General features: G+C 43.5%; 2 protein-coding genes and 1 pseudogene across 6 annotated transcripts; 1 reads left to right on the top strand and 2 right to left on the bottom strand.

Annotated features, from left to right (window-relative positions):
* Positions 1-731: 731 nt before the first annotated feature.
* On the bottom strand, positions 732-18060 carry RAB19 (RAB19, member RAS oncogene family). 3 transcript variants are annotated; one of them, XM_012768003.2, is made up of 4 exons: positions 17873-17960; positions 15077-15300; positions 11310-11493; positions 732-3787 (listed from the first exon to the last, which is right to left on the bottom strand). In XM_012768003.2, exons 2-4 carry the CDS (start codon positions 15275-15277, stop codon positions 3519-3521), a joined length of 654 nt encoding a protein of 217 aa, XP_012623457.1. In that variant the 5' UTR covers positions 15278-15300; positions 17873-17960; the 3' UTR covers positions 732-3518. The 3 variants fall into 3 exon arrangements, with proteins under 3 accessions (XP_012623457.1, XP_075862775.1, XP_012623459.1); XM_076006660.1 differs by lacking the exon at positions 17873-17960 and adding an exon at positions 17508-17683; XM_012768005.3 differs by lacking the exon at positions 15077-15300 and having other exon boundaries at positions 17873-18060.
* A 4031-nt stretch (positions 18061-22091) lies between these two features.
* SLC37A3 (solute carrier family 37 member 3) lies at positions 22092-82616 on the top strand. Of its 3 annotated transcripts, XM_012768000.3 has the most exons (15): positions 22092-22217; positions 31737-31898; positions 33081-33189; positions 52977-53069; positions 54751-54834; positions 56754-56899; positions 62534-62630; positions 65465-65549; positions 66506-66684; positions 68934-69075; positions 70916-71017; positions 71619-71666; positions 74044-74195; positions 79693-79758; positions 80962-82616. In XM_012768000.3, exons 2-15 carry the CDS (start codon positions 31810-31812, stop codon positions 81052-81054), a joined length of 1485 nt encoding a protein of 494 aa, XP_012623454.1. In that variant the 5' UTR covers positions 22092-22217; positions 31737-31809; the 3' UTR covers positions 81055-82616. The 3 variants fall into 3 exon arrangements, with proteins under 3 accessions (XP_012623454.1, XP_075862773.1, XP_075862772.1); XM_076006658.1 differs by lacking the exons at positions 70916-71017; positions 71619-71666; positions 74044-74195; positions 79693-79758; positions 80962-82616 and adding an exon at positions 67328-67428 and having other exon boundaries at positions 68934-69022; XM_076006657.1 differs by lacking the exons at positions 70916-71017; positions 71619-71666; positions 74044-74195; positions 79693-79758; positions 80962-82616 and having other exon boundaries at positions 67328-69068.
* A 36508-nt stretch (positions 82617-119124) lies between these two features.
* On the bottom strand, positions 119125-119207 carry LOC142873103 (uncharacterized; annotated as a pseudogene).
* Between the last annotated feature and the right edge of the window lie 2689 nt (positions 119208-121896).

Here is a 121896-nt window from a genome sequence, read left to right as displayed (position 1 = left end):
ATTTTTGTTTGTTTGTTTGTTTTTTTTTTGAGACAGAATGTCACTTTGTTGCCCAGGCTAGAGTGCCATGACATCAGCCTAGCTCACGGCAAACTCCAACTCCTGGGCTCAAGCGATCCTCCTGCTTCAGCCTCCTGAGTAGCTGGAACTACAGGAATGCACCACCATGCCTGGCTAATTTTTTGTTTCTATTTTTAGTTACCCAGCTAATTTTTTCTACTTTTTTTAAGTAGAGACAGGGTTTCTTGTTCAGTCTGGTCTTGGAACTCCTGAGGTCAAGCTATTCTCCTGCCTCAGCCTCCCAGAGTGCTAGGATTACAGGCATGAGCCACCGCGCTTGGCCACTTCTAAAACATTTTGAGGGCCATTTTCCTTTTGCTCCTCACAAGAGTCTATTTAAGCAACTGTATCTTCAAAGAGGTGTGTGACTGGCCCAAGGATACACAGTGACAAGAGCTGCAGCCTACGCCTAGAAGTTTGAGTCTCATACCATCACCATTCACCACAAGCTAGGCCTGCGCCAGTGGGTGACAATGGGCAGCCAGCACCTGCCTTGGCTTGTTGACTGAATAAGTGGGTGGGGCTGGGCACATGCCATGCTGCCAAGTCCATGCACCCGGACATGAGGGGCTGGCTCTGTATTGGTGACAGACTTCGAAAGTTGGCCTTTCCATTAGAAGCTGTCCTGGGTGGAGATGGTTTGGGGAGTGAGGAAGTACACGTGGACAAGGTCGAGGTCACTCTCAGAACTTTAATGCAAGTTCCTAATATTAGCTCGGAAGCCAGGGTTCTGTAGCTGGTCTCAGGGCTTCCCCTCTGTGAACGAAGTGAGGAAGAGGAGGGTCCTGTTGAGAAAGGGCAGAAACTCCAGCAACAATGAGGTCATCGGATGGAACTGCTGCTTGTTTAGTGGAGCTGCTCAGGTGGCCAGTGTCTGGTGTGGAGTTGTCCCATCCCTGAACTAGCCCTGGAACTGTCCCCTTCCCCCTGCACCATGCAGCCATCTCTGTCCCCTCTTAACACCATCTCTGAGACCTAGAGTGAAGGATACCTGTGGAGGGGGAAAATAATCTGCCAGTAGGGCTGTCCCAGTGGGTGATCTCAGGGGTCACCATAAGGCCACCTTCTCCCCAGAAGCTTCTCTCCCAGTGGGCTGAAGTCCCAGCCTCAAGCTGTATCTCTTTAGGTTAGTCTTTGATTCCCATTAACATGCAGATGCCTCAGGGAAGACTTAGGACTGTAGGCTGGCTTTGATCTCTGACCTCAGATCTCCTAAGGGAGGTTTGCTCGCAGGAGAGCTGGGGTCTGAAAGCGTTGTCCCCACAGGTGAGCCTGGCCAGCCCATGTTCTGGGGGTGCCTGTTCCTGGCCCCCATGCCAGGATTGGGACACACGCGGAACACACTGGTTCACGCATTCCTCAGGAATAGACCAAGCAACAGGGAATGAAGACTCTGTTGCAAGACAAGGAGTTTCTAGAAGGGACCTTAACCGGGAAGAACCAAGAATGCTTCCTGACGGGGAGGAGCTGAGAACACACTATCCACTCTGGAGCTTTGCCCTTGTCCTCTGTGGTTGGTTGGTTTAGTTTGCAGATGGGTCCTGAAGGAAGGAATTTAAATTCTGCCTCCTCCCTAGGACTCCTCGGGGACCAAGAAATGTCTCAGGAGCAGGATAACTAGAGGTGAGCAGAAGACCTGCACAGGGCAGGGGGAAGGGCAGAGGGAGAGCTTAGAAATGGCTTCCTCCCTCTGGAGGCCAGTAGGGCCATGTCTGGGGCCGCGTGGTATCCTGATACCAGCCCGGGGTGCCGAGAATAGAGCCAGGGAGAGGACACGGAAAGCCGAGGGTGTGGGGGGAGAGCAGCAGAATGCAGTTGGTGCCTCTTTTCTCCTGCACTGGAGCTGGCAACCAAGGGATCATTCATTCCCGACGGGCCAAGCACAACTTCTGACCCTCAGAGCAGCCCGATAAATGGCAGCTGGGCAGGGTTCATATTCCTGGAGTCCCTGTCGGGTGGACGTCCACTGCTCCCGGTGGGCCCAGACCTCAAGGCCCAAAGGGGTTCCCTTGCCCACTACCTGCCACCTGCTCTGAAGTCCTCCCTAACACAGTCCCGGGGATGGGGCGCCTAGTACCTTCTAGTCTCTTTTTATGCTTTTAGTTCTGAAAGCTGGGGTTACTCCGCCCTCCCCACAGGCTCCAGCTGCCCTCTGGCCACACCTTGGAGAAGGGCAGTGCAACACTCATTTGATATTCATCTGTGAGCCAATTTAATTTCTACTCAGAAATGATTTCTGATCCAGCAGATGATTTGATGCTTTAGAAATTGTAGGTTGGCCGTGGTGGCTCATGCCTGTAATCCTAGCACTTCGGTGGCCAAGGCAGGAGGATCACTTGAGCCCAGGAGTTCTAGGCCAACCTGGGCCAAAATAGTGAGACTCCTCTCTACAAAAATTTTTAAAAAATGGCCGGGTGTGGTGGCTCGTGCCTTTAGCCCCAGCTACTCAGGAGGCTGAAGCAGAAGGATCACCTGAGCCTAGGAATTCGAGGTTTAACAGTGAGCTATGATTGTGCCACTGCACTCCAGGCTGGGTGACAGAGCGAGAGCCTGTTCTGTCCCCCTACCCTAAAAAGAAAGAAAGAAAGAAAGAAAGAAAGAAAGAAAGAAAGGAAGGAAGGAAGGAAGGAAGGAAGGAAGGAAGGAAGGAAGGAAGGAAGGAAGGAAGGAAGGAAGGAAGGAAGGAAGGAAGGAAGGAAGGAAGGAAGGAGAGAGAGAGAGAAAGAAAGAAAGAAAGAAAGAAAGAAAGAAAGAAAGAAAGAAAGAAAGAAAGAAAGAAAGAAAGAAAGAAAGAAAGAAAGAAAATGTAGGCATCTCTTATGTCCCCAGAAGGGTGGCCAAATCAGCCCCACTCGGATAAAGTGAAATCCAATTCCAACTCCACGAGAGGGTTCCCGACCGTCTGGGAAGATGGCATGTCTAGTGTTTATGTTAAAAGGCCTCGCTCTCCAGAGTGAACACCTGAGTGAATGTCGGGAAACAAAGCCATAACAGCATCCTGGCTTCTCATTGCAGGCTTTTGTCCCATCCTCCCTGCCTGCACTGTTTCAAACTGCTCCAGAATGTTCCAAACGTTCTCCCCACCTCTTGATTGATATTCCTCCTCCCTTCTTTCTGTCACTACCCTCTTCAAGCAAGAAGCAAACTTGAGTAGAAAGCAGGGAAGGTGCTGGGGAGACAGAAAGGGAAAGGGGAGAGGCCTCCCACGTCCATGCCTGCAGGCCTGGCTTCACCAGGAACCAAGGAAAACGATAACGTCCCCTTTCCTCAGAGTCAGCGGCTATGACATCTGGAGTGAATGGAGGCGAAGGTGCTGCCCAGCCAGGCAGGAACGGTTAGGGACAAGCAGTGGGACTACACTTGGGTCTGAAGTGCAGCTCGGGAGACACGAGGCTGTTGGCTACCTTTTGTTTCAGAGATGGCCTCTTTGGTGGGTGCAACTGGCCCCATGAACACGTTCAGCAGGTGCAGTGGGTCTTCTCACTCGGCCCCGGGGCCATCAGAATGGGGCTGGAGTCCAGGGGAAGGCTGCTCAGGGTGCTCTCCCCGAACAGGTGCAGGCTGTTGCGGGCGATCAGCTCCCTGGCCATGAGCACGAAGACTTCGTCTATGTTCTTGGACTCCTTGGCTGATGTCTCCAACACAGCCAGGAGGCCATACTTCTCAGCCAGCGTGCAGGCATCCTCAAACAGGACGTGCCGCTTTTCCCAGAGGTCAGATTTGTTTCCTGGAAGTAACAGAGAAGCAGATATTGCATGGAGTAACTTAATCTGATTATTTCAAAATGAACTTTAGGCCTGGCGCAAGGTGGCTCGCACCTGTAATCCCACCACTCTGGGAGGCCGAGGTGGGAGGATCATTTGAGCTCAGGAGTTCAGGACCAGTCTGAGCAAGAGCGAGACCCCGTCTCTACTAAATATAGAAACAAATTAATTGGCTAACTAAAAATATACAGAAAAAATTAGCCGGGCATGGTGGCGCATGCCTGTAGTCCCAGCTACCCGGGAGGCTGAGGCAGGAGGATCGCTTGAGCCCAGGAGTTTGAGGTTGCTGTGAGCTAGGCTGATACCACTGCACTCTAGCCCGGCAACAGAGTGTCTCTCAGTGTTCTCTCTTCTTCCTTCAAATCTTGCTTTTTTGAGACAGGGTCTGGCTCTGTGGTCCAGGCTAGAGTGCAGTGCTACCATCATAGCTCACTGCAGCCTCAAATTCCTGGGCTCAGGCAATCCTCCTGCCTCAGCCTTCTAAGTAGCTGGGACTACAGGTGTGCATCACCATACCCAGCTAATTTTTTGTCCCCATAGGAGTCTTTTTATTTTTTATTTTATTTTATTTATTTAAAAATTTTTTTAAGACTGAGTCTCTGTTGCCAGGGCTACAGTGCCGTGGCATCAGCCTAGCTCACAGCAACCTCAAACTCCTGGGCTCAAGTGATCCTCCTGCCTCAGCCTCCCGAGTAGCTGGGACTACAGGCATGTGCCACCATGCACGGCTAATTTTATTTATTTATTTATTTAGAGACAGAGTCTCACTTTGTTGCCCAGGCTAGAGTGAGCGCCGTGGCATCAGCCTAGCTCACAGCAACCTCAATCTCCTGGGCTCAAGTGTTCGTACTGCCTCACCCTCCGGAGTAGCTGGGACTACAGGCGTGCACCACTATGCCCAGCTAATTTTTTCTATGTATTTTTAGTTGGCCAATTAATTTATTTCTATTTTTAGTAGAGGTGGGGTCTCACTCAGGCTGGTTTTGAACTCCTGATCTTGAGCAATCCGCCCGCCTCGGCCTCCCAGAGAGCTAGGATTACAGGCGTGAGCTACCTCGCCCGGCCATAGGAGTCTTTTTAGATATTTTTTTCCTGGAGTTACACCTTTTTCCATAAAAAATACTTAAACTTTTTGTTTTGAAACAATTATACAGGGAAGCTACTGTATCTATCTATCTATCTAGCAGGGAGGTCCAGCATGCCCCCAGTTCCCCCCAATGGTAGCAGTTTTTTTTTTTTTTTTGCCCCTGACATTAAGTGAAAATGGTAGCGTCTTGCATAAATAACTATAGCACAGGATCAATCCCTGGAAATTGACATTGGTACAATCCACAGACTGTTCAGATTTTTGTCATGAAATGAATGTCACATGTACTCATGTGTGTGTGTGTGTGTGTGCAATTATATGCAATTTCATCAAGAGCAGACTCCTGTAACCACCACCACCGCCGTTGGGACACAGAACAGCCCCACTACACACTGCCGTTTCATGCATCCCTTGATAACCCTCACCACCCCTAGTCCTCAGCTCCTGGTAGCCACTAATCTACTCTAGTTCCAGAATGTTACATATATAAATGGAATCATACAATATGTAACTTTTGAAGAGTGGCTTTTTTCTTTTTTTTTTTTTTTGAGATAGAGTCTCTCTCTGTTGCCCAGGCTAGAGTGAGTGCCGTGGCATTAGCCTAGTTCACAGCAACCTCAAACTCCTGGGCTCAAGCAATCCTGCTGCCTCAGCCTCCCAAGTAGCTGGGACTACAGGCATGTGCCACCATGCTCGGCTAATTTTTTCTATATATATTTTTAGTTGGTCAATTAATTTCTTTCTATTTATAGTAGAGATGGGGTCTCGCTCTTGCTCAGGCTGGTTTCAAACTCTTGCCCTCGAGCGATCCACTGTCTTGGCCTCCCAGAGTGCTAGGATTACAGGCATGAGCCACTGCGCCTGGCCTTATGGCTTTTTTCACTCAGCATAATTCCTTTGAGACCCATCCAAGTTGTTCTCAATGTATCACTAACAGTTTTTATTGCTGAGTGGTATTCCACGGTATGGATGTACCACCATTTGTTGAACTGCCATTTGAAGGACACAATTGATTCTAAATTTTGGCTGTTATGGACAGAACTAACTATGAACATTTGTGTATAGGTCCTGTGAAAATTTAATACTACAGAAGTACCACATATGGCCCTTTGGAGAGCCACAAGCCACTGTAGTATTGAAGATATTTACACCACCAAGAGAATGAATGAAATAGATCAATAGAGTAGAAGAAAAAGCTCAGATTCAAACTCATAAATGCATGTACACCTTAGAGAAAGATGATACCACAGAGCAGCAGAAAAAGTTGGCTTTTTGGTAAATAGTACTGGGACAATTGGATCTTTAAATAAAACATTATAGGCCAGGTGTGGTTCATGCCTGTAATCCTAGCACTCTGGGAGGCTGAGGTGGGAGGATCCCTTGAGTTCAGGAATTTGAGAACAGCCTGGGCAAGAGCCAGATTCCGTATCTACTAAAAATAGAAAAATTACCTAGGCGTGGTGGCGCATGCCTGTAGTCCCGGCTACTCAGGAGGCTGAGACAGGAGGATCATCTGAGCCCATGGGTTTGAGGTTGTTGTGAGCTACGATGAGGCCACAACTCTATACTCTAGCCTGGGCAACAGACCAAGATCCTGTCTCAAAAAAAAGAAAAAATGTTCCCATACAACAGCAAAACAAAACTGCAGTATTTAGGGATGTGGACTTAGGTAGTAAAATGATAAAGAAAGGCAGAAGGGTGATTACAATAGAGTCATGTAGTGTTTGCCTGTGGGGGAGGAGGGAGCCAGGGGAGGGGAGGGTGATATCCTTTCTTGACCCAGGTGGTGTCTACTCAGGTGTGCCTTTACCGTGTACTTTTTATATGTTAGTATGTCCCAATAAAAAAGATTAGAAAAATACTTTCCCAGAGTCACAGCCACCAACCTGCTCAGTGACACAGCTGGACTTAGACAATCTCCAAAGAAGTTAAATCCAAGAATGTTTTCAGTGGACATCACCACACTTGGGTGCTGCAGTAGGCTGAAAACTGGCCCCCAGATAGATCAGGTTCTAATCTCTGGGAAGGTTATTCTGGACTAGCCAGGCAGGCCCTAAAAGCCATCACGCGTGGAGGCAGTCTTAACCCCACACAGGGAGGGGGAAGTGGCGTGAAGACAGAGGCAGACAGCGCCCAGGAACGCTGACAGCCTCCGAAGCTCGAGGACGCAAGGGACAGGTCCTCCTCTAGAGCCTGCAGAGGAGCAAGGCCCTGCTGACACCTTAGTGTCAGCCCAGTGATACTGATTGCAGACGTGTGGGCTCCAGAACAGTGAGAGAACAAATCCCTGCTGTTGTCAGCCTCCCCGCTTGTGGGCATTGGTTACAGCAGCCACAGGAGAGTCATGCAGGTACATACCTTCCAAAGAACTATATGCCTGTTTGTAGCCAGGGAGGCTGAGGGCCACGCTCTGCTTCTAGAAGAAAGGTATGAGAGCCCCTTGTGGAGGAAAGGACGAGGTGGGAGTCTGGTCTACCCCCTACATCCCTCCCTGACCTATGGATTCCAACTCTATAACCTGCGCCTCCCGCCTGCCCCTGGCCCTCCACCATAGCCGATCCACAGGCCTGCCAGGGTGGGCCCAGCGCAGGGAGGGAGGGAAAGAAGCTGACACTGGCTAAATGGATGGTGTCAGCACCCAGAGACAGACAGCCCCCGCCCTTAGGAAGGGTTTCTTCATCTCGTTAGGGAGGTAAGAGAGACATGCAGAATATTAAACAGTGATACAAGAACTTACCAATCAGAGAAAGGACACAGAATAATACACACTAAGGACCAGGTGGATGGCATAAGTTGTCAGTAACACAGGTGTACACTCCCTTATCAGCAGTCCCCAAGTCCAAAATACTCTGAAACCCCTAAGTTTTTTGGCGATTCGTTTGATAATAAAATCTGACCTAAACTGGCCATTTTAAGTTTGTTTTTTTTTGTTTTTTTTTTTTAGATTAAAAATGTCAGATGAACATTTTAAGTTTTTATTCAGCTGATTTTATATGGCTCTCCATACACGTGACTGCATAGACAGTAATGTGTTTGGCCATGGGATATTGGTCTGGGCCCTGCTGAGGGCCTTACCTAACATAGAATGCACGCTTCTAAAGTCTGACAGACTCCGAAATATCTGGCTCTCAGGGTTCTTGTTAAGAGATCACAGACCTGTAAATACAGCAGGAGTTTGAGTGGAAGCTTAGGCTGAGATCCTAAGGGGCAAATATCAGAGGCTGAAGAAAGTTAGGAGACAGAACATGCAGTGTAACCTACGGAAAGAAGCTGGCTCCTAAAGTCCTTACTCTGAGGGACGGTATAAAGGAGTTGTGAGGTCAGAACAGAACACAGGGGAAGAGAGAAAGGCAGGAGGCCAGCCACACCCAGGAAGAAAGCAGGCTCTGTCACCAAGTGCTTTGTCAGCCATGTTGAGGAATTTGTGCATTTTCTTGAGGGCAATGGGGAAAAATAAAAAGATTTATTTTTTTAATTTCTGGTACTATAGCAGAGATGGAATCTCTGGTCTTGAACTCCTGGCCTCAAGGGATCCTCAGCCTCTGACGTAGGTGGGACTATAGGCGACAGCCACCAAACCAGCATTGTGGGATTTTATTTTTTAATTTTTTTTCCTAAATGGAAGAATGTGCTCTGTAATAGCGGAAGATTTTAAACAGGGACATTACAGAGGAGCTGGGCCTCTTAGGAAGGGCTGGAGGAGGAAGAGTGTGGTACAAATCAACTCTGCCCAATGGATCATCCCTGTGGGGGTGAAGTGGCTGCCAGGGGCTGGGGGTAAACTTTTGAGACAGAATAAACACTTGTATGAAGAAATGTGGAGACAGAATGAAGGAAATATAGTAAAAGGGGCAGGGACACTTCTGTGAGGGAACACCACAGTTAACTTTTCCGGGTTTAGGTGAGGAGGCCACTGAGAGAAAACAGGAGGCCTTGGCACTGGACGCCTCAGAAACTGGAAGACTGGGGCACTTCCAGATTCCCTCTGGGGCACTTCCGGGACCAATTAAGAAGTGGGGCAGAGATGGTTGTTATGAAAGACAGACTGGGGCGTAAATACCAACAAAACATAGTGAGATTAAACCCTGCTGGGTGCTGGCATTCATTACCCATCTGTTTCCCCAGAGTAATTAGTAGCTAAGGGCGGGTGTCTGGTAGAGCAGTGGGGAGGGCGGGCTGGGGACAGGGTGTTACACCGCCATGCCGGGCGGCTTTCCATGCAGGCCTAGAGGCCCCGAGGGAGAGCTGCCTCCAGTGCTTCCTGGGGAATCTAACAGAAAGGCAGATCCAGTCCACATTCCTGGGGAAGGTGGCTTAGAACTGCTTCATTCCCTCCGTGAGAAGTGTTTCTACACCTATTCTGCTCTTCTCCGAAAGCTACCATTGCTGGGGTTCCCTCTGCCCCTGGAGGTCACAGGCAGTCCCTGCCTGCCCATCCAGTGCTCCACCCCCCCCACCCCCCATGTATCACAGTAGAGCTCTCTTTGCTCTACTGGGAAATAACAGCTTCCTTTTATTGAGTTCTTAGCACTATAAGTGCTCTATATATGTTACCTTATTTAATCCTTTCAACTCAACAACACCTTTGAAACAGGCACAGTTTTATCGATGAGGAAGCAGAAATTTAGAGAGTAAGTAATGAGCCCAAGTTCAGACAGGAAGGACAGAGGGAGAGAGATGTGAACCTAAATCTGTCTGACTCCAAAGTCCAGAGCTGTCCAGACCTGCACTTTACAAACTTTCACTTGCATTTGAATTGCTCTAGGATCCTGTTAGAAGAATCTCATTCAGGCCAGGCATGGTGGCTCATGCCTGTAATCCTACCTCTCTGGGAGGCCAAGGCGGGTGGATTGTTTGAGTTCTGGAGTTCGAAACCAACCTGAGCAAGAGCGAGACCCTGTCTCTACTATAAATAGAAAGAAATTAATTGGCCAACTAATATACATAGAAAAAATTAGCCGGGCATGGTGGCACATGCCTGTAGTCCAGGCTACTCGGGAGGCTGAGGCAGAAGGATCGCTTGAGCCCAGGAGTTTGAGGTTGCTGTGAGCTAGGCTGACACCATGGTACTCACTCTAGCCTAGGCAACAAAGTGAGACTGTCTCAAAAAAAAAAAAAAAAAAAGAAGAATCTCATTCAGCAGGTCTGGGATGGGGCCTGAGACCTTGCACTTTTAACAAACTCCAAAGTGATGCTGATGTTGCTGGTCCATGGACCAAACTTGGAGTAGCAAGAGTCTAACCCAACTTGCCAAAATTAAGCAGGCACTTGGTGAGCAGTAGTGTACTTATGAGCCAGGACAAGCCAGCCCTGTGTGCAAAACTAAAACTATAGAGAAGTAACAGAAACATTACATTTTTAAAATGTACAATAGGATTGCTCACGTTCCAAGCTGTTCATTTACTTTGTGTCATTAAAGTTTCTGTTAATTTTTTTTTTTTTTTTTGAGACAGGGTCTCACTTTGTTGCCCAGGCTAGAGTGAGTGCCGTGGCATCAGCCTAGCTCACAGCAACCTCAAACTCCTGGGCTCAAGCAATCCTGCTGCCTCAGCCTCCCGAGTAGCTGGGACTACAGGCATGCACCACCATGCCCGGCTCATCTTTTCTATATATATTAGTTGGCCAATTAATTTCTTTCTATTTATAGTAGAGACGAGGTCTCGCTCTTGCTCAGGCTGGTTTCGAACTCCTGACCTCGAGCAATCCGCCCGCCTCGGCCTCCCAGAGTGCTAGGATTACAGACGTGAGCCACCGCGCCTGGCCTAGTTTCTGTTAATTTTGATGTCAGTTTGCTGTTAATATTTGCTTAGGATCCTAAGAGGTGTAAGTAGTCATTCTAGGATATAGGCAGACTCCTTCATCCAAATGGCTTCCTGGGGTTTTGGAGCCACTTGACTTGCTAACATCAGACTTCAATAGTACCTCCTCCTGTGCTGTCCACATAGCCCATGGGCATAGAATCCACTGGGGTGACTGGACCCCTTCCCAGATCTCTCCAGTGAGAATCTCTAGGGGGTGGGCCTTGAAATGTGTATTTTTAACAAGTTCACACCAACCCACTCTCACTCTTAAGCGAATCTGATGGGAATTTCTAAGCAGGGTACTTTCTGAGGTCCCATCCACTGCTTGCACTTTTAAGATATCATTTTCTACTGTCATCGAATAGCATTGGCAGAGAGGAGTAAAGAAAAGTTAAGGCCGGGCATGGTGGCTGACACCTCTAATCCTAGCACTCTGGGAGGCTGAGGCAGCAGGATTGCTTGAGCCCAGGAGTCTGAGGTTGCTGTGAGCTAGGCTGATGTCATGGCACTCACTCTAGCCTGGGCAACAGAGTGAGACTCTGTCCTTCCCCCACCCCCCACCAAAAAGAAAAGTTAAGCACTTTGGCAAAACCCTACCGATTAGCATAACGACCAAGTTAGCTGCTCCATATTTCTCTATCTCGTGAATCCAGTGAGGGACGGACTCGAAGGTGGACCGCCGGGTGAGGTCGTAGGCGATGATGGCCGCGTGGGCGCTGCGGTAGTAGCTTTGGGTGATGGTGCGGAAGCGCTCCTGGCCAGCTGTGTCCCACACCTGCATCTGGAGAGGACAGGAAAGAGGTTCACACCAGTAGTTCCCATGCGTGATAGGAACTTGTTGACCTAAAGTGTCTTTTTTTTTATTCTTCCTGAGGCAGAGTCTCACTTTTTTGCCCAGGCTAGAGTGAGTGCCGTGGCGTCAGCCTAGCTCACAGCAACCTCAAACTCCTGGGCTCAAGCGATCCTCCTGCCTCAGCCTCCCAAGTAGCTGGGACTACAGGCATGTGCCACCATGCCTGGATAATTTTTTCTATATATATTAGTTGGCCAATTAATTTCTTTCTATTTATAGTAGACACGGGGTCTCGCTCTTGCTCAGGCTGGTTTTGAACTCCTGACCTCAAGCAATCCCCCCCCCCCCCCCCCCCCCCGCCTCGGCCTCCCAGAGTGCTAGGATTATAGTCGTGAGCCACGGCGCCCGGCCTTCCTAAAGTGTCTTAAAAATACAGTTTCCCAGGTGTCCTGTCTACATATTCAGACTCAGTAAGTCTGGGTTGGGGCACAGGAACATATTCTTTCTGTTCCTCTCTGGGTGATCTGGATGTGCTTTCAGGTTTGGGAACCACCACCTAAGGGACACTTCCCTCGGAAAAGTGGACTTGTTTTATCCTGGGATCTTCTTTTGACTTTTCACCGCAATCATCCCTTGTGCCAGATTTTGGGGTTCATCTTTTAAGCCTGCCTGTTGATGTGAATATGGGCAAAGGTGATAGCATTGGCTGAAGTGTTTTGATTTTGAGGGACCACTCTAGCTGTTTATTTATTTATTTGAGACAGAGTTTCACTCTTTGCGTCTGCTAGAGTGCCATGGTGTCAGCCTAGCTCCCAGCAACCTCAAACTCCTGGGCTCGAGTGATCCTCCTGCCTCAGCCTCCCGAGTAGCTGGGACTACAGGCATGCACCACCATGCCCGGCTCATTTATATATATATATATATTTTTTTAGTTGGCCAATTAATTTCTTTCTATTTATAGTAGAGATGGGGTCTCCCTCTTGCTCAGCCTGGTTTTGAACTCCTGACCTTGAGTGATCCTCCCGCCTTGGCCTCCCAGAGTGCTAGGATTACAGGCGTGAGCCACCACACCTGGCCAAACTCCAGCTGCTTATGTTTAGGAATGTACTCATAATAACACCTTCCAAATTGCCATCCCAAGCAGTAGCACCAATTTATACAGCCTCCAACATTGAGGGTATCATCTTCTTTATACTCTCATACTATTTATACTAAATTTATTTTTTAAAGAAAGTTTACAAACATACATCAAACTAGAGAGAATAGAAAAATGAACCCTCATACACCCAGATTCAATAATTATTGAGATGTTTGCCACTTGTTTCATCTAGCCCTTTCTGCTGATTTCTTTGAGATACTGTCTTAAAGCAAATCCCAGATTTCATGTTGTTTCATCTGTACTCACAACAATATACATCCCTACATACATGGATTTTTTCCTTTTTCTTTTTTTTTCTTTTTTATTTTTTTGAGACAGAGTCTCCCTTTGTTGCCCGGGCTAGAGTGCGTCAACCTAGCTCACAGCAACCTCAAACTCCTGGGCTCAAGCGATCCTTCTGCCTCAGCCTCCCAAGTAGCTGGGACTACAGGCATGTGCCACCATGCCCGGATAATTTTTCCTATATATATTTTTAGTTGGCCAATTAATTTCTTTCTTTTTTTCGTAGAGATGGGGTCTCGCCCTTGCTCAGGCTGGTTTTGAACTCCCGACCTCGAGCAATCCGCCTGCCTTGGCCTCCTAGAGCTAGGATTACAGGCCTGAGCCACCACACCCTGCCTGGACTTTTTCTTTCTTTCTTTCATAACCACAACACCATTATCACTGATAATAAACTTTTTAACAATTCCTTGTTATCATCTAATAACCAGACCATACAAAAATTTTCCTGATAGTCTCTAAAATGTCTTTTTACAGTTGTTTTTCCCAAACTGTTTGGGATTCCCAAAATCCCAAATGAGATTGCTCATTTGTAATAAATAATGAAATGTAATAAATGAGATTCATTTATTACATTTTCACCAACACCTTTAGGTCTTTTCTAATCAAATTGGTAAAACATTTAGTATCTCACTGTTATTTTAATTTGCACTTCTTTAATTGAGAGAGAAGATGGGCGTCTTTGCATATGTTTATGAGCTAGTTCTCATATAATTCGTGAAAAGCAGTATTGCCCACTCTGTGAGTTGCCTACTTTTTGTATTTAGTTATTGCTCTTTTTTCTTAGATATTTATGAGTTCTTCACATTAATTATCCCAGCCAGGTGTGGCAGCTCATGCCTGTAATCCCAGCACTTTGGGAGGCTGAGGTGGGAGTACCGTTTGAGTCCAGGAGTTTGAAACCAGCCTGGACAATATACAGACCCCATCTGTAAAAAAAAAAAAAAATTGGCCAGTGGTGTGGCCTGAGGCAGGAGGATTGTGTGAGCTCAGGAGGAGTTCAAGTTGCAATGAGCTATGATGACACCATTGCACTCCAGCCGGGGGTGACAGAGTGAGATCCTGTCTCAAGAAAAAAAAAAAGAAAAGAAAAGAAATTAATCTTTATCCCATTGTCAGTTCCATATATGCAAATATTTCCAATTTATCATTCATCTTTTGATTTTGTTTATGGCATCTTTTGAATATGTAGAAAATTTGAACTTTATATAGGTTATATAGAAATATATAAATAAATTTGGCCTTTATAGTTAGATTTAACAATATTTCCCCTTATGGCTTCTGTTTTTTTTTTTTTTTTGTTTGTTTGTTTTTTGAGATAGAGTCTCGCTTTGTTGCCCAGGTTAGAGTGAGTGCCGTGGCATCAGCCTAGTTCACAGCAACCTCAAACTCCTGGGCTCAAGCAATCCTGCTGCCTCAGCCTCCTGAGTAGCTGGGACTACAGGCATGCACCACCATGCCCAGCTAATTTTTTCTATATATATTAGTTGGCCAATTAATTTCTTTCTATTTATAGTAGAGATGGGGTCTCGCTCTTGCTCAGGCTGGTTTCGAATTCCTGACCTTGAGCAATCCGCCCACCTGGGCCTCCTAGAGTGCTAGGATTACAGGAGTGAGCCACCACGCCTGGCCTGGGTTTTTTTTGTGTGTGTCTTATTAAGGGGCTGATTGCCCCATTCCATGATGATAAAAATAAATGCTTCCATGTTTTTTTCTGGCACTTTTTTTTTTTTGAGACAGAGTCTCTGTTGCCTGGGCTAGAGTGCCGTGGCGTCAGCCTAGCTCACAGCAACCTCAAACTCCTGGGCTCAAGTGATCCTTCTGCCTCAGCCTCCCGAATAGCTGGGACTACAGGCAAGCGCCACCATGCCCAGCTAATTTTTTATATATATATTTTAGTTGTTCAGCCAATTTATTTCTATTTTTAGTAGAGACGGGGTCTTGCTCTTGCTCAGGCTGGCCTTGAACTCCTGAGCTCAAAGGATCCTCCCACCTTGGCCTCCCAGAGTACTGGGATTACAGGCGTGAGCCACCGCGCCCGGCCTACATTGGCATCTTTTATCACTCAGCCATGTGCTCTGGCATTGGAACCCTGGCTGAAAGATGTGGAACCAGCCCCGGTGCCCCTCTGACCTTCACTTTCTTGCCATCGATCTCAAGGGAGCGCACAGTGAAGTCCACCCCAATTGTGTTCTGCTGTGTCTCAGTGTAGACCCCAGACTTGAAATGCTGCACCACACACGTCTTCCCTACATTGGAATCCCCAATGAGGATAATCTTGAACAAATAGTCAAAGTTCTCATCTTCTGCCCTGGATGAGCTGGAGAACTGCATGGCTCTTGCCACCTAGAAAAGACCTACGAGGAGAGGAAGGAATTCAGCTTCTTTTTAGTGAGCACCTACCAGCCGCCAGCCACTGGGGACCCAGTAGAAGAAGATAAGACAGAGTACTAACATCCTCATGGGAGAAAGATGCTAATGACTGGTCAGGCACAGGGGAGTTGCCCCCACAAGGCCACAACTGCCCTAGGTGTGTTGACATTACTTTAGATGTGCCGCAGAATGAAGAGGTTCTACTGTCATTCTCTAGTGGGCCCGTAGACAGTCACTATCAGATAAAAGCATTGATAAAACCCTAGTCCTGGAGATTAGGTGCCCCATGCTCCATCAGAGTGCTCAGAGAGCAGGAGGATGGCGAGGAGATGCCCACAATAGTGACTCAGTGACTCAGGTCCTCCTTTAGAGGACCTGCCTGTGTCAATCTCACATGGGGAGGAAGACTCCCCATGTGAACTGCTAGAAGACTGACCACCCAGGCAACCAGCAACAAGAACCAATAAGATTTGACCGTTAAGTCAGTTTGGGGATGAGTGATGTGGCATTTTTATTCTGGTTGGCATCTAATTTTTCTTGACCAGGAAGTCAGGATTTTGAGAAGATTCAAAATTAAAACCGGGTTAGAATATTATGAGAGCCAGGCACAGTGGGAGGCCAAAGCAGGAGGATTGCTGGAGTCTAGGAATTTGAGACTAGCCTAGGCAACATAGTGAGATTCCTTCTTACAAAAACAAAAACAAAACTATGGCATGTTTTGGCATAGGTTGGAAATAATGTAAATATTTTTTGAAAGTGTTTCCCGAACAGATTATCAGAAATATCTGGGGAGATCATTAAAAAATACATTCCTGGAGCCCATCCCAGATATGTATTTTTAAAAACATTTTTTTTTTTGAGACAGAGTCTCCCTCTGTTGCCCAGGCTAGAGTGAGTGCCGTGGCGTCTACCTAGCTCACAGCAACCTCAAACTCCTTGGCTCAAGCAATCCTGCTGTCTCAGCCTCCCCAGTAGCTGGGACTACAGGCATGTGCCACCATGCACAGCTAATTTTTTCTATATATATTAGTTGGCCAATTAATTTCTTTCTATTTATAGTAGAGATGGGGTCTCGCTCTAGCTCAGGCTGGTTTCGAACTCCTGACCTCAAGCAATCCACCCGCCTCGGCCTCCCAGAGTGCTAGGATTACAGGCGTGAGCCACCGCACCCGGCCTTAAAAACATATTTAAAAAAAAACAAAACTCCTTTTCTCCCTCTCTTGCCACATACGTAGGTGATTCTGATAAGCGTCCAGGTTTGCAAAACAGTAATCAACACAATCCCCCATGTGAAACTTTATTCCCACCTTTAGCAGTCCCGCTTACATATGCACCTATGCTTAAATATTTTTACTCAATATTTTGCTCACTATTTTTGCTTACTACAAGGAGCTCACTACCGCCTGGGAAAATGCCACTTTGCACTAGGCAGCTCTCACTTCTGTGGGGTTGACACCAGCCTCCCTGGGGTTTGCATCTGTCCAGCCCAGTGCTATGCTCACTCTGCCAGGACACTCCAAATTCCCGTCCCACATAACAGCCCGTCAGATATTTGGTGCAGCAAGCACCTCCCCTCAAGGCAAATGTCCCCCAGACACTGTAACTGTTCTTCAAGGGATATTGTGTTAGGTCTTCTCATCAAACAGCTGGTGTAAGTCACTGAAACCGTATCCCATTTGAGGATTAAATGTGATGTGCTGCAAACCGCTCCTGTGCTGTACCACCCTTCTTCATTTCCCAATTTACTCTTTGGTTCTCCCTTAAGCCATAGAAAAGGGCAAGTCTATATCATCACACAAAGTCAAATGCACACAAATATCCAATCTGCGAGTAACAACCCAGGGCTTTAAAGGGATGAAGGAGGATTCCATATCTCTTGCGGATGCCTCTGAAATCACATATGGCTAAAAGATCCAGCAGACAAGAGACATAATCAAACCACTTTTTCCTCCTCTGACTTTTCAACTAAATAAAGTCATTCCACTTCCGGTGCCTTATCACCGTAACTTGAGCTGAGATCCTATTTCCATGTCTTCCCTGCCCGCGCCGCCCCTCCCCCCACTCCCAACGACTTTCACAAAAGCCCCCTTTAACTCAGCCTGCACGCTGAGAAGCAGGCAGCGTCCGCCCCATGCCGCCCCTCCATCCTGCAACCTGCAGCCTTCGCCTTCCTGGTCCACCTGTTGCTTACCTGCCTCGAGGTCTCTCACCTCTGCCAGCAAGCCGGTAATGCTTGCTCTTTTTTTCACTGCTTTTCCTTTTCAGACCTCTCTGCCCTTTCTTCCTCCTGCCTCACTGCGTGGTGGGAAGTGTAGTTCTGGCCCCAGGTGTCAAGTTTGTGGCCTGAGAAAGCGAAAGGAAGGCGCAATCCCTCCCCGTCCCCTGGACCTGGAGCTGCCGCGGGGTTCAAAGCGCCAGGTGAGGCGCTGGCTGGCTTTGCCACCCGGGCATCGGTCAGCCTAGCAGAATGCCCTGCCAAAACAGAATAGTCGTTCCCTCAACCGATACCAACCGATATTAAGTTGCCTCTGTTCCTTTCTTCTAGTAATAACTTACCTTTTCTTGTGCATCCTTCACTCTAAATTTTTCTCCTGGTGTCCCTTGTTTGGCTGGGCTGAAGGTGGTTAGTTGAGAGAACATCAACTTAAAAGGAAGATCTAGATCTAGGTCTTGAGTAATTTAATTGTTTTGCAGATTTGAATACCTCTCTTTGAAGAGTCACTGAGAGAAAGGAAGTGGCGCAAAAAAAAAGGCAAAAAAAAAAAAACAGAAAAGAAAAGGAAAGAAAAACAACTAAAAGAACTCAGAAGGCGTATGGGAAGAAAGAGCTGAAGAAAACTTCTGTTTCACTCCCTCAAAAATGCTACCACAGAGGGAAGATTAATTTCTAGGTCTGAGGAAACCCAGAGGTTATCAGTCCCCGATGCTGGCAGTAGAAACATAAAGCTGCGGTGAACTTTTCTTTGCTATTTTCCCACCACAGAGTCTAGAACAGTAAGTGCTTCTCCGTGTTTATCACAGGCACTAGGTTTTCTCCACAAGGCAGGAGGCGACATGTAGGCAGTTAAGCAGTGTTATAGGCTCAAATAAGCAAAATAAGAACAGAAACATCCTGACTAATAAACTATTTAGATTGGTATTAGTGTTTTCAAACTGTAGGCTGAGACTCATGAAGGAGTCATGACATTAGTTTTAGTGGTTGGCAACCAGCATTTTTACAGGAAGAGATTCGGAAAAAATTTCAGAATGTGTCTCATGTAGTAACATATATGCATGTTGTCCTGGGGTGGTGTGAAGTGTATTTCTTACTGCTGTTTGGGGTCCAAAAAGTTTGAGGAGAACTGAAATAGAGGACGAGTTAGTCACTGTTAAAGAATACTGCTTCTCGGGCGTGGTGGCTCACACCTGAATCCTAGCACTCTGTGAGGCCAAGATGGGAGGATCGCTCAAGGTCAGGAGTTCGAAACCAGCCTGAGGAAGAGCCAGACCCAGTCTCTACTGAAAAAGAGAAAAAAATTAATTGGCCAACTAAAAAAAAAAAAAATACTGTTTCTGCAATTTCTTCAGATGCCATTTATTTATTTATTTATAGACAGCAGAGTCTCACTCTGTTGCCCAGGCTAGAGTGAGTGCTGTGGCATCCCTAGCTCACAGCAACCTCAAACTCCTGGGCTCAAGTAATCCTCCTGCCTCAGCCTCTGGAGTAGCTGGGACTACAGGCATGCACCACCATGCCTGGCTAATTCTTATATATATATATATTACTCGGCCAATTAATTTCTTTCTATTTATAGTAGAGATGGGGTCTTGCTCTTGCTCAGGCTGGTTTCGAACTCCTGACCTCTAGCAATCTGCCCACCTCGGCCTCCCAGAGTGCTAGGATTACAGGCGTGAGCCACCTCGCCCGGCCCAGATGCCCTTTAAAATATTTGTCTCACCCCAAATTCCATTTACACATTAATTTTCAAGAACCTCTCTTTTGGGTAAGACAAACTCAGTGAGAGCAGGTAGAGCAAGACAACAAAAGTTACTACTAAATACTGCTGCAGGCTGTCGTTTTGAGAGTCACTGTCACACGCCTATGTCTTAGAAAAGAATGTAGGTCAAGATCCACCCCAGGCCGGGCGCGGTGGCTCATGCCTGTAATCCTAGCTCTCTGGGAGGCCGAGGCGGGCGGATTGCTCAAGGTCAGGAGTTCAAAACCAGCCTGAGCAAGAGCGAGACCCCGTCTCTACTATAAATAGAAAGAAACTAATTGGCCAACTGATATATATATAAAAAATTAGCCGGGCATGGTGGCGCATGCCTGTAGTCCCAGCTACTCGGGAGGTTGAGACAGAAGGATCGCTCGAGCCCAGGAGTTTGAGGTTACTGTGAGCTAGGCTGACGCCACGGCACTCACTCTAGCCTGGGCAACAAAGTGAGACTCTGTCTCAAAAAAAAAAAAAACACCAAAAAACCCCCCCAAATAAACAAACAAAAAAATAGAAATGGAATCTGATGATACATTTTTAAGAATAAAAGTGACACATTTGGCTGTTTTAGTTTTGCTCACCCTGTTACTGAATGCTCGCTACTTGTTCCTGAGGCCAAATCAATTAGAATGAAGAATGAGGACAAGTGGTTTGAGGAAAGAGGAAAATGAGGAGGACCGCAGACTAGCATCTCAAAGACCACCATCCTGCCCTGGAGCAGAAACACAGGGCTTTTAAAAGGGGTGGTTTTCTCGGTGGTGCGGTCTACATGAGTGGTATCACATGCTGCGGTGTCAGGCTATTGTTGCTTAACTATAATCAGTTTTGGACTTGGGTTATCTCTGGTGAGGACAATCTTATGACCTTTGTCTGGACAATTTTGTTTTTTTTTGAGACATCTCCTATGGTTTAAGATAATAGAAAACAAACAGCAAAGAACATTTTTCTGCCCCTTTGATCACTGGGCTTGGAAATGAATGCAATTTTTTTTTTTTTTTTTGGTTTTAAAGAGACAACCCATGAAACATTTCCTTGTTTTTTTTAGACCTTTACCTCTGTTACAACCCTGACATCATAGTTCACCAGCCACACCCTTGCATGGGTAGAAACAAAACCACCCTGTGTTTTGTAAAGGCAAATACAAATGAAAAATAAGAGCCTAATTGCCCCATTGAAAATAAGAGAAGAGACTTCTCCCCACTTTCCCTTTTCTTTCAAAATTTCTGTCTTTTTTAAACGTATATAAATCTTTATAATGGCTAACTAAACCTCTCACCAGTCTCACAACACAGAAATGTGTTCGCAAAGACCTGTGAGTGATCTTTTTGAAATACAAACATGAAGGGAGTTAGTGTTCCTACTTCCCAGTTCCCATGGGAGCCCAACAGCCTTACTTGGTGGGCACCTCACTCCATTTTGCAACACGGAACCAGGTATGTAAAGATAGAAGTTTGTTTCTCCTCTGGATAAAGCCAACCTGAGTGGTCTCCCCAGTCACTGTGATAAAGTTAGGAGGAACTATGATTGACAAAAGTGCTGTCAAGTCCTCTTATTTGAGGACTGGTGATTGCCTATCTTGAGAACATGTACTTAATGTATCTACTGGGCTACACAAAGGGGTAAGATTCCTTTCTGTCTCTGCAAGCGCAGCACATCGCCTGTGATGCGCATCCCATTCTGGTTCAAGGCATATTCAGTAATAAAACTGTTTTCTTACTCTACTATCTTTGTGGAGTTTTTCTGGGTTAGCAGAAGATTTGTTTTATCTTTTTGGAGTTGGGGTCTCACTCTGGCACCCAGGCTGTAGTGCAGTGGCCTCGTAACAGGTCACCGCAACCTTGACCTCCCATGTGATCCTGCTGTCTCAGCCTCCCAGTAGCTGGGACTACAGGAGCGTGTCACCATGCCAGTCTAATGTTTGTATTTTTTGTAGAGAAAGGGTCTCACTCTTGCTCAGGCTGCTCTCCAATTCCTGGGCTCAAGCAATCCTCCTGCCTTGGCCTCCCAGACTGTGAGGATTACAGGTGTGAGTCACCCGCCCCACCAGGAGAAGATTTTTTAAAAAACTAATATTTCCCCAACAGTTGAAGGAGAGCCCAAGAGGGCAGAGGGCCCTTCTTTAGAGACCGGTGTTGTAAGGTCCTTAATTTTTCCTTGAGGCTGCTGTAAATACTGGCAGACTAATTAATGGCCCTGCCTGCGTGGGCAATTGCATCTCATTAATTTAAACAAAACCCTAAAGTTTTGGCAGATCGGTAGCACACTTAGTTGCAAGTTACTTTCTAAAAACACAAAGAAAGTAATGACAATTTTTTTTTTTTTTTGAGACAGGGTCTTGCTTTGTTGCCCAGGCTAGAGTGAGTGCTGTGGTGTCAGCCTAGCTCACAGCAACCTCAAACTCCTGGGCTGAAGCAATCCTGCTGCCTCAGCCTCCCCAGTAGCTGGGACTACAGGCATGCGCCACCATGCCCGGCTAATTTTTCCCTATATATTAGTTAGCCAATTAATTTCTTTCTATTTATAGTAGAGACAGGGCTCTCGCTCTTGCTCAGGCTGGTTTCGAACTCCTGACCTTGAGCAATCCGCCCTCCTCGGCCTCCCAGAGTGCTAGGATTACAGGCGTGAGCCACCTTGCCCGGCCATAATGACAATATTTTGAAAAAAAAGATCTATACAGCGGTGCCCCCTAAAGTCTTAGCTTCTCCATCCTCAGCCACCGGCTCCCGGGCCGCGCCTAGGCGCGCTGGTAGAACGGACTGCAGCTCCCGGCGTGCCCTGGGGCGGGCGGTCACGTGAGCGGCCGGAAACCCTGGCCGGGGCGGCGCCGGGGCTGAGGTGACGGCGGGGCGGGCGGGAGTCGAGCCCACCTGAGTGGACCCGGGGAGCGGAGCGGCTGGAGGGAGCGCGGCGACCACTGCGAGTCTCAGGTGTGCAAGCCGCGGGGCGTGGGCCGGAGCCCGTCCGGGGGCGGAGGGCGTGTCTGAGGGGCTTGCAGGGGCGGGAGGGCGATGCAGAGGCGGCGGCCGCGGGTGCGTGGGACGCCGTGGGCCGGGTCGGCCGGTCTCTCTGTCCCCTCCACCCGCGCCCCGGGCTGGGGCTGCTCCGCTCGGCCGCCCGGAGCTGCGGGGACAGCGGGGGCTGCAGCGGGACGAGGACGGGAGGAGACCCCGCCGCCCGCCCGAGCCCACGCGGCGGCTGGGCTTTGTGCCCCTCGCCCGTCCAGCCCGCCGGCCCGCCTTTCAGTCTGGGCGATTTTGATTTAACAAGAAAAGCGCGTATCGTTTAGGCCAGGTGAAAGGATGCTTTTCACCTGGGTAAGCTCTTTGGAAAAGAGGTACAGAGGTCAAAAAGGGAGAGTGGTCTTGTGGAGAAACAGGTTTTGTGTTTTGGTGAGTACCGCGATCTCAATCAAGCAATTTGGTCAAATTACTTGTTCGTCATTCCCTCAGTATTATTTGCAGCGTGTGTTCTGTTTGTTCTCAGTTTTGACAGGGAATAGTGGGAAAAGGACCACCCCCCCGGTTTTTTTTTTTTTTTTGTATTTCCTGAAATATAAGATTGTAGGCGATCTCGAGGTGACCTTTACTGAAATGTTTATAAGGACAAAAATAGTTCCCGGGGTGAGCAGAGTTTGACTCTTAATTGATATCTTCTTTGTCCACTGGTTTTATTTTTACCTTTGCATAAATTTATACATATATGTATGTAAAGTGTTGAAAGGAATGTGCACAGTACGTTGGTGCTTGCACTGTATTCTTTCCAATTTGTTGGATGTTTCCTGTATACTAGGCTCTAAACTAAGAACTCCGTGTAAATTATCTGATTTAACCCTTAACTGAGGAAATTGAGGCCCACAGAAGTTAATTAAGTGGAGGGTCTTGGATTCCAACTTGCACTTTAATGCCTCTTTGAGGTCCCTTGAATGACACCTTTCTTCTGTTAATCTTTGATTTCCAGTCTCTGCATAAGAAAATGACTTCAAAACAGTGCTTCATAAAAGAAAAGGCTGTGCAATGTCTTGTTGCTCACTAGCTGTGGGGAGCAAGTGCATTGTTAAAGGTTCTGATTTGTTCCTGTTATCAGTGATAACATGTCACTGCAATGACCATTAACTTGATAATAAGTCCATTGTCTAGAAGAGAGAAAGAGTTTTATCTTCAAAACTAGTTGTCTTTGGAACATGTTCAAAGATAAGTAGAAAGAATTTGGTTTTGGGAATCTTGGAATAAGACAAAATAATTTTACGGATAAATGTTGGGTATTTACATCTGTGGTGTTGAGACAGTTTAAGAAGAAAGAAAATGTACAGGACGACTTGAGATTTATTTATTTATTTATTTTATTTATTTTTTTTTTAGAAATTCGGTAATGTTCAATATATTTATTTATTTATTTTTGAGACAGAGTCTCACTCTGTTGCCTGGGCTAGAGTGCCATGGCATCAGCCTAGCTCACAGCAACCTCAAACTCCTGGGCTCGAGCAATCCTGCCTGAGCCTCTCACATAGCTGGAACTACAGATATGTGCCACCATGCCCGGCTAATTTTTTCTATATATTTTTAGTTGGCCAATTAATTTTTTCTATATTTATTTATTTATTTTTGAGACAGAGTCTCACTTTGTTGCCCAGGCTAGAGTGAGTGCCATGGCATCAGCCTAGCTCACAGCAACCTCAATCTCCTGGGCTCAAGGGATCCTACTGCCTCAGCCTCCTGAGTAGCTGGGACTACAGGCATGTGCCACCATGCCCGGCTAATTTTTTTTATATATATTTTTAGTTGGTCAATTAATTTCTTTCTATTTTTAGTAGAGACGGGGTCTCGCTCAGGCTGGTTTTTATTTTTAGTTGATCAATTAATTTCTTTCTATTTTTAGTAGAGACGGGGTCTCGCTCAGGCTGGTTTTGAACTCCTGACCTTGAGCAATCCGCCCGCCTTGGCCTCCCAGAGTGCTAGGATTACAGGCGTGAGCCACTGCGCCTAGCCAAGACTTGAGTTTTTTTTTTTTTTTTTTGAGACAGAGTCTCACTTTTGTTGTTCAGGCTAGAGTGAGTGCCGTGGTGTCAGCCTAGCTCACAGCAACCTCAAACTCCTGGGCTCAAGCGATTCTCCTGCCTCAGCCTCCCAAGTAGCTGGGACTACAGGCATGCACCACCATGCCCAGCTAATTTTTTGTATATATATATTTTTTTTTAGTTGGTCAATTAATTTCTTTCTATTTTTAGTAGAGACGGGGTCTCGCTCAGGATGGTTTCGAACTCCCAACCTCGAGCAATCCGCCCGCCTCGGCCTCCCAGAGTGCTAGGATTACAGGCGTGAGCCACCGCGCCCGGCCGAAGACTTGAGTTTTAAATAAAGAGGATTTATGTGATACAAGTAAATGGCTTCAAATGAGATAGCGTGGGATAAAAAAGATACCTGTGTCAGTGTTGAGCATTAGGATACTAAATTACAACATACAAAGTACTGTAAAAATGGTGAACTCAACTACCCATTTAATACTTTCCCACCTCTTTACACACTTTGAATACACATAATCTTTTTATTGCAGATGTAAAAACTGAAGTCTGAGTGAGGTAATTGTTAGTGCCCTTCTCATTTAAGTGTGTAAGAGAACCACTCTTACCAATAAGGTGGGGTTTTTCCCCCATCCTGGATGTATACCTCTAAGTTTAAGGTGTGATAGTCCCATTAATAATTACTGTGTTTTACCTAGTTTGGGATGTTTTCAATCTTAATCTTTCCTCTTACACTATATAATAATCTAGAGTGGGATCTAGGTGGGAATGCACACACCATCTCTTATGAGAGATTACTTTCTTTTTTTTTTATTTCAGCATATTATGGGGGTACAGATTTTAAGGTTTCAATAAATGTCCATCCCCCCCCCTCGGAGAGTACTTTCTGATATCTGTTTTCTTATCTGTAAAATGTCTGGACAACTAAATGTGATAAATACATGGCAAGTACCTAGCACAATGCCTGGCACCTCGTAAGCATTCAGAGTTCAGCTATCAGTCAGCGAATTTATTCATTCAGAAATCTTTATTGATCATGCTAAATGCTCTGCTAGGTCCTAGGGATATAGCTATGAACTTAGGATAGAGAAAGCCACTGTTTTTATGGATGAACATAAAAACATGTAAACAGTGAAACCAGATAATTATATTGAGAGAAATGTTCTGAAGGAAACAAATAGATGAGAGAGCTAGTAACTGAGGGAGATCATTTTAGATAGGGTGGTCAGGGCAGGTCACTTTAGGGGGTAACATTTGAGTGACAAGCCAGGAAAAGAAGCAAGCCATTTGCTAAGAACCAGGAGAAAAGCATTTCTCTTGTGGAACAGGAAACACAAAGGCCCCAAGCAAGAGAAGGCTTGCTGGGCTCAGGGACAGGGACAGGAGGGGGATCAAATGTGGGGAGGTAGTGGTGAGCATGGAGGAGTGGTGGGAAGTTGGGAGGTGGGTGGGCAAAGTAGAAAAGAGCTGGGCTAGCCCCTCATTATGTGGCCTGGCAAAGGATTAGGAGCCATCCAGCTGCATGGTGGGGGATCAGTTAAACATCTCAATATTTGTTCATGTCTAGAAGACTGTGCACATGTTCAGAAGAGTGTGGCAGCTCTGTAGGTGCTGATATGGATGGACCTTGAACCTCTGATAAGTGAAGGAAAAAAAGATGCATAATAAATACTGTGCTGTGTGCTATCTGTATGTGTGTGCAGAGGTACACATTGGTCAAGGAATGAAAGAAACTGGTAGGAGGGGAACAAGGTGGACTGAGAACAGGGGAGGGAGACTTTACTGTCTTTTGAATTTTCTACCTTATGCATATGTTACAATTACAAATTAATAAAAGATATTGGCTGGGTGTGGTGGCTCAAGCCTGTAATCCTAGCACTCTGGGAGGCCGAGGTGGGTGGATTGCTCAAGGTCAGGAGTTCGAAACCAGCCTGAGCAAGAGCAAGACCTCGTCTCTACTATAAATAAAAAAGAAATTGGCGGGGCGCTTTGGCTCACGCCTGTAATCCTAGCTCTCTGGGAGGCCGAGGCGGGCGGATTGCTCAAGGTCAGGAGTTCAAAAGCAGCCTGAGCAAGAGCGAGACCCCGTCTCTACTATAAATAGAAAGAAATTAATTGGCCAACTGATATATATATATAAAATTAGCCGGGCATGGTGGCACATGCCTGTAGTCCCAGCTACTCGGGAGGCTGAGGCAGAAGGATCGCTGGAGCCCAGGAGTTTGAGGTTGCTGTGAGCTAGGCTGACGCCACGGCACTCACTCTAGCCTGGACAACAAAGCGAGACTCTGTCTCAAAAAAAAAAAAAAAAAAAAAAGAAATTAATTGGCCAACTAATATACATAGAAAAAAAATTAGCCGGACATGGTGGTGCATGCCTGTAGTCCCAGCTACTCGGGAGGCTGAGGCAGGAGGATCACTTGAGCCCAGGAGTTTGAGGTTGCTGTGAGCTACGCTGATGCCACGGCACTCACTCTAGCCTGGCAACAAAGTGAGACTCTGTCTCAAAAAAATAAAAAAAATAAAAGATATTAAAACAAGCAAAACCGAACCTCTCCAATTTGGTCCTGGGGTCAGGCAGTCCTCTCCTCCATCTGTCGCCTCCTTCCACCAGCCCTGATGTCAGATGCTGCCCCCAACCCTCAGCAGTCCTGCTTGCCTGCAGAGGGCCAGGTTAGACAGGTTTTGAAGGTCCTGGCAAAGAGTCTCTTTTTATTTGACTGTTCAGAAGCCAGGACAGGGTTTAAGCAGGGTCTGATTTATGTTTGAAGATATATTTCTGGCTGGTGTGTGGAGACTGAATTGGGGTGGGGTAGACATGGAAATGGTGAAACCCTGCTGGTGGCTGTTACAGTAGGCAATTGGGAAATGCCAGTGCTTTATCTTAGGCTGGTGGCAGTGGTGGTGGAGAGAGGAGGGTGAATTTGGATTTTATTTTGCAGGTGAAAAAGACTGGACTTAGGTGATGGATTGAATGTGGAAGCTGAAAGAAAAAAAATAAAGGATATCTCCTAGTTACTTTGACAGACTAGCCAGGAGGCAGTACCCTTTACTGATGTGGGGAATATGGGGGAGGGGTGGGTGGGTGCTAGATTTGGAAGGAGAAATGAACTATTCTGTTTTGGATCCATGGAGGGATATCAGGTGGTCAGTTGGAACCTGGATCGTCTGAGCTAGAGCCATGAATCTGGGAGTCATTGGCATAAAGCCATGGTACTAGGTGAAGGAGGAGAGAAAGTTGTTTGAAGATTAAAAAGAGAACTGAGAAATCGCTGTCTCAGAGGTTGAGAAAGCAAAATTATTAGGGAAGTATAGTAGGCTTGCTGGGCAGTGTTGTGTGCCCACTGAGGTTTGTGGTTTTGAATCTAAAATGTGAAACCAGCCTGCTTGTATGATTTTTCTCTGGCAAAATTTAGCTGCTTGGTTGTTGGGAAGGAGGACAGAGGCAAGGGGGACAGGACAGATTTTAAATTGGTAAGAAAGGAAATGAGGACAAGAGGCAGGGGATATATGATCGAAAAATTGAGGTTACTGATTGGGAGCCTTGTTGAGGTCAAGTGACTGTTGGGTGTGGAGTGCTCAGGTAAACAATCTGCAGGAAAAGGAAGGGAGGGTGTTTGGAATCTGGCTTTGGGGGGTGATGACAAGGACCACGTTTTGGCCTTGAAGCGGGTTTTAACTGGGGGATAGAGAAGGTTTGGTGATGAAGAGAACTAGAACAGAGAAGCAGGGAGTAAGCGTATCCCCCTGGCTGCTGGATGGGAGGGCAGGTGACTCGAAGCCAGCCACAGCAGAGGCAGGGTGGGGAGATAAGCCCTTGACATCTGGGAGTGGACAGCAGGCAGCAAAGCTCCAGGGCATGAGTTTGAAAGAAGCTGGGGTTTTGCAAGGAGGAAGAAGATTTGAAAATGGCTGTGAGGAACAAGAAGGACATGGACCCATTGTATCCTTGAGGCATGTAGGTTAGGGGAGGAAAGATTGCTTCTCCCTGAGAGGCCTCAGAGGACAGCCAGGGGTCTGGTAAGGATGTAGTGTCTTAACCATGTATCTGGATTTCCAGAGAGTTGGTCAAAAGGGCTGGGATGAGTTGAGTGGGAAGATAGGGGCGGATGAGATGGACAGGGCAGAGTGGGGATGAGGTGGCTTCATGTGTGTCCTTTCTTTTCTTACCAGTCACTCCCATTTCCACTTTGCAGCAGGCTTTCTTCAGAGTGTTCCTAAAACAAGGCAGCTTTAAAAGCTTACTATATTTGGCTTGCAGTGAACTCTAAGTATCTCTACAGAAAGTGAAATTTTAGGAATAATAATTTAGGGAAATTTTATATGCCAAAGCAGCTTTGAATAGGGTGAGATTGCCTTCTACCTGGACATGTTGCTGCAGTATGAAGTTGCCTTTTTTCAGCGTTGATTGCACAATATTGTGTTCCATTCTGGAAAGTACCATCTTTAATAGGTGGTCTTCTAGGGCTGAAAAAGCTTCACCACAGAATCATGAGTTAAAAGATCATGAACTTGCTTTGGAAAGTAGACACTAACTCAATGGTTCCGGATCTTATTTGATGGCAAGGACCTTATTTTTAACAGGATTTTTTTTTTTTTTGAGTCAGAGTCTCACTCTCTTGCCTGGGCTAGAGTGCCGTGGCATCAGCCTAACTCACACAAACCTCAAACTCATGGGCTCAAGCCGTCCTCCTGCCTCAGCTTCCCAAGTAGCTGGGACTACAGGCATGCACCACCTTGCCTGGCTAATTTTTTCTTTCTTTTTAATTTTATTTATAAATTTATTATTTTTTCTTTTCTTTCTTTGCATTAGTGTTTAAAACCACTCAAAAGCTAATAATTTTTTCTATTTTTAGTTGTTTGGCTAATTTCTTTCTATTTATAGTAGAGATGGCATCTCGCTCTCGCTCAGGCTGGTCTTGAACTCCTGAGCTTAAGCAATCCTCCCACCTTGGCCTCCCAGAGTGCTAGGATTACAGGCGTGAGCCATTGTGCCCAGCCAAGGACTTTAAAAAACAAAAAATTCTTAACGGGGAGGTTAGGGAGATGTTAGTTAAATGATATAAAATTTCAGTTAGACAGGAGGAATGAGTTCAAGAGATCTGTTGTACAACATGATGATTGTAGTTAATAACAATGTACCATATTTTGAAAATTGCGGAGAGATTTTAAGTGTTCTTACCACAAAAAAATGTGTGAGGTAATGCATATATTAATTAGCTTGATTGAACCATTCCACAATATGTGCATATTGTAAAACATCCTGTTGTATGTGATAAATATGTACAATTATTTGTTGATAAAAAATACTGTAATGTTAAACAAGCTAATTGTCATCGTTATCAACTATTAGATGGAAGTTGTGTATTCAGTGTGCATTGATTGAGTCTACAGCCGTACCACCCTGAACACACCTGATCTCGGCTGATTTGGGAAGCTAAGCAGGGTCAGGTCTAATTAGTACTTGATTGGACACCACTTGGGAATACTGGGTGCTGTAGGCATTAAAAAAAAATTCCTTGATTGAGAAAATACTAAATGACAAGCTACTGTGAATTCAGAAACACTGACATGAAATTTGGTTTTATTATACCAGCATTTACATGTGCTTGAAAAATGTTAGACATTTGTTCAGTCTGTATTTAGACTAGGAAAGAGAGTGGTCTCCAGAAAGTAGGGTGTGTTTGATGGATTCAGAGTAGGCAGAAACTCCTGTGTACCCTGGGGCCCTTGAACTCACAGATGATTGGAAATGACTTCTGTGATATATAGGATATATGTGCAAGGTATTATTATCATAATTACATAGGACCAAATGTTATAATAGTATTTAGCTGAAATGGCATTCTGCCCACACCAGGTGAATGTTTGAAACTATTCCCTTTTCTCATTTATCACTGCAGCTTAGGAAAAGGTGGTCTATTTAGAAACTACATACAAATGTTCTGAAATATCTTATTAGTCATTTAAAGCTATTACTATAACTGTACAGCCCTGAATTATGCAACTATTATTGCCAAAACAATGTAATCCCTATTTGTTGGTGCATACATTTTTGGAATTATTATTTTACCTAATAAATTATTGAATTTTGTATCCTATATCCTTTGAAGTATGTGTTCAAAGAGCTTTGATTTACAGAGAGTGGTTAAAGCTTTGAGTTATTCCCCTTGGGTTTCATGTTTAATTTTCAGGATGGAGGTAAATTTGGTAGTCACACTAATAGCTCTTGTTTTTGTGATTTCCTGGAATTACAGACAAAGTTTATTTACATTTTGTGAGTGAAATTTTATAGTCTTACTGTGCCTGTGATTTCATTAACATTTTTCAGGAAGAATGATTTTAAAATGAAATCTGAAATTAGCTACATTCTACTGATTTGGGATTAATTCTGGGCAGATTAATAATGGCTAAAATATTATTGATTGATTGATTGAGACAGGATCTGGTTCTGTCACCCAGGCTAGAGTATAATGGCTCTATCATTGCTCACTATAACTTTGAACTCTTCTTTGAGCCTCTTCCCAGGAGTTTGAAGTTACAGTGAGCTATAATAGAACCTCAGCCTCCCTATTAGTTAGAACTACAGTGCTTGGCTAATTTTTCTTATTATTTGTAGAGACAGGTCTTGCAGTGTTGCCCAGGCTGGTCATGAACTCCTGGCCTCAAGTGATCCTCCTGCCTCAGCCTCCTAAAATATTGGGATTATAGAAATGAGCCATCACATGTAGCCTGGAACTGGAACTTTTTTTTTTTTTTTTTTTTTGAGCCAGAGTCTCACTTTGTTGCCCGGGCTAGAGTGCCATGACGTCAGCCTAGCTCACAGCAACCTCAAACTCCTGGGCTCAAGCAATCCTCCTGCCTCCAGAGTAGCTGGGACTATAGGCATGCGCCACCATGCCTGGCTAACTTTTTCTATATATATTTTTAGTTGGCCAATTAATTCTTTCTATTTTTAGTAAAGACGGGATCTCACTCTTGCTCAGGCTGGTTTTGAACTCCTGACCTCGAGCAATCCTCCCGCCTCGGCATCCCAGAGTGCTAGTATTACAGGCGTGATTACCACTGCGCCCAGCGAGCCTGGAACTTTTATTTCTTACGTTTAATAGTCATTTCATTTCTTCTGAATTGTCTATTTATTACCTGTACTCATTTTTCTGTAAAAATTAGTGATTTTCTTATCATTTTTTAAGAGAGTTCTTTCTATTAGAATATAGACTTTTGTCAAGGTTTTTTTTTTGTTTTTTTTTTAGGATTAGCTATTAGCTATAAAATATAATCATCAATCCAGTTTTTTGGTATCAGATGGCCTGTGAATTTTTTTCCCTAAGGCCTGATTGTATGCTGATTGGTCATAAGTCTAATTAATTCAGTTTTTGAATAATCTGCCTATTTTGAATAATGTTAATAATGTGTTTTATCTTTCCAGAAAGAAGAAATGATGTAAATAATTCACTGTCCAAACTTTAAGGTCAAAAGTGAGAAGGAGGGTCCAGAAGAACATGGCCTGGCCAAATATTTTTCAGAGAGGAACTCTGCTTTCCCGGTTCAGCCATCATCATGTTGTTGTGTTCCTGCTCACCTTCTTCAGGTAAGTAGATTGCTAAAACTGTTCTCTTGCTTTATATTTTTCTTTTGAGAGAGATCTTGCATGGTAAGTGTCTAATGCACTGATTGGCATAGGCTTTATGAAGAAATAGACTAGTTATTCCTTTTGTTGTACTTTAGCCCCAATACAGCAGTTCTCAAGGGCTGTTTTGCCCTCCGGGGGACATTTGGCAGTGTCTGGAGATATTTGTGGTTGTCACGATGTGGAGAGAGACAAGGTATGCTGCTAAATATTCTTACCATGCACAGGACAGTCCCCCACAGCAAAGAATCTTTTGGCCCAAAATGTCAATGGTGTGGAGGTTGAGAAGCCCTCATCTAATATAAAGTTCTATATTTGTTAAAACCGGAGGCTTGAGAACAAAGGATATACATATTCAGGAATGCCCTGTGCCTCCTTGAGCAATAAAGGTGGTGTGTGGCAATTGTAAGGAACTCTGTTAACTCTCGTGAGATTCCTGAATGTTAGCAGCCCTTGCTTGACTAGTCATTGTGACTAAAGAAATTGTCCATGTTTGTGATTCTGTGGTCCTAAGTGTTCTCTTTGGTAACATAACATACATTAGGCCATTGAATGTTAGGGGCATGTTATATTTAACCCTGTTGATATTTCTGCCGAGTAGATCTTCTTAATCTTTATTGAAGGCACCACAAATGATGATGATGATTTTTTTTTAAAGGCAAAAACTAGGAAAATGGTTATCTAATTATGTAAGAGTTGGTATGTAATTTTGGATTCTTGGTGTAGGGACTATCCATTTATGAGGGGTGGGGACAGGTGTCAAGATAAGGAAAAGATAAGGACCCAAGGAAAAAGCTAGTTGAATGGCAAATGGATTGAGTGACCAGTGTTTGCTACAGACTTAAGATCTTCACAAAATTGCAACCGTGAGTTAAACTGAGTTGGGATCAGTCACAAATCCATCCTCTAGTTCCAGGAAAGTTATGAGTGACCATGGACTCACAGCGAAGATGACTAGTTATTTTTTTCTTTTGCTTAGTGCAGAGACTGTCTTATTTGATAGTTCTTATAAAGCAGTACTTTTTCTTTTTTTAAAGAGAATTGTAAAATTGAACAAAATATATGGGCATGTTTCTGTAATTTTATTGAGTGCTGTTTTCTTTGCTGTTCCTTCAGCTGTATTTCTTTCTCTCTATTTTGCAGTTATTCATTGCTCCATGCTTCAAGAAAAACATTTAGCAATGTCAAAGTCAGTATCTCTGAGCAGTGGACCCCAAGTGCTTTTAACACGTCAGTTGAACTGCCTGTAGAGGTAAGCGGAAGTGTGGGGATGGATTTAAGAAGGGGACCATCAGATTCACCCCTGAATTCTTAACCCTTTGCACTCGCTTGCTTTTTTCTCAATTCCTTTATTCTACTCGGGATTTAATTTTTTAAATACCCCAGATTTTACATTTTACTTGTCCTTTCATGCTATTGAAAACAAGAAAAGATACTGGAAAAATAGACAAAAATCCCTCTTCCCCCCCCCCCGCAGTGAAACTATGTGTCGAGTGTGGCTTGACATATGAGCTGCTACCGGTGCTAACCGTGTTGAGTCACACTTGACATCCGAGTGCAAAGGGTTAAGTTGTGTTTTTTTAATAGTATTTACCTGCTTAGCACTCTTGACATTTCTTACTGTTTCCTATGGCGTAAGATCCAAACTATTCTACCAGTTTCAAAGCCAGCTCCAACTCAGGCCCATTTTACTTATCCAGCCAGCTTTCCTTTCCCTGTCTTGCAATCACACAGATTTGGCGAGGCTATTTTTTCATTGAGTTTCCCAAGTACTGTGCTCATTTCTGCCTTGAGATTTTGCTCATTATCTTTTACATGTTCTTTTGCCTTTTCGCACCTACCTAAATTTGCCTTTCCCTTTGTGTCAAGATAAAATGCCATTTTTTCTTATCTTTTCTTTCTTTCTTTCTTTTTTTTTTTTTTTTGAGACAGTGTCTTGTTCTGTCTCCCAGACTGAAGTGCAGTGACCTCATCATAGCTCACTGTAGCTTCGAACTCTTGGCCTCCGGGGGTCCTCTGAACTCAGCCTCCCAAGCATTTGGGGCTACAGGTATGCACCACCATATTGGGCTAATTTTTAAGTCTCTTATTTATTTATTTATTTATTTTTAGTTGGCCAATTAATTTCTTTCTAGTTTTAGTAGAGACGAGTCTCGCTCTTGCTCAGGCTAGTTTTGAACTCCTGACCTTGAGTGATCCTCCCACTTCGGCCTCCCAGAGTGCTAGGATTACAGGCGTGAGCCACTGCGCCAGGGCTTTTTTTTTTGAGACAGAGTCTTGCTCTGTGCCCTGTGCCTGGGTTAGAGTGCCATGGCGTTAGCCTAGTTCACAGCATCCTCAAACTCCTGGGCTCAAGCAATCCTTCTGCCTTAGCCTCCCAAGTAGCTGGGACTACAGGCATGTGCCACTATGCCCGGCTAATTTTTTCTGTATATTTTTAGTTGGCCAATAAATATCTTTCTATTTTTAGTAGAGACAGGATCTCGCTCTTGCTCAGGCTGGTCTCGAACTCCTGACCTTGGGTGATCCTCCCGCCTCAGCCTCCCAGAGTGCTAGGATTACAGACATGAGCCACCGCACCTGGCCAAAATGCTATTTTTTTCAATCAAATTTTTCCAGCTTCTACTGATTTTTCTCTTTTCTGAACTTTTGCATACTGTGTATTACATAGTGTGATGTGTCAGTATTTGAATATTTTCTAACTGTTTCATTTGTTTGTATCTTGCTTAAGCATTTTGAAGTCAGTATGTTCCTTATTTTCATTATGGACCAAGAAAATTCATTGATGACTGGCACAGAGATGCGTCCTTTGCGATGCCCTTTCTCAGCACACATATCTACCCCACTCAGTCTTTACTACATTTCTCAAGTTCTACTTACGTGTAATTATAGCTATCCTATTGATAGTCTTAAAAATATTTCCCCTATTTGGACCAATTCAAAGTTGACATAGATTTGAAGATTATTTGAATATCCCCCCAAAATGTGAATAAGGTACTCAGCCAATTACTTCTTGAGTATCTCTCTTGCATAAACAGTGTAAGGCACTGAGGATACAAAAAAAAAACAGCCTAGGAGATTTTAAAAAAGAGCCTGTTTTCTTGGTGCTTTCATTCTAGTGGAACTGCTTCTGTGTAATTTTTCTAGAATTTAAGTTATCAGGAACTTTTAAAAAGAAAGATGTGGGACTAGAGAGCTAGATTTTAGACTTGAATCTAAGTGACTGTTAACTTACTTGTTAAACTATTTATTTAGAATCTCAAATCTTTTTTTTTTTTTTTTTTTTTTGAGACAGAGTCTCACTTTGTTGCCCAGGCTAGAGTGCTGTGGCATCAGCCTAGCTCACAGCAACCTCAAACTCCTGGGCTCAAGCAATCCTTCTGCCTCAGACTCCCGAGTAGCTGGGACTACAGGCATGCGCCACGATGCCCGGCTAATTATTTCTATATATATTAGTTGGCCAATTAATTTATTTCTATTTATAGTAGAGACGGGGTCTTGCTCTTGCTCAGGCTGGTTTCGAATTCCTGACCTCGAGCAATCCGCCCTCCTCGGCCTCCCAGAGTGCTAGGATTACAGGCGTGAGCCACCGCACCCGGCCAATTTCTTTCTATTTTTAGTAGAGACGGTGTCTTGCTCTTGCTCAGGCTGGTCTCAAACTCCTGAGCTCAAGCTATCCACCCACCTCGGCCTTCCAGAGTGTTAGGATTACAGGCATGAGCCACTGCACCCGGCCAGAATCTCAAATCTTAAAGATGGAAGTGGCCTTACAGAGATCATTCACTGAAACCTCCCAGCCAGGATATAATCTTTCTTTGTCATTATTGAAAGATAATCTTCTGCTTTAGTATTTCTAGGGGTCTAAGGTAGTTGCTTTGCAAGGAAGAAAAAAAAATATTTCTAGGGAAAAGAAATTCATTGTTTTCTAAGGTGGATACTTAAAACATTTTTATTCAGTTCTTTGGAGAAAACACTTACTTGTCTCTCTAAGTTTCTCTTGTTTAGGCAAAACATCCCTGGCTTCTTCAGCTGTAGTTTAGTGACACTGAACACTAAATGTGGTATTTCAGGTATAGTCTGACCAATATACAGAAAAACAGAATTGTGTTTAGGCACTAAATTCCTATTCATACTGCCTAACCTTTGTTTTTAAGGTGACTGGCGGTCTCACCCCCAGGTTTGCAGGTTCCCTAGGAGAACTCTCAGGACTCAGTCCTTAGTACTCACAGTTGTGATTCATTGTAGTGAAAGAATTCAAAGTAAAATCAGCAAAGGGAAAAGGTGCCCAAGGTGTGAAGTCTGGAGGAAACCATGCACATGATTCCAAGAGTCCTCTCCCAGTGGAGTCACACAGGATGCACTTAATTCTTTCAGCAACAGGCTGTGACAACACATGTGAAATGTTGTCTGTCAGGGAAACTCATTAGAGAATCGGTGCCCTGGGTTTTTTCTGGGGCTGCTCACACCGGCCCCCTCTGTTTGGCTTGTATGAACATTCCAAGCTTCCAAAAGGAAAGCAGGGGTTCGCCATAAACCACGTTGTGTGTACAAACAATGTAGGCACAGTGAGCTACGCTTACTAGGGCATGGTGGGAACCCTCTGGAAATCCAGGTTCTCAAATGCTAGCCAGGGCCAACCTAAAAGCAGTCCTTTCTAAGGAGAGCAGTCTCAGGCCTGTCTTGGTAACTTTTCTGTCAGGAACCATGTCACAGTGTTAGTTCTTACTGAGTGTGCATTAGCTCTTTTGCTCAGGTACTTGTTTATATATTAATTCTTAATTGCTGCTAAAATAGGTTTCACCATTCTGGTTTCTTAGAACTACATATTAAGTAGTTTGGGTAGATTTGTTGTGTAGACGTAAAATTCTGACCTGCCCTGAAGATCTTTGTATTTCCTAATATAACTCCCCTCATGGAGAGCTGTGCTGACTTTCTATTCCTTTCTTTACACTTTATTTTTAGTTTTTGGTTTTCCTTTTGAGACAAGGTCTCTTTCTGTTGCCCTGGGTAGGGTGCAGTGGTATCATCACAGCTCACAGCAACCTTAAACTCTGGGCTAAAGCAATTCTCCTGCCTCAGCCTCCCGGGTAGCTGGGACTACAGGTGTACCTGGCCACCACGCAGCTAATTTTTTCTATTTTTTGTAGAGACATGGTCTTGCTCTTGCTCAGGCTGGTCTCAAATTCCTGGCCTCAAGCCATCCTACCACCTTGGCCTCCCAGAGTGCTAAGATTACAGGCATGAGCCACCACACCAGTTTATGCACTCTAAATGCAGGTATTTTCTTCCTGAGGCCTGCTGCTAGGAGTGAAGTGGTTAGGGTGGTTGGTACCTCACACTCCTCCTGTGCTTTTTTGGGTCTGTAACTCTAGCTTACCTTTGAGATCTTTCTTGTCCAAAGTGGAAAAAGATTCTTAGAACCAGAAACATTAGTCTGAACTCTAAAAAATATTTTGCTTATATATGTTATTCAACATTTCTTAAGTGCTCTAAATAGCATCCTCAAAAAGAACTTATTATAGCTTTCATTTTTATGCATAGCTATAGTAGGTGCCTTACAGGAAGAATTAAGCAATCTGTGTACCTTGAGAATTTGTATGGATTCCACCAACATGAACAAATGTTGAAAATAGTAAGTGAACGTAAGAACATAAAATCTGTATTTATAGATAATAAGAGGTTGGATTTATTATTTGAGATTAACTCGGCTGAAAATGATAATAAACAAAAATTTGTACAGTTCTTCCGTGATAATAGTGCAAGAGAATCTAAACTTATCTCCAGAAGAAGGAAGCAGGATTTAAGGTGTCTTGAACATTCCATCTCAACCTCATCCACAGCTACTCTTACTTAGTAGATTTGCATGGAAACCTGTAGCACTCACCTTATGCAAAAAACAGAAGTCAGCCTTTACCTGACCCGCTGCTCACTGCTCTGAGGAAGCCCTTCTGTGTTAGTGTGCTTCCCTGTCCTCATGCATAGCCCTCATCTGTTGTAAACATTTCTCATTTAGGAAACTCACACAGGAACCTTTTTAGTGTGTACACAGGAAGTACCTCAATGTCTAGCAAGTATGGTAGCTTAGTATAGTCCCCCCAGCCATAGCACAAAACCCTGTAATATGTACAGGCTGATAAATTCACCTTGTAATGATATGTGCCTCAGACCAAGTGGAATCATAGTTGGTGTGTTAAATTGTCAGTGACTTTAATTAAACATTGGATGGTTCACTGTGAAGACTTGGAACATTTCTAACCTACTAGTATAGTCAGCCTCATTTGACCTATAATGAGTAAACTTTGTTCTTTAGGCTTTTTTCTGGTATTCTATTTTCTGAATCTTTTTGCTCTACTTTGTTTTCTTCGTTTTTGATTTGGTTTGGTTAGTTTCCCACTTGTTATGTAGGCAGTCAAAAGTTTATTTTAGCTCAATTCTGGCAGTGAAGCAGAAAAAAAGCTGTTTGAAATCTGTTAAATTCTTGTGAAAAAGGCACACCTGCATGGAGTTTTCGTGACTTCTGGGAGGAGTAAAGAAGAAAAAAAAAAACCTAAAACTTTGAGCAGCTGCTTAAGATCCCTGTCTCTAGCTCACATTGGTGTGTGTACCCAACAGGCCTTAATCATGGTCCTAAAGAGCCCAGAGGTGCGGTGGGGGTGGGTAACACAGGCACGGAAGATTGTGCTTGGAGGGAAAATGTGGTAAAGTAACTCTAATTGAAGGTATGTAGGGCTCCAGATTGGCCTGCTGACGTACTGCTCCATCTCAGTTGTGGGAGCCGCCCACGTTCTCAGCCGTGATGACAGCAGCGTGTGACGAGGTGGGGAAGTAACACGATGGGGCTGGAAGCTGCCCAGAAACGAGTCCCAGGGCCTGAGAATCACACTTCATATATTCGCTTATGATTTGGGGATTTTACTTATTTTCTGTTAAAGATTTTTTTTTAATATTGATGGCTGTGATTTTTCTCTTTAATATTTGAAAATCAAAATTTCTTTCCTATAACAACCCATCTCAGAAATGCCAGGACATTATTAATTAATAAGTACCTCAGAAATGATTTGATTCAGTACTTCTCTAACTTTTTGATTTCAGGACCCCAAAGGGCTTTTGGTTATATGGGCTTATAGCTATATGTGGTTTTAGAAATTAAAAGTATTTAATTTAAAGAATTTAATTTAAAGAATTTAAAAAAATACAGTGGGTTTTTTAGGATTGTTTTTAATGAATTTCACTGATAAAATATCAGCATAAATAACATTTTATGAAAAATGACTTTTTTAAACAAATAAGCATGAGGAGGGTGGCATTGTTTTACATTTTTTTTTTTTTTTTTGCTCAAGAAACTGAAATCTATGTTTTACATTTTTGCACATTTTTTTTATGCCCAGCTTAACAGAAGACAATGGATTTTCATGTCTGCTTTTGTTTTTTTGGTTTTCTTGAGACAGAGTCTCACTCTGTTGCCCAGGCTAGAGTGCTGTGGCGTCAGCCTAGCTCACAGCAATCTCAAACTCCTGGGCTCAAGTGATCCTTCTGCCTCAGCCTCCTGAGTAACTGGGACTGTTACAGGCATGTGCCACCATTCCCGGCTGATTTTTTCTATATATATTTTTAGTTGGCCAGCTAATTTCTTTCTATTTTTTTTTTTTTTTTTAGTAGAGATGGGGTCTTGCTCTTGCTCAGGCTGGTCTCAAACTCCTGAGCTCAAGCAATCCTCCTGCCTCAGCCTCCCAGAGTGCTAGGATTATAGGCGTGCGCCACCACGCCCAGCCCATGTCTGCTTTTGAATTCAGTCTGTTGCAAAGTCTGTTCAAAGATCCTTTGAAGTATGTGGGGAAAATTTGACCTTTCACATATAAGAAGTTAGAAAACGGAGAAATATTTTCATAGCCTCAAAAGTTAATTGTGGAGATTTATTTGTTTTTGGTACTACATCAAAATTTGATAAATGGCAATTTCTTAAAGGTTCGTTGCAATTGTGTGATCTGAAACTGTATCAGTATACTTTTCAATATCCTAACATTAAGATCCATTTGTCTTTGTTCTTTGAATGGATCTTTTTTTTTTTTTGAGACAGAGTCTCACTTTGTTGCCCAGGATAGAGAGAGTGCCGTGGCATCAGCCTAGCTCACAGCAACCTCAATCTCCTGGGCTCAAGTGATTCTATTGCCTTAGCCTCCTGAGTAGCTGGGACTACAGGCCATGTGCCACCATGCCTGGCTAATTTTTTTTTTCTATATATATTAGTTAGCCAATTAATTTCTTTCTATTTATAGTTAGAGACGGGGTCTCGATCTTGCTCAGGCTGGTTTCGAACTCCTGACCTTGAGCAATCCACCTGCCTAGGCCTCCCAGAGTGCTAGGATTACAGGCGTGACCCACTGTGCCCGGCCTGAATGGATCTTTGAAGTAACAAGCTCATTTCGTTCATTTTTTAGAACATATCTGCCAAATACCTAAATCTGAACAACTGTGGTTTGTCACTCGTTCTTTCAAGTCAGAATATGTTCCAACTTGCAACTCAGTCACGTGCTTTTTGTCAGGACAGCCAGACTGCTGTGGTGTGCAGAAGTGCTTTGTGCACACTTTCTACTTCGTCTCACAGCGTATGAAACAGTGTACTGAAGGATTTAGAGTTCATAAAATTAATAATTTTTACTGCTTCATGAAGGCTGTTTTTAAGTGACATTGGCTTTTAAAAAATTATTTTTACTGGCCGGGCACGGTGGCTCACACCTGTAATCCTAGCACTCTGGGACGCCGAGACGGGTGGGTGGATCATTTGAGCTCAGGAGTTTGAGACCAGCCTGAGCAAGAGCAAGACCCTATCTCTACTAAAAAACTTAGAAATTAGCTGGGCAACTGGGGGGGGGGGAAATATATATATATAAATATATAAAAATAAATATATATAAATTATATATATAAATAAAAATTAGCCGGGCATGGTGGCGCATGCCTGTAGTCCCAGCTACTCGGGAGGCTGAGGCAGGAGGATCTCTTGAGCCTAGGAGTCTGAGGTTGCTGTGAGCTAGACTAATGCCATGGCATTCTAGCCTGGGCAACAGAGTGAGACTCAAAAAAAAAATCGTTTTAACTGAGCATGTGGCAATAAAGAATACAGTGACTTACTGGTGTAGTTTGGTGTTATTGCCTCGATTCATGCTAAGGCACAGCAGTTTTATCTTCCATTGCTCTTGTTCCATCAGTGCAAAAGTGACCAAAGGGGAAAAATCAAATTACATTTTAGTGTGATACAAATAGTTTTGACCTTGCAGAAAGTCTCTTGAGGTCTCTCTTTTCCCCTGTGTTCCCTATAGCACAGTTGAAGGGCTGTGATCTGGTCCACCTCTCATCCTATTTAAGAATCCCTCTAGTATCTTTGAGAAAGCACCTTCCAGTTTCCCTCAGGGATATCTAGTGTGGGGGAAATTCACTATCCTGTGAAGCAGCCCAGTACATTTTTGCAAGTTCTGCAGACTAACTCAAAATTTTTTTCACTGATGGCCCTTGATAAAGTTGAGGATAACTTTCATGAATTCCCTGTGTCTTGTCTTTTTTAGGATAAATTTATGTTTTTGGTTTCTTCAATGGTTCCTCCCATGGCCTGGTTTCATATGCCCCAGTCATCTTTCTTTAAAAGGGAAATGAATGGGCATTATTTAATTCATTCAAAAAGATATTTACAAAATAACCATGGGTCCTTTCCACTGTCAGACACAGTATAAATAAGTGTAACACTTGGTTCTTATCCTAAAGCAATTAATTTTGAAGATTGGATTCATGGCTGGACATGGTGGCTCACACCTGTAATCCTAGCACTCTGGGAGGCTGAGGTGGGAGGATTGCTTGAATTCAGAAGTTTGAGACCAGCCTGAGCAAGAATGAGACCTCGTCTCTACTAAAAATAGAAAAATTAGGTGGGTGCAGTGGCATGCATGTATAGTCACGGCTCCTCGGGAGGCTGACGCAGGAGGAACAGTTAGGTCCAGAGGTTTGAGGTTGCTGTGAACTATTATCATGCCATTGTACTCTAGCTAGGACAACAGAGTGAGATTCTTTGTCTCAGAAAAACAAACAAGCAAAAAAACTGGATTCATTTAGACATAGCTGAAGAATATAAACGTTGACTAAGAAGCCACTTATCTCAGTACTTCCCAGCCTCTTCATAAGCACACACAGAAAATGATGTCTGTACGACACACTGGAGTAAACTAAAGCAGCTGTTCGAGGTCAGTCGATTGGCCTAGGGATGTCACCCAGCCCATCCTCGGGAGGCCATCCCAAGACCCTGGCAATTCCAAGGGCTTGGGGAAAGGATATCTCAGCCCACCCCAACTCCTTAATGGAAAACCAGCTCAGCAACTCTCGCAGACCCTCAGTGGCTAGTCTGCAGATCTAGAAAATGAGATAGTGAAGTCCTTTTCAACTGTAAAATGCCATGTATAGGAAGTATATGATTGGAGCAAGATGGTGGACGAGAAACACCAGCAGACAGAGTGTCTTTGCAGAAAAGACAGATTCTAGGAGAAATTAGAAGAGGCAAGCAGACAAGCGTACATTGGAGGAGGGTTGGAAGGAGAGGTACTGGAGACTACAGGATACCCCACGTGAGGAGGTTGCGGAGGAGAACTGGAAGCAGAGACCTCCCAAGTAGCCTGGAAACCAGTGGCAAGGGTAGGTGGAGCAGTTAACTCTCCCCCTCCCTTGCATCTCGGACTGCTGATGGGCTCCCCAGCGGTTGGAAAGACCTGCGGACACCAGCCCAGAGATGGCCACCACCAGGGATGGGTAAGCTGTAGCAGACGTGGCACCAGGCTCCCAACTCCTCGGGGCACCTCCATGTGCACGGACCCCAGCCAAGCAGCAGGCACCATATTGCTCCATTCTCCCCTCCCCCTTCCCTATCTGCGGTTGCCAAGAGAGACAATATAACCACCAGCCGTAGGCATCTCCAAGGAATAGGACCTTACCTTTTGGGGCCCTACAGCTGACTGAGGGATACTCAAGATGGTGAGCTCCCTACCCACCAGCCTTCCCAGGTGCTGCCACCCCAGTGATTCCAGAACGGGGCAGACCCAGAGGCTGAGAGACATCAACCCAGCTTGAGTTCCCCCGTGGGTAAACTAGGACTGGCACTCCTCACCTGGGTGGGGTTAGGGATTGAACTCTGGGGCCCAGAGGTCAGACCTGCAGACTAGATCCCGTGCACCCAGGTATCGCATTGCCCGGGGCACAGAAGGGATATTCGTAAACAGCCTGCTGAGGTATGTGTGCCTTTGGGGGCAGATCAGCGTCCTTGAGGATAACCCTCCTCCCAAAGGGGGTCCGTGTGCCCAGCCCAGGCGGCAATCCTGCACAGGGAACCTCCTGGCCAGTATCATAGCCAGGCAAGGCCCAGTGGCGTGAGGTCTGGCCTGCTGGCAGAGGCCCAGGAGTAGCTTCAGAGTTGAGGAGGGTGGAAAGGAGCGAGGCCTGCTTCAGACTGTGGGTCTCAGGCAGTCCCACTCCCACACGCAGACTTTCTGACTGAGTGGGGCCATTCCAGCCTCTCCTTGACAGCTTTTCCCGGAAGCAGAGAACAGAACTTTGACCCCTGCTAACAGCATTTGTAGTGCCTGAGGGCAAGCTTAACCAACCCAGCTCCACCCAGACTCACTCCCAGACCAGCCTTCATTGAGGTGAAGAATAAGGATATGCCTGGAAGTCCGAGGGCCCCACCTACCACCTGAGGCACTAGAGTGCCTCTCTAGAGGAACAAGAGCTAGTTACAGGACCCTAAAACAATATTGTAGCCTGCTTCTCCGAGCAGCGACACCTGCTGACAGGGAGGACATTCTGCACACCCTTTTCACGGCATCTACTGACTCATAATACAGGGTGTGGTCAAATCTCACCCAAAACACCACTTACTGGCTCAGAGACTAAATAGGGTGTGTCATTATCCAAACAAAAACCTAAAGGCAAGAAGCAACAACTGTTCCAGATGGGAAGAAATCAGCAAAGGAACTCTGGAAATAAGAACCAAACGGAAAGCCCACCCCCAAAGAGGAGCACTAGCCCCTTAGAAATGGACACGAACAAAAATCAGACCATTAAAATGACAGAAGAGGAATTTCGAACATGGATCGTAAGAAAATTCAACGACTTGCAGGAACAACTGGTTAACCAACACAAAGAAAACGCAAAAAGATCCCAGGACTTGGAACAAAAATTCACTAAAGAAATTGAAACAATGAAGAAAAGTCTAACCGCACTCCTGGAAGTGAAGAATCAATTCAGGGAACTACAAAACACAGTGGAAAGCCTCAAGAACAGGGTAGATCAAACAGAAGAAAGAATCTCAGAGATTGAAGATAATACTTTCCAATTAAATAAATCAGTCACAGAGGTAGAGCAGAGAAGAGTAAAGAGCAAAGCCTACAAGAGATGTGGGATTATGTGAAGAAACCTAATGTGAGGGTCATAGGGTTACCAGAGGGGAAGAAGAAAACACTCAAGGGTTGGACAAGCTGTTTGAAGATATAATAGAGGAAAATTTCCCAGGCTTGGCTAAAAATCTCCAGATACAAGTTCAAGGAGCTCAAAGGACCCCTGGGAGATTCAATGCAAACAGGAAGACATCATGACACACAGTCATCAGACTGACCAAAATATCAACAAAAGGCCCTTCTATGAGCTGTAAGATGAAAGAAGCAAGTAACATACAAAGGAAAGCCAATCGGAATAACGCCAGACTTCTCTACTGAAACTTTACAAGCAAGGAGGGACTGGGGCCCCATTCTCACTCCTCTGAAATACAATAATGCCCAGCCTAGAATCTTATTCTGTGCAAAGCTAAGTTTTGTTTATGAAGGAGAAATCAAGACATTCTCAGATAAGCAAAGACTAAGGGAATTCACCAAGACAAGCCTAGCCCATCAAGAAGTACTCAAAACTGTGCTACCCATGGATCAGCACAATAAACACTCAGAATGTAAATCTACTCAAAGCTAAAGATCAAAGTCTAGATACTACAGTGGCTCAAGAGAGAAAACAAAGCAACAGGCCGAGCGCAGTGGCTCACGCCTGTAATCCTAGCAATCTGGGAGGACGAGGTGGGTGGATTGCTCAAGGTCAGGAGTTCAAAACCAGCCTGAGCGAGACCCCGTCTCTACTAAAAATAGAAAGAAACTAATTGACCAACTAAAAATATATATATACAAAAAATTAGCTGGGCATGGGGGCGCATGCCTCTAGTCCCAGCTACTTGGGAGGCTGAGACAGTAGGATCACTTGAGCCCAGGAGATTGAGGTTGCTGTGAGCTAGGCTGACGCCATGGCACTCACTCTAGCCTGAGGAACAAAATGAGACTCTGTCTCAAAAGAAAAAAAAAAAAAGCAACAAAGTTCAACCCAACCTAATGAACAGAAATCTGCCCCACCCATCAGTTATCTCAGTAAATGTAAATGGCTTGAACTCCCCACTCAAGAGACATAGGCTGGCCGAATGGATAAAAAAACACAAGCCAAGTATCTGCTGCCTTCAGGAAACACATCTAACCTGCAAGGATGCAGTTAGACTAAAGGTAAAGGGGTGGAGAACAATATTTCAAGCAAATGGAAGCCAAAAGAAAGCTGGCATGGCGGTGCTGATTACATAACTTAGCTTTTAAATCAACAAAAGTAATAAAAGACAAAGGTCACTATATAATGGTGAAGGGTACAGTTCAACAAGAAGACATAAGAATTCTAAATATATATGCACCCAACCTTGGTGCACCCAGATTCATAAAGGAAACTCTAATCTAAACAAATGGATAAACAACAATACCATAATAGTCGGAGATTTAACACCCCACTGACAGCACAGGGCGGATCCTTCAAACAAAAAATCAACAAATAATGGACTTAAACAGAACTCTAGAACAAATGGGCCTGACTGACATTTACAGGACATTCTACCCCAAAACCACTGAATATACGTTCTTCTCATCAGCTCATGGGTCATTCTCTAAGATTGACTATATCCTAGGACACAAAGCATGTTTCAAACAATTTTAAAAAACAGAAATTATACTATGTATCTTTTCAGACCACAGTGGAATAAATGTAGATATCAATCCTAACAGGAGTTCTCATTTCTACATAAAATCATGGAAACTAAACAACCTTCTGCTGAATGATCACTTCATAAATGAGGAAATCAAGATGGAAATCAAAAGATTCTTTAAACTAAATGACAAAGGAGACACAAGTTACCAAAACCTGTGGGACACAGCTATAGCAGTCCTGAGAGAAAAGTTTATTTCCATAAATGCCTATATCCAAAAGTCTGAAAGATCACAGACAACCTAATGAATTGTCTGAAAGAGCTGAAGAAAGAAGAACAGACCAACCCCAAATCCAGTAGAATAAGTGAAATCATTAAGATCAAATCAGAACTAAATGAAATTGACAACAGGGAAACCACACAGAAGATTAATAAAACAAAAAATTGGTTCTTTGAAAAATAAAATTGACACACCTTTGACTAGACTAATGAAAAGCAGAAGAGAAATATCTCTAATAAGCTCCATCAGGAAGAATAATGGAGAAATTACAACCGATGACTCAGAGATATAAGATATAATTTATGACTACTACAAAAACCTCTATGCACACAAACTGGAAAATGTGGAGGAAATGGACAATTTCTTAGAAACACACAGCCTCCCTAGGCTCAACCAGGAAGAAATAGAATTCCTGAACAGACCAATATCTAGTACTGAAATTGAAACACCAATAAAAAACCTTCCTACAAAGAAAACTCCTGGACCAGATGGTTTCACACCTGAATTTTACCCACACCTACAAGGAAGAACTGGTGCCTATCCTGCAGAAATTATTCCACAACATCGAAAAGGACAGAATCTTCTGCAACACATTTTATGAAGTGAACATAACCCTGATAACAAAACCAGAAAAGGATGCAACAAAAAAAGAAAACTACAGACCAATATCCCTTATGAATTATAGATGCTAAAATTCTCAACAAAATTCTAGCCAATCGAATGTAGTTGCTTGCCAAGAAAATAATCCATCACAACCGGTGGGCTTCATCCCAGGGATGCAGGGATGGTTCAACATACACAAATCCATAAATGTAATTCACCATATAAACAGAAGCAAAAACAAAGACCATATGATCCTCTCATTAGACGCAGAGAAAGCATTTGACAATATTCAACACCCTTTTATGATAGAACGCGCAAGAAAATAGGCATAGACAGGCTTACCTAAAAATGATTCAAGCCATATATGACAAACCCACAGCCAGTATCATATTGAATGGGGAAAAATTGAAAGCATTCCCACTTAGAACTGGAACAAGACAAGGTTGCCCACTATCTCCACTTCTACTCAACATAGTGCTGGAAGTCCTTGCTACAGCATTCAGACAAGAGAGCGGAATTAAGGGCATCCACATGGGAGCAGATGAGATCAAACTCTCACTCTTTGCTGATGACATGATATTATACCTAGAAAACCCCAAGGATTCAACCAAGAGACTCCTTGAACTGATAAATGAATTTGGTAAAGTCTCAGAATACAAAATCAATACACAGAAATCAGAGGCATTCATATATGCCAACAACAGTACAAGTAAGAACCTAATTACAGACTCAATTCCCTTCAAAATAGCAACAAAGAAAATAAAGTACCTAGGAATATATTTAAGGAGGTAAAAGACCTCTACAGGGAGAACTATGAAACACTGAGGAAAGAAATAGGAGAGGATGTAAACAGGTGGAAGAATATACCATGCTCATGGGTTGGCAGAATCAACATTGTTAAAATGTCTATACTACCCAAAGTGACCTACAGAGTCAATGCAATCCCTATCAAAATACCATCATCATTTTTTACAGATATAGAAATAATAGTTTTACACTTGGTATGGAACCAGAGAGACTCTGTATAGCAAAGTCAATCCTAGGCAATAGAAACAAAATAGGTATCAATTTACCAGACTTCCAACTATTCTACAAGGCTATAGTAATTAAAACAGCTTTTTATTGGCACAAGAACAGGGACATTGACCAGTGGAACAGAACAGAGAACCCAGATATAAAACCATCCTCACATAGCCAACTAACCTTTGACAAAGCAGACAAAAACATACGCTGGGGAGAGGAATCCTTATTCAATAAATGGTGCTGGGAAAACTGGGTAGCCACATGTAGAAGACTGAAACAGGACCCACACCTTTCACCTCTCACAAAAATCAACTCATGCTGGGTAACAGACTTGAACATTAGTTGTGAAACTATTAGAATTCTAGAGGAAAATGTTGGAAATACTCTTCTAGACATTGGTCTAGGCAAAGAATTTATGAAGACGACCCCAAAGGCAATCACAGCAGCAACAAAAATAAATGGGACCTGATCAAATTAGAAAGCTTCCGCACAAGCAAAGAAACTGTCAAGAGAGCAAACAGATAACCTACAGAATGGAGGAAAAATTTTGCAAGCTACACATTTGATAAAGGGCTGATAACTAGAATCTATTTAGAATTCAGGAAAATCAGCAAGAAAAAATCAAACAACCCTATCAAAAAATGGGCAAAGGACATGAACAGAAACTTCTCAAAAGAAGACAGAATAATGGCCAACAAACATATGAAAAAATGCTCAACATCTCTAATCATCAGGGAAATGCAAATCAAAACCACAATGAGATATCACTTAACTCCAGTGAGAATGGCCTTTATCAAAAAGTCCCCAAACAATAAATGTTGGCGTGGATGTGGAGAGATAGGAACACTCCTACACTGCTGGTGGGACTGCAAACTAGTTCAACCTCTGTGGAAAGCAATATGGAGATACCTTAAAGTGATACAAGTAGATCTACCATTTGATGCAGCAATTCCACTACTGGGCATCTACCCAAAAGATCAAAAGTGACTTTATGAAAAAGATACCTGCACTCGAATGTTTATAGCAGCACAATTCACAATTGCAAAGATGTGGAAACAACCCGAGTGCCCATCAATTCATAAGTGGATTAATAAAATGTGGTATATGTATACACCATGGAGTACTGTTCAGCTTTAAGAAACAATGGTAATATAGCACTACTTGTGTTTTCCTGGATAGAGCTGGAACCCATTCTACTAAGTGAGGTATCTCAAGAGTGGAAAAACAAGCACAACATGTACTCACCAGCAAATTATTATTAATGGATCAGTACCTAAGTGGACATATAGGAAAACATTTATCAAGTGTCGGGTGGGTGGGAGAGGGGAGGAGGGGCTGGGTATATAAAAACACAATGAGTGAGATGTGCAACGTTTTGGGGATGGTCACACTTGAAGCTCTTACTTGAGGATGGAGGGGGACATTGGCAATATATGTAACCTTAACATTTGTACCCCCATAATATGCTGAAAAAAATTTTACAAAAAAAAAGAAACAAGACAAAATGTCTACTCTCAATGTCTACTTTCAAGACAAAATGTCTATTTCTATTCAATATCGTTACTAGAGGTTCTAAGCACTGTAATCAGAGACAGAAAAAAGAAGTAAAAAGCATCCAGATTGGAAAGGAAGAAGTAAGACCATCTCTACTCACAGACAACATGATCATCTATGTAGGAAATCCAATTGATTTTATTAGAACTAATATGTGAATTTTAGAAAGATAAATGAAAACCAATTGTATTTATATATAGTAGTAAAGAACTAGAACTTGACATTTTATTTATTTATTTATTTATTTTTGATACAGAGTCTTGCTTTGTTGCCCAGGCTAAAGTGAGTGCTGTGGCATCAGCCTAGCTCACAGCAACCTCAATCTTCTGGGCTCAAGCAATCCTGCTGCCTTAGCCTCCCGAGTAGCTGGGACTACAGGCATGCGCCACCATGCCCGGCTAATTTTTCTATATATATATTAGTTGGCCAATTAATTTCTTTCTATTTTTAGTAGAGTCGGAGTTTCTCTCTTGCTCAGGCTGGTTTTGAACTCCTGACCTCAAGCAATCCGCCCGCCTCGGCCTCCCATAGCTCTAGGATTATAGGCGTGAGCCACCGCACCTGGCCTAAAACTTAAAATTTTAAAAGCTTCAAAATTTACAGTAGCATAAAAAATATGAAATACTTAGGGATAAATGTGATAAATGATATGAAAGATGAACACATTGAAAATTGAGAGAAAGAACACATAAACATATGGAGAGATATACCTAGTTCATGGATGGGAGGATTTAATATTATCAAGATGCTGTGGTATGCAAAATAATGGTACCCTAAAGATTTCTGTGCTCTAATACCTGGAACCTATGAATATGTTTACATGGGGAAAGGGCTCTGCACATGTGATTTAGTTAAAGATCTTGAGATGGGGAAGTTATCCTGGATTATCCAGGGGATTCCATTATAATTACGAGGGTCCTTATAAGGGAAAGAGGGGTGCAGAAAGAGAGAAGGAAAAGTGACTGCTGGCATTGAATATGGAAGGCAGGTGGCTAAGGAATGCAGGCAGCCTCTACATGTTAGACAAGGCAAGAAATGAATTATTGAGTCTCCACAAGGAATGTAGCCCTACTGAAATGTTGATTTTAGCCCCATAAAACTCATTTCACACATCTGACCTCTAGACTATAAGTTAATTAATTTGTGTGGTTTTAAGCCACTAAGTCTGTTAGTTTGCTATAGCAGCAGCAATAGAAACTAGTACAGATGTTCTCCCCAAGTTGACTATCCAGTCCCAATCAAAATTCTAAAATTTTAATTGAAATTAACAAGCTAATTTTAAAATTCGTATGGAAATCCAAGGGTTCAGAGGAGACCATATAGCAAGCATTTAAGCCAATGAGTTAATAAGAGAATACCTATGTACTGATTCCTTGTATAAGTAATTTGGGAAAGAAAAAAACATAGAAGGAAAACCTCTGACCTTGAGCTTCATTCATTCATTCAACAAATATTTATTGAGTACCTTCTACATGCCCAGCATTATTCTAGATGTGATACATCATTGAACAAAACAAAGGTCCCTGCCTTAATGGAGCTAACGTGGGATAGCCACGCAGAGAGCAAGAGTACAGACAAGAATAAACAATAAACATAATTAGTGACATACTAAAGGTGGGGTGGTGGGAGCTGTCCACCCCAGGTGCAGGCAATAAAGGAATACTTGGTCTGTAGAGAATGTATAAAGCATAATAACACTGACAAATCAATCTTGCTTTGTATCACCACCATGTACCAGCAGTTCTAAACAATGTCAGTAATAAAATGCTCCATCCTGAAAAAAATCTTCTGTTGGTGTAAGTTCTAAATAATTACTATAGTTACTGCTGAGTTATTTTCTTTTTTTAGAGACACAGTCCTGCTTTGTCACCTAGAGTGAATTTCGGATAGAGTGCAGTGGACCATCAGAGCTCATTGTAACCTTGAACTCCTGGGCTCAAGCAATCCTCCCATCTCTGCCTTCCAAAGTGCTGGGATTATGGGCATGAGCCACTGAGTCTGGCCATGAGTTTAAATAATACACATGCAAGCTTCAAATTATCAGGTTTTTATTATTTATTCTTAAATAAACTGTTTTCCACACAGAAGTTCACTGGGACAACTTCTAGTTAGAGCTGGCCCCCATACATGCAGACTTAGCCACAGACATACATACACTAAGGGTAGTCCTCATTGCTTTGTTATACTCTGAGGCTGCTGAATATGAAATTCTTATTTCTATCACTTTCTTAGGATGCAGTTCGCTTCTCCAACCCTGTGGTACTACATTCTTCTGCATTTAAATGGTAGATTCAGAAGAAACAAAGATCGTACCATGATTATAAAGACCAGAGACAGAACTTGAGTTATTCCAATCCTGTCATTTTATAGGACCTTTGGTATTTATAGTTGTGTTTAAAATTTAAAACAATCAAATATAAACAGCAAGATGTAACATTTTTGTTTAGTAAGTTAAAATTTAGCTTACACTGAGAATATTTTACTAAATTTGAACAATATCTTTAACATGAAAAGTTATTCTTTTTAAATTGTTAAATGTTCAAAGCTAAGCATAAAAGAGAATAAAACATAGCAGTAATTTTACCAGTAGTTACTTAAATTGTACCTTTTGTTTTTTTGTTTTGTTTTTTTTGAGACAGAGTCTCGCTTTGTTGCCCAGGCTAGAGTGAGTGCCGTGGTGTCAGCCTAGCTCACAGCAACCTCAAACTCCTGGGCTCAAGCAATCCTCCTGCCTCAGCCTCCCAAGTAGCTGGGATTACAGGCGTGTGCCACCATGCCCGGCTAATTTTTTGTATATATATTTTTAGTTGGTCAATTAAATTCTTTCTATTTTTAGTAGAGATGGGGTCTTGCTCAGGCTGGTTTCGAACTCCTGACCTGGAGCAATCCGCCCGCCTCGGCCTCCCAGAGTGCTAGGATTACAGGCGCAAGCCACCATGCCCAGCCAAATTGTACCTTTTGGAAGTGTTCAGTTTTCCTTAAAAAATTCACTTATTAGTTAATGGACAATTAATTACATAGAACATCAGTCTATAACTGGAGTATCAAAGTTCAAACAGTTAACTAGACATAAAAGCAATTGGCTTAATAGTTGTGGGTTTTTTCCTGCTTTACACTGTAATGTGTCTTTTCTATTTATTTATTTAACTAGCATGATTATAATAAAGCTCAATAAAAGAATTTTTGTCTGAAAAAAATAATAAAAGCAAAAAATAAGTACACTAGTTAAGAACTTTCTAAATGCATTTGAAGTAAAAGTTGGTTTTTAGGCCCAGTCTGGTAGCTTATACCTATAAATCCTAGTGCTTTGGGAGGCCAAAACAGGAGGCTTGCTTGAGCCCCTGAGTTGGATGTTGCAGTGAGCAATGATGATGCCACTGCACTCTAGCCCTCACGACAGAGTTAGACTCTATCTAAAAAAAAAAAAAAAAAAAAAGTTGGTTTTTACCATTACTATTCTTTTCAAAGTGTTTGTGAAGGGGATTTGAGAAACAAAGCACTGACAGATACCAACAGGGACCGACTTGTTCTTGTTGCATTTCTGTAGATCTGGAGCAGCAACCATTTGTTTCCCAGTGCAGAGGAAGCCACCCTTTTCCTTGGAACCCTGGATACTATTTTCCTCTTCTCCTATGCTGTGGTAAGTTTTATAATTCTAGGGTTTTAAGTTGAGGAAAAATGTAAACCTTATGAAGTTTGTCAGGGATTTTGAATTTGCTGACTGAGGAGGAGTTTTGGTGTTTCTGAAGTGTATATTTCTTGTCCTTTCCATTCATTCATTTGAGCATCTAGCAGGTGTCAATGGGAATTTATCTTGAACAACACAAAAAATCTCTACCTTTATTTATTTATTTATTTTTTAAATCTAGGGGGTTTTTTTGTTTTCTTTTTTGAGACAGAGTCTCACTTTGTTGCCCAGGCTAGAGTGAGTGCCGTGGTGTCAGCTTAGCTCAGAGTAACCTCAAACTCCTGGGCTCAAGCAATCCTCCTGCCTCAGCCTCCCAAGTAGCTGAAACTACAGGCATGCACCACCATGCCTGGCTAATTTTTTCTCTATATATTAGTTGGTCAATTAATTTCTTTCTATTTATAGTGGAGATGGGGCCTCGCTGTTGCTCAGGTTGGTTTTGAACTCCTGACCTCAACCAATCCGCCTACCTCGGCCTCCCAGAGTGCTAGGATTACAGGCGTGAGCCACTGCGCCCGGCCAAAAAATCTCTACCTTTATAAAGCTTATGTTTACAAAATGCTAAAAATAAATACATTATATTTTTGAAGGTGATAGGTGCTATGGATAAAAATAGAGCAGAGACGGGGGACTAAATAGGCCTGGGGGAGGGTGGCTCGTCATTTTAAGTAGAAGGCTGGAGAGGACAGCCTGATGGAAGGGTGTTTGGAGTGGAGAGCTGAGGTAGATCAGTGTGGCTGGAACAGAGTTGTTGGGAGGGAGTCCTAGAGGCAATGGGCTCAGATTGGTAGGGATTTGGTGCCTTTGTCAGGGCTCTGGCTTTAACCCTGAGTGAGATGATAACAAGGCAGAAACATTTATGATGACATCACATAGATTTTCTCTGATATAGAGATAGACAATTTATTAGAAAAACCTGGTCCTATCTGAATTTCAGCTTTTGAGTCAAGACATTTAATTCACTTTATGTATTTATGGAAGAAAACTAAACTGTGTTGCCTTTAAGGTCTTCAGTCTCTCTTCATGCCATGATCTTAGCATTTTAATTCCTGCTACTCAGTGGGAGGGAGAGCAGGAGGCAGAACGTGTGTACCTGTCTCCAACTAATTATTGTCTCTGCCTCCCTACTCTTCCTGCCTGGGGATATCATCAAACCCAAGGGTCAGATTAAATAGGCAGCAAGTGTGCCCTAGAAGCTTCTGTTCCACTTCTTACAAGGTCGGAACTGAAAATGCAGGACATGTGGTAACAGCTTAACTCAGAATGCAAATGGCTAAGAGGAATCCCTTTGGGAAAGTTTGTTACTGATGTTTAGGAATCAGTCTGTTCTAGAAAATGAAATATATTCGTGTGTTTTTGTTTTATTAGAGTCATTTTTTTTTTCCATTTAGGAAATCAAGTAAAACCAAAGTTTGCTCTGAATTGTGGTGTGTTTGCAGTACAAGTGTGCAGAAGCCCATTGCCATTTCATGAAACATTTGTGAAACTCATATAGACAGCTAGTTTAGGCATGTGAATAAAATTGAATTTTAAATCTCAGTGTTTGTTTGCCTCATTTGCTTTGTAATGCATGTTACTTTTTTCAGACTGTGTTATTATTTTGAGCTGTAAAAATAAAATGCTTCCTTTTTAGGGCCTTTTCATCAGTGGCATCATTGGGGATCGGCTGAATTTACGATGGGTTCTGTCTTTTGGCATGTGCTCTTCTGCATTAGTGGTAAGTTGGAAAGGTCTTATAATTACTTTTTTATTTTGGTCAGGTATTTTAGAGTGCAAGTAATCCCCCTACTTCTCTATGTAGGATAGAATAGTAAAATTCTTAGTGTTCTAATCCTTTGTTTGCCTTTTCACTTAGGTCTTTTTAAAGTATGATTCTCATTAGGTCCCTTCCTTGACTGTCAGGCACTAGCAGTCTAATAAATAGGCTGAATAAGTAGCATGGCATTCAGTGCTCTCTGGAACCTGGTCCCAGTCTGCCTTTACAATCATATTTGTCACTCAGCTTCTCTCCTTTGTTTTGGCCAAACCAGACTACTTTCTGTGCCCCTAACATTCTGCTCCCTTCTACCTCAGTGCTTTTGTTCCTGCTGTTCTTCCTGCCTTAAATGGCCTTTTCAGCTCTCCGTAGACCACTTTACTATCTCCTTCAAGTCATTGGCCAAGTGACACCTCTTTTAGAATGCCTGACCTTACCGACCTCACTTCTAGAAGTAATCAGTTATTCCCTGTTCTGAGCTCCTATGCCTGTGTATCTTTGCAGGCACTTGAAATTACTGCTTAGCCTGGTTATTTCTGTTTCAGTCCTGCTTTCCCCAGGAGTGGGTAGCATGATGGTTAAGATCACAGATTCCCTAGACCAGGACAGCCTGGGTTTCTGTTCCTCTTCTGCAGTTTCCTTGCTTATGATTTCTCCATGCTTCACCTTCTTCATTTGCAAAAGAAGATATGCATGTTACCTTCTCCTAGGGTTGTAGTGAGGATTTACATGAGTTTGTATGTGTGAGGCATTTGGAATAATGCCTGGCGTAGTAAGTGCTATGTAGGACAAGGTCCTTATCTCCTTCATCTTTATTTACTGGCTTCTAGTAAGGAATTTTTGTTGATTGAATAAAACTATGGAGTTTAGTAAGACCCTGCTTTATTATTGTTTTTCAGTGTCTGCCATTTGAGTGCAGGAAAAACCTTTTTTCCTTGAAATTTTAGAGATTGGAACACTTTTTTTATTTATAAGCTGCTTGCCCACACACATATATACATATTATTTTTAAACCTGTACATATACTTCTTTTATATATATACTTTAAAAAATTGAAGTATGTATATAAACTCACCCTCTTCAGTATATAGTTCTGAACTGAATTTCAACTAAGTGAGTATGGTCATGTAACTACCCCCCCTTTCCCTGCCTCTGGCAACCACTGACCGTTTTTCTGTTCTTACAGTTTTACTTATTTTAGAATGTCTTATAACTGGAACCAGATAGTATCATACATACTATTTTTTAATCATGTGGAGTATTCCTGAAATAGACTTTGACTGCAAATAAAATGTCCACTTAAGCAAAATGCCTGGAGAAAAGCAGCCACTTGATGAAAGCTACTAAATGATTGAGCAGATCACAAGTTAGATTGCATTACCCTAATCAACTTAGCTACAGTCCTGACAGTGACTAGCACTTACCCGGTACCTTCACCCAGGGCAGCGGCTGGTGCTGTCTAGAGGGGTTTCCCACATGGGCTCCTTTGGGCCTCACTGCAGCCCTCTGGAGAGTGCCACCCCTCCACACATGCAGTCTGAGAGCAAGGAGGTGGAAAGAGATACAAAATGAGGTAAAAAATGAGGAATTAACTTTTTAGCATTAGAGATACAAACTGGAGGGCTGATAACTTAATGACTTTTATGTTGTTTGACATCTTCGCCTCTCGGGTTAGTCATGATTTGCTGGTTGCCTCCTCATCGCCGGCTCTGAGCAGAAGCATTGTAAGAGTCGGCCACATGTCTCTGAAGCACTTGCTGTTTGAATGTATTCTTCATATAGTCTTTTTGCTCAGAAACTTAAGTGTGGTGGGCAGTTGAGTCTACTAAAAGTATCTATGTGAATGTCACATGTCCCTTTTTATTTCTTCCTTCTCTAAGGTATTTGTCTTTGGCACTGTCACAGAATGGCTGCATTTCTACAACAAATGGCTGTACTGCTGCCTGTGGATTGTGAATGGCCTGCTACAGTCTACTGGTTGGCCCTGTGTGGTTGCTGTTATGGGCAACTGGTTTGGGAAAGCTGGGTATGCCACTTCCTTCCTCTTTGATTTCTCTGGTTAAGTGGTTTAACAGACTTGGATTATTCAGACTTGTCAAAGTCAATTAACTTGATGCCCTAGACACTGCCCACATATTTCTTCTATTTGAGAAAGTCATAATAGTTCAGAGGGAGACAAAGTTTCAACTCAGTGTGTGTTGGAAATGGTATGGACCTTAGGGACACATTTCTAACACCCTGACTGCCATATTCAGATTCTGAGTGTGGGCTAAGGCCGTAGGTCTCTATTTTTTTTTTTTTTTTTTAACTCATGGTCTTTTTAGAGAACATAAAAATCTCATGTACCATTCATCATGTGTCTTCCCTTGGGTTTGCCTTCCCTTCTCATATTGATTGTTTCATATTGTTCTCATATTGACGGGTTTCACTCTGTTGCCTGGGCTAGGGTTCAGGGGTGTCGTCATAGCTCACTGCAACCTCAGATTCCTGGGCTCAGGTTATCCTCCTGCCTCAGCCTCCCTCCCGAGGTTCTGGGACTACAGGCATGTGCTGCCATGCTTGGCTTATTTTTCTATTTTTTGTAGAGACAGTCTCTATATTGCTTAGGCTACTCTCGATCACCTGACCTCAAGCAATCCACTGCCTCAGCCTCTCCAAGTGCTAAGATTATAGGTGTGAGCCACCATGCCTAGCCCTTCCCTTCTCTTTTTTTTTTTTTTTTTGAGACAGAGTCTCGCTTTGTTGTCCAGGCTAGAGTGAGTGCTGTGGCGTCAGCCTAGCTCACAGCAACCTCAAACTCCTGGGCTCGAGTGATCCTTCTGCCTCAGCCTCCCGAGTAGCTGGGACTACAGGCATGCGCCACCATGCCCGGCTAATTTTTTTTTTCTATATATATCAGTTGGCCAATTAATTTCTTTCTATTTATAGTAGAGACGGGGTCTCGCTCTTGCTCAGGCTGGTTTTGAACTCCTGACCTTGAGCAATCCGCCCGCCTCGGCCTCCCAAGAGCTAGGATTACAGGCGTGAGCCACAGCGCCCGGCCCCTTCTCTTTTTTGAGATTTGGTAATCTAATTTAACCTTCTTACATTAAGGATAAGGAAATTGAGGCCAAAAGTTATCCATGTGACTTCCCTAAGGTCATATGACAAGGGCTGTAATAAGATTCAGATGAAGAATGCCAAACTTTGGGGCTTAGTCAAATTGAATATTTTTTACTCTAAAGCTTCAAGTAGTTGTTAGAGACTTTTTTTTTTTTTTTTTTTTTTTTTTTTGAGACAGAGTCTCGCTTTGTTGCCCAGGCTAGAGTGAGTGCCGTGGCGTCAGCCTAGCTCACAGCAACCTCAAACTCCTGGGCTCCAGTGATCCTTCTGCCTCAGCCTCCCGGGTAGCTGGGACTACAGGCATGTGCCACCATGCCCGGCTAATTTTTTTTTTTATATATATCAGTTGGCCAATTAATTTCTTTCTATTTATAGTAGAGACGGGGTCTCGCTCTTGCTCAGGCTGGTTTCGAACTCCTGACCTTGAGCAATCCGCCCGCCTCGGCCTCCCAAGAGCTAGGATTACAGGCGTGAGCCACAGCGCCCGGCCTGTTAGAGACTTTTTATATTTGACTTTGTGTGTGGAGGCTGTGGGGTAAAGATAGGTACCTACTAAAGTGTCCTAGCCACTCAGGAAGAAGAGTCATACTTAATTTATAGGGTGGAAAATAAGTTGAAATAACCAGAGATTTTGTTGTTTATCATTGTTTGCGATACTCTGTTTTCAGGAATGTTATTAATTGGGTTTTTATTATTTTTCCTAGATAAATATGTCATATCAGATGCATATTTATCTCATTGATGTTTCTGTCTTCTTTTTGAATGTTTACTCTTTTATGTGAGGACCAAGGTGTGCACCAGACATGATCCACCCACCTTGGTGTTCAGTGCATGCTCTGGCTGACTCCACTGAGTATTCCAGCTTCACAGTTTCATCTGGGGGTTAGCTTGCTCATTAATGATCTGTAACATTGTGAAAGTTCATCTATAAAATGTCTGTGGTTAGTATAAGCACCGCTTAATAAGAATGCTCTGATTACATTTCAGTGTGCTAGTGATTTCAATTTCACTCTAACTTGAGTGTCACTGCTTAACCACTTTGGTACGAGCGTCGACTATAGTCGATAGCCACAGATGAACCGAGCGTTGACTTTAGCCGACAGCTGTGATATGACTCTTCTGACTTTTCATTTATCAAAATAAAATTGTGAACATTTAAAAATAATGTAATAAAAGCATATATGTATATGTTACCTATTCTGATTTACATTACAAGTAAAGCTGCCTGTAAAGTAAAACAGGCTTTCAGTGCTTTAAAGCTTTCCTCATCACACAAGAGGAAAACAGATTCATCGTCAATGCACGGCACAAACTTCTACGTGCGGACTATGAGTGCAGGCTATGGGCAAGGTTTTGTGGCCAGTGAGCGTGGTACCGAAGTGGTTAACAATTGCATTGTAAAAGGCATTCCCGGCCGGGCGCGGTGGCTCACGCCTGTAATCCTAGCACTCTGGGAGGCCGAGGCGGGCGGATTGCTCAAGGTCAGGAGTTCAAAACCAGCCTGAGCGAGACCCCGTCTCTACCATAAAAATAGAAAGAAATTAATTGGCCAACTAATATATATAATATAAAATCAGCCGGGCATGGTGGCTCGTGCCTGTAGTCCCAGCTACTCGGGAGGCTGAGGCAGGAGGATTGCTTGAGCCCAGGAGTCTGAGGTTGCTGTGAGCGAGGCTGACGCCACGGCACTCTAGCCTGGGCAAGAAAGCGAGACTCTGTCTCAAAAAAAAAAAAAAAAAAAAAAGGCATTCCCCTATGATACTTTAGTTTTTATTTGGAGTAGATGATACTGTCTGCTCATATGCTGTTTTTCATTAAGATTTTTTTTTTTTTTTTTTTTTTTTTGTTTTTTTTTTTTTTGAGACAGAGTCTCACTTTGTTGCCCAGGCTAGAGTGAGTGCCGTGGCGTCAGCCTGGCTCACAGCAACCTCAATCTCCGGGGCTCAGCGATCCTCCTGCCTCAGCCTCCCGAGTAGCTGGGACTACAGGCATGCGCCACCATGCCTGGCTAATTTTTTATATACATATCAGTTGGCCAATTAATTTCTTTCTATTTATAGTAGAGACGGGGTCTCACTCTTGCTCAGGCTGGTTTTGAACTCCTGACCTCGAGCAATCCGCCCGCCTCGGCCTCCCAGAGAGCTAGGATTACAGGCGTGAGCCACCACGCCCGGCTTCATTAAGATTTTTAAGGTAATTTTTTTCCATTCATGATTTTAAAAAAATATACAAAGGATACTTGTTTATTTTAAACAAGCCAGAAAATATAAATGAACAAAGAGAGATAAAGGTTAAACCAACTGAAATCCTGTTACTCAAATATAATTACTAGTTTTAACATGTATCCTTTTAGAGGATTCTGAGCTTTTATAGATTGGATGACACTGGGTCTTTGATAGCAATGACTGAGCAGTCTGCTTCATTATTTCTGTGGCTCAGTGACAAAGAAAAAAGAAAGCCATTACAGTTAAATTTTGAAAGTTTGTTTTTAAACAAATGACACTAGTGAGTGAAATCAAAGTGCACTGCTTTAGACACCGTGGCTTCGTGTGAACTGTAGCAATAAAGGCAGCTTAAAATCACAGTTGATACAAGCCAGTTTTTTCTAAAATCAGGTCTTTGGTCAGTCAGTGTTGTTCAGATCCTGACCTTCTGAGTGTTTCCTCCATGACCCTCTTGATAGGCTTTAAGATTTCATAGTAATTGGGGCATTTTGGAACTGGAAAGGAACTTGGACACTATCTAGTTCAGTTCATTTGTTTTCCAGATGGGAAGAGTTGGGGTCCAGAGAAATTAAGTGTCCTCCTGAGGACATTGCTCCTAAATAGGTGTTACCTTGGATGCATCATGTTGCTGCTCTTGGTTGTCAGGATTGTGTGTGTGTGTGTGTGTGTGTGTGTGTTTGTTTGTTTGTTGTGATCCTCCCTCCTCAGCCTCCCAGAGCGCTAGGATTACAGGCGTGAGCCACCGCACCTGGCCAGGGTTGTGGTTTTCTAAAACAAATTTAAACTAGGCAATAATAATCCTTTCATTTGTATAGCATCAAGCCTTTTCATCTATATTATTGCACCCTATCCTTTGAAGAACACAACTTCTTACAGATGAGAACTCCGAGTCTCATGTGACTTGTATGCAATTACAGTTTCACAAGGGCTCCTCGAACTTTAAAACAGACTTTCCTTTTTACTGTACAGTGTTGTTTCCATATTCATGTCTAAAATTCCTTCTGTCTCAGTGTGGTTAGAAAAATATTTAAAGAGGTAAAAAATGTAAAATAACACAGTTCATTGTTACATATGTCAAATAGAATAAAATCCAAATTTGAACTTAAAAAAATTACCTTAAATTACCTTTCTTAAATCCTTTTTCTTTCACCACCCCTATTAGTATTGTCTGTATTCAGAGCTAATAATTTCTCTCCAGGATTATTATAATAGTTTCCCTTCCATCGGACTCTGCCCTGCACATTCCATTCTTTTTCTTTTAAATGGCTTTATTGAGATACACAATAAGCTGCACGTGTTTAAAATGTGTACTTTGAGTTTTGGCCTGTATACCTATAAAACCATTATCATAATTAGGATAGTGAGCATATCTATCACCCCCAAGAATTTCTTCATGTCCTTTGGTAATTCCTCCTGCCCTCCTCTTCTGCCAGTTGCCTCCTGCTGCCTGTAAACACTAATCTGTTTTTTTTCCTACTTTAGATTAATTTAAATTCTCTAAAATTTTTTATAACTGGAATCATATAGTAGGTACTTTTTTTGTGTGTCTTCTTTTATTCATAATTAGAAATTCATTCAAATTCTATGTATTGGTAGGTCATTCCTATTTATTTATTTATTTATTGAGACAGAGTCTCGCTTTGTTGCCCAGGCTAGAGTGAGTGCCATGGCGTCAGCCTAGCTCACAGCAACCCCAAACTCCTGGGCTCAAGCAATCCTGTTGCCTCAGCCTCCCTAGTAGCTGGGACTACAGGCATGCGCCACCATGCCTGGCTTATTTTTTCTCTATAAATTAGTTGGCCAATTAATTTCTTTCTATTTATAGTAGAGAGGCGGTCTCGCTTTTGCTCAGGCTGGTTTCGAACTTCTGACTTCGAGCAATCTGCCCGCCTCGGCCTCCCAGAGTGCTAGGATTACAGGCGTGAGCCGCCATTCATTCCTTTTTATAGCTGAGTGGTCCATTGTACCATAATTTGTTTATCTGTTCACCTGTTGAACATTTGGGTTGTTTTCAGTTTGGGGACTATTACAAATAAAGGTACTGTGATTTAGTTTTGAGAGTTCCTTGTATTCCAGATACAAGTCTTTTGTCAGATAAGTGATATGCAAATATTTCCTTTCAATTTGTGGCTTGTCTTTTTAAGTTCTCTTAGCAGTGTCTTCCTGTGAGCTCCAAATTGAACTTTAATATAAGAAAAATCTTAGATTTAGAGGAGACCTGATGTTTTGTCATTATTGTCTATTTTAAAGAAATGTCCATTTTGTGTTTTGAACTGTATACAGAATCCCTTCTGACTTTACTGTCTTCTGTCTTCCTTTGTTCTGCATCTTAGACGAGGAGTTGTTTTTGGTCTCTGGAGTGCCTGTGCTTCAGTGGGCAATATTTTGGGAGCTTGCCTAGCTTCTTCTGTCCTGCAGTATGGTTATGAGGTAGGTACTTTTTCTGGCTTTTTATTTGTGTGTGTGTGTATACATACGTATGTATTGCTTTTTATAGATTGTGGCCATTTAAAGCTACCTAAAGCTGTGTCTGGGTAGGCAAGGCTTGTATTAAAGGAGGACAAACTTCTGATACATTCAAACACATAAAAAAATTATTCGTGACAAAAACACCATAAGAGAGTCTAAAGACATATAACCAATTGAAAAGAAGAATTTGCAACTCATGTGTACAGTTAAAGGGCTAATATCCCTAATATATGAAGAGCACCCACAAATTGATAAGAAAAAGTCCAATATCAGAAAGAAGGGTAAAAAATTTGAATGTATAATTCATGGAAAGGAAATAGAAATGGCTAATACACATGTGAAAAGATATCAACTCATTGCTTATTCATTCATCCAATAAATATTTTAAGTCCCTCTGTGTTCCCCCAGGAATAGGAGAATGTAGAACTGACCAAAAGAGACAAAAATCTCTTCCTTATGGAGCTTAGTTGGAGGAGAAATGCAAATTAAAGCTAAACTATTAAAAAAAGTGAAACTATACCATGACTACACTGTGTACTTACTAGACTTGTAAAAGTCTAAAAGTTTGATAACGTGTTATGTTTATAGGGACTTGAAGAAACTGGCATTGCATTTGGGAGACTAAGTGACCCCTTGAGGGGTTCAGTATGGCAGTGTCTATCAAAATTATAACTGAGCAGGAATTAATCACATAGACTGAAAATGGACAAATGATGTATTTATTATACAAGGTGCTTTATTTTAGCGTTGCTTGTAATAGAGATGGAAAACAAATGTTAACCAGTAGGGAAATAAACTGCGATACACCTGTTCAAGGGAGTGCAGTGCAGCTATGAAGTAGAATCAGGAAGTGCTCTATGTACTACTGATAGAGATTGGTGCACTGGAATGGTCTCAGAGACATGTTAAGTGAATAAAGCAAGGGTGCAAAACCGGGTGTTGAATGATGCCATTTGTTTAAAAAGTAAGAATGAAAGAGCATGCATTTATATTAGCTTGTATATTCCCAAAACAATCTCTGGACAGTCAAAATTAAATAACAACACTGGTTACATTGGGAACATTGGGAGAATTGAGGGATCGGAGGGCAAGTTTTCACTGTATATATCCTCGTACTTAATGTTGCTTGAATCATGTGAGTGTATTGCCTAGTCGAAAACCTAAATAATTAAAAATATGTTGCTCTTTTTAAAAGTATATACATTTTTATTTATTTTGAGACAGAGTCTCACTCTGTTGCCGGGGCTAGAGTGCCGTGGCGTCAGCCCAGCTCACAGCAGCCTCCAACTCCTGGACTCAAGCGATCCTCCTGCCTCAGCCTCCTGAGTAGCTGGGACTATAGGCATGTGCCACCATGCCTGGCTAATATTTTTCTCTGTACATTTTTAGTTGTTTAGCTAATTTCTTTCTATTTTTAGTAGAGATGGGGTTTTGCTCTTGCTCAGGCTGGTCTCAAACGATCCGCCCTCCTTGGCCTCCCTGAATGCTAGAATTACAGGCGTGATCCACCACGCCTGGCCAGTAGATACATTTTTAAACAGTTCGCCTGAAATTTTGGTTTATGTATGGTCAATAAGAAGTCTTTTTTTTTTTTTTTTTTTTTGAGATAGAGTCTCACTCTGTTGCCTGGGCTACAGTGAGTCCCATGGCATCAGCCCAGCTCACAGCAACCTCAAACTCCTGGGCTCAACTGATCCTTCTGCCTCAGCCTCCTGAGTAGCTGGGACTACAGGCATGCGCCACCATGCCTGGCTAATTTTTTCTATATATTTTTAGTTGGCCAATTAATTTCTTTCTATTTTTAGTAGAGATGGGGTCTTGCTCTTCCTCAGGCTGGTTTTGAACTCCTGACCTTGAGCAATCCTCACACCTCAGCCTCCCAGAGTGCTAGGATTATAGGCGTGAGCCACTGTGCCCAGCCTATTTATTTTATTTTATTTTATTTTATTTTATTTTATTTTATTTTATTTTATTTTATTTTATTTTATTTTATTTTATTTTATTTTATTTTTCTATTTTTTTTCTTTTTTTAGAAGCCAGCAGTACATTATTTATTTATTTTTGAGACAAAGTCTCACTGTGTCACCCAGGCTGGAGTGCCATAGCAGCATAGCTCACTGCAACCTCAAACTCCTGGGCTCAAAAAATTCTCCTGCCTCAGCCTCCTGAGTAGTTGGGACTACAGGTACTCACTACCAGGCCCGGCTAGTTTTTTTTATTTTTAGTAGAGACAGGGGTTTATGCCCTGGCTGATCTCAGACTCCTGAGCTCAAGCAATCCTCTTGCCTCTGCCTCCCAGAGTACTAGGATTACAGGCAGAGCCAATGTACCTAGCCTGTTTTGTATATTGTTTAATCCCCTCAAAGATATTGAAACTTTCATTTTCATTTCGATGAGAAGTCTTTGAATTTCATTTCAAAGTTATTAGTTATAATATCTTTGAGGACAGATGCTGTGTCTTTTGTGGGAGGCTGTGTGATGCAAAGAACTAGAGTTTTGGAGATATTCTTAGTTTCACAGTTGTAATAGTGCCACTTAGTATCCAGGGGACCTTAATTATCCTCTCTAAGCCTCCTAGAGTCACTGGGAAAAATTAAATGAGAAAACACGAGTAGAACACTTTGCATAGTTCCTGGCTCAGTGTAAGCACTCAGTGCTCATTTCCTTCCCATTCTCCCTGTCCTTCCCGCCCTACCCTTCACCTCCCACACATGCACCATTTGCACCATTAATGACTGTGCCAGTGATGACTATCTCCAGATGTGTAAGAACCGCCTTTCCGCCCTCTCTTCCAGTATGCCTTTCTGGTGACAGCGTCTGTGCAGTTTGCTGGTGGGATCATTATCTTCTTTGGACTCCTGGTGTCACCAGAAGAAATTGGTGAGGAGAAGCTGTCTTTTCTATTCAGAATCTCTTACTGAATGGCCAAAGGGAAATCTGAGGCCAGGAAATCAAATGTCTTTTTTACTAGGAAAACTGTGCTCCTTTTAGTGAATTTAAAGGAGAATGGTATTGCTCTTTGTGTCCTATCTACATTGAAGCCAACTCCTGGCACAGCTGCACATGTTGGAGGGAGTGGTGCCCTCCTTTTATAGATAACAGGAAAAACTTAGCATTTGCAAATTTTGTAATTGTCACTCAGGCTAGGAATTAGCATGGATGTATTTCTGGTTTCACTTCTTGAGACAGAGTTTTTTTTTTCATTCATAAAAATGATTCAGTTTGATATTTACCTATGGTTAAATGCAGAATATGTCCAAGCAAAACCACAGAAGCAAAGAGACGTACAATTCTTTTTTTTTTTTTTTTTTGAGACAGAATCTCACTCTGTTGCCCGGGCTAGAGTGCCATGGCGTCAGCCTAGCTCACAGCAACCTCAAACTCCTGGGCTCAAGCGATCCTCCTGCCTTAGCCTCCTGAGTAGCTGGGACTACAGGCATGTGCCACCATGCCTGTCTAATTTTTTCTACATATTTTTAGTTGGCCAATTAATTTTTTTCTACATTTAGTAGAGACGGGATCTCTCTCTTGCTCAGGCTGGTTTCGAACTCCTGACCTCAAGCCATCCTCCTACCTCGGCTTCCCAGAGTGCTAGGATTACAGGCATGAGCCACTGCGCCTGGCTGGAGATGTACAATTCTTGTATCTTTTGAGTATTTTTAAATAGGCTATGTGAACTTAATTGACCTTAGTTGACCTTGGTCTCTGAACCTTTGTTGCTTCTTTTGTAAAATGGAAATAATATCGACACCATAAGTAGTGATAGATGCAAAGCCCTCAGCACAATGCCAGGCACATAGGCACTCTTTAAAAGGTAGCTGTAATTGTTGTTTTAGGTCTCTCAGGTATTGAGGCAGAAGAAAATCTTGAAGAAGACTCACACAGGCCATTAATTAATGGTACTGAAAATGAAGATGACTATGAGCCTAATTATTCAATCCAAGAAGACAGTACTATTACCCAAGTCAAGGCTATAAGCTTTTCTCAGGCTTGTTGCCTTCCTGGAGTCATACCGGTAAGGACTGTTCAAATCTCCTTAACATAGCCAGTGAGATATTATAGCCCTTGATATTCACTTTGCCTGTGATAAAGCTTCTTTAAGTATTTAGATTCTCTTTGATACTTTATTTTAGGAATATATACTCAAAGGAATATTGTGTAGTGCCCCCCAGCTTATCTGATATCTAACTCAGGGGTCAGCTTACCTTTTCCATGAAGAGCCAGAGTAAATAATTTTCAGCTTAAAGAGAACTGTATAATCTCTGCCACAACTACTCGACCTTGTAGAGCAAATGAAGCCATAAGACTGTATGTGACAGATGGGCGTGGCCAGATTTGGCCCCTGAGCCCTGGTTTGATGACCCTAATCTAGTATGTGACTAAAAAGGCAAAATTGATGTTCTTAAATACATATTGTGAGGCCTGTTAAAGTATTATAGAATTACATATGGACCAAGAAGGCTTTTGAATGGTTCATTAAGTTTGCATTATTTGCATACATTCTAATCATTCCAGGGGGAAAAAAATTATTTGCCCTTTTTTAAAAGGTCTAGAACAGAGCACTCCACGGTGTTTCTTGGTAATGCATTCCAGTGTTTCCACAACCTTTGCAGTCAGGAAAACTTTCTTATGTCTAAACTGAATCCCTTCTGCTGCAGTTTTTCTGTCTTGATGTTTCGGGCGCTCTAGCACTGGAGTGGAAGCTAAGAGGCCTAGGTTATGTTTCCAGCTTACCCACTAACTTTCTGTGAGACCTGGGGTAAGTCACTCAACCCATCCTTGTGTCTCAGTTCCCCTTCCTGTGGAATAGAAATTATGCCTGTCGTCCCTGGGGTCTGTAACGTTGGTTTACTGTGTTGTGAACAAGCACCTGTTTTTGTTATTTCCCTTTTTAATGGTGCTTTATGAATGTAATCCCTCAGGTAGGTTCAAAGCTACAAGCCATCTTATGTCATACTTACCCATTCCCTTCTGCCTGTGCCTCCAAGCTAAGAACTAACATTTCAAATAGATGTATGAATTGAAGTATGAGTTAAAATGTGAGTGTAATTTTCCACAATTCTTTAACCCAAAGATGATATATAATAAAAGGGAAATGCAGGTTCCTTTAGGCTTGTTCTTATGCTAATGATTATTTTTAACTAGTTATTAAAATATTCTGCTAGAAATAGTTTAATTTTTGAGACAGAACTTAAAATTGTTGCAACTAAATATGGAAATCTTTTGCTGTTCCTTTGTGCTTCACAAGCTATTGTTCTCCGACAGGGGCAGGGATATAAAGGAAATCTAGTTAACTTAATTCTTTTGTCTTTGTAGTAGGCTGTCTGGACAAAATGCACTCCTGATTGGGATTTGGCTCTCTAGGGGGCGGCTGTTGCCTGCCAGGGAAGCTGTTTTAAAACAAGTGATACGTGGGGAATAACTGGCAGCTCCAGGGAAAAGAATATACTAGCCAGACACCCTTTGAAGTCAGCCCCTCTGTTCCTCCTCCTTTTGCCTTTGATGCTAAATGTCAGGATTTCCTGGTAATAACGTGTTGAATACTGGAGTCTCAGCCCCACCACCATCTTAAAGCAGCTGCAACTTTTTTTTCTTCAAAGGAGAGCCACAAGGATGGTGACGACCATGCTCTGTCATTTTTGACTCACCGGAGATACTGTCTTCTTTTCCACTGCATGGGGCACTATAGGGCTTTTGGAAACTCTGATGTAAAAGTAGTTTTAATGTTGATGCTTTTCTTAGACCTTGAACCTCTACTGTAGTCACCTTGCTCTCCATTGTTCACACTATTAACTTTACAGGAAGTAGAATAACCAAACAAGTTTGGCTGCTTGCAGTAAAAAGGCCATGGTGTTTCCTGGACTTATTTGTCTATGGTTAATGCTGGTTGGTGGCATGAATACCAATTATTTTTGTGTGAATAAAGAAATATGGGTATGTGCCCTGCCTTCTAGGTTCAAAACACTCGTTTGCTTCTACCAGAGAACTGATAGGAGAAGAAACTGGGGACAATTAAGAAATATCCATCTGTGTTTTTTATTTCAAAGGCCTGCTGTCCATGCCTGTCTAGAAGCTAACAGGGATGAGGAACAGGGGAGACTAGGTGAAGTCAGGCGCGTGGGAATTTGTAGAGATGATTAATTATAAAATTAGGTACCATTCATCTCAAGCTCTTTAATTTTGTTTTGCTTTCTAATGACATTAAAGATTGTGGTCATCCTGTGCTATTTGTCTCTTAATGATAGTTGGCTGTTTCTCTTATAGTATTCACTGGCCTACGCCTGCTTGAAGTTAGTCAATTACTCCTTCTTCTTCTGGTTGCCCTTTTATCTGAGTAACAACTTTAGATGGAAGGAGGCTGAAGCTGACAAACTGTCCATTTGGTACGACGTTGGGGGAATCATAGGTATGCCGGTAATGAATCTTTTTCCATAAGAAAGACTCACTAGTCATCTTGTATTGGGTTATAAAATCTGGCTTCATTTAAAGTTTTATTATTTCACAGCCATTTTTCCTAAACTGTCCTACCTAGTACACAGCCAAACTCTTAAAAAAAAAAAAAAAATAGAAGTCCATAGAAAGGAAGACTCAACCCAAGACAGGGCTGTGATTTATATAGCTCTTTTTTCTCAGTCCTTTGTTGATGGATCACTTCTTTTCTCTTGGAAAGCACATGGGAATCTCTTTAAGTGCAACTCTTTCATACTGTTTCACTGATATCCTAGCTAAATCTTCTAACAGAGATCCAAGTTAGAATGTGAATATGTTCATTTTATCTACCTCCTACCTTCACTACCACCCCCAGCCAAAGATGGGAGGAAAAATACAGTAGTTCCCTCGTATCCATTGTTTTGCTTTCCAAAGTTTCATTACTTGCAGTGCGGTACACTAAGATTTTGAGAGGGGAAGAGAGAGGGATAGAGAGAAACCATTTACATAATTTTTATTGTAGTATATTGTTATAATTTTTGATTTTGTTTATTGTTAATCTTTTACTATCTTAAGTTAATCTCTTACTATCTAAGTTAATCTCTAAGTTAATCTCTTACTATCTTAATTTATCAATTAAACTATATTGTGTGTGTACGTGTAGGAAAAACACATATATAGGGTGTTTGGTATTATGCAAGGTTTCAGGCATCCACTGGGGGTCTTGGATCGTATCCCCCATGGATAAGGGGGGACTACTGTCATACCTTAGTGTATAGATTGTCAGATCTTAGAGATAGGAAAAACAGTAGGAATTAATTTTTGTGAATGTTTTTGCAATTGCTTCATTGTAAACAACAGATTTTAGGAGTGACTTTTTGCAGTAGCCATAAATATGAACAAGGAAGTAAGAAACTTAAATAAGACAGACAAACAATATATTTTAGTGGGTATTACTCATATGTCTATGGTAAAACCTTAATATCCTTTCTATAATGTTTACATTTAGAACTGTGGTATAACTCAACTGCTCTGAGCACATGAAAGCACACAGTATATCCTTAGGTGATATATCATTATTGTATTTCAGTTTGGCTGTCCTTATTCTTATATCCAGAGCCACAGATGAGGTTGCCATTTTAGACCTGCCCATACTTCTCTGTCCTCTAAAGTTAAAATTGCCTAGGTGCCACTGCCTGATGCAGATGTATCAGATGTCCCATAGCTCTAGAACTCACAATGGTACTTATCTAAATGTGACAGTGTTGCTTGCAGGATTTATATTGCCTCTTTTTGAGCATCCTGACATATTAGTTATTACCAAACCATAATTGTTGCATTTAATTTTAGTGAATTTTTACCACAGCTTGGGTCACTGTAAAAGAGAAAAAAATGAAAATTAAAAAGTAATGAAAAAATTAGTTTATTAAAAAAGAAAAAGGAAAAAAAAAGAAAATTTTAGTGAATTTTAGTGGATGCTATTAATAGTCTGTGAAGCATGGTTCTTAAGCATCTTTTAAAATTGAAAAGCGGAAAAGTCAGGCATAGCTTCACAGCTTGTTTTCATAAGGGAGAGTGGATGGTTTTGATGATTTTTCCTATTTGTGGTAGCCTATTCCCATTGGCCTTCATAGCGATATAATAGTTCATCTTCCTAAAAGGAAATTATGGAGGGAACTTTTTGGAGAGTCAGCCATCTTTGGATAGACCAGTGTTATGATCATGCCAGTGAGACTAAAGGGTACACGGGGAGCGTGCCTGGGGTCACTGAGCTGAATTAGAAATGATTTTGATTATGATATGCTTTGTGCTCGAAGGTGGAACTTTGCAAGGCTTCATCTCTGACATATTGCAGAAGAGAGCTCCAGTTTTAGCTTTAAGTCTGCTTCTGGCAATTGGGTCCCTCATCGGGTATAGTCGTGAGTATTCCTATATAATTATGGTTTTCTCCTGATCTCTTAGGAATAGGCATTTGCCTGGAGTCAGTGATCTGCTCTGGGGAGAGCCTTGAGAATAGCTACAAGGCATGATGTGCTCCCTTTGTGTTGTCCTGTGAATGCCTGGGAAAACTGTCATCACATCGTTTTATTTGTGTCGGGAGGAAACTGGCATCTCTACTGCTTTGTTGATTTGTTTAAAAGCTTGCTTGGGAGTGTATATGCTTTGTTTGAGGGGAGGCTCCAGGGGGACAGCATTATAGCCAGTAAAACAATAAAAGGGGGACAGGTTTCAAAAGCGGAAAGATGGTAATTAGTAGGTTTGGTATACATCCCTTAAGATGCTGCTGTGACGGGAGTAGAGTTTTTCTTGAGCTTTTAGAAGTCTCATTAGCTTGAGCACCAGCAAGAAACAGACATTACAAATAAAAGTTCGAAGAGGCAGTGAAAGCGTTGTGTCTCTTTGTTGTCTCTGAGAGTGATTTGTGAGGCCACAGAGATTCAGATCTTTGTGTACTGTTCAGTGGAGGTACATGTGATCCGCTTTTCAAGTCACTGTGCATGTCTGTGTCTTCTTTGACAGGTTCTCCAGACGATAAGTCCATTAATGCACTGCTGATGACTGTTACAGGTATGACATGTGGCTCTGCTTCACTGTGCTATTCCTATAAATTCAGAGGAAAAAGGGAAGCTCTTTTCTCCATCAATTTGAATAATGTTAAAACCTTAATTATAGAGAACTCAAACGGTAAAAGGAAAGACAGCTACTTTTCCAGATTTTTTGTGTGCTGTTTTATGACCTCCTCAGTCCTGTTGTGACAGAAACAGTCTCTGTTGATAGAGGTTTTCTAAAAATTTTTATTGCTGCCCTAGCTTCTGATATTACTTCTGGAAGTGACTTAGAAAGATGCCACGTTGGAAACCAATTCACCAGCTTTCAAAACAGTATAGCCAGCCAGGTGCGGTGGCTTATGCCTGTAATCCTAGTACGCTGGGAGGCCAAGGCAGGTGGATCGCTCAAGGTCAGGAGTTCAAAACCAGCCTGAGCAAGAGCGAGACCCCATCTCAACTAAGAATAGAAAGAAATTAATTAGCCAACTAAAAATATATAGAAACAATTAGCCGGGCATGGTGGCGCTTGCCTGTAGTCCCAGCTACTTGTGAGGCTGAGGCAGAAGGATTGCTTGAACCTAGGAGTGTGAGGTTGCTGTGAGCTAGGTTGACGCCATGACATTCTAGCCCAAGCAACAGAATGAGACTCTGTCTCAAAAAACATAAAACAAAACAAAAAAAACAGTATAGCCAATTTTTCCTCCTGTGTTGGAATTGGTCAGTATTTTGTCACTTGAGCACTAGATGAAATAGTTGAGTGCAATTAGGGATTGTGTTGTAGAAAAATTACTTATTTTGGCTGGGCAAGGTGGCTCATGCCTGTAATCCTAGCACTCTGGGAGGCCGAGGTGGGCGGATTGCTCAAGGTCAGGAGTTCGAAACCAGCCTGAGCAAGAGCGAGACCCCGTCTCTACTATAAATAGAAAGAAATTAATTGGCCAACTAATATATATAGAAAAAATTAGCCGGGCATGGTGGCACATGCCTCTGTAGTCCCAGCTACTTGGGAGGCTGAGGCAGGAGTATCGCTTGAGCCCAGGATTTTTTTTTTTTTTTTTTTTTTTTTTGAGACAGAGTCTCACTTTGTTGCCCGGGCTAGAGTGAGTGCCGTGGCGTCAGCCTAGCTCACAGCAACCTCAAACTCCTGGGCTCGAGTGATCCTTCTGCCTCAGCCTCCCGGGTAGCTGGGACTACAGGCATGCGCCACCCTGCCCGGCTAATTTTTTATATATATATATCAGTTGGCCAATTAATTTCTTTCTATTTATAGTAGAGACGGGGTCTCGCTCAGGCTGGTTTTGAACTCCTGACCTTGAGCAATCCGCCCGCCTCGGCCTCCCAAGAGCTAGGATTACAGGCGTGAGCCACAGCGCCCGGCCTGAGCCCAGGATTTTGAGGTTGCTGTGAGCTAGGCTAATGCCACTCTAGCCTGGGCCACAAAGTGAGACTCTGTCTCAGAAAAAAAAACCAACAAAAAAAGAAAAATTTCTTATTTTTATGCTTTAGGTCATACTTGGAGAGCTACATGAGTTACATGGAAGTAGCTCCAGCAGTGGCCCAGATTCACACAGGCCAGCGCATGCTCAATTCTCGGGCAGCCTCACTGAGCACATAGAATCACCTGCACCACTTCAATAGCTTTTTCGTCTTTTCTGTTTTTTTCAATGTTTGGTTAAGTTGGATAATCAAATGCTCATATGATGCGACTCTACCATAATAGAATCTGTTTGATAAGTTAGTGCAATCAGTTATTAATGAATGCAAACTTCACAGGATTAGAAAGGCTGGTGTTTCACTATAGTTTTTATATCCTTGGGTTCTATAAAATATACTAAAGTGTCACATAATTTAAGAAGGGATTTCAGAAAAGTGAATGCTAACTACTTTGAAAATGATACTCTCTGAGAGAGTTCTCCCCCCCTTTTTTCATTTCTCTCCAACATATTAAGTAAAATATTGGGATAATATTTTTTTTTTTTTTTTTTTTTTTTTTGAGACAGAGTCTCGCTTTGTTGCCCAGGCTAGAGTGGGTGCCGTGGCGTCAGCCTAGCTCACAGCAACCTCACACTCCTGGGCTCGAGTGATCCTCCTGCCTCAGCCTCCCGGGTAGCTGGGACTACAGGCATGCGCCACCATGCCCGGCTAATTTTATATATACATATCAGTTGGCCAATTAATTTCTTTCTATTTATAGTAGAGACGGGGTCTCGCTCTTGCTCAGGCTGGTTTTGAACTCCTGACCTTGAGCAATCCGCCCGCCTCGGCCTCCCAAGAGCTAGGATTACAGGCGTGAGCCACAGCGCCCGGCCTGGGATAATATTTTGTCTTATCCAGTAGATTCCTGATGGCATTATGAATCATGTTTTAATAAGAACCTGTTCTGTTTATGACTTCAGGATTTTTTATTGGTGGACCCTCTAACATGATTAGCTCTGCTATTTCTGCGGACCTTGGTCGCCAAGAGCTGATCCAAGGGAGCAGTGAGGCATTGGCGACCGTCACAGGAATTGTTGATGGGACTGGGAGCATTGGAGCTGCCGTGGGTCAGGTGAGAGAACAGGAGTGGGGCAGGGATTTGAATGTTGTCTTCCTGCAAAGGTTGAAGAATTTACACCTGTCTGCTGGTCCACAGTAGGTGGCACTCTTGTGCTGTAGAATTTTGTACTAAAAGCCTGAGGGTTTTAGTCTCCCCTGAGGTCTGGCTTATGTGCCCTAATATAGAAGGGCCCTCTACATTTTTTAGTTTCTTCTTTCCATTCTTTTTTCCAGATTCTTCTTGTCTGCAAATAAGCTAAAACCTTGTAAGACAGATCCTTCTACAGCAGCCCACCAGCCCCCTTTTCCAGACTTGAACTTGGCACCCCACACATGCTTCTCATCCCCACCTGGCATTTGAACCCCCACCTTTTCACCTGTCTCTTGCCTCCCTCTACCAGACACTCATGTGTACACATGTTCTTTACATGGATCCCCACCAGACATGGCCATGGACTCTGCAACTGCCTGAGTCACTTTCTTTGGTTCCTCCATGTCCAAAAATCTGTGATTGTATTTCAAAGGGTGGTTCATAAATGTCTTGCATCAGAATCAGCTGGGATACTCATTAAAGTACAGAACACTGAGCTTACTACAGACTTGCTGAGTTAGAGCCTGGGGATCTGTATTTTCAACTAGCCTCTTGGTGATTCTTATACACTCTGATGTTTGAGATCTTCTGAGCTGCAAGTTCTTCAATGAAGTGGGAAGTGTAAAAGAGAAAAGAAAAAAATAAATAAAAAGAGAAAAGAAAAAAAAGATCTGCTGAGCTAAGATTGGCCTGTGCTATACCTAGTCACAGCTATTCAAATTGACCTTTTTTGCATAATTTCAGGCCTTCTCTCAGAAAGGTATCTCTTGTCTGGGACAGTCATGGGTCATACCTTTTCTATGGTATACCACCACTCCAAGTCATGGAGTGCTGATTTTGCAAAACTATGGATTTCGGAATCATCTGCATGGATAAAACATGAAGTGGATGAGTTATTTAATGGGGAAAAAGAATGGAGCAGAACTTTCAGGGAATGCCCATTGGGTCAGAGAAACAGGAAGTCAGCAGTGTAACATGTAGACAAGGAAATAGCATTTGAGAAGGTGTTAGTAAGGTGACAGATATAGAGGTCAGGAGAAGGAGAACTGAAGGATGAAGGGCTCTTAGTTTTGACATTGAGAAGATCAGCAGTGGCCTTAAAGATTGCTGTTTTGCTTGCTTAGTGGGGGTAGATCGCTGATGTCTGATTGCCAGTGGCTAATGAGAGAGCAAGTACTGAGGTAAAGTAAACTATCCTAAAACTTTAGCAACGAGGCCATGTTGTATATATTCATTCGTTAATGTCTGTCTCTCCCACTATAATGTAAGCTTCATGAGAGTAGCATTTTCTTGTGTGTTCTGCTGTGGCCCTGGTACCTAGGACAGTGCCTGACACACAGTAGACATTAAAATGTTTGTTGAATGATTGTAGAATGAATAATTGATATGCTTAGCATATTTGTTTATAAGACTAAAGGACAAAAATTAAAAAAAAATACTTAGCAGAGGTAGGTGAAGTCTGCTAACCTGATCATGCTCTTGACTACGAATCAAAAAATGCTCTTGACCACCGGTTCAGGCATCTTCATATATAGTGTACTGTAAAGGGTAATTATTGGGCATGCTTTTCTGACATTGTGGGATTTTAAGTTATCCTTCCTCATGAACGTTTTCTTCATTAACTAAATGGGCGGATTCTAATGAGCATTTCAGGGAGTTTGCTTTTATTTAGAATGTTTCCCCTGCCAGTGTTCAGACCTTTGCCTGTGAACTTGGGTCAACATTAGACTGACCTTCACGGTTGGGGAAGCATATCTACAGTAAATCATTGTTAGCTTTACTCATTCTGCTTCCATGTTGATTTCTAAATGATTTCCCATTGCCTAAGGGGTGAAATCTCAAACTCTGCGACTTAATATTAAAACTCTATTAGCCTAGTCCTCAGCCACTTGCCTTACACTGAATAACTTTGTTGTCCCCACCTTACCATGACTTCCCAAGAAAAGAATTGTTTTTCCTTCTGGTTGCCACTGCCATGCATACCTCTAGCAAAGCACTTATCATGGTATGTCACCTTTACATGTTTATCTCTTGTCCTCTGGACTCTGTATTCCTTGAGAACAGACCGCTATTTCCTTCATCTTTGTGTTCCCAATGCTTAGTGCATTTTTGACACACACATGGGGCTCTGTAAGTTGAAATTGCAGTATCTACCCAAGAGAAATAAGAACAAATGTCCGGCCGGACGCGGTGGCGCGCGCCTGTAGTCCCAGCTACTCGGGAGGCTGAGATGGGAGGATCGCTTGAGCCCAGGAGTTCTGGGCTGTAGTGCACTATGCCGATCGGGTGTCCGCACTAAGTTCAGCATCAATATGGTGACCTCCCGGGAGCGGGGGACCACCAGGTTGCCTAAGGAGGGGTGAACCGGCCCAGGTCGGAAACGGAGCAGGTCAAAACTCCCGTGCTGATCAGTAGTGGGATCGCGCCTGTGAATAGCCACTGCACTCCAGCCTGGGCAACATAGCGAGACCCCGTCTCTAAAAAAAATAAAAACAAAAAAAAAAAAAAAAAGAAAAAAAAGAACAAATGTCCAAATTAAAACTTGTATGTGGGCCAGGCGTGGTGGTTCACACCTATAATCCTAGCACTCTGGGAGGCCCAGTCAGGAGGATTACTCAAAGTCAGGAGTTCGAGACCAGCCTGAGCAAGAGTGAGACCCCCATCTCTACTAAAAATAGAAAGAAATTATCTGGACAACTGAAAATATATAGGAAAAATTAGCCAGGCATAGTGGTGTGTGCCTGTAGTCCCAGCTACTCGGGAGGCTGAGGCTGGAGGATCACTTGAACTCAGGAGTTTGAGGTTGCTGTGAACTAGGCTGATGCCATGGGATTCTAGCCCAGGCAACAAAGTGAGACTGTCTCAAAAAAACAAAAAAAAAAACACACAAAAAAACTTGTATTTGGCTGGATGCAATGGTTCATGCCTGTAATCCTGGCAAGTTGAGAAGCCAAGGTGGGAGGATCGCTTGAGGCCAAGATTTCAAGACCAGCCTGGGCAACATGGTGAGACCCTGTCTCTACAAAAAATAGGAAAATTAGCTGAGCACAGTGGTATGTGCCTGTAGACCCAGCTACTCAGGAGGCTGAGGCAGGAGGATCGCTTGAACCCGGGAATTCGAGGCTGCAGTTAGCTATGATCATGGCACTGTACTCTAACCTGGGTGATAGAGCAAAACCCTGTAGTCAGAAAAAGCAAACAACAAAAAACAAACTTGTATGTAAAAGTTCACAGCTGCATCATTCACAATTGCTGTAAAAGGAGAAACAACCCAAATGCCCATCAACTGATAAATGGATAAACAAAATGTGGTATAGCCAGGCAATGAATATTATTCAACAATTAAAAAGGAATGAAGGATTGATATTTTAATTTTAATGTAGAATTACCATATGACCCAGCAATTCCACTCCTAGGTGTATCCTCAAAAGATTGAAAACAAGGACTCAGACTTTGTTTTTGTTTGTTTGTTTGTTTGAGACAGAGTCTCGCTTGTTGCCCAGGCTAGAGTGAGTGCCATGGCGCCAGCCTAGCTCACAGCAACCTCAAACTCCTGGGCTCAAGCAATCCTTCTGCCTCAGCCTCCCGAGTAGCTGGGACTACAGGCATGTGCCACCATGCCCGGCTGATTTTATGTATATATATTAGTTGGCCAATTAATTTCTTTCTATTTATAGTAGAGACAGGGTCTTGCTCTTGCTCAGGCTGGTTTCGAACTCCTGACCTCGAGCAATCCGCCTGCCTCAGCCTCCCAGAGTGCTAGGATTACAGGCATGAGCCACAGCACCCAACTTGTTTGTTTTGAGACAGAGTCTTGCTTTGTTACCTAGGCTAGAGTAAGTGCCGTGGTGTCAGCCTAGCTCACAGCAACCTCAAACTCCTGGGCTCAAACAATCCTTCTTCCTCAGCCTCCCGAGTAGCTGGGACTACAGGCATGCGCCACCATGCTCGGCTAATTTTTTCTGTATATATTAGTTAGCCAATTAATTTCTTTCTATTTATAGTAGAGACGGGGTCTTGCTCTTGCTCAGGCTGGTTTCGAACTCCTGACCTTGAGCATTCTGCCCGTCTCAGTCTCCCAGAGGGCTAGGATTATAGGCGTGAGCCACCATGCCCGGCCAGGACTCGGACTTTGTATGCCAATGTTTATTGTAGCATTAGTCATAGTGACCAAAAGGTGGAAACAACTCCATTGTCCATCAACAGATGAATGGATAAACAAAGTGTGGTATAAAATTCAGCATAAAAAGGAATGAAGTTCCAGTGCATTCTACAACATGTGTGAACCTTAAAAATATTATGCTAGTGAAACAAGCCAGACACACAAGGACAACTGTTGTGATTCTATTTACATGCAATATCTAGAATAGGCACATTCATAGGGAGAGAAAGTAGATAAGAGATCACCAGGGGTTGGAGAGAAGGAGTGATGGGGAGTTAATTGCTTGATAGGTACAGAGTTTTTATTTGGGTGATGAAAAATTTGGAGTCCGTGTTGATGGTTATACAACATTGTGAACTGATACCACTGAATTGTACACTTAAAAATGGTTTAAATGACAATTTTTTTTTGGAGACAGAGTCTCTATTGCCAGGGTTATAGAGTGCTGTGGTGTCAGCCTAGCTCACAGCAACCTCACACTCCTGGGCTCAAGTGATCCTCCTGCCTCAGCCTTCAGAGCAGCTGAGACTACAAGTGCACGCCACCATGCCTGACTAATTTTTTCTATTTTTTTCAGTAGAGATGGGGTCTCACTGTTACTCAGGCTGGTAAAATGGTAAATTTTATGTCAGATATATTTTACCATAATAGAAAAAAGGAAAATGGGTTATATGCTTTTAGAACTATTTCAGTAATTGAAAGTAAGTAAAAAAATTTGCTGTAGAATGCTAAGGTAGTATAGCAATTCTACGAGCACATAGCATAATTGAAAAAATGAGTGGCATACAAAAGATAGTTTTTTGAAGTATCAATCATAGTACCTTTCAGTGGAAGAAAGAATGATTAAACGTAAGAGGCCCACAGATGTTAATTTTCCTCTCTAAATAGCAAAGTGAATAGAAAGAAACCTTATGAGCAGGACGGTGGCCATGGAAGTCAGAATCCACTAAGTGGAATGTGTAACAGCTCACCTGCCCAAGAAAAAAAAAAGGAAAAAGGCAAAAAAAACAAAACAAAAAAAACCTTCTGAATGTATAGCATTTTTTGTATTTGGATTCTGCAACCTTACAAAATAAGGCTGTTAATAAAGCTGAAATGGGAACATGTATGTTGAAGAGCTTTGTAATCTACAAAACATGGTCTAAACCCTAACTCCCTTTTTATTCTCTAAAATAGCCAGGCTTAATCTACTTTTTGGCTTCTTTATTTTATTAACTTATAAAGAATTATATTGTAATTTCTTTTTCTCCCTTTTAGTATTTAGTGTCTTTGATCCAGGACAAGCTAGGATGGATGTGGGTTTTCTATTTTTTTATTCTCATGGTAAGTGTGTGTGTGTGTGTGTTTGTAACTAGTCTTTTTTTCCTATTAATTTAGTTCAAAGCCTTTACTTAAGTCACTTCTTGAAACCAGCAGAATTGCTGATTGCTTTTAAAGACCCTTTTGTGAAAAGTAACATTTTATTAGTCTAAAAGACAGGTTCTTTTTTTCAAGAAGAAAAAAGGGCCCTCGGTTTGCCCTTGGCCTGAGTTTAATGAGTAATTGCCATTTATAATTCCAGAAGAACAACAAGAGATTTATTTAAAGCATTGCCAACCATTAATCAGTATACTCTTCCAGGCTCACTATCTGTTACATATAGTTTGGGAATTCTGAAGGAAATTACAATGTGTGCCAAGCACCACAGGGTTAAAACAGAAACATTGTAGAGTTAAGAAAGAAGGACTGTTAACACTATCATGTGTGCAGGTTCTAAAGTGGTGATAGCTTCTTGAGGAAATATTTATCATGCCTTAGACACTGGCTGGGATTCTGTATTTTCTGGGGAATAGCCAGTATAGAAGGTGGCCTTGTGCTTTTCAAATGTTGCTGTCTGTTAAATAATCATATTATTGATGTGACAGTGCTCAAGATGTGTTGAGACTCTCTACTTGAAAGAGTCTGGCGATGGCCTTGTCCACCAGGAATGTGGACTGTTCTTAAATCCATGCTATCGTCACTGGAGGCAGCCTCAGTTACTCTGAGTCCAGACAGCTGTCCTCTTGCTTTGTCCAAGGAGCCCTGGGATGGTCTAACTCCAGGAATTCCCTGGAGCTTTCTTCTGATTGCCATCTAGCGTCCAAAGACTGGGCTATGTAACTCTTATTTGCATTCCTGACATCCATGCTAAGTAGAAGGAAATATCTTCTGATGAACCTGCTGGTGTGACTACACTAGGAAAGACAACCAGATTGATTATAAGAACCACTGTATTTAATCTGAGCTCCAACATCAGTTTTTTGCTCTTCTTGTGGCAAATTATTTGTGTACTTTGTTCTTTTTTTGACAACTTTAATGTGACATTAAGTATTTTGTAATATTAACTATAATTTTCAAAATTAGTTTCTAATTGAAGAATAAAAGTTATCTTTGTATGAAGTCAAGATGAATATAATTGTCCAAATCCATTATTATGTTCAAAACCTGGTACTCTAGAAAAAGTAATTAAATTGTCGCTGTGTATTTAATACTTTTTTCTCTTCACAGACAAGTTGTACAATTTTATTTATCTCACCATTAATAGTGAGGGAAATACTCTATCTTGTGCGAAGGAGACAAGCTCACATATTGAGTGAGTGACTGGTTGGTGCCCACAAGACAAAAAGAACAATGGAAGACACATCAGGACTATTAGGGCTTTTAATTCACTCTATTTTGGGGTTGAGAGCTCAACATAACCTCAGGTTGTCAGACCTCTTTCAACACTGCCAGCCACCCAAGATGCTGACCGGTACTGAAGGCTGGGCTATTTTTCTACACTACAGGAATTATTGTTGCTGATTTTTATTGTTTCATGAATGTACTGAATGGCCTTTGTTTGGCCTATTGAGATATATCCCTTTAACCTTAAATGTCGTATTGGACTTGGAGCCTTGTTCTGCAGCCTCGAAAGTTGAGTAAACAGAAGGCAGAGCCTTGTATGGTTTGTAATGACAATGTGTTCCACGAATAGAAAGGATCGTTGGATTTTGCTTCGGTAATGTGTTTGCAGAGAGTGGCTCATCTTTGAAGCATCAAACCCTGATAAACTGCTCAAGCTGGATCAAGCTGTAAGCCTGCCTTGGACAAAGAATCTCTCTGTTAACTCTGGTGGGAAAGTTCACACTACATGCCTGTTGGCTCAGTCACTCTATCTGATCTAAAAGTCATTCAGCTCGAGAAACAGAAATATCTTCAAATTATTGTCAACTTGTTTTCCTCTGTCTTCCTTCAAGATTAACTTTGACTCCTGGAAGTGTTTAGTCTTCCATTCAAGGACCATAAGGTACACCAGTTATCTTGAACATTCCATTGTGTAACTCTCAACTGAAGCAGTCCACCCAGATTTGTTGTCCAGGAACTTTAGGATCCTCTAGGAAGCTAATCTGCTTAGTCCTGTTTTTAGAGGATTGATCTGTTACAACCAGGTTCCTGGAGTTACCTCAGTAGGAGACTAGAATTAGAGAAAAGGGAAAGACCTTTTATCCTAATGTTAAGTATAAATGATCCTTGAATTATGATGGGGTTACATCCTGATAAACCCATCATAAGGTGAAAATATCACAAGTTGAAAATGCATATAATACACTTGACCTACCGGACATCATGGCTTTGCCTGGCCTACCTTAAATGTGCTCACAACACTTACATTAGCCTATAGTTGGGCAAAATCATCTAACACAAACCCTATATTATAATAAACTGTTGAATATGTCATGTAATATATTGAATACTGTATATTATGTCAAAATTGCAACAGTTTTACACCATTTAAAGTCAAACAGTTGGAAGTCAGGGACTGTTTGCACATGAGATTGAATCCGTAGATTACTAGGGCCTGAGGGGTGTCTGTTCTTTAGAAGATTGTGGAGTATATGTCTTCAAGGCTATGAATTCTATACTAATTATCAATATTTTAAGATCACTCTGTATATATATTTTAAATTAAGTGAACTAGGAGGAAAGTGCAATTTTGAGGAGTACCTAATTTGCCTTGGATTAGGGAATATTTTTCAACCTTTTGCTTTATACTCTGAGATGTGGTGTGTTTATGAACTTGTTATTTAATCACGCAGATTTCCAATCAGTGTATTGCTCATTTACTGACAAAAAGGGAAAATGTGAAACACAGGAAGGGAAAATAAACTGACTTTTATAATAAATCTCTGTCCATTTGGTTATTTAAATCTATGCTGTGAGCTTTGAGGTTGAGGATGTGATCAGTGCCTTTAGGTTTCCTGGCACCCTATTACTGAGTCCCCCCTGGGCGAGCTGGCACTGATCCCACTGTACTGCTGGGTCACACAGCATCTCCACCTGAGATGCTGGGATGGCTCCGTTTCTGTTCTGTGAAAACTAGCCCTTTTTATTTGTGGAAGACAGTGCTCAGTTTGGGTGAATTGCTTAGTTGTAATTTAAGACCTATCTATGGATGAACCTCATTTTATCATCAAACCTTGTGCTGACATCTGGTTCAGAGAGTTTCCTGTTGCTCACACTGTCAATATGGTTGCATGTTTGTGTCCTGACACCAGCCAGTGTTGTGTACCCCATATAACCTTAGGTGGGTGAGTATTCCCCTGACCTCTCTATGGCCCTCAAGGTATACCTGAAATGAAATATTATTATATATAAATATTATATTAATATAAATAAGTACTTAGCACTGGACAAAATGATATATTGCCCTATGGATGAATTTCCTTATTGTTGTAGTTCTGTCAATCTATGTGGGAATTAACTTTTTTTTTTTTTTTTGAGACAAGAGTCTCGCTCTGTTGCCCAGGCTAGAGTGAGTGCCGTGGCGTCAGCCTAGCTCACAGCAACCTCAAACTCCTGGGCTCAAGCAATCCTTCTGGCTCAGCCTCCTGAGTAGCTGGGACTTCAAGCATGCACTACCATGCCCGGCTAATTTTTTCTATATATATTTTTAGTTGGCCAATTCATTTCTTTCTATTTTTAGTAGAGACGGTGTCTCACTCTTGCTCAGGCTGGTTTTGAACTCCTGACCTTGAGCGATCCTCCCACCTCGACCTCCCAGAGAGCTAAGATTACAGGCGTGAGCCACTGCACCAGGCCATAGGAATTAACTTTAACAAACATCTGAGAGTTCACTTTCTTATTAATTTTTTTCCCTTGGAGAAAAGGTCATAATGAAAGCTAATTTGAAAATGCGTCCTCCCTGACAGCTGGATTGCTGATGTTTGATAGGTTGAAATAAAATGCTATGGCCTGTCTTATCTTCAGAAGGTGTTTTCTTTTCTCCTTCCTTATAGTTTCGAAGGAGGAAATGTCTCTCCCTCCTCCTGGGTATTCTGTCTTTTTCCTGCTTCCTGCTGGAGCATAGTGCCCTCTGAGTCTCCTGCTGTGCTCGGGGGTGGAGAGAACATGCTCTCAGCCTTTGCTCCTTCCCTTCCCCTTAAAACTTCCAGAAGCCCTCCTGCCTCCCAGATCAGTAACTGATAAAGCCTTTCTTATCCTTCCTAGTTCTGACTAATGTCCTATTTTTCTTTTCACAGCCAAACCTCTTTGAGTTAATGGACAGTATCTGCTGCCTTCCTGGCTATCCTATTAACTTCTTTCTCATCTAGGTAACAAATTATCTGTTTGCCCAGGACAGTCCTGATTTGTGTCTGTCATTTTGCATTAGTTATCAATGGCACCTCCTTTGGCTCTCCAAATGCCCTGGTTTGGACACCTTAACCTCTGAAGTCTTATCCCCCTATAGAAAGCAGGCATCTGAATGTCATTGAATTTGGAGATTTTTTTCCCCCCTTATTTCTTATCTTTCTCTCATACTTGATGCTGGTAACCACTTCTTTCCCAAGACTTTTTTTCCCCCTTTGGCTTCTATGGCATTTGAATGTATTGGATCTCTTACCTCCCAGCCCCACACAGACCGCTCTGCCAATTGCTGCATTCATAGTTTTCAAGTTTTCTAGGGAATCTTCTGAGAATCTGAAAGCCACTTATCTTCTCCCCGGACAAAAATGCACATATGAATAAATATTCCGAGTTTTCATATTGCGTCTTCATGGGCCAAACCTTGAAGCCCATTGTTGGACCCCAAAGTTAGAAGCCTTGGTTAAGAGAATCAAGTGCCTGGCACTGAGGTTCTCCACAGTCCAGCTCCAGTTGAATTCTTTCCTGACTCTCCCATTTCCTTCATACTTGAAGCTCCTGCAGACTCAGATGGGTCGCTCGCTGCTCACTACAAATGGCAGTGCATATTCTTACTTTTGTGTCTTCTTGCCTCTCTGTAATGCCCATTTTATACTCTCAGCTTTCTGAATGTTAATTTTCCTTTAAGTCTTCGCCAAGCACCATCTAATTTGAGAAACCTTTCCCAGCCAGCCCTGCTAGCTCTCTGCCTTCTCCCTCTCCTTGGTAGTAATGTTTTACTTACTTGCTGCTTCGCTGTTTCTGCCTTACCTATTTTTATATCTAACATCTAACCCCCCAAGGAAATTGTTGCTCTTTTTCTTCAGTGCCTGGTTCCTTGCATGGTTGGTGCTGAATAAATGTGAATCATGTCTGAAATTGTGGAAGGAAGGTGAGAGAGTGGGCTGTGGGCAAAGCAGGCTGTGGCTTCCTGGCCCTGCACGTTGCCCTTCCACGTGCTATAATATACATGACACTGTCCGCCTGCAGTCAGTGGCCACAGACTGTCAGGGCCACCCAGGTTCCCAGGCTGTGTGGCTTCAGAGTGCGTTTTCTCCTCCTCTGGCTCCGCAGCAGCCATCAGCTCTCCCCAAGATCTCAGCAACTGCGAACAGTGAGCTGCTTCACTCGCATGATTTCTGTGGTGTTCAAGCTGCTGTCTCCACTCCTGCATGTTTCGCGCGGACCGCCTTCTTTCCACAGCTGTTCAGATCCTCTTCATTCATTTCAGTCCCCCTTGGTACCCCACCTCCATGAAGCTTTTCTTGATTACCCTGTTAGTATAATGCTCTTTTCCTTCTGGAAACTTCTAGAGCCTTTATCCTTCAGACCACAGTCTTCCCCGGGTACACTGGTTTTACTGCCTTATTTTATTCTCGGGTTGTTTCTGGTTAAGTTGTCATTTCCTCAATTAAATCATGAGAGTCACAAGAGTCAGCGCCATGTCCAAGTTCACAGCAGCCATTTAATCACATCGCCTCTTTTGTGCTCGTGGAGTCAGTGTCATCCTTTTGCTTTTCCTTGTTGCCCTGATCCTTTCTGGTGACATAAAGTTTGTTTAACATATATCTAGAATAAATTAGATTAAATATAAAATACATGTATGTGACCATATATAATGCAAATCACTTAAAGGGTTTTATATATGTGTATGTTATATGTAACGTTGTTACTATATGGTATTTTAGAAGCAAGAACATGCATGTTACGTGGATATGTAACAACATATAGTTACATATAACATAGTTACATATATTTTTATGTATATAGTTAAAACAAGTCTCATACTTGAAAAGTATGTACCTGGATGCCCCGTGGTGTGGCCTTTCAATCATTAGTAATATGGTTCTTCATATGTGTATCAATCTTTCAAAACCGCTGTCCCATTATTGCCCACTCTTATTCCTTCCAGATTCTGTGAGGGCATCATGTGGTTCTGTAGTTTCCACGTGAGAACCGAGACTCAGAGGAGTTAAGTGGTTTACCCCAGGATCACGTCATCTGAATGACAGAACTAGGTCTAAATTAAAACCCAGTTCTTTTGACTTAACTTGAGTGTGTTTTTCCGTTCTGCCACGTGGCCTCCCTTTTAACTGACTCTTACCCTAGGCTTACTTCCAAGAAATAAATTGTGCAGCCGCTCTTATCTTTCTCAAAGGCTGGAGTCTCAGAACTGTCAGATGCTAGGAGGCTTTAAGGGGAAGCCACCTGCAGCCCAGCTCCTGCTGCAGGCTCGGGCCCTACAGAGACCTGGGTCACCCCAGCTGGCTGGCCTTGCCCCGGTCTTAACCTCTCTCTAAGTGGCCTTCTGCACTAGGTTTGCCTTTTTAAAAAAAGCACCTCTTCACTCTTTTTCCTGATCTTTTTATGTGAGTCTAAGGAGAATGCCTCCCCCAATAGACTCTTGTGTTGTAATCTCTCCTCTCATTCTGTGTCCCCGGACAGTCAGGGGATGTGTGGTCATTTCGTGTGTCCAGCTGACCCAGGCGTGACCCGCTGCTTCTGCCAGAGTCCCTGCTCAGGTACCCTTGTTCCTAATGAATGTCTGACTAACTATGAATGAGGTTCTTGCTTCTAAAATGCCCTTAGCTTTTTACTGCTTGCTTTTGCTCTCCGATGAAGGAAATAATTATTTTTTCTTTCTTTTCAGAAATTAGATAAAAAGTAGCAAAAACATTTGAAACTTTTCGGTCTCCTTTATCACTGTGGCTCAGGAAGTTGTCATCTCAGGACTTCATCATCAGAGAAATGTAGATAAAAGGGGCCACCCTGTTTGATAGGAATGTTGTTACAGATTTAATGGGATAATTGTTTTTAGGTAGAACCTTTCATCTGAGGACTTCAAAGACCTTTACCTTGTTTCATAGTTATTATCACACCCTAGAGAGGGACATCGGGATACCATAGTCACAGAGTTTTTTTGTGTGTGCGCATTTGTTTGTTTGTTTAGCATTTTGTTTTTCTAGACTTACCATAGAAAGTTTCAGGAACTTAACAGCATTGTAGTTGATTTCCATTAAAAGATAGTACCTAACAAATAGCGTACATAACTTGCCTCTGTTTCATAGAAGATGTTAATGGGGCTGTAAACTAGAGAAAGAACAACCTCTCTGGAGCCAGGAGGGCAGGGGCAATGAGGAAAGGGCGGCCGCAGAGGGACCTGCAGTGCCAGGTTCCATCCTGTTGGGCTCCATCCATGAACAACCTCCTGGCCAGCATATCAGTGGCGCATAATCCTCAGATTTGTCACTTAACAGATCTTTTCAGATACAAGTCTGGGTCCTGCCTGAGGGAAAGATCCCTAATTAAGTTAAAACAAGACCACCCCCACCCCTAGCCTCTGCAATCAATTATAGGTCTTTGAAACAGCCTCTGGATAAAGGGATGGGATCTGTGGTTAAGAAAAGAGCCTTTCAGGCCAGGCGAGGTGGCTCACGCCTATAATCCTAGCACTCTGGGAGGCCGAGAGGCGAGAGGAGACCCTGCCTCTACTATAAATAGAAAGAAATTAATTGGCCAACTAATATGTGTTGAAAAAATTAGCTGGGCATGGTGGCACATGCCTGTAGTCCCAGCTACTCAGGAGGCTGAGGCAGCAGGATTGCTTGAGCCCAGGAGTTTGAGGTTGCTGTGAGCTAGGCTGACGCCACGGCACTTACTATAGCCTGGGCAACAAGTGAGACTCTGTCTCAAAAAAAAACCTTTCAGAGAGAAGGCCAGCAGGGTGGCCCATGGGGACAACCAGTGCTGTCGTCTTTCCGCATGTGTCTGGTCTGCAGCTGCAGATGGAGTTGTGTCACTTTCTACTATTTAATGCTGCGGGATTGTGGCGTTTCCAATGTATAAAGGAGATTTTTATGTCATCGGTTCTGTTTTCCTCCTTCTTTGCCCTCGAAAGACAGTTCTTGCACTGTCCTTGCCCTTTCCCTGCACAGGCCGTTCAGACCTCTTGGCTCAGCAGGGGGAGACAGAGTTCCAAAGACAGCGCTGCTGCACTTGTCCCCACGGAGAGTGCCACCTCCTCTTCATTTCGCTATTTGTGTCCATTTGTTTTGAAGCCCTCCTGGTTATTTATTCTCTCCTCCTCCTCCTCTCTCAGTCCTCAGTTCCCTCCCCAGCTGCCTGTTATGGGCCGAGAACCCCCAGCCTGCTGTTCTGAAGGATCGAGATCATCTGGAGGTTGTCCACCTGGAGCCTGGGGCTCAGCCTGGGCTGCCCTCCCTGAGGAACCGACGCCTTCGCTTCACTCTAATCCCATTCCTCTGAATTAGCTTCTCCCCACCCTTTTCTTCAGTCTTATGTCTCCAGGCCTCTAAATTGAAGCAGTGAGGGAAAAGGGAGACCCTCAGTGATCACCCCAATCCTTGCAGCTGCCATCCTCCTGCTTCGAATAGTGAACAAATTCTTCACGTGGATGGTCTGTCTGTGCAAACCTCATTTTCTCCCTCACCAACTATTCCTTCCCTAACCTGGAATCCAGCTTTGAATTAGGAGTTTAGAGCTAAAAAGGGAGTTCAGTCTGCTTCCTCCCCAGTGTCACCACTCTACAAAGCTCTAGAAAGTTAGGACTGCATTGTAAGTACTTTTTTAAATCCCCTTTTATGATACCTGGTAAATGGGAGGTAGAATGTTAGTAAATATTTAATTTTCTTTCTTCTAGTTCTACTTTTAAAAAGCTTATTTTTTTCATATTTTTCTAAAACATACAGATGACTACCAAATATTTCATTCTAGTCCGAATTTGTTGCTCATTTTCTGATCTTAAATTGCCCGGGTAAACACTATCCCAATTTAATATAGCTAGATTTCTGATTCTAGTCTCTGCAAACCCACTTCCTATATGACTTTCCTAGTGCTCTTTGTTTAATATGCTGCTTGAAACATTTTTGAGTAACCTTAAGCATCAAGGCATATCTTTTTTTTTTTTTTTTTTTTGGAGACAGAGTCTCACTTTGTTGCCCAGGCTAGAGTGAGTGCCGAGGCGTCAGGGTAGCTCACAGCAACCTCAAACTCCTGGGCTCAAGTGATCCTTCTGCCTCAGCCTCCCGAGTAGCTGGGACTACAGGCATGTGCCACCATGCCCGGCTCATTTTTTCTATGTATATTAGTTGGCCAATTAATTTCTTTCTATTTAAAGTAGAGACAGGGTCTCACTCTTGCTCAGGCTGGTTTCGAACTCCTGAACTCAAACAATCCACCCGCCTTGGCCTCCCAGAGAGCTAGGATTACAGGCGTGAGCCACCGCGCCAGGCCCATATCTTCTTTTGTTTGTTTTTGAGACAAGGTCTTGCTCTTTGGCCCGTGCTGCAGTGCAGTGGCATCATTGTAGCTCACCGCATCCTCAAACTCCTGGGCTCAAGCGTGCCATCACACCACGTTAATTTAAAAAAATTTTTTTTTGTAGAGACGGGGCCCTGCTATGTTGCCCAGACTGGTCTTGAACTCCTGGCCTCAAGTGATCCCCCTGCCTCGGCTCTCAAAGTGCTGGGATGATCTAGATTCTCATTTCTTAAGTGGTTCTCTCTGGCCCTCACTGTGCCATGATTCTCACACTTTCTGGTTTCTCTTTAACTGTCCCTGGACACACAATCTTTCCAGCCCCCTGTGCCCCCGAGGCCTTAAGGATACTTGGTGACACTTCTTTCTCTCTCCCTGTAGTCAGCCTCTAGGTGTTGCTGATTCATTCTTTTCCTTGTTTTTCCAATTCATCTTTCATTTTGATTTCCAAGCTGCCTTCTACCCAAATACTGGCAATAGCCTTATCATTGCTGTTCCTGTTGCTGTTCCGGCCTTGCCTTGCTTCAGTCTGCGCCATGCTCAGCTCTTAGAATAATCCTGTTAACAGTACTTTTGTGGTTGTTGGTCCCCTGCTCAGACAGCGAGTGACTCTCTTGTTTACTAGATTAATTATGAGATCTTGTGGGAATGCTCACCTCTAGCTAGACCTCTAGCTAGAGAGACCAGAGATCTGTGTGAGTAAGCAGGGGCTACACTTCTCCTCTACTGATACTGATACTGTTTGTAACAGTATTGAACACTTCTCTTCTTTTGTCTTTTTTTAAAAAAAACAACTTTATTGAGATATAATTCACATATGCCATACAAGTCACCCATTTAAAGTATACAGTGGTTTTGGGGACATTGAAAGAGCTGTGCAACTGTTACCACAGTCAGTTTTAGAATGTTTTCATCACCTCAAAAGGAAACTCCATGTCCATTAGCAGTCACTCCTCATTTCCTCCAAGCCCCCAGCCCTGGCCACCACCCATCTACCTTCTGTCTCTCTACATTTGCCCATTCAGGACATTTCCTCTAAATGGAATTGAACAATATGTGCCCTTTTGTGACAGGCTTCTTTCCCATAGCATAATATTTTCAAGGTTCATCTATGATGAAGCATGCATCAGGACTTCATTTCTTTTTATTGTGCACAAATTCCATCATATGGTTATACCACATTTTATTCATCCAGTCACCAGTTGATGAACACTGGGTTGTCTGTATTTTATATAATTCACATACTTTAAAATCCACCCCTTTGTACAATTCATTGTTTTTTTTAGGTTTATTCATGGAGTTGTGCAACCATCGCTATTTTCTAATTTTAGGACATTTTCATCACCCCAAAAAGGAACCCCAAACCCATTAGCAGTCACTCCGTTCTCCCGACTCCCTGCTCCCGGCAAACGCTGATTTACATTCTCTCTGTATGGATTTCCCTACTCTGGACATGCCATGTAAATGGAGTCATACAATATCTGGTCTTTTGTGACTGGCTGCTTTTATTTACATACTATTTTTAAGGCTATTCTAACTTTCTTTTTTGTTCCTTTCTTTTCTTTCTTTCCTTTCTCTTCTTCTTCTTCTTTTTTTTTCAGTTGATAAACTCCAGTGAGATCTGTCTTTTCTTAGATTCTGCATTTGTCTATTTGGCATCCACTCATCACAGAGCCAACTGTATTAACTGCATTTTCCTATTTTCTGTAATCTTGATGTTCTGTCATTTGTGGCCTCACGGATTGAGAAGAGACCGTCCCTCCAGGACTAGCTAATTCTTAGAGACAGCAGCGGGCGTGCCCAGGAGAACGCCTTTCATACATGAACTAAACCAACCATCTATTTTATCAAACTCATATACGCAGCCCTAAATCAACCCAGGGACAGGTACCAGATAATTAGGGACAGCCCCAATGCCCTAAGGCATGCCGCAATTGTTCAGACTGGCCAATCCTAAACTGCTTCCCTGTCCTGCTTGCCTTCCCAGCAGAAAACACAAAGTCTCTGGCCCTGGCTTTCCCCTCGCCCCTTCTGCCTGCTAACCAAAATTGGTGCTTCCCACATGGCCCTGCATGGCAGGGCACGCCCCTCCTCTCTCAAATTGTGGGTAATAAAAGCCTTCTTTCAGTGGCATTGACCTCCCGTGTTGTCGCTCTGTCACCTCCATAAATTAAAATCCTGTGGGTACAGTTGAGACAAAGGCTTGTTTATGTTGTAACATGTATCAGTTCTTCATTTCTCTTTATGGCTTGAATAATACTGCATTATAAGGATAGGCCACATTTTGTTCATGCATCAGTTGACATTTGGGTTATCCCCAGTCTTTGGCTATTTTTAATAATGCTTCTTTGAGCATTCACATACACGTTTTTGGGTGAATGGATATTTCAGATTCTTTTGAGTATATACCTAGGTGTGGAATTACCAGGTCATGTGGCAATTCTATGTTTAACATTTGGAAGAACCACCAAACTGTTTTCCAAAGTGGCTGCATCATTTTACAGTCCCACCAGCAGTCTGTGAGGGTTCCAGTTTCTCTGTGTCTTCACCAACACTTGTTATTGCCTGTCTTTTTTAAATTTTTTTTTTTTTTTTTTTTTTTTTTTTTTTTCAAGGTCCAAAGACAGTAGTATTTTTTTTTTAAATTTTAATAGTCCTAATGGATTTCAAGTGGTGCCTTATTGTGCATTTTTTTAAAGACTAATGATGAGAGCATCTTTTCATTTGCTTATTGGCCATTTATTTGTATGTCTTCTTTGGAGAAATGTCTCCTTTGCTCATTTTTTAAATTGGGTTGTCTTTTTATTGTTGAGTTGTAAAAATTCTTTATGTATTTTGGATACAAAAGGACAGTCTCTTCCCTTATGATATGTATGATTTGCAAACATTTAGTGACATTTTGTGGTTCGTCTTTATACTTTCTTTCTTTTTTTTTTTTGAGACAAGAGTCTTGCTTTGTTGCCCAGGCTAGAGTGAGTGCCATGGCGTCAGCCTAGCTCATAGCAACCTCAAACTCCTGGGCTCAAGTGATCCTGCTGCCTCAGCCTCCCAAGTAGCTCGGACTACAGGCATGCATCACCATGCCTGGCTAATTTTTCTATATGTATTAGTCGGCCAATTAATTTCTTTCTATTTATAGTAGAGACGGGGTCTCCCTCTTGCTCAGGCTGGTTTCGAACTCCTGACCTCAAGTAATCCACCCGCCTCAGCCTCCCAGAGTGCTAGGATTACAGGTGTGAGCCACCGCGCCCGGCCACGTCTTTATACTTTCTTGATGCTATCCTTTAAAACACGAAAATTTATAATTTTGATGAAGTCTAGTCTATTTTTTCTTTTGTCTTTTTTGAATTTGGTGTCATCTATATCTGTGTCTAATTCAGGGTTATTATGAAGATTTACTCCTATGTTTTCTTCTAAGAGTTTTATAGTTTTAGCTCTTACTTTTAGGCATATGATCCATTTTGAGTTAATTTCTGTTATGGTATGAGGTGGGAGGTAAGTTCATTGTCTTGCTTGTGGTATTCAGTTGTCCCAGTGTCATTTGTTGAAAAGATTATTCTTTCCCCCATTTAATTGTCTTGGCACCTTTGTTGAATATCAGTTGACCATAAATGTCAGGGTTTATTTCTGGACTCTCAATTCTATTCCATTGATCTATATGTCTGTCTTTATGTGAATACCATACAGTATTGATGACGGTACCTTTGTATAAGTTTTGAAATCAAGAAGTGTGAGTTCTCTAACTTTGTTCTTTGGTTTGGTGATTCTGAATCCTTTGCATTTCCATAGGATTTTAACATTGGCTTGTCAATTTCTACAAAACAATTTAGTTGGATTTTGATAGGGATTGTATTGAGCCTATAGATCAGTTTGGGGAGTATTGTCATCTTAACAATATTAAATCTTCTAATCCGTAAATATGGGATGACTTCCCTTTTATTTTTATCTTCTTTAATTTCTTTCAATGATGTTTTGTAGTTTCTAGTGCCTAGTCTTATTTCTTCTTTTGGTAAATTTATTCGTAAGTATTTTTTTCTTTGTGGTTTTATTGTAAATGAAATTATTTTCTTAATTTCATTTCAGATAGGTCAGCACTCGTATAAAGAGTTATACAATTGAGTTTTGAATATGCATCTTGTATTCTGCAACCTTGCTGAACTTATTTGTTCTAATAATTCTTTTGTGGATTTCTTAGTACGTTTTTATATAAAAGACCATGTCATCTAGAAATAGAGATAGCTTTACTTCTTCCTTTTCAATCTGGTTGCCTTTTATTTCTTTTTCTTGCCCAATTTCCTTGGTTAGAACCTCCAGTACAGTGTTGTATAGAAGTGTTGAGAGCAGACATCCTTGTCTTGCTCCTGATCTTAGGAAGAAAGCATCCAGTCTTTCACCATTAAGTAGATGTTAGCTGTGAGTTTTTTGGGTATGGCCTCTTGCCTTTTTGTCATTTTGTACTATCCTGTTTTTCTTTCTGCTTTGTATAGTGGAAAGGATGTGAGCCTCAGAATCAGACTTGGGTTTGAATTGATTAGTTCATTAATTCTACCAGGAAATGTTGAGTGTCAGACACCAATGTATAAAAGAAAGTCCCTGCTTCTAAACTGCTGATGATATAGTGAGAAAGACTGTCATATTGATTAATATAGTGTGACGAGGGTACAGCCAGGGCAGTGAAGGGCACAGAAAATAGGCCCCTGGGAAGATAAGAATTTGAGGATATGATGCCTGAATTGCTCTTTAAGAAAAGGAGATTGGGCCGGGCGCTGTGGCTCACGCCTGTAATCCTAGCTCTTGGGAGGCCGAGGCGGGCGGATTGCTCAAGGTCAGGAGTTCAAAACCAGCCTGAGCAAGAGCGAGACCCCGTCTCTACTATAAACAGAAAGAAATTAATTGGCCAACTGATATATATATAAAAAAAATTAGCCGGGAATAGTGGCGCATGCCTGTAGTCCCAGCTACTCGGGAGGCTGAGGCAGAAGGATCACTCGAGCCCAGGAGTTTGAGGTTGCTGTGAGCTAGGCTGACGCCACGGCACTCACTCTAGCCTGGACAACAAAGTAAGACTCTGTCTCAAAAAAAAAAAAAAAAAAGAAAAGGAGATTGTCTTGGAATAGAAGGAACATGCGCAGAGATGGGAAGGTAGCTGTATTCTGTGAACCACAGGTAGGTCATTGAGGCTGGAGTGTGGAGTGCCTGTAAGTGAGGGACTTGAGGTAATCCTAGAGAGTGAGCAGAGCTCCCTCACCAAGGACCTTGCAAGCTTGTGAAGGCGCAGCAAGAACTGGATTTGCGTGCTAGAACTCGGGGTGGGGGATGGATTGGTAGTGGGTGAGAATACGAACAGAGAGACTTGGAGACAGGAAGCTATTGCCCAAGCAGGGAGCAATTGAGGACCTACAGTGAGGCCCTCAAGTAAGGTGGGAAGAAGAGAATAGAGTCAGGGAAGATCAGGAAGTAGAATTAACAAGGTATGTTGCGATTGACGATGAGAGGCGAAGGGAGAGAGATTTACAGAGAATGACTCTAATGTGGGGATCTGGATTGTTTAGTAGATTAACCTAACTGACTGAGATTCAGTTTTCTCATTTGTGAAATGAAAAAAATCTGTATTTTTTTCATACATATGCACATATGCACATCTCTTAGCTCAGGCATATGGTTGTGACTCAATAGATACTCATTCTCCCCACCCCTTTTTATTTCTGTTCCCTCCATTCTCACAGTGTAGGTCTTCATTTGGTTGGCTCTACCTTTGGGATGCTTTTCTTTGCTGTGTCCCACACCTCCCACTGTGACCTTGTATGGATGCTCCCAGATCCCTCTCTCCAGCTCCGATGCTCTTATAAGCATTTTTGACTCTGTCCTGGTCATCTACTGGGCCCTCACTCTCCCGGGGGAGAACCGTCCCCAAATCTCCTCCCCCTCCTGAGGTCCATATGCCTATTAATGGCATTGCCATCTTCGCAGTCGGGACAGCTTTAACATCATTATCTCTCGTTGAAAAAGACATCCACCTCTGTGGTTTAGAGTTTCTCAGAGTCATTTGATGGCTTTCTCTCCTCTCATTTCCTACATCCAGTGAATATTTGGCCTCTGTTCAATCACCCCCATAACCTCATACACACCAGTTTACTTTTCTAGCCTAGTGTCATTGCCCTTGTCCAGGCCTTCATCACTCCCTCTGAATTAAAACACTGGTTCTCTGTCTCTGGTTTCTCTTCCTTTTGTGCCATCCTGCGTGAAACTGCTAGACCGACCTTCTAGAAGCTCTGATTAGATCATCATCGTGTGGATGATGCCTAGGCTTGTCATTTGGGGCACGGCGTGTCCACACCCATGTGCCTCTCCAGTTCATCTCCCACACCCTTGGACAAAGTCCTCTGCCCCGTTAGCAGCACCTCTGTGCCTTCTCTGTGGAGATCGTGCTTGTTCCCCACGGCACACGACGCGAATCCTGCCTGCCTGTCATCAAACCCGATAACTCTCTTCCCTCCTATCCCACAGGACTTAGTGCTTATTTAAAATGATTTGTGTGCATGTTTTATCTCTCCTGCTGGATTTAGTCTCCTTCAGGGGGCCTCCTTCATCTCTGTAACCCTCAAAATGCCTCGCTCATGTACAGCAAATGTCTGTTAATGGAGTGTATTACGTTCTCTATCTTCCTAAGCACACGGGCATGACCTTTGCGTTTCCAAATGCCCACCCGCGAGGGTCTGTGACACAAGACAGTGAGAGGATGGAGGACAGTGACTTCCCCCTGCGAGTCCTCTTGCAGTTTAACCTGCAGCATTGGGAGGATGTTACACAGGTTCTTGCTTAAATTCCCAGTAACCGAGCCCAGCAGCATTTGGCGGGTTTGCTGGCATCTCTACAGCACCTAACTCTGCGTGGCTCGTGTGGACGAACGTCGTCATGGACTGTGTGGGAGGCAGATAGATGGAGAAATTAACCAAGTGACGTGCAGTTTTACAGGGCTGTGGGTGCCAGCGTGATTTTTCCTTATAGAATCTAGGACTTAAACGTACATATTTCCTGAGCACTTTCAGTCAAATAAATAGGCAGGTGATTCATTTGGTAAATTCCACAAGGTCTGCCCTGGCCTGCCCTGCCCTGCCAGGGTTTCTCAGCGTGGCTGCCCCACGTGGGCTGGGAAGGATGCGGCTCTCAGCTCCGGTTTCCCATCAGTGATTTCCAGGAACTGAGAAGGAAGCAGGAAGAATAGAAAGAATTAGATGCTTTCTGTCTTAGGCTAAAAATACTCAAATACCCGGTTCCCGCAACGCTTGTCTCCTGGCAGCCAGACCAGGAAGGAGAGAAACTGTGAAGGCTGCCAGGGTGCCAACAAGAGCACCCGTGTCCTTGGCAGAGCCCAGAATAGCGTTCACAGCTCTCGGTGATTCATCATCCGCAGGCCGGCCCACCCGTGATCCGAGTGACTGAGGACGGGGTGAGTCAGGCGCCCCCCCGCCCCACACACATCTTCCTCCCGTGGTGCATTGTGTGCCTGGCCCAGGCTCCACGGGCCACCGAGCAGAGGGGAGGCCGATGTCGCAGGAGGTGGTGCCTGCTCTGGTCTGTCCTGCGTAAAGCCTTAAGGGCTTCTCAGAGGGCTTCCTGCTCCCCCCGCATTAAGGCCTAGGCACACGTGGGGGAGGAGGGGGATCCTCGCCGCTAGCTTTAGGGACTGATCTCAACGTGGGGCCTGCTTAGCCCTACAGCCCCGCAGAGCCGCTCCAGTCACACTACCCCTCGTCGTCACGCTCTGCCCCTCTGAAATCTGCATTCTCTTTCTTTATTCCACTCTTTTCTCTTTATTCTTTTCTTTCTTCCCTTGCTCAGCAAGAATTATATTTATTTACGACATCACAGCTGTCATTTGCCTCCTGGGATGATTTTTCAGCCAGGTGCGTCCCTGCCTCCTGGTTGGTCCTCGTCTGTTGCCGGCCAGTGCTGAGGAGAGTGGCCCATTGCCGTCAACGACACACCCCTTGGTGTGGATCCAGGCCGAGGGTGGCCACATCTGACCCCCTTGACCTGCGACACAACCACTAGTGGAAACATCATCCTAGCGCCATATCATGCTTAGAAATGCCGCCTCATTCTTCATCTGCCCAGCTGGAGCCGGTCACAGGTCAAACGGTTTCCTTTAGCCGGGCCCTCACAGATCCGTGCATGGCGCTTGCTGGGTGTCCCACTTTACCTGTGTCGCAAGCCGTTTTACCTCCTTTGCCACGTTCACAAAACTCATTTTCTTGGATCCACTGAAGTTAAATCTGTGAATTGTCCCCGTTCCTCCCTCACAGAGGGAGCTTTGCCTTACAGCTCTGCGTGGGGCCATCGGTACCAGCACAGTTCCAGGACGCTTCGCAGAAAGCCGGGCTCGGGGCCTTGTCTAGGCTGAGGGGCCCCGTCTGCGTGACAGTGAGAAGTGATTGCTTTGCAGGCTTCCTGTCTTCCCTTCCTTGCTGCCGCACAGCGCACGCTCTGGGCAGAAGGCAGCTTTAGTGACAAAGCATCCAAATATACTTATATCCAAAAAGAGCAACATTCGCTAAAGCACTGCGTGCTGGGGAGAGTGTGTCCTGCATGTGGATAGAAGGCAGGAGGAGGCTGGGTGTGAATAATGCTTCGCTTTCATACAGGAGTCAAAACTTAGAATAAATACGACCAGGTCTCCAGATCACAGCGAATCCCAAACCCCAGCGGATGACCCACTTATTTCAAATGTGTTATATAACATCTTAAAGCACAAGGGATAGTTATCTAAGATTCACGGCCATGGGATAATTTGGGGCACTTAACTGTGAAGTGTGTTGGAATATCTTTCCTCCTCAGCAGAGCAATCCCAGGAAATGGGCAGGTCAGAGGTTCAGCCCATGGTCAAGCGAGGACACTGAGGCATGGTGAGGTGGTCATTCAGTGTCGATTCCAAAGCACACAGACTTGGTTAGCACAGTTGGGATTGGCCCCTGATCTGCGTTGGATTCTAGCACACTGCTCTTTTTTCAGTAAACCTTTTTCACATGAGAGATGAAACTTATCCACCACCAGTAGGACCAGTGCTCTGAGCTGGTTTATTAGAGTGGAAATGGGGCCAAGTGTGGTGGCTCCTGTCTGTAGTCCCAGCTACTCGGGAGGCTGAGGCAGGAGGATGGCTTCAGCTCAGGGGCTCGAAGCTGCAGTGAGTCATGATAGTGCCACGGCACTTTAGCCTGGGTGTCAGAGGAGACCCCCTCTCTAGGGAAAAAAATTTATTTATCACTACCTGCAGGTTTATGAAAATTTTTTTTTCATAATGTAGAAATGGGTTTCACTGAATTATTCACATGCTCTTCCCTAGAACTATGTATATTTCATCTGCAATTTACACTACATCCTGGAAGCAGGCTTCCTCTCTGCAACTGCATAGCCCTCAACTCCCCTGGCGCTGCCCTCACCTTCCCAGACCATTCCTGCTGGCATCCACCTGGCTTTCTCTTGACCATGTCACTTCCCATCAAATATCTCCCTTTCTTTTTTTTTTTTTCCGAGACAGAGTCTCGCTTTGTTGCCCAGGCTAGAGTGAGTGCTGTGGCGTCAGCCTAGCTCACACCAACCTCAAACTCCTGGGCTCAGGCAATCCTCCTGCCTCAGCCTCCCGAGTAGCTGGGAGTACAGGCATGCGCCACCATGCCCGGCTAATCTTTTCTATATATATTAGTTGGCCAGTTAATTTCTTTCTATTTATAGTAGAGACGGGGTCTCGCTCTTGCTCAGGCTGGTTTCGAACTCCTGACCTCGAGCAATCTGCCGTCTCGGCCTCCCAGAGTGCGAGGATTACAGGCGTGAGCCACCGCGCCCGGCCAAAATATCTCCCTTTCTTGCCAGCTATGGGGAATGGTCTGCTCCATGTTCCCTAGAGGCGTCCCTCCATCCCGCATGTCACAGAGAACCTGCCAAGTATCGGATTCTTTGCTAGGTCTGAAGAGAAGCACAGCACAAAGAGAAAGCACAGGCCTATGGCCATGACACCCTGGGCATGTCTGATCTTGAAAGCTAAGCAGGGTTGGGCCTGGTTGGTACTTGGATGGGAGAAGGTCCTGCCCTTGAGGATTTAGAGTTTAGTGTTGGAGACAGGTTGGATTCCATCACCATTATTCAACAGCCTCTTCCCTTGCAAGTTCTGAATTGTGATTGTATTCATTGTTTAATCCATCAGCACACTTCTGGGAAGCTCTCTTCCTATCATGATATTAGTGCTGGACTGATATGCTCCTGTCCTCTCCACTGCTGTCCTTGTCAAAGACATGTCCAGTTCTTAGCTGTGGTGCCTCCACTCACAGGACACTTGAGTCTGCAGGGCAGTTAGGCTTCCTGGACTTCATAGTCACATGGGACTGTTCCTCCTCTAACACGTTCAGCTCAAAATCTCCATCTCTCATCTTCCTGGTCACTCTGAGGCTACCCTCTCTCGTTCCTCTGCAAAGCCGAGAAAACCCCATGGTTAGCCATTTCAAAGATGTTCATTAATAATGCATATTTCAGGACAGGCATGGTGGCTCACGCCTGTAATCCTAGCACTCTGGGAGGCTGAGGTGGAGGGATTGCTTGAGCTCAGGAGTTCGAGACCAGCCTGAGCAAGAGTGAGACCCTGTCTCTACACTAAATAGAAAGAAATTAGCCAAACAACCAAAAATAGAAAAAAATTAGCTGGGCATGATGGCACATGCCTGTAGTCCCAGCTACCCTGAAAGCTGAGCTAGGAGGATCACTTGAGCCCAGGAGTTTGAGATTGCTGTGAGCTAGGCTGACGCCACAGGACTCTAGACCAGGTTAGAGAGTGACACTCTGTCTCAAAAAAATTTTTAAATAAATAAATAAAAAAAATAATGCATATTTCAAAATTGCTAAGAGCAAATTTTAAAAATTCTCACCACAAAAAAAATCAGTATTGGAGGTGACAGATAAGTTAATTAGCTTGATTTAATCACCCAAACCATATATATATATATATATCAACACATTATATATATTATATTACAACATATTATACCCATAAATATACAGTATACAATTATTATTTGTCAGTTTTAAAAAAGTACATTTCAAGGAAAAAATACTTTGAACCTAAACAATTCCGTAAGAATGTGCCTTCTCTGCTGGACAGTCCCTCCCTCCTGGGCTTTTATTACAGTGGCCCTGAGCACACTTGGCCACCACCCCAGGCCGTAAGCTTTGTCCCTTCTGCCCCTTTAGGGTGCCGAGTGTGGGTGCCTGGCCGCAGTGCGTGTGCTCTCCAGGCTTGGCCGGCCCCACGTACTTCTTCCTCTGGGACACGCCCCTGCTGAGCCATCAGAGTCACTCAGGTCCCCTCTTCCTCTTATCTTATTGGTAAGTATGAAGCCACCTTCCTTCCTCTCCTCCCTCTGCCCTGCCTTCCCCTCCTCTGTCTGCGGCCTCCCAACTGTTGCCAGGTCTCCCTGCCAGGTCTCCCGCTCTGCGCCCTCCTGTGCCTTCCGCCCGTCCGCTCGCCCCACGTCCTCACTCCTTCTCCGGTGCCCCCAGCTGCCCCTGATGCTGCTCCGTCAGTCTCCCCTAACCTAAAACAGACAAAACCCGCGCCAGGAGGAAGCCACACACAGCCGTCTCGCCTCACTTTCGTGGCCACCACCCGAGGCCCCATCCGGACACTCCCTGCCCCTGTGGCAATCAGCTTCCGTGTGTCACTCCTCCACAAGAGCCCCTCGGCCCCCTCTGGGCCGCCGCTCAGGTGCCTCCACCCCACCTCTCGCGTCACTCCGTCCACCCGTGTTAACCCGGATGCCTGGCGAGTCCTCTCAGGGACAGCCTTGGGAACTCCGCTGTCTGCTCAAAGTGGCAAATCCTGATTTGGCAGTGACGGTCCCCTTCCCTCTTCCCGGCTGCCTGTCTCCCTGCATCCTGCTCGGATCAACTGTGTTCGGACGCACCCTCTGCGTCCTCCCCCAGCCTTTGCCCCAGCGGTTTCTTCTCCGGAGCATCCGCCTTCGCCCCTGTCCTTCCGTGCTCAGCTCCAGCCGTCTGGTCAGGAACCCTTCAGGGACCCCCCACCCAGGAGTGATCTCCTTTTTTCCGCCTGTCCCGAGGCACATTTTGGCACCCCCCATAAGCATGTTGCCATATTACTACTGTTAGGTCTATTTCTCGCCTTAATCTCCTTGAGGATTGGGAATATATATATATATTTTTTTTTTCTTTTTTTTTTTTTTTGAGACAGAGTCTCACTCCATTGCCCGGGCTAGAGTGCCATGGAGTCAGCCTCACTCACAGCAACCTCAAACTCCTGGGCTCAAGTGATCCTCCTGCCTCAGCCTCCCGAGTAGCTGGGACTACAGGCATGCGCCACCATGCCCAGCTAATTTTTTCTATATATATTAGTTGGCCAATTTATTTCTTTGTATTTATAGTAGAGACAGGGTCTCGCTCTTGCTCAGGCTGGTTTCGAACTCCTGACCTTGAGCAATCCGCCCGCCTCGGCCTCCCAGAGTGCTAGGATTACAGGCGTGAGCCACCACACCTGGCTGGGAATATATATTTTTAATTTTACCCACCTCCCCAGCCCCATTCCGCGGCTGATGTAGAGCTTTGGGTGGTCACTGAGTCCTTGCACCTAAATGTTCTCAGTGTAGACGAGGTGGCGGGTTTAATCGATCCCAGCTCAAGGCCCAGACTGCGAGCCCACAGCTCAGGTAGCCACTCTTGATGCGCTCTGCCCACCACTCTAGAGGTGCTGTGTTTTGTCTTGGTAGTAAGATATATGTAACATAAAACTTGCCATTTTAGCTATTATTAAGTATACAATTCAATTAATTGCAGTCACAATGTTGTGCAACCACCCAAAACTTTTCAATCCAAACAGAAACTCTGCACCATTAAGCAGTAAGTCCCCACCCCCACCCCTGGCCCAGCTCCTGGCACTCTCCTGTCTACTATCTGTCTCTGTGAGCTTGCCTACCCTAGGTAGTGCACGTAAATGTAATCATACAATATTTGTCCTTTTGTGGCTTATTTCACTTAGCATAATGTTTTGAAGTTTCATCCACGTTGTAGCATGTATCGGAATTTCTTTATTTTTTTAATGGCTGCATAATATTGCATTGTGTGGAAATATCACAATTTTGTTTATCTGCTCATCTGTTGATAGACACTTGGGTTGTTTCCACCTTTTGGCTGCAGTGACCACTGGCGTGGAAATACCTGTTTGAGTCTCTGTTTTCACTTCTTTTGGGAATATACCTAAGAGTGGAACTGCTGCATCATATGGTAATTCTATGTTTAGCTTTTTTTTTTTTTTTTTTTTTGAGACAGAGTCTCACTTTTGTTGCCCAGGCTAGAGTGAGTGCCATGGCGTCAGCCTAGCTCACAGCAACCTCAATCTCCTGGGCTCAAGCGATCCTCCTGCCTCAGCCTCCCGAGTAGCTGGGACTACAGGCATGCACCACCATGCCCGGCTAATTTTTTGTATATATACTTTTAGTTGGTCAATTAATTTCTTTCTATTTTTAGTAGAGACAGGGTCTCGCTCAGGCTGGTTTTGAACTCCCGACCTCGAGCAATCCGCCCGCCTCGGCCTCCCAGAGTGCTAGGATTACAGGCGTGAGCCACCGCGCCCGGCCTTATGTTTAGCTTTTTGAGGAACCCACTGTAGCGTCTTTAAAGTTCAAATTAGTTAACAACTTTCAAAAATGAGGAATTACACACAAAAATTAGATTTTTTTCCCAACTTCTCTTGAAAAACATTAGAAGTCTGGCACTCCTGGGTCCACTTCTCTGTAGGGACATGATCTGCCGGGGATGAGTGGGGACAGGATCCTCTAGATGGGGCAGTGGTGTCCAGGTCACAAGGCCCTCACTGGCCAGCAGCAGGCGTTGGTGTTCCCTGCCTGGGCCCATTTCTGGCCTTTGCTCTGACTCCCTCCCTTCATGAGGTCTCCCAGGCCCTCCTATAGGATCACTCCTTCCCTGCTGTGTTTGTACTCCCCGTGTGTTGTTTACACGCCAAACCTCTCTCCATCTAGGAAGTCGTTGTCTCAGGGAAGGGTAGGCGCCTTTTCATCTTTGATCTACAACAGACCAACAGACACATTGCTGGTCCACAAAGTCTTTGTCAAATAGAAGTTTCAGATTGAATAGTTGAGGTTAAGGGCAGAACTAGTTGGTACAGTTACAACAGAATGAATCAACCAAGTACTGCATTGTAAAATATTATAAGAAAGGAAGAAAAACTAAAATTGGGGAAATGAGTTACAGATTACAGGCAATGGGGGAAGGGCAGACCACTTCCTCATTTGAAATATTTCTTCATTAGAGTGTTCCTTTTTATTACTCTTGCCTGTAGTCTGATGGAAATCATCTAGAAGGTAACTTATGAAAAACAGGTACAATATCATAGAACAAGTTAATAAGAAATATAATTAAAATGTAATATCTACATCTATAAGCAAAAGAGTAAATTTGGACCACTAACTCACACCATATACAAAAAATAACTCAAAATGGATCATATACCTAAATGTAAGAGCTAAAACTATAAAACTCTAAGGAGAAAATACAGGACTAAATCTTTGTGATATTGAGTCAGGCAGTGGTTTCTTAGATACACACTAAAAGCACAAGCAACAAAAGAAAAAATAGACAAATTGGACTTTATCAAATTGAAAACTTTTGTGTTTCAAAGGACACCATCAAGAAAGTCAAAAGACAGCTCACATATGGGATAAAATATTTGCAAATCATATATGTGATAAGGGACTTGTATCCAGATTATATAAAGATCTCTTACAACCCAACAATAAAAAGACACGACCCAATTAAAAAACAGGAAAAGGATCTGAAGAAGTTTCTCTGAAGAAGATTTACAAATGGCCAATAAGTATGACATCATCAAAAACTCAACATCATTAGTCATTAGGGAAATGTGTCAAAACCATAATGAGATATCACTGCATATCCACTAGGATGGTTATAATTTTAAAAGATGAAGAATAACAAGTGTTCATGAATTTATGGAGAAATTTGAACCCTCAAACATACCAGTGGGAGTGTAAAGTGGTGTAGCCACTTTGCAAAACAGTTTGGTGGTTCCCCAAAATGTTTAAAACATAGTGTTGTCATATGTCCAAGAATTTCCACTCTTACGAATACACACAACAGAAATGAAAACTTACGTCCATACAAACACTGTCCACAAGTGTTCATAGGGGGCTTGTTCATAACAGCCAAAAGTTAGAAACAACCCAAATATCCATTGACTGGTGAATGTATAAATAGAATGTGGTGTATCCATGCCATGGAATATTATTCACCCATGAAAAGAAATGAAGTACTGATGTGCACTATAGCATAGACACACCTTCCAAAACTTATGCCAAGTAAAAGAAGCCAGTCACAAAGCCCACGTATTGTATGATCCCATTCGTGTAAATGTTCAAAATATGCAAATCTACAGAGACAGAAAGCAGATTAGTGGTTGTCTGAAGCCGGGGAGGAGGGAAATGGAGAGCGACTGCTCCTGGGTACGGGGTTTCTTTTAGGGGTGTTGAAAATGTTCTGCTGTTATAAAATGTGGTGATGATTGCACAACTCTGTGAATATATTAAAAACCACTAAATAAAAAAACTGAAACAAAAAACCCCAAATCACTGAAAGAGGACCCAGATATAAAATGCTATTCATTCCTTTTACGTAAATAATAAAATACACAATGCTCAAAGGTGACCAAAAAAATGTGTCTGAAGAAGTGTAGACTAAAGCTTTGCAGACGACCTGGCATGATGTGTTGGGTTTGCTTTCAAATGCCCCGCACCCCCCTCCTTGCAAACCACCTCGGCTTAGGCCTGGCGAATACAATGGGTGAAATGCGGGTAATTGTTGAAGCTGGGCTTGGCACATGGGCGTTTGTTCTGCTGCTCTATTTTTGTGAATGTTAAAAATGTTTTTTTCCATAATAAAAGTTAAAAAAAGAGCGCTAAAGCATCTGCAGTTCAGTAGTTGCACACAAAATACGTGTGTGCCTGTTTGGGGAGCTCTGTGTGGAGGACGGTGGCGGTGGCCCGCACGTGGCTGTCCTTAGGCGCGTGGGTCTCTGTGGACAAGGGTGGGCAGGGTTTACCTGCAGCAGTGGCCAAGGCACTTTGAAGATGTACTGTCTTGCCAGGGCCATGTAACTAGGGGCTTACAACAGCAGAAATGTATTCTCTCACAGTTCTGGAGGTTAGAAGTCTGAAATCCCGGTGTCTGCAGGGCCAGCCTCCCCCGGAGGCTCTAGGGGAGGGCCCTCCTTGTCTCTTCCAGCTCCTGGTGTTGCCATGATCCTGGGTGGTCCTGGGTTTGTAGACACAGCACTCCAGTCTCCGCCCCCGTCATCACATCACATCGCCTTCCCCTCTCTGTGTGGGTCTCTGTCTCTGTTTTCTGTTCTTAAAAGACCCCCGTCATATTGGATTCGGGCCCACCCTAATTGAGTATGACCTCATTTTAACTTGATTACATCTGCAAAGACCCTACTTCCAAATAAGGTCACGTTTACAGGTAGTGGAAGTTGGGCTTCAATGTATCTTTTGGGGGACACAGCTCAACCCACAAAAGGGCACGGGGCAGGATGAGCAGGTAAATAAGACAGACTCTTAGCAGCGTAAATCTGATCAGCCGAACCTCCGGCTGTTCCGCAGGCAGGCTGTGTGGACACGGGGTTTACAGTGATTAGAGTTGACCGTAATGCACCATGCGCTGGCCAGCGCTGTCTTTTCTGAACTGAGACAAGACTCTTCTGGAACCCATTTCCACACGGCATCTAGCCTGATGCGTGACACATCTAGACTCTTCCAGTCCATCAACTCTTTTCACCAGAAAGTTCTTGAGGATGATTCTAACGAGTATTCACTTAAGGATATTTCAGAAAAGGTTACTCTTTGACACAGGCATGCACATTACTTTTAAGAATTTATCTTTTGAGCTGGCTGCTAGAAGTTATTTTAGACTCTACGGTTAAATTGACCCAGAAATAATTCCTCCTTTGAAATTTCCTCTGAAATGTTATTCACTGCCACTCTAGCTTGAGATTACATTGTGCTGTTCTTTGCTCTTTAATCTTACTCTGGCCTTTGACCAAAAGCAATAAAATCTGATTTCTATATTAAATGGTACTCAAATATATATATATAATATTATTCTAGTAAACCAGATGTCTGATAATTGCAATGTATTTTTGGATGATCACTTAAAGGGTTTCATGGAAAAAGTACAAACTCCTTTCTGAACTTTGAGGGCCATTTACTGTTGATCACCTTCCAGAGGATGTTGGGGGGAGCAGGAGGCAGGGAGGAGGGGCTGGATTTGGGCTCATTCACCTGCACTTCCTCCAAGGTTAGCTTCAACCTGTATTTCAGCTCCAATCGATGGGAGTCGTTTTCAACCCATTTGTTTTCATTACATTGCTCTCAGGAGAGTGGAGAAGACACAAGCAGGAAGGAGCTAAAGTTTTACAGAGGACAGGGAGGAGGTTGGCCTGACCCAAGTGGAGGGAGAGGAGGGCAGAAGTTGGAGGGCAGCCAGAGAGGACTTTGGTTGCTGGTGTGGGGAACTTGGATTTGAAGCACTGAACATTCCTGAAGAGAGATTTAAGAGATTGGTGAGGCTGGGCATGGTGTACACATCTGTAATCTCAGCACTTTGGGAGGCTGAGGCAGGAGGATCACTTGAGGGCAGGAGTTCAAAGCCAGCTTGAGAATAGAGTGAGACCCCATCTCTACAAGAAAAAATAAAAATTAAAAAAAGATAAGATCTTGATAAGATGAAATCATTTTTTGTTTTGTTTTGTTTTTGAGACAGGGTCTCACTTTGTCCTCCAGGCCAGAGTGCAGTGGCATGATCATAGCTCACTGCAGCCTTGAACTCCAGAGGCTTAAGTGATCCTCCTGCCTCAGCCTCCCGAGTAGCTGGGTACAGGCATACACCACCACACCTGGATAATATTTAAAATTTTTTCTACAGGTGGAGTCTTGCTATGTTGTCCATACTGGTCTCAAATTTCTGGCCTCAAGTGATCTTCCTATCTTGGCCTTCAAAAATGCTGGGATTACAGGTATGAGCCACTGTGCCTGGCCTGTTAGATGAAATCTTTTTTTTTTTTTTTTTTTTTTTTTGAGACAGAGTCTCGCTTTGTTGCCCAGGCTAGTGTGAGTGCCGTGGCGTCAGCCTAGCTCACAGCAACCTCAGACTCCTGGGCTCAAGCGATCCTTCTGCCTCAGCCTCCCTGGTAGCTGGGACTACAGGCATGTGCCACCATGCCCGGCTAATTTTTTATATATATATCAGTTGGCCAATTAATTTCTTTCTATTTATAGTAGAGACGGGGTCTCGCTCTTGCTCAGGCTGGTTTCGAACTCCTGACCTTGAGCAATCCGCCCGCCTCGGCCTCCCAAGAGCTAGGATTACAGGCGTGAGCCACAGCGCCCGGCCTTAGATGAAATCTTGATCCTGGGTCACCAGTGGTCCCTAAGTAGAAGTGAGGTTAAGAGAATAGCAGTATCTAAACAGGCCTGTAGTGGTATTATAAGATTTCCCATGTGTTGCCTGGGTGCTAAGGGGGTAGAGGCTGTGCTAACAGCTTTGCAACTTGGGGTACCTGCCAACTACCCTGCATCTCTAGCCTATGTATGATGGGAATTCACTCTTTACCTGGCATGGGCTCGTCCATCTTGTTTTTTTTTTTTTTTTTTTTTTTTTTTTTTATTGAGACAGAGTTTCCCTCTGTCGTCCTGGGTAGAGTACAGCGGTGTCATCATAGCTCACAGCAACCTCAAATTCCTGGGCTCAAGTGATCCTCCTGCCTCACCCTCCCAAGTAGCTGGGACTACAGGTGTGTGTCACCACACCTGGCTTATTTTTCTATTTTTAGTACAGATGGAGTCTTGTTTTTGCTCAGGCTGGTCTTGAACTCCTGAGCTTAAGCAATCCTCCCGCCTCGGCCTCCCAGAGTGCTAGGATTACAGGCATGAGCCACCGCACCTGGCCCCATCTTGCTTTTCAAAATCCAGATTTACAATAGGTTCTCAGTTTTACAATAAAGCCCGTCATAGAATTGCTTTACATTATAAGTTCTTCCTCCTCCTATGGTGCAATTAATATACTGTATACAATTTGCAGAAAGTCTGTTTACAAACAACTCTGTGAAATGATCCCTTTCTTTAAAGCACAGAAACAGAAATAACAGAAAGCCTCGAGTCCACCATGGCCCACTCAGCACAGGCAATATTTAGTGCAGTAGAATTAATTGTACAAGACTGGACTGACATCCTAGGAGCTTTTTAAATTTTATTTTATTTTTTTATTTTATTTTATTTATTTTGTTTTCCAGGCTAGAGTGAGTGCCATGGCATCAGCCTAGCTCACAGCAACCTCCAACTCCTGGGCACAAGCGATACTACTGCCTCAGCCTCCCAAGTAGCTGGGATTACAGGGATGCGCCACCATGCCTGGCTAATTTTTTCTATATATATTAGTTGGCCAATTAATTTCTTTCTATTTATAGTAGAGACGGGTCTCGTTCTTGCTCATGCTGGTTTTGAACTCATGACTTTGAGCAATCCGCCCGCCTCGGCCTCCCAGAGTGCTAAGATTGCCTCCTAGGAGCTTTTCATAACTGGGTTGAAAGGGACCATAGACTCTTCCCCTGACGTCCAGCCAGAACCTCCTCTAACCCGCAATAGAGCCAGGCAGATTTTTTTTTAAAGCTATCCATTAAAAAAAGGTTTTCCAAGGAGAGCACATTATTTCCTTTGTTAGTTTGGATCAGAGTCTGATATCCCTAACAAGTTAAAGTTGTCCTCTTTAGCCCTGGCGATGGTTGGAGTCTGTTCCTTTTATGTCGTGCTCTCGGGGGAGACAGAAAAGAGTTGCCCTTCACCGTGCGCACAGCCTGGCCGGCTCCGGCAGCTGCTGTTAACTCACATTTAAATCATCGCCGCCTTCTTTTCTAACGTTTGCGTCTAACCTCTGTGTTATTTTCTGTTTCCTATTGGAATTTGCGGTTTCTTTATGTTTCTTTTAAAAAGTAGCACCTCGGTGTACTGACACTGTAACATTTTTGGCTTGTTTTGCACCTCCCATTTCTCAAAGGATAAAAGGAAGCATAATTTCTACAAATTGCTGAAAACCCCGTGGAGACCAGCTGCTAAGTGAAGGAAGTTGTGATAACTTACAGGAGCTCAGAGGCTCCAGGCTCCTTCCGGCCCGGCAGCGTCCAGACGGGGGCTTCTCGCTCGCTTTAGACCCCTGCTCTGAACCCGGACTGTGGTCTTAGACGGCAGCTCCAGCGAGGAGTGTAGTCAACCTGGCTGATACGCCTCACGTTAACCTGGAGTATTTGGCGAACCTTTGCTTGTTACTCTGCGGTCTTTATCCCAAGTTCTTGCCACCACCCTTTAGAATTAAGCAGGTTCTAGGCAGGTGGCCCTCCAAGAGCCTGATTTGCAGTTGACTGCCACAGTAGCCTGCCTGAACTGTAGTGTCACCCCACACCCCTGTGTCCTGCGACGGGGTCTCAGATGTCCCGTGCCAACCCTCACGGGGCTGCCTGCACCACTTGGATGATCTTTCTCTGGAGCAGGTGTCCCCAGGTGTGGGGCACGCTGCCAGGGATGAACAACACCTGCCAAAATGTTAATAGCTGTGAATCTATTTTAATGTGGATTAGAAAAAGTATAACAAGCACATAAAACCCCAGACATGGACTTTCTTTTCAAAAGTCATTGAAATTGAAACGTGAGTCATATTTTGAAGCTATTAACTAGAAACGTCTAGGAGGCGGCGCGTGACTATGGAGGAGACCCGGAAGGTGGAGCGCACGGGCCTCAGTCTGTCCCTGACAGGGGCTCTGTCGCCCACCCCACCCTTGCCCTCTCTCCTTTTCCTCTTCATTACTCCCTCTCTCTTTTCTCTCTGAGTTCTTCCAGGCCCCTTTCTCCTCCTCTCCCTCCTCTGAGCTTCTCTGGTGGTCTCCTGGGCTTTAGGAGGGAGAAGGAAAGAGACTCGCATTTGTTGATTGTGAATTATTTGCTAGAAGGTCACGGGTATGAGTCAGGTCTGGCTGCCAGTGTGGTCTTGGGTGATTGTCAGGAGTGCTTCTCAAATGTGAATGTGCCCACCTCTAGGGATCACCTGGGGGTCTGTTTAAAATGTGGATTCTAGGATGTCCAGGGGATCTGGAGTGGGGCCAAGATTTTCTCATTTCTAACACGCTTCAATCGTTCCGTGAACCACACCTGGAACGGTAAGGATGGCTCACGTAGCTCTATTTCCTGAGATAACTAAGAGCAGAGAAATATATTTTTAGGAAGGGGATGAGCTCTGGAGCCACCTCTTTCATCTGCAGTGAAACCACTATAATTATTGAGGACACTTTACGAGTCCAGCATGTTTTGCTGCGCGTGAGCAATGCAAGATGGCGCCTTTACACTGACCAAGGCAGTTTGTAATGAAAACTGTTGGCTCCAGTTGTTGCCAGGGTGCTGCCAGGGGAACCAGCCACACAGAGGGACTGTGTAACCCAATATTATTGTGTGTGAGCTAATGAGCTCAGACAGGTGGGAAGGGCTCTGCTGCCTTCCTGTACTCAGGTGACCAGCTGGCACCCTGTCCGGTTAGGCAATTTAGCCATTCGGGGCAGCTGCAGGGCCGCTTCTCTGGGTAGAGAAAATTGGATTGTTGAACTATTCAGAATGTACTGGAATGTTCCCATCTGTTTGGTTATGAGAACCAGATCTGCAAACAAGTTCTGAGGGTTGCAATAGCTACAGCATTTAGAAAACAAGCCAGCCAAACACAATAGGACCCAGACTGAGGTCATATGAAAACGGAGGCACTTGATCCAAGACTTTGCTAGTTTAAATGAAACCACCCTTGATGTTTTCTCACCGCAGAGGTGAGTGAGAGCTGCTGCAGTTTTACAGTCTCCTTTCTGTGAGGCAGAAAAGTTCATGGAAGGAAAAGGCAAGGCAAAAACATCTTTTCTTCCTGAGATTCGGCCAGAGCTGGACACTTAGCAAAAAACAAGCTCCCGGCTTGACACAAACAGTCACACGATTGCCAAATGTTGGTGCTAGACATGTGCCTGCAAATCATCAAACACGTGGTGGTTAATTTTTTTTGAGGGGGGCAGTGTACTCTGGACTCCTTCCCCTCAAAAACAAACATTATCGTCCATATCATTTCCAGGGATTGAGGGCTTCCCTGGGGGATTCCAGATTCCAGGTTCACACCTTTGATGTAGTCCATTTCCTTCTTAGCGATGAGAAAATCAAGGCCCAGGACGACGGTGACTGACCACTGATCTCATGGCAACGCTGTCTGAACTCACAAACCAGGAGGATGTAAGCACCACAGTCATCTACGGGGAAATGACTGCACATGATTTTATCTCTTGAAGCCCTGAGAAGAACAGGTGTCAAGGGCTTTTTGAAAGAATTATAATGCTTAGCTGGGAGAATCCCAATATTTAAGCAAATAACATTGGAAGAAAAGTAGAAATAATTGAGACAGGCCGGGCGGTCCTAGGTCCTAGCTCTCTGGGAGGCCGAGGAGGGCGGATCGCTCAAGGTCAAGAGTTCAAAACCAGCCTGAGCAAGAGCGAGACCCCCGTCTCTACTAAAAATAGAAAGAAAATTAATTGGCCAACTAAAATATATAGAAAAAATGAGCCGGGCATGGTGGCGCATGCCTGTAGTCCCAGCTACTCGGGAGGCTGAGGCAGGAGGATCGCTTGAGCCCAGGAGTTTGAGGTTGCTGACACCATGGCACTCTAGCTCGGGCAACAGAGTGGGAGACTCTGTCAAAAAAAATAAATAAATAAATAAAAAATAAATGACGCCACGGCACTCACTCTAGCCTGGGCAACAAAGTGAGACTCTGTCTCAAAAAAAAAATAAAATAAAATAAAATAAATAAATAAATAAAGGAGACAGAAACTTCTCAGACCTCGCTTTTATGATATGTTCAAAAGATGTGAGTGGGCAGCCTTCTCTCCTTGGGAGCTGAGTGCTAAACTGCAGTGCCGGTGTTGTAAGGGCAGGTAATAAATTCCTTCCAAAGACCGAGTTCACACACCAACGTGAATCTCCCACATCCCTGAAAACCACTCAGGCAAGATGCCTCACTCAATCAGGTCTCTCAATCTGTCAACAGGCCTGGCGCCATCTAGGTGCTCACTAAATATTTACTTGAATAAATGGTCTTTCTTTAACATTACAGTTTTCTGGAGACAGAAGACATAGGAAACTGGAGAGGGATCAGCACACAACGTGTAAGTGCACTGTGGAAAGTATTGAATAAAAGAAGCCAGACACAAAAGAATACACGCATTGTGATCCCATTATATGAAGAGCGAATATGGACCAAATTATGCGTTAGAAGTGGGCATATTGGTCTACAGCCAAACCACCCTGAACACGCCCGATCTCAGAAACTAAATAGGGTCGGGCCTGGTTAGTACTTGGATGGGAGAGTGAGAATATTGGCTGCCTTTGGTGAGCAGTGGGCTTAGTATGTGGGAAAGGGAGCTTGTAGGGTGCTGGCAACCATATTCTGTTTCTTAACAGGGTGCTGGGTACCCCTGTGGGTTTCCTTTGTGATAATTCATCAAATGATATCCTTATGACATAGCATTTCTCTGTATGTGTGTTATACTTCAGTCAAAATATTTATTTAAAAATCTAACACACACAGGCCAGGCACTGTGGCTCGTACCTGTAATTCCAATACTTTGGGGGGCCAAAGTGGGAGGATTGTCTGAGGCTGGGAGTTTGAGACCAGCCTAGGCAACATAGAGAGACCCTATCTCTAAAAAATAATAGTAATAAAATAAAAACCACACACACACACACACAATGAAGGATGTAAGCCAGGGATTTCCAGCCTTGAGTACATGTACAAACTACGTGGGATCTTATCAAAATGCAAAATTCTGATTCATTTGTTCTTGGGTAGGGCATGAGATTCTATATTTCTAGAAAGACCTGGAGTCTGGAATCTTCAGGATCTCTTCTAAAGAGAGCCCCAGGGCACTGGTGAAAATACCCTGGGCCTATCCTGGCGTGTGGCTAGGCACGCGGCATGCAGGGGTGTCAACCTACTAGGTTATTAGCCGGCAGCAGCGGGTTCCAAGGCCAGCCCGTGCTCTCCTGTGGGTCTGTGAAGTTCACCGGCTCAGAGCATCTCGGAGGATGATTTTGTCATTGCTGGGTCGTGGTCAGAGCCTGAATGGGGCCACCAGAGTGAAGTGCCCCGCTGGTGACCAGCCCTTGCAGCCACATTAGGGTCCCTTGCCGCCTGCCCCTCAGACATCACTGGAGGCCTGAGGGCTGTCAGCCCAAAGAGCACGGCAAGCGCATTAGGAGCCTCACTTCCCTCTGCATCCACGGCGCGGGGGAAACTGGGTCTTCAGCAATGATGCGCGTGGGTGACGTGGACCTTCCTCTGTAAGATATAGATCCCTGTAATGTCTCAATTTCTGTGTCCTCCCCAAAAAGTCATAGGTTGGGATCCTAGCCCCCACCGTGCTCCCTCACTCCTTCCCTTCCACCACGTGAGGACTGAGTGAGAAGACGGCAATCTGTGACCCAGGAAACGGCCCTCACCGGACACCTGATCTGCCAGCGCCTCGATCTTGGACTTCCTTGTCTCCAGAGAAGTCCAAGAGAAATAAGTATTTGTTGTTTAAGCCACCCAGGCTGTAGTATTTTTGTTAGAGCAGCCCAAACCGGCTAAGACAATCCCAAAACACCAAACTCGTATCAAGAAAACCATTTTCAGCCTGGGCAACACAGCAAGACCCCCTGTCTACGCACGCATAATAAAATCAGCTGGGCATGGTGGTTCACACCTGTAGTCTCAGCTGCTCAGGAGGCTGAGGCGGGAGGATCGCTTGAGCCCAGGAGTTCGAGATTACAGTGAGCTATGATCGGGTCACTGCACTCCAGCCTGAGCCACAGAGCGAGACCCTGTCTCTAAAAAACAAAAATAGTAAAAACAGGCCAAACTAATCAATTGCTTGTTCCTGGATGGAGAAATAGGTAGTAAAATATAAACAGAAGACAGGAAGTGATTAATACATACACAGGCTGGAGCAGGAGAGGAGGCTGGGGAGAGGGACACTAAGGCTGTCCAAGGTACCAGGAAAGTTCCATATTTTATGCTAGGTGGAGGGTACATGGCTGCATTTTATTGTCACTCTTTGTATATATACACATCAGCTGCGCTTTTTTTTTTTTACTTGTATGTAGTGTTCACAATTTAAAAATGAAAATGCAATGTAATATATTTTTTTTTGAGACAGAGTCTCACTTTGTTGCCCAGGCTAGAGTGAGTGCCGTGGCGTCAGCCTGGCTCACAGCAACCTCAAACTCCTGGGCTCAAGCGATCCTTCTGCCTCAGCCTCCCGAGTAGCTGGGACTACAGGCATGCGCCACTGTGCCTGGCTCATTTTTTCTCTCTATATTAGTTGGCCAACTAATTTCTTTCTATTTTTAGTAGAGACAGGCTCTCGCTCAGGCTGGTTTGGAACTCCTGACCTTGAGCGATCCGCAGCCTTGGCCTCCCAGAGAGCTAGGATTACAGGCGTGAGCCACCGCGCCCGGCCTGCAATGTAATATCTTAAAGTAACATTTTATGTTGTGATTTCCTTGTGCTTGACATTTTTTTTAAAGGCTATTATGTTATTTAAATTTTTGTTTGACATGTCGGAATAAGTTGCTATTAAGATTTTTTTGTCAGGTCATTTTATTCTGAGATTCTGCCCCTCTTACTTTTTTGGTGGTAAGATGGCCTTTCCTTTGATGGCATTTTACTGAACTGCTGGTGATAGTAACATTATATTTGAGATTTAAAAACAAAAACCTCCTTTATGTATTAAATAACAAATTGGCAACTGTAAGTGACCGTCAACCCCTTAGCCCCCTTCCCTTTATAAAAAGTTAACTAGTAAAAGGACTGGGACCACAGGTGTAGACAACACTTGTCTGGGGGAAAAGAAGATATTGCCCTAGTATCCAGCTCTAAGAAGTTTGCAAAAACAAACAAACAAACGAAAAAACAGGGCCGGGCGTGGTGGCTCATGCCTGTAATCCTAGTACTCTGGGAGGCCAAGGCAGGAGGATCGCTCAAGGTCAGGACCAGCATGAGCAACAGCAAGACACTGTCTCTACTAAAAATGGAAATTATCTGGACAACTAAAAATATATATAGAAAAAATTAGCTGGGCATGGTGGCGCATGCCTGTAGTCCCAGCTACTTGGGAGGCTGAGGCAGAAGGATCGTTTGAGCCCAGGAGTTTGAGGTTGCTGTGAGCTAGGCTGATGCCACAGCACTCTAGCCTGGGCAACAGAGCCAGACTCTGTCTCAAAAACAAACAAAAAAAAGGGACGCAATGACAGACATCAGAAGTGTGGGTGACGCTGACCCTGCTGATTGACACTGGCCTCAGGCCCCCTGCCAGTCACTGGGCAGTAGCTACTCAGGGGCGGGTCTTCCCGTGGATAGCCCCAGGAGACTCCCCTTTGCTGTCCCATGTTGGTGGCTGGATGTGCTTAGGTTTCAGTTTGACTAGTTGGTGACCTATCTATACTCTTCCAGCGTCCCTCCTGGACCTTCACTTCCCCAAATGTAAGGTCTAACTCCACATACAAATATCTTATGTATTAACTCAGAAGTTGGCAAACCTTAGCTCATGAGTTTGCAATGGGTCAAATCCAACCTGCTACCTATTTGTATAAATAAAGTTTTATTGGAACACAGCCACACCTACTCATTTATGTGTTATCCATGGCTGCTTAATGGCTGAGTGGAGTAGGCATGATGAGACTATAATAAAATATTTATTATCTGGCACTTGAAAAAAATTACCAACCCCTGCCAGTTATACTAAGTATGGTTTTCGGATTGAACCTCTACTGGTGTGCATGGCCAAGCCAGACGTCAGTGGGGTGGGGGGAAATATTCTGCCTCTAGTGAGAAGAACTATATGGTTATAAGGTAACAGGCATGGATGGAGGGAGAATTGAAGAACTGGGAAAACTAATGCATCTACCACATATACTAATTTAAATCCAGAGTCTATTCTATGTTATTTGTATTTAACAGAAGAATGTGAAACTGAAGAAATTGCTGAACTTAAAATAAATGTTTCTTCACCACAAGAGATGCTATAGAAGAGACTATTCCTGAAATAGTCTTTTCAGGCTAAAAAGATAAAAAAGGAGGAAAAGAAAGAGTGAAAAAGATAATGAAAACCATGAAAGGTCAAGCTCATTAGAGTTTTTGAAATCACATTTCAATTTTAGACGGAATTGATTTATTCCGAGCTATAAGGGACCAAGTGATTAATGCTGTTCCATTGCCTATCCTCTCCCTTCCCCACCTCCCAAGTTTCGAATATATTAATTTTACTTTAGTCTTGGTTGTCTGTTTAAGTGGATTTAGTAGCTATCTATTCCTTTATGTGGTTTCTCCATTCCAGAGTTCTTTGTTTTGATTTGTCATTTGGCTAGATTTCATCACCAATCCTTTTTTTCTTTTTTTAAAGAAGGGCTCGTGGTGACTATAGTCTCTCAATTATTTCCTGTTTGAGAGTGTCTGCCTATTGCCTATATGTCGGTTTGACTGGTTGTAATATTCTTAGGTCACACTTTTTCCCCTCAGATATTTTTAGATAAACTCAGTTGCGGCAAGAGAAGTCTGAAATCAGTTCGATTTTTTCCCCTTCCTTTAAAAGTGACCTGCTTTTATTTTTCCCTCCTAGTATGTCTGAGCAATTCTTTCTTTTTCTTGAAATAGAGCTAGAGTGCCATGGCGTCAGCCTAGCTCACAGCAACCTCCAACTCCTGGGCTCAAGCGATCCTCCTGCTTCAGTCTCCCAAGTAGCTGGGACTACGGGCATAAGCCATCATGCCCGGCTAATTTTTTCTATTTTTGGTGGAGACAGAGTTTCACTCTTGCTTAGGCTGGTCTCTAACTCCTGAGCGATCCTCCTGCCTCAGCCTCCCAGAGTGCTAGGATCACAGATGTGAGCCACCACACCTGGCCATGAGTCTCAGAATCTTAAATAAGATACATCAGTGTCAATTATACTAAAATAATTTTTCCTGGCATAATACTGCATTATTTCAATTTTTAGATTGAATTTTTCATTCAAGTCAGAGAAATTTTTCTATATCTCTGAATAATTTTCAGTTCCTTTTGTTGAATGTGTTCATGATGAACACCAGTTATCCTTAAGTTAGAACATCTTTGACTTTTATATCTGTCACATTCTTTCTAATTGCTTCCATCTCTCTTTTCGCTCTACAGCCACTATCTTAAATCTCTTCCATGATGTTAATTTGATTTTTTTTTTTTTTTTTTTTTTTTGAGACAGAGTCTCACTTTGTTGCCCAGGCTAGAGTGAGTGCCGTGGCATCAGCCTGGCTCACAGCAACCTCAATCTCCGGGGCTCAGCGATCCTACTGCCTCAGCCTCCCGAGTAGCTGGGATTACAGGCATGCGCCACCATGCCCGGCTAATTTTTTGTATATATATTTTTAGTTGGTCAATTAATTTATTTCTATTTTTGGTAGAGACGGGGTCTCGCTCAGGCTGGTTTCGAACTCCTGACCTTGAGCAATCCACCCGCCTCGGCCTCCCAAAGTGCTAGGATTACAGGCGTGAGCCACCACACCCGGCTGATTTTTAGCCATGATCGCCTTGTTATTTTCTTTCCTAACTTATTATTTGATCTATAATCACAGTGTTTTGGTTTTTCATTTATTTTCTGAGCTCTGCAACCTCCCTGTTTATCTCATTCTGTTATTTTATTATCTCATTTTTTAGTTTTTATTTTATTACATTAAGTCAATATAACATTGTTCTAAAAGGCAAAACACTTGCAGAGAATCTGTCTCTCTTACTTGGTTTGTGTTACATTTCGTATTTTTAAAAATATCTTCAATGAAGCTCTATTTTGTTCATTCATTCATTTATTTTTGCTGGTGTGCATTTCCAGGGTTGTCATGCAGTTATGTTTTTTTCTATTTCTCACAACTACCTTCAGCTGCTCCATCCGCGTGTTCTATTCATGCTTATAAGCCAATTTCTTTAATCACATTCTCATACCTGGGTGGGACTGGGTCCAGTACTGGGTGCCTGAAGGCAGAAGGGAAGAGTTTGGCTGGGGCTGAGGGCTGTCATGTATTCCTCGATTGAGTACCTACCACATATGCACCAGGTGCTATTTTATTATTTGTTTTTAAGATTTAAAATTTTCATTTTCAGACATAGAAAAAAAGTTGCGTTAATAGTACACAGAGAGCTGGGCATGGTGGCTCACACCTGTAATCCTAGCACTCTGGAAGGCCGAGGTGGGTGGGAGGATCGCTCAAGGGCAGAGTTCAAAACCAGCCTGAGCAAAAGCGAGACCCCGTCTCTACTATAAATAGAAAAAAATTAATTGGCCAACTAAAAATATATAGAAAAAATTAGCCGGGCATGGTGGCGCATGCCTGTAGTCCCAGCTACTTGGGAAGCTGAGGCAGGAGGATTGCTTGAGCCCAGGAGATTGAGGTTGCTGTGAGCTAGGCTGATGCCACAGCACTCTAGCAGGGACAACAGAGTAAGACTGTCTCAAAAAAAAAAAAAAAAATTAGTACACAGAGGTCTCATATATTCTTGATTTCTTTTTTGTTTCTTATTTCTTTTTCTTTTTTGGTGTTGTACCCAGAGAAACTTCTCTAATAACAAACTATAGAAATGATCCCTGAAAGTATAGTCTTCCCATGTGTCCCTCATCCAGCGTCCCCAAATGTTCTACATAATCCATATACTTCTCCAAACTAGGAAGTTAATACTGACATAATACCATTAACCAATCTGCCAACCTTAGTAGAGTTTTGCCTATTGCCCCACTCATGTCTTTTTGGGTTGGAGAGTCTATCTAGGAACCCCCACTGCATTTAGTGATCATGTCTGTTTAGTCTCTTCTAATCTGGAACAGTCCCTCAGCTTCTCTCTCTCCTGAGCTTGGCACTTTTGAAGAATACTGGCCAGTTAATTTGTGGAATGTCCCTCTACTCAACTTTTTGATGTTTCATTGTGATTGAATTCAGGTTGTACATTTTTGGCAAGAATACCACGGCAGTACCGCTGTTCCCTTCTCAGTGCATCCTCTGTGAGGAGGTGCGTGGCCTGGATGTGTGTTATTCCTGGACTTGGCTGACTTCGGTCCTTTGGACAAGGTGGCGTCTTTCAGATTTCTTCCCTGTGAAGTCATCACTCTCCCCTTTTGGAATCAATAAGTACCTTGTGGGGAGAGTCTTTGGGACCATGTGAATATCCCGTTTGTCATCATGCTTTGCCCACTACTTTCAGCGTCCGTGTCTGAGCCTCTGCAGGCGCTGTCTCAGGCACTGGGCGTTAGCGGCGAGGGGGACGTTGCAGCTGCTGCCCTCCCTCTTGCGGCCCTGTGAAACGTGGATAACGGGGTCGCTGTACCTAACCACGGCAACTCACGATCAGGGGTGTCTGCGGGCTTCAGCTGCTCCCCCATTCAGCACAGGGTTCTGGAGGAGGGCCAGGCTGGGCGGCTCTGGCCTGCAGGGCGCCCCCTGACTCTGGGCCCTCCGCACCGGCCTCATCAGGATCATCAGGAGTGGCCCGCGAGACTGCTCCGGATTTTATCCATTTTCCCACTCGTCCCAGTAGAGCTTCTGGACGTGGGGATGGGGCGCCCTGCCCCTCCTTAGCATCCTTTTCCCTCTTGGCCATCTTGTTTATAATAGAATAAATTGCTAATGTCATTCTCATTTCCCTGTGAGTTTCCTGCTAGTGAAGTTTTGGCTAATCTAGAATTGTTCTATCTGCAAACTTAATCCATTTACTGGGTAAAGTAACATATTCCCAGGTTCCAAGAATTCAAACACGGAGCTCTTCAGGGGGCCATTATGCTACCCACCACAGGAGGTTAAATGATTTACCAAGGTCACCTGGCTGGTAAGTGGCCAAGCCGGGATTCCTGCCTGGATGGTCTGGTCCCAGCACACTGTTGGTCACCACACTGCACTGTCCCTCGGTCCCTCGCAAGGCACTTTCTGTGATGGCCCTGACGCATGGCCCAGCTCTGTCTGAACACCCCCCTAACAGGGAGTGTTCCTCTAGGAGTCTCTGCTAGTCAGGGGTCTCCAGAGAGGCAGAACCAATAGGTGTGTGTGTTCTGCGTGCACACACACATGCACACACACACAGACTTCTTCTAGAATGGGTGCTAAGCCTGACTCTCATCCTAAAAGGCTATCACTGAAGTCCGGCTGGGTAGGGGTGGGGTGGAGCGAGTAGCATCAGCAAAAGCAATTTTGTTAGAGGGGGTCTTGATTTATGCAGTCACTGGGGCCCCAAATTGATGCCCTTGAATGAAATTTTAGAAAGCAATGCAGAGAAGTCCTTTTGCAATGTGGATAAAACCTGAGTTTTCAAATGTCAAGCATTGGACCCACCTGGGTTATCACCTAAAGGGATTTCTACTGTTTCATTGCACTCAAGCTAAGCATAATCGTTCATAAATACATTTTGAAAATGACTTTTTATTGCAACAGTGTAAAAAAAATAAAAAGCTTAAAGTCTATATACAAAAATACCACCATCGCCAGAGAGAAAACTGTTAACGTTTTGGTGTATTTCCTCCCTGGTGTTTCTAGGCCCATGTAATTTTTTAGGAAATTGGGAACATATTGAATGGACAGTTTTACATCCTGCTTCTTTTATGATGTCAGTATATCATAAACAGTTCCTATTATTATGAAAGTAGGTTCTTATTGGGGTCAGGCCAGGCCCGGAGTGAGCCACAGAAACACGGGACCCCAGATTCCAAGAACAAGGGTTGACTGAGTGGAGATCCTTCGGTCCACTCTGCACACATGGAATGGGCTGCAGGCGGGTCTTGGAGTTGGCTGAGTTCAGGTTATAAACAATACTGGGCTGAGCAGTGCACCGCAGCAAAATTAAGTTGAAGGGAGACTTTTATTTTTCCCCCAGGGAGAGGGTCTTGCTCTGTTACCCAGGCTGGAGTGCAGTGGTGTGATCATGGCTCACTGCAACCACTAACCCCTGGACTTGAGCAATCCTCTTGCCTCAGCCTCCTGAGTAGCTGGGACTGCAGGTGTGCGCCATGACACCCAGCTAATTTTTGTATTTTTAATAGAGATGGGATCTCACTCTTGCTCAGGCTGGTCTTGAGCTCCTGGCCTCAAGTGATCCTCCCAACTCGGCTTCCCAAAATGCTGGGATTACATACGTGAGCTGCCATGCTTGGCCTGAAGGGAGGCTCTGTACATAGCAGCCAGAGAGGGCACGGGGAGATGGTTTAGCGAGGGGCCTCACAGACTCAGGAGCAAACAGAGGGAGAGAGGACAGGCCGAAGGGTGCAGCAGCTGGGGAGCAGTCTCGGGAGCAGGGAGGAGGACAATCCTG

This window comes from Microcebus murinus, chromosome 9 (genome assembly GCF_040939455.1).
Source record: "Microcebus murinus isolate Inina chromosome 9, M.murinus_Inina_mat1.0, whole genome shotgun sequence".
NCBI lineage: Eukaryota > Metazoa > Chordata > Mammalia > Primates > Cheirogaleidae > Microcebus > Microcebus murinus.
The sequence above is the reverse complement of the archived record's forward strand: the minus strand, read 5'-3'. Positions and strand labels throughout refer to the sequence as shown.

Coding starts and splice junctions, on each gene's coding strand:
- RAB19 (XM_012768003.2), bottom strand. CDS start 15,277: ATGCAGTTCTCCAGCTCATCCAGGGCAGAAGATGAGAACTTTGACTAT. Junction 11,494..15,076: donor TCGATGGCAAGAAAGTGAAG/GTCAGAGGGGCA, acceptor TGTCCTCTCCAG/ATGCAGGTGTGGGACACAGC. Junction 3,788..11,309: donor CTTGGTCGTTATGCTAATCG/GTAGGGTTTTGC, acceptor TGTTACTTCCAG/GAAACAAATCTGACCTCTGG.
- SLC37A3 (XM_012768000.3), top strand. CDS start 31,810: ATGGCCTGGCCAAATATTTTTCAGAGAGGAACTCTGCTTTCCCGGTTC. Junction 53,070..54,750: donor TCCTCTTCTCCTATGCTGTG/GTAAGTTTTATA, acceptor CTTCCTTTTTAG/GGCCTTTTCATCAGTGGCAT. Junction 71,018..71,618: donor GTCCCTCATCGGGTATAGTC/GTGAGTATTCCT, acceptor CTTCTTTGACAG/GTTCTCCAGACGATAAGTCC.